The 121,896-nt window shown below is 34.7% G+C and overlaps 2 protein-coding genes across 4 annotated transcripts; both read right to left on the bottom strand.

Annotated features, from left to right (window-relative positions):
- Positions 1-342: 342 nt before the first annotated feature.
- On the bottom strand, positions 343-116,874 carry LOC149773294 (uncharacterized). 3 transcript variants are annotated; one of them, XM_089946509.1, is made up of 13 exons: positions 116,538-116,874; positions 110,147-110,527; positions 85,564-85,938; positions 81,705-81,980; positions 71,331-71,630; positions 66,444-66,773; positions 44,976-45,293; positions 41,336-41,470; positions 39,968-39,984; positions 13,953-14,073; positions 12,247-12,283; positions 10,073-10,188; positions 343-6,565 (listed from the first exon to the last, which is right to left on the bottom strand). In XM_089946509.1, exons 2-13 carry the CDS (start codon positions 110,409-110,411, stop codon positions 6,510-6,512), a joined length of 2,346 nt encoding a protein of 781 aa, XP_089802635.1. In that variant the 5' UTR covers positions 110,412-110,527; positions 116,538-116,874; the 3' UTR covers positions 343-6,509. The 3 variants fall into 3 exon arrangements, with proteins under 3 accessions (XP_089802635.1, XP_089802634.1, XP_089802636.1); XM_089946508.1 differs by lacking the exon at positions 116,538-116,874 and adding an exon at positions 115,116-115,479; XM_089946510.1 differs by lacking the exons at positions 44,976-45,293; positions 116,538-116,874 and adding an exon at positions 115,116-115,479.
- On the bottom strand, positions 60,306-63,068 carry LOC149773295 (uncharacterized). The gene is made up of 3 exons (XM_089946467.1): positions 62,978-63,068; positions 61,448-61,569; positions 60,306-60,565 (listed from the first exon to the last, which is right to left on the bottom strand). Exons 1-3 carry the CDS (start codon positions 63,066-63,068, stop codon positions 60,332-60,334), a joined length of 447 nt encoding a protein of 148 aa, XP_089802593.1. The 3' UTR covers positions 60,306-60,331.
- Positions 116,875-121,896: the final 5,022 nt, after the last annotated feature.

Raw genomic sequence — 121,896 nt, 5'->3', positions numbered from 1 at the left:
ACTATCATGGTCATTTGATGAACCCACCCTACTGTGGTATATATATTACTATAGTTCACTCCACTAGTATACCGTAATGGTCATTTGATAAACCCTTTTGTAGTATATGTATTACTATAGTTCACTCCACCAGTATACTATCATGGTCATTTGATGAACCCACCCTACTGTGGTATATATATTACTATAGTTCACTCCACTAGTATACCGTCATGGTCATTTGATGAACCCTATTGTAGTATATGTATTACTATAGTTCACTCCACTGGTTTTGTATCATGCTCACAACATGAATCCTTTTATAGTAAATAATAATAATAATAACAAGAATAATAACAAGAATAATAATAATAACAAAACTTTATTTAAAGAGGGTGGCACAATTAATTTCATGGAACTAATCCTCATTGTGGCTGTCTATTATATGCATATTTAAATTCAAAGTACTTTACATAGTTGCAAACAAATACACACATGCACATACACACACACACACACACACACACACGAATTGACATTAAGCTATATTTATATATGGACATAATAAGCAAAATAATTTAAATAATTTAAATAAACATACTCCAACTAGGTACATTGTGTATATTCAGTACAACTAGGTACATTGTGTATATACGGTACAACTAGGTACATTGTGTATATACAGTACAACTAGGTACATTGTGTATAGACAGTACAACTAGGTACATTGTGTATAGACAGTACAACTAGGTGCATTGTGTATATACAGTACAACTAGGTACATTGTGTATATACAGTACAACTAGGTACATTGTGTATATACAGTACAACTAGGTACATTGTGTATATACAGTACAACTAGGTACATTGTGTATATACAGTACAACTAGGTACATTGTGTATATTCAGTACAACTAGGTACATTGTGTTTATACAGTACAACTAGGTACATTGTGTATATACAGTACAACTAGGTACATTGTGTATATTCAGTACAACTAGGCACATTGTGTATATACAGTACAACCAGGCACATTGTGTATATACAGTACAACTAGGTGCATTGTGTATATACAGTACAACTAGGTACATTGTGTATATACAGTACAACTAGGTACACTGTGTATATTCAGTACAACTAGGTACATTGTATATATACAGTACAACTAGGTACATTGTGTATATACAGTACAACTAGGTACATTGTGTATATACAGTACAACTAGGTACATTATATACAGCACAACTAGGCACATTGTGTATATATAGTACAACTAGGTACATTGTGTATATACAGTACAACTAGGTACATTGTGTATATACAGTACAACTAGGTACATTGTGTATATTCAGTACAACTAGGTACATTGTGTATATACAGTACAACTAGGTACATTATATACAGTACAACTAGGCACATTGTGTATATACAGTACAACTAGGTACATTGTGTATATACAGTACAACTAGGTACATTGTGTATATACAGTACAACTAGGTACATTGTGTATATTCAGTACAACTAGGCACATTGTGTATATACAGTACAACTAGGTATATTATATACAGTACAACTAGGCACATTGTGTATATACAGTACAACTAGGTACATTGTGTATATACAGTACAACTAGGGACATTGTGTATATACAGTACAACTAGGTACATTATATACAGTACAACTAGGCACATTGTGTATATACAGTACAACTAGGTACATTGTGTATATACAGTACAACTAGGTACATTGTGTTTATACAGTACAACTAGGTACATTGTGTATATACAGTACAACTAGGTACATTGTGTATATACAGTACAACTAGGTACAGTGTGTATATACAGTACAACTAGGTACATTATATACAGCACAACTAGGCACATTGTGTATATATAGTACAACTAGGTACATTGTGTATATACAGTACAACTAGGTACATTGTGTATATACAGTACAACTAGGTACATTGTGTATATTCAGTACAGCTAGGTACATTGTGTATATACAGTACAACTAGGTACATTATATACAGTACAACTAGGCACATTGTGTATATACAGTACAACTAGGTACATTGTGTATATACAGTACAACTAGGTACATTGTGTATATACAGTACAACTAGGTACATTGTGTATATTCAGTACAACTAGGCACATTGTGTATATACAGTACAACTAGGTATATTATATACAGTACAACTAGGCACATTGTGTATATACAGTACAACTAGGTACATTGTGTATATACAGTACAACTAGGTACATTGTGTATATACAGTACAACTAGGTACATTATATACAGTACAACTAGGCACATTGTGTATATACAGTACAACTAGGTACATTGTGTATATACAGTTCAACTAGGTACATTGTGTTTATACAGTACAACTAGGTACATTGTGTATATACAGTACAACTAGGTACATTGTGTATATACAGTACAACTAGGTACATTGTGTATATACAGTACAACTAGGTACATTGTGTATATACAGTACAACTAGGTACATTATATACAGTACAACTAGGCACATTGTGTATATACAGTACAACTAGATAAATTATGCATATACAGTACAACTAGGCACATTGTGTATATACATTACAACTAGGTACATTGTGTATATAGGTACATTGTGTATATACAGTACAACTAGATAAATTATGCACATACAGTACAACTAGGTACATTGTGTATATACAGTACAACTAGGTACATTGTGTATATTCAGTACAACTAGGTACATTGTATATACAGTACAACTAGGTACATTGTGTATATACAGTACAACTAGGTACATTGTGTATATAGAGTACAACTAGGTACATTGTGTATATTCAGTACAACTAGGTACATTGTGTATATTCAGTACAAAAGCAGTGAGACAACAAAATGGAATGTTAGTGAATTTATTCTTTAATTTGTAATGTATTTGTCAACTCGAGCAAGTTCAACTTTTCATCCACCATATTAGATTATAATTAATTGCATTTCTACTTGTACTTTCTTTAATTTCCTCTGAGATTCTTTTCCAAATTAGTGGTCCTGAATATTGAAAAGTTTCTTTATGGAGTTCTTTATTTGATTTTGGGATGGAAAGGTGGTATGCTGAATTTCATCTTAAACTGGGAGTGTTACCTTGGTTTCTAGCATGAAATAGTTCATTGAGATCAGTGACGGATTATCCAAGTAGCAAAAGTAATATATGCTACGGGCCCTGCACTTTCAAGGGCCCCACGCTAAATGCTTTCAAGCTATCAATTAGCTACATGTAAATAATACTATGAATGAAATGTCAGACATATTTATCGTATTATCTGGCTGTATAGCAAATGAAAAGATACAATTACTTTACTATGCAAGTTACACAGTTATGTGTTTTAATATTTATCTGGTTTTTTTTAAATAAAATATAGTGCCCCTTTATTACATATGCTATAGGCCCCACACAAGAGCCCTTTTATTACATATGCTACAGGCCCCACACAAGAGCCCTTTTATTACATATGCTACAGGCCCCACACAAGAGCCCTTTTATTACATACGCTACAGGCCCCACAATAGAGCCCCTTTATTACATATGCTACAGGCCCCACACAAGAGCCCTTTAATTACATATGCTACAGGCCCCACACTAGAGCCCCTTTATTACATATGCTACAGGCCCCACACTAGAGCCCCTTTATTGCATATGCTACAGGCCCCACACTAGAGCCCCTTTATTACATATGATACAGGCCCCACACTAGAGCCCCTTTATAACATATGCTACAGGCCCCACACTAGAGTCCCTTTATTACATATGATACAGGCCCCACACTAGAGCCCCTTTATAACATATGCTACAGGCCCCACACTAGCTTTATTACATATGCTACAAGCCCCACACTAGAGCCCTTTTATTACATATGCTACAGGCCCCACACTAGAGCCCATTTGTTACATATGCTACAGGCCCCACACTAGAGCCCCTTTATTACATATGCTACAGGCCCCACACTAGAGCCCCTTTATTACATATGCTACAGGCCCCACACTAGAGCCCCTTTGTTACATATGCTACAGGCCCCACACAAGAGCCCTTTTATTACATATGCTACAGGCCCCACACTAGAGCCCCTTTATTACATATGCTACAGGCCCCACACAAGAGCCCTTTTATTACATATGCTACAGGCCCCACACTAGAGCCCCTTTATTACATATGGTACAGGCCCCACACTAAAGCCCCTTTGTTACATATGCTAAAGGCCCCACGCTAGCTTTATTACATATGCTACAGGCCCCACACTAGCTTATTCAGACACTGACTGAGATATAATAGGGTCTGATTGTTTATTCAGAAAATATTTATTCACTTCTTGTTTGCATTTTAATATCATTCATTGTGTTTGGGATGTTTATCTATGAGGAGTCTGTAAGCTCTTTTTAGCAAGCAGAATAATTTGTAAATATTCTTGTCAGAGGTTTTTCCCCAGATAACATTACAGTAGTCTAGGTATGTTGTACATATCATTTGTAATATATTAACCTAGGTTAAGTTGATAGATATGGCCTTGTCTTGCTACATAACCACAAACATGAAGTGACTTTATGACATATGACTTGAATATGTTCATTCCATTACAAATTGTTGTCAGCTATTACTCCAAGGATTTTTTCATGAGTTATAATCTTTAGAAAAATTTCATTCAACTTAGGCTCAAATTTTTATTTTCCAATTTTGCTCTTTTGTTTAGTCTGAATCATTTTTACTTTGTTTTGTCTACATTTACTTTCATGCCTTTTTCCATACATCAGGAATCTATTCTAAGTAAGGCTTCTAGGTTTGATTTTAGTTGTTTGAAATTTGATAGTGTGGTATCATCTGCATATAAGTTAGTAGATGAAATAGAGTTGCCTATTTTTAGTGGCAGATCATTTATCAAAATGAGAATCAGTGGGTCTAGGACTGATATCTATGGTATTCTACATGTAATTGGTTCTTCTTTAGAAAAGCTGCCATTGTTTTCTCATTCTTAGATATGACGTAAACCAATCAATCACTGAATTGTCAAATTGATATATGCTCAATTTGTTGATAAGAATATCATGATCAGCAAAGTCAAAAGCTTTTCTAAGACCAACTTGTATGGATCCAACTTAATTTTCTCTGATCTAAGGCAGTAATCGATCTATCTATCAGTGAGATCAAGGCTGTCTTGCACGATACACTAAAGTGGGTGGTATTATAGAAAGCTAGATAGATGTAGCTCTACAATGATACCAAATAATCTGGAATATCTAGTTGAACTACAAAATACAGATAAAAAACCTCATTTTTTGGACCCGAGTTTTTTTCTACCCAAAATTGACCTGTGGTCGGAATCCGATTTTGTGTCCGGATTTGAGACTTTTTGGTCTCAAATCTAAGGCAGACCGGTATGAACTGCAAACAGACAGATGAACCCTTGCAAAAAGGGGGATAAGATGGGCATTTGATGTAAAGAGTGGTCTTGATACAAAAAAATGGCTCCGTTTAGCACAACAAAAAAAATCCAACTTTTACCCTTCTGCTCATGTGTGAGCCAAATAGCCAATGAAAAATGATGTTTCTAACACAACTAGGCAGTATGTTATTGAAAGATCACTTGGGATTTGGTGTTTTCGGATCTATTCAGAAATAGCTTTCAAAATGTATTTCCTACTCGATTTTCAGGCGAAAATGACAAAAACCTCCAGGAGTTAGTGTGTGAACACTGATTGGTCTGTATGAATTACTTTATAGTTAAAAATTCTCATAAACACGTTTTTCAAGTAGTTTGGACAGAGTTTGTAAGATAGATATGGGTCTGTCATTATTGGCATTTTCTTTGCTTTCATACTTGTGACTGGAGATAACTTTTGTCAGTTTCCATGTTTGGGGAAACAGTGATGTAGTTATGTTTAGATTACATATGTAAGCTATGCTGTCAGATATTTTATCTGCAGCAGTCCTCAGGAGACATAGTCCAATATTATCTAGACCTGTTGATTTCCTTGCTCCAATAGTTTGCGAACATTTCAAAACTTTTCATTTCCCATTGCAGAGTTCATAAATTTTGTGTCAGGTGGAATGTTTTCTGAACAGAAATTTCTCAGTTCATTGAGATTAGAGTTGATAATGGTTTCCTTAATACTGGAGGCTATGCTGACAAAATATTTACATGTAATACTGTAGTTCACTTTCCACTGGTATGCTATCATGTTCCTATTATGAAATGAACAAAATAAATAACTACAGAGTGTTAGTGAAAGACAGATTTGTGAATGAAACCAGCAGTACTTCAGTGAAATTCAGGTAATTATTCTCCATGTGAATAATATGAAACAGTCAACAGATCTACCATGATTACATTATAGATTGATTGATTCTCAGTCATAGCAACAGTAAATTCATACGGAAGCTTTATGATCTTTCTATTTCATTACACACATGTATGCACACATACATTTATCTGTGTGAGTGCCTGTGACTGTCTGTCTAGAATGTTGGCTCATGGCACTATTCATGGATGTATTTTGCTGACATCACAGTATTTTCATAAAACTTGTTTTCACCTGCAAAAAAGAAGAAATTTAAAAAGTAGCACTATGCACAAAACATTCAGTTTTCATCAATTATAAGACATCATAAATTGAAAAATTTGACATCTTATAAGACAAGAAATGAATAATCATATTTTTCCCAGAAAACCCATTTAAAGGCCAGGCCCTATAACTATCATGGAATTAATCAAACAAAAAGGGTGGGGATATTATGGTGTTTTCCAGTTTCATCTTAAATTTTAATGTATATCAACTTTTGTAAATAATGCAAGTGTTGATAAACCTATATATGGGATCCTCTCTTTTTCCCTAGATGCAGCTCGCCAGTTTAACAGACTTAATGACACACATGAACCTGTTGATTGAAATACTCTAATGTGTATTCATAGAAAATAAAAACTGTGATGACTTCTCCATAGGTCAAATCAGCAGCAAACTATACATTGATTCCTATGATTTGCTTCAAAGTTCCCCACAACTGTTTTAATTCTTTAACAAAATGCATTTACACAGTACTTCTATGACCAAATATGATGTTGCCATATTTGTACCATGGTAAATCGACTTAATGTTTATTTATTTATTGAAAGCAATACCCTGTGTAAAAATCCACGATCATGATCCATACTTAACATTGGATGTACCTGTGAAATTGTATGAAACGAGCAATATTTTGGTACTCTCCTTTGATTTAAACTAGTTTTGTTAGCTACCTTACTTCATCAGTACAGATTACAGTTCTATGCCCACGAAGTGACCACTGTTGACCATGACTGTGAGAAACTCATTGCAGAAGGTCCTAAAGTGACCACTGTTGACCATGACTGTGAGAAATTCATTGCAGAGGGTCCTGAAGTGACCACTGTTGACCATGACTGTGAGAAACTCATTGCAGAGGGTCCTGAAGTGACCACTGTTGACCATGGCTGTAAGAAACTCATTGCAGAGGGTCCTAAAATGGGATCTATCTACATCAACATGCTGCTATATGGTAAAGAACAGCAAATCACTGTCATCAAACACCAGCCTTGTCATCAAACACCAGCCTGTCATCAAGTACCAGCCTTGTCATCAAACACCAGCCTTGTCATCAAACACCAGCCTTGTCATTAAACACCAGCCTTGTCATCAAACACCAGCCTGTCATCAAACACCAGCCTTGTCATCAAACACCAGCCTTGTCATTAAACACCAGCCTGTCATCAAGCACCAGCCTTGTCATCAAACACCAGCCTTGTCATCAAACACCAGCCTTGTCATCAAGCACCAGCCTTGTCATCAAACACCAGCTGAGAATTACAGTTTGCATCCTTTAATACCCTTAGATTTTGACATGGTGAGTAATACTCTCTCAAGCTCCAAACCAGAACTGATACTTATCATTGTCTCATATAGGCATATATAAGCTTACCAATTTAAAAAAAAAAAAAAACAAGCCTCAAAATGTTTAAAAATTAATTTTTAAAAGAATAATAAACAAGCATCTTTTTTGATAACCCAGTCTTTGAAATGTACTACACTACTGTTTGCTCCAAGGAGTAAGTCACCTTTTCCCACTTGTTTAAACCAACTGACTGTAGCAGTATAGCCCATTAGGCAGTTAAGCTATAACAAGCTTAGTCAGTGACATCTCTGTTGATCATCTAACTAGATGAGGATAAAAAATCAAAGACAATTTCATATAATGATACTTTTGAATATCCTAAGACCAATGTCTGGTTGCTTAGAATATATGCTAGTCAAAACCTTTCAACTCGCAGACATGTCTGGCAAGTACAAGGATGTAAGAAAGCTTGGTGTATATGTATCTGTATGAATGGATCTTGCTCTGGCAAGTACAAGGATGTAAGCTTGATGTGTATGTATCTGTATGAACGGATCTTGGTCTGGCAAGTACAGTGATGTAAGCTTGATGTGTATGTATCTGTATGAATGGATCTTGGTCTGGCAAGTACAAAGATGTAAGCTTGATGTGTATGTATCTGTATGAATGGATCTTGGTCTGGCAAGTACAAAGATGTAAGAAAGCTTGGTGTGTATGTATCTGTATCAATAGGTCTTGTTGTCCAGCTGATTGGTCTTGTCTCTTGCAATCCATTAATCTGTATTGGTTTATAATTTATTAATCATCGTGCTTGCAGTCCAATAATCTATTATGGTGTATAACGTATTAATCATCGTACTTGCAGTCCAATAATCTATTATGGTGTATAACTTATTAATAATCGTGCTTGCAGTCCGTTAATCTATTATGGTGTATAACTTATTAATCATCACACTTGCAGTCCATTAATCCATTATGGTGTATAACTTATTAATCATCGCACATGCAGTCCATGAATCCATTATGGTGTATAAATTATTAATCATCGCACTTGCAGTCCATGAATCCATTATGGTGTATAACTTATTAATCATCGCACTTGCAGTCCATGAATCCATTATGGTGTATAACTTATTAATCATCGCACTTGCAGTCCATTAATCCATTATGGTGTATAACTTATTAATCATCGCACATGCAATCCGTGAATCCATTATGGTGTATAATGTATTAATCATCGCACTTGCAGTCCATTAATCCATTATGGTGTATAACTTGTTAATCATCATGCTTGCAGTCCGTTAACCCATTATGGTGTATAACTTATTAATCATCGCGCTTGCAGTCCATTAATCCATTATGTTGCATAATGTATTAATCATCGCACTTGCAGTCCGTTAATCTATTATGGTGTATAACATATTAATCATCGTGCTTGAAGTCCGTTAATCCATTATGTTGTATAATGTATTAATGATTGCACTTTCAGTCCATTAATCTATTATGGCGTATAACTTATTAATCATCGTGCTTGCAGTCTGTTTCATCTATTATGGTGTTACACTTATCAATCTATGCTAGATAACTAAATATATTTATTAAAGCAATACAAGAAAAAGATAATTCAGAGAATTAAATTTTCAAGCAGAAGGGATGAGAATCATGATGCACATCTGATCAACAGAACTTTAAGGTCTTGAAGTATCTGCCAACAATGCTACAATCAATACAAAATTGAACAGCTGTAGTCCAGGCAGTCATACAATATGTCTAATTAATGTACTCTTGTGAGGGAGGGTCTACCCCAAACATTCACCATAAATTAATTCCTTTGCTTAAATTTAAATTGTTACTACCAATCATATTCTGGATTTTAATAAATATTAAAGTCGGTAAATAAAAGAAAGATACTGTAAGGTGTTCCCCATGGCTGTAAGAATGCCTAACATGCTTCAGTTTTACCCTCAAGTCTCTACATGTATGGCCTTGACATAATTACCGTACATAATTAAGAGAATTAATTTTACCATCATCAAATTTTGGTGAACTTAAGGACCTGTATGTATGATCTTGATAAAATTGTCTAACATAAGTAAGAGAATTAATTTTACCACCATCAAGTCTTGGTGATTTTAGAGAGCTGTATGTATGGCCTTGGTAAAACTGTCTTACATAATTAAGAGAATTAATTTTACCATCATCATGTCTTGGAGAACTTAGAGAGCTGTACATATGGCCTTGATTATTATCACATGGTTGAAGTTTATCATAGAACATTTCACCAGTTAGTAGTCTTGGATCTGAAGAAATACTGAAAGCAACAATAATCCAATTAAGCATTTCTGAATTTGCATTTGTTCTGTACAAACTAACATAAGGTCACATGTAGTGTTTGTGTGTGTGTGTGTGTGTGTGTGAATCTCAACAATAATATAAATTACAAAAGTGATATTTTATGAGGATCTTACAGTATTGTGAATTCAATCCCCCAAAATATTACATGTTTTATCATAAATCCAAAAGTTTAGAATATTCCAAGTGAATTCAATAATCTTGAATGTGTTGATGTTCCAACAATATTCAATGAGATGATTAACCATTAATCTTGATGTATAACAAGAACATAATCCAGAATCACTTTGAACGAATTAACAAAATAATCCCAAAGGAGTATTTTAGTTTGAAAAGTCAATGAGGACTTTGTAATTCCAATGAACAAATTAAATAAATGATTTCTCTCAAATTATATCTGAACACAACAGTAAATGATTGAAATTACGAAGTGCTCATTGACATTTGGAGTACCGAGAACTCATTCAGGCTATTGGAATTAATTCAGAACATACATTATGATATTTGTGACTTTTGGAACTGTGATAGGACATTCAGGATTTTTTAAAATTTATTTCACAATACTGTGTCCTTTTAATTTTCCTTTGTATTCAGAGGAAATAAATTATTTGCTGAGTTTACTAAAATCTTTGATTTTGCTTCATTCTTTTACATAGTACAAGACCTAGATTCATAACAATGTACAAGTAAAAAAAGCCTCCAAGTTGGAATTTCACAAGAACACAGTATACATATTTAACAAAACCAATGTTCTCACACCCCTTGTCTGCAAAATCAATGATTTTTCTGTTGAACACAATTTTCCATGCTAATGAATTGTTAAAAAAAAAAATCGAACCTAATTTAATTTTATCAACTTATCCCTCAACTTACAACAATACAAGACTGCTTACTGTTTAATCCTTAGATGAGATGTTGAATTTGTCTTTGACAAACGTCTAGGTCATATATCAGTGAATGAGTCGAGTTTGACCAGAATTCACTTTTATATATCATATCAAGCAAAACTATTGTTGTTAGATTTTAGCACATTTAACTGTGATTCATAACATTCCTTCCTAATCCAATCACTACAAGGAAGTAAAATGCTGACATTTCTTTTTCAGCAGCAATTTTCACTGCAACAGCATTAGAAAGGTCTGAAGAAAGAGCAACCCCAGCATATGTTCTTGATAAAATGACAGGAATCTGCTTGTCTCTGGGCATCAACAAGGATTCTGGCAGTAGCTTTTCTCTTTGAAAATATGATATTACTGCAGTGTCCACTTTGTTGCGGAGTTGTAAAGGATTCAAAGCAGAATACCATTATTTAATGGGGATAACAGGGTCATATCATCAGCTTTCAGAGCACAAGGGATGCTAAAAGTACCAATTTGTATTCCAGTCTTTACTGGCTCCAATCCCTGGCTCCAATAAAGATATGAAGTCATTTATCATGATTAAGGATAGCCACACTGAAAACATTCTTCCATGACCTTCCCCTTGGTTTACTGAGTATGATTTCGATCACTGGCACTGAGCAAAATGAGTGTCTATAACAACTAAAAAATAACTACCAATTAATCTCCACACTTTTCCTTTCACTACAAGAGAGTAAAGCTTATAAAAATCACCAGCAAGCCATACTGTAATGAAGGCCTTTGCATTGTACAGGAATGCTGCATATAGTTTTAAGTGACCTTCAAAATAGTGTGCTACTCCATCTTTAAAACAATGGCTGCATTAATGCCATTGCATTGGCCTTGATATCCATGTTGTAGAAGCTGAGGAAAATTGTTCATTTCACTAAATAAAATAAATCTCTTCAACAGCATTCTTTTCTAACATGTATATATGGATGGGGAAATGGATGCCTGGATTTTAATGTGTAATAAACCATGATAATCAGTGACATAACAAAAGAGATTTGTGATAGATATATAGATAGATAATAGGTAGGTAGGTAGGTAGGTAGATATATAGATAATAGGTAGGTAGGTAGAGAGATAGATAGATGGATAGATCTGTAACTAGTCACCTGATATCAGTGGATTGATTTAATTTTGATTCTGGATCTGAAAAAGAAATTAAAATGTGCAAAAATATAGAAGCCTTGATTTTATTTTAGTTTTAAGAGTGTTATTTGGCTAGGAATAACATTACTCATACTGGAATAAACACATCAATGATACATGCTCTAGATTTCTTAATGAGACATAGTTATTTATAATATGCCAATGTTTGTTATGGATATGTTAATTATACTACATATAACATTATTTCATTTATATAACGTTTCAATAATTTGACCTAATATTGCATGTTTTTTTAAATAAAAAGTAAAATATACTTCAGTAACAAAAATAAGAGGTAATCATTATTTATAAACTTTAACTTTGTTTTCTTGAAGAGGTACTATACAGTCATTAATGTAATAAATACTACTACACAGTCATTAATGTAATAAATATGACTACACAGTCATTAATGTAATAAATACTACTACACAGTCACTAATGTAATAAATATGACTACACAGTCATGAATGTAATAAGTATGACTACACAGTCATGAATGTAATAAATATGACTACACAGTCATGAATGTAATAAATACTACTACACAGTCATGAATGTAATAAATGACTACACAGTTATGAATGTAATAAATACAACTATACAGTCATAAATGTAATAAATGCTACTATACAGTCATGAATAAAATAAATATGACTACAGTCATTATTGTAATAAAAGACACTTAGACAAATAGGACACTCTACAATCTTGTTAATTGTTATGGGGTACAAAAGTTGCAAACAATAACATCTGACATCCCAGCCAATTTTTAATCTTCACCCAAGATGACTGCCCTTTACAGAGAACAATTTGGTAATTTTACACCAGGGCAATAGTTTATCAGTGATGACAAAATACAGACTCCTATGGGACAGATTCTTTATCAGTATCAGATGTGAACTAGGTAGGATTAATGGTTCTAACATTACCATATCTGACCGCATAAAATCCTTTAAACTAAAACTACCATATACACCCATATCTCTTGTCTTAATGCTAATCAATATTTATACAATAAATTGGAGGGAAATGTTAAGCATTAATATGATGGCAACATTAATGTAATAATGAAAGACAATGATGACACTCAACGGTCATATTGTGTGTGTGTGTGATTTGGATTTTTAACGTAGCTTTAAAAATAATTCAGTCACATTGCTACAATGTCTACAGTGTGACAGTTCACGGTGATGTGTAGCACTCGGGCATGATGACACATCATAGCCACAGACATGTAGCATGATGTCCTAACCAGTCACTTTATCCTGACACCAGGCTGACCAGTCCTAACACTAACCTCTTAATGCTGAGTACCAAGCGAGGCAGCTGTTAGTACCATTTTTATAAGTCTTTGGTATGACTCGGCCAAGGATCAAACCCACAACCTCCCGCATCTGAGGTGGATGCTCTAACAACTAGGCCACCATAGCGGTCTATGGTCTTAGTAATGGACTAATCAAATAAATAAACAATACCATTATGTGCTTCATATTAATGTAATAATAACAAAAAATAGACATTACCATTAAGTGCTTCATATTAATGTAATAATAAAAAAAATAGACATTACCATTGAGTGCTTCATATTAATGTAATAATAACAAAAAATTGACATTACCATTATGTGCTTTATATCAATGTAATAATTACAAAAAATAGGCATTACCATTAAGTGCTTCATACTGCCTTGACCCTATTTGATCTGATTGCAAAGCTTCATAATCTGTGGTGCTGATATCACTCCTGAAAGCAGTATTGGTGTATTCAGGACCTTTGCTGCAATGGGCCTAAATACATAAAAGATGAGAATTTGAAAAGAGCCAGAGACATTTCTGTTAATAATAATAAAAATTACAATGATGGGGTATATCAGCTTATCTTCTGTAGACAAGTTGAGCCATAGCTGGCTCACTTCCTGCTACACAGTTGCAAATTGTTGAAAATAAAAGTGCAGTTTTCAATGGAATTCCATATGGCTCAATTAAACCACCTAAAGGTAATTTTTCAAAACAACTTTCTTTGGATATTTATATACCATTCTGGCTGAAAATGATCAGTATTTACAACACTTCTGAAACACTTTTCAAAATACAGTTGCTTAGAAAAATATAAATCAATTTTGGAAACAAATTATATTGAAGAAAATTAAAATAAAATAGGCAATATTGAAAGACTGATTCAAAGAACAATCTGCTAACACAATACACAAGCAAGCTAGAAACAGATTGTTTTATACAGAAAGGTCTCTGTAAGTCAAATGAATGACCAAAAGCATGCTGACACTGTTGACATGCAAGCATATGAAAATACAGTGATGGATAAAATACATTCTAACATTGATACACTGCTTCACAAAGTAGCTTGGGCTAAAAATAACACAACATAAATGATATATCAGCAAACCTTTCAAAGACAGAAGCCTGCCAGGCTAAAATATGATGAGATTTCAACAAAAGAAAAGTTTTGTTTTTTATTTGAAAGAGTAAAACACTGCACTTTTAATTTTAATTCAACAAAACATAGGGAAATGTTTATTTATCCCTGAATAATATATTGTGGGAGTATTTCACTCCAAATGGAGCCAAACAAATGAATGGGCATTTCACCAGTACTAAGGGATACAATAAGATTCACCACCCATCAAGTGACATGACTACAGTTAAAGCGACCAAGGAAAATGACAAATCAAATGTATGGATCAATATATTTTGGGGACATCACACAAGCTACACAAGTCAGGGAACCAAAAACTATCTCTTACAATAAATAATCATCCATTAGAAAATGTCAAACATGAAAAGTTTGTAGGTGTGACCATAGTTAATAATTTATCATGGAATGATTATATTGATAAGCTTTGTAAAACACTGTCATCCAAAATTGCCCTACTCAACAGAATCAAGAAATATTTACCTATGGAAACTCGAAATCTATACTACGAGTCATATATTCTTCCAACAATGGATTATTATTCAGATGTATGGGGAAACTGTGCTAAATCTGAGCTTGACAGGATTTATCAACTTAAAAATGAGCAGCATGCATAACTTTATCACATGGAAACCTTCTAGTACCAAAACCAAGAACAGAGCAATTTAAAAAGAGTTTTAAATACTCTGGTACAGTTCTGTGGAATAAGCTTCCACTACATGTAAAATCTGCTGAAAATATTAGAGTATTTAAGAAGAGTTATCATAAGCATGTACGTGTTTCTAATAGATAATGGAATTTAGTATTTTAATGCTAAACATGTTAAAATAAACAGTAATTATTGCTATCTTCATATAATGTGCATTGTCATACTCTCCTTAACAGGGCCTCAAGGGAGAATAGTCCTTGACTAATGAGTCACCCTATATAAATAAACCATTATTATTATTATTATTATTATTCAGTTACATGAAAACTGAGCCTTTGAAACTCATTGAGAAAAAAAAACAAGATTTGCAAAAGGACAAACATCCTAACCTTATCCAGTAAATAGTCAAAGTCTGGCAAGCAATTCTTGGTTGTATGGCAGCTTACTAAACTTGAAGAGAGAGGTCACTGGTGTAAAGTTTTAGTAACAAAAGCTATTATGAGTTGCTGAAGGGTATTGATTGTCTACAATATGACATAAAACATGGGGATTAGATACTGAAGGAGTTAAACAACATGTAAATTTGAATTGAGTATATAACCAAAGGCAATGTCCAAGCTGGTTGATAAATGAAATAACATAAGACATGAAAAGAGACAACATTAAAAACTCTTACATTAATTACATCCACATCTCAACACAGCTGAAGAAACCAATACAGTGTAAAAGACTGAATGATGCAATCAATTATGCATTTTTCCTAGAAAAAATGTTCAATTTTAAAAGTTCCAAAAACTCTTCAGTTGAAAAGATGAAAAGAATTACTACACAATTAACAATAATCAACTGATATAGGAAAAATATTTACGTGAATAAGATGATGTAAAGATATACATTTGATAATAAATTAATAAATTTAATAACACATTCTGAATATTAAGTGCTCACAGTATGACAGAAATTGGAATTTGGATGGTTCAAGCAATTGGAAAATGTTACAAATGCAACACAAAGTTCATAAACCACATGGAAAATGGAAGTATAAAAATATCAGGTACGTGCATTCTGTTGTTATTTATATATATATATATATATATATATATATATATATATATATATAGAAGAGAGAGAGAGAGAGAGAGACAGAGAGAGAGATGAGTTAAATGGTCAGCTCAGTCAGTGTCACGTGGAGTCATGTCTGCCACCAAATGTGTTGTTTCTTAATAATTTTAGTTTTGCTGATGATATGTCATTGATAAGTACTTCTATCACAGGATTAAGGAAAATTATTAAAGATATGTGAACAATACGCATTTGAGAATGACATCATCAATAATACAGAAAAAATCAGACAACTTCTTTCAAATTACCATCTCCTCCCCCTCTACATCTTAACGGCAATGCTCTTACATATGTCAACAGTTATACGTATTTGAGTCATGTTTTGAAATCCAATCAGTTGGATAATGAAGATATGATGCCTCAACATTACCAGTTTTTGTGTACTCAAACAAACATGTTTCTATGTAAACTTAAGAACTGTTCATTGAATATCAAAATTAGATTATTCAAAAAATCTTATTGCTGCACTATGTATTGTGCTCCTCTGTGGACAAACCTTAGTGAATGTATGAAAAGAAAACTAGTTATTGGTTATACTAATAGTCTTCATTTTTTGTTAGGTCTGCTTAGATGGAACAGTGCCTCCAAACATGTTTGTAAATTATAATGTATTCAGTCTGGATGAAGTAATGAGAGAGTATGTTTTCTCAATGATGACAAGAATATCTAATAGTAAGAACTGTATATTGAAATCTCTTTGGAACTATGACATTCATTTAAATTCTCATATTATTAGCAGATGGAATAAATTACTCTTTAAATGTGCCATTTAATTTTATTCTTAACAATGCAGGGTGCAGTTAATTGTTGTAGATGTATCTGTATACTTGTATGTATGATATATATGTTCTTTTATGTTTACAGTGTTTTTACTTTATGTTTTAATTTAGAGGTATGGACTTTGTAGTCTGAAATAAAGAATTCTTATTCTTATTATTATGTTCTATGTATTTTATGATATTATGTAATTCTGAGAGAGGAACAAGTATAAGGAGAATTTGTTTGCATTGACAACATCACCAATGGAGAAAAAGTTGGCATATCACTATGCCATGTACCATGATTGAAGCATAGCTAGGAATACTTTGCAAAATGTAGGCTTATAAAATGAGCCTGAGCTTTTTTTAGCAGTTAGTATAATAGGAAAAATAAAGGTTTCCAAAGCTTCTGCAAGTGCAAAAAATGAAATAAAAAATACATAAAAAGTATTCCTTTTTAAATTATTGGCTCACTATATATTTCCCAATGTACCTTTGAAGGCCAAGATATGAAACTGACCAAGCGAAGCTTACAGTCCTTTGATAGGTGCACACTTGAAGCAAGTCCAAGCTGTATATTCTGTAACCTATATTACCACCATCAAACATACAAAAATTAACTTAAGGCAAATAAAAATTACTTTAACAATATTTAAAATACATAAAAAGTATTCCTTTTTAAATTATTGGCTCACTATATATTTCCCAATGTACCTTTGAAGGCCAAGATATGAAACTGACCAAGCGAAGCTTACAGTCCTTTGATAGGTGCACACTTGAAGCAAGTCCAAGCTGTATATTCTGTAACCTATATTACCACCATCAAACATACAAAAATTAACTTAAGGCAAATAAAAATTACTTCAACAATATTTAAGATATACAAGACCTATTAAAAAAGATATCCAGGATAACCAGTGAGGAAACCCTGTTAAATGCTTTCTCCTTAAAAACCATTTTCAATGCAGAGCAGCAGTCTAGAGCCATAGTGAACATCAAGAGATAGGTTACAAGAAATTACAGAAGTTGATAGAATCAATATGTAAAGAATCAATATATTTCATAAGAAAAGTCAATTTAATATTAGTTGCTTAGGGGAGCAACAGCTAACATTTTATCATATATAAATGGATTATATAGTGAAAAAGATTACAAGTAAAGTATCTCCCCTTGTCATGCAACTCAGTTTAATATATTTACCAGGTTAACACAATGCAGTCACATATCGTATGAATTTAACAAGACACAATTTACTGTGCTGGAAAAAAAATGTCTGCAGACAAAACATTAAACATCTACAACTTAAAATTTGACAGTGATGACTCAAGGAAAAGTTTCAAATCTTAGCATAATGTAAATGCTTGGCAGAATCAACTAAACAGGGCAATGTGACACTTAACATCTAGCTGCGGTGTTTTCTATATGCACTTATAAAATCATAATACCATAAATATTAAAATCAGTAAACATATTTCATTTAAACGTGGATAATTCCTGCCATGAAACTGAGGCAACTCAAGAATGGTATCATTAAGCTCAAGAGACAATTTCAGAGAGTACAAGAAGAAATTGTAGAGGACACAATTAGATCATAAATGAGGGTATAGTAATATAGAAAATAAGGGGTGTGATGATTATAGTCATGGTCACTTCTGCTGATGAATCCAGTAACTATATTTGTAATGGACACATGACAATTTAAACCAAAAATATAAATGATGAGGAACAACAATCATTTTTATACATTTCAGTTGTTTTAGGACTGTCATAGGTAAGATTTTGTAAAAGGTTATAAGTGGTAATTAGTGCACATAAGCTTTACTAAGTTTTATTCATTGCTTTGTTTTACACTTTTGACAAACAATGCAATGCAAAAAACAAGGAAAATAATATGTTCAGCATGGAAAGAAATCATATTTCCAGCAAATACTTAAAATATCACATCATCAATAATACCAGGTATGGTCACTGCTGCTTTTTAATCAAGCTAACAAGTGTAAAACCACTAGAAAGGTTTACAAAATCATTGATTTCTGTTGAACATGTATATTGATCATATCGTCACCATAATTTGAAGGATGTCAAATTCTCTCTGTTCAAAACATTTGCCACCATGAACAACTCTTCAGTTATTTAAAGTGCAAACAAATGGACAAAAATCAACTTGAAAAAGATTGGGATTCAAGCCAAGTGACGCTTCACAATGTGTTGAAGAAAAAAACCCAGCAATAAGACCAATTCATAATTAAAGTTAAGAGAACAAACATAATTAAAGAGAGCCATCATAAATGGAAAATTTAAAGAAATAACAGCAAAAAATAAACATAACTGATGACAATGAAAGAAATAAAAACAATGCAAGAAAGTCAAATGAAATCTCTTAAAAATTATAGAGTTGCTAAAATTTCTAAATCAATGTTAGATGTCATAACACTAAAACATTTTTGATTTGATAATTTCTTCCAATTGATAACTTGGGCAATTTCCAAATTAAACTGAAAGATGACTACATAATATAATGTACTAATTTGATACCTTTTAACCAATTAGTCAAACTGAAAATATGGAATATTACAATGTTGAAAAGATTCTTGATAAATGTTCTGTTTGTTCTGTTGTTGATGAAATTGACCATATACATTTGTTACAAATAATATCACTGCAGAAACCAAAAAAAGAAAAAATATTGTGGTTCAGGTGAATTAAATGGCAAAGTCATCATTACTAACACATTATGTTTCTATAAAGTGTATCTATCATTAACAAATATAAACTCATTTTATGTTTCAACCAATGCTGTTTCTTAATGCTGCTAAAAATTATTTATCTAGACAGATGGAATATTGTGTGTATTTCATTCTTGTTGTAGCCATTATTAGTGTATTTTCAACTGGACTCTTTCATGTACTACTTTGCTTTTACGTCTTCATATCTTGCTGTATATATTTCTATATGGTTTTTAATCCATTAACATTTCCCTGTTTGTAATCCATTAACACTTCCCTGTTTGTAATACATTAACATTTGTAATCCATTAACATTTCCCTGTTTATAATCCATTAACATTTGTAATGAATTAACATTTGTAATCCATTAACATTCCCTTGTTTGTAATCCATTAACATTTGTAATCCATTAACATTTATTTCCCTGTTTGTAATCCATTAACATTTGTAGTCCATTAACATTCCCCTGTTTGTAATCCATCAACATTTTCCTGTTTGTAATCCATTAACATTTGTAATCCATTAACATTTCCCTGTTTGTAATCCATTAACATTTGTAATCCATTAACATTTCCATTATGCTGTACAGCAGACATTGTAGTCTTCATTGTGTTGTACAGCAGACATGGTAGTTTTCATTGTGTTGTACAGCAGACATGGTAGTTTTCATTGTGTTGTAGAGCAGACTTGGTAGTTTTCATTGTGTTGTATAGCAGACATGGTAGTTTTCATTGTGTTGTATAGCAGACATTGTAGTTTTCATTGTGTTGTACAGCAGACATGGTAGTTTTCATTGTGTAATATAGCAGACATGGTAGTTTTCATTGTGTTGTTTAGCAGACATGGTAGTTTTCATTGTGTTGTACAGCAGACATAGTAGTTCTCATTGTGTTGTAGAGTAGACATGGTAGTTTTCATTGTTTTGTAGAGCAGACATGATAGTTTTCATTGTGTTGTACAGAAAACATTGTAGTTTTCATTGTGTTGTAGAGCAGACATAGTAGTTTTCATTGTGCTGTAGAGTAGACATGGCAGTTTTCATTGTGTTGTAGAGCAGACATGGTAGTTTTCATTGTGTTGTAGAGCAGATATGATAGTTTTCATTGTGTTGTACAGCAGACATGGTAGTTTTCATTGTGTTGTACAGCAGACATTGTAGTTTTCATTGTGTTGTAGAGTAGACATGGTAGTTTTCATTGTGTTGTAGAGCAGACATGGTAGTTTTCATTGTGTTGTATAGCAGATATGATAGTTTTCATTGTGTTGTAAAGCACACATGATAGTTTTCATTGTGTTGTAGAGTAGACATGGTAGTTTTCATTGTGTTGTAGAGCAGACATGGTAGTTTTCATTGTGTTGTAGAGCAGATATGATAGTTTTAATTGTGTCGTACAGCACACATGATAGTTTTCATTGTGTTGTACAGCAGACATGATAGTTTTCATTGTGTTGTACAGCAGACATTGTAGTTTTCATTGTGTTGTAGAGCAGACATGGTAGTTTTCATTGTGTTGTAGAGTAGACATGGTAGTTTTCATTGTGTTCTACAGGAGACATTGTAGTTTTCATTGTGTTGTAGAGCAGACATGGTAGTTTTCATTGTGTTGTAGAGCAGACATGGTAGTTTTCACTGTGTTGTACAGCAGACATGGTAGTTTTCATTGTGTTGTAGAGCAGACATGGTAGTTTTCATTGTGTTGTAGAGTAGACATGATAGTTTTCATTGTGTTGTAGAGCAGACATGGCAGTTTTCATTGTGTTGTAGAGCAGACATAGTAGTTTTCATTGTGTTGTATTGCAGACATTGTAGTTTTCATTGTGTTGTGGAGTAGACATGGTAGTTTTCATTGTGTTGTACAGGAGACATTGTAGTTTTCATTGTGTTGTAGAGCAGACATGGTAGTTTTCATTGTGTTGTAGAGCAGACATGGTACTTTTCATTGTGTTGTAGAGCAAACATGGTAGTTTTCATTGTGTTGTATAGGAGACATTGTAGTTTTCATTGTGTTGTAGAGCAGACATGGTAGTTTTCATTGTGTTGTAGAGCAGACATGGTAGTTTTCATTGTGTTGTACAGCAGACATGGCAGTTTTCATTGTGTTGTACAGCAGACATGGTAGTTTTCATTGTGTTGTAGAGCAGACATGGTAGTTTTCATTGTGTTGTACAGCAGACATGATAGCTTTCATTGCGTTGTACAGCAGATATTGTAGTTTTCATTGTGTTGTAGAGTAGACATGGTAGTTTTCATTGTGTTGTAGAGCAGACATGGTAGTTTTCACTGTGTTGTAGAGCAGACATGGTAGTTTTCATTGTGTTGTACAGCAGACATGGTAGTTTTCATTGTGTTGTACAGCACACATGATAGTTTTCATTGTGTTGTACAGCAGACATGATAGTTTTCATTGTGTTGTACAGCAGACATTGTACTTTTCATTGTGTTGTAGAGCAGACATGATAGTTTTCATTGTGCTGTAGAGTAGACATGGTAGTTTTCATTGTGTTGTAGAGCAGACATGGTAGTTTTCATTGTGTTGTAGAGCAGACATGATAGTTGTCATTGTGTTGTAGAGCAGATATGATAGATTTCATTCTGTTGTAGAGTAGACATGATAGTTTTCATTCTGTTGTAGAGCAGACATGGTAGTTTTCATTGTGCTGTACAGCAGACATTGTAGTTTTCATTGTGTTGTAGAGCAGACATTGTAGTTTTCATTGTGTTGTACAGCAGACATGGTAGCTTTTATTGTGTTGTAGAGTAGACATGGTAGTTTTCATTGTGTTGTAGAGTAGACATGGTAGTTTTCATTGTGTTGTAGAGTAGACATGTTAGTTTTTATTGTGTTGTAGAGTAGACATGGTAGTTTTCATTGTGTTGTAGAGTAGACATGATAGTTTTCATTGTGTTGTACAGCAGACATTGTAGTTTTCATTGTGTTGTACAGCAGACATGATAGTTTTCATTGTGTTGTACAGCAGACATTGTAGTTTTCATTGTGTTGTAGAGCAGATATTGTAGTTTTCATTGTTGTACAGCAGACATGGTAGTTTTCATTGTGTTGTAGAGTAGACATGGTAGTTTTCATTGTGTTGTAGAGTAGACATGGTAGTTTTCATTGTGTTGTAGAGTAGACATGGTAGTTTTCATTGTGTTGTAGAGTAGACATGGTAGTTTTCATTGTGTTGTAGAGTAGACATGGTAGTTTTCATTGTGTTGTAGAGTAGACATGATAGTTTTCATTGTGTTGTACAGCCGACATTGTAGTTTTCATTGTGTTGTACAGCAGACATGATAGTTTTCATTGTGTTGTACAGCAGAGATGGTAGTTTTCATTGTGCTGTAGAGTAGACATGGGAGTTTTCATTGTGTTGTAGAGTAGACATGATAGATTTCATTGTGTTGTACAGCAGACATTGTAGTTTTCATTGTGTTGTACAGCAGACATGGTAGTTTTCATTGTCCTGTAGAGTAGACATGGTAGTTTTCATTGTGTTGTAGAGCAGACATGGTAGTTTTCATTGTGTTGTACAGCAGACATGATAGTTTTCATTGTGTTGTACAGCAGACATGGTAGTTTTCATTGTGTTGTACAGCAGGCATGGTAGTTTTCATTGCGTTGTACAGTAGACATGGTAGTTTTCATTGTGTTGTCATTGTGTTGTAGAGCAGACATGGTAGTTTTAATTGTGTTGGAGAGCAGACATGGTAGTTTTCATTGTGTTGTACAACAGACATGATAGTTTTCATTGTGTTGTACAGCAGACATGATATTTTTCATTGTGTTGTAGAGTAGACATGGTAGTTTTCACTGTGTTGTAGAGCAGACATGGTAGTTTTCATTGTGTTGTAGAGTAGAGATGGCAGTTTTCATTGTGTTGTAGAGTAGACATGGTAGTTTTCATTGTGTTGTAGAGTAGACATGGTAGTTTTCATTGTGTTGTACAGCAGACATGATAGTTTTCATTGTGTTGTAGAGCAGACATGATAGTTTTCATTGTGTTGTAGAGTAGAGATGGTAGTTTTCATTGTGTTGTAGAGTAGACATGGTAGTTTTCATTGTGTTATAGAGTAGACATGGTAGTTTTCATTGTGTTATAGAGTAGACATGGTAGTTTTAATTGTGTTATAGAGTAGACATGGTAGTTTTCATTGTGTTGTAGAGTAGACATGGTAGTTTTCATTGTGTTGTACAGCAGACATGATAGTTTTCATTGTGTTGTAGAGCAGACATGATAGTTTTCATTGTGTTGTAGAGTAGAGATGGTACTTTTCATTGTGTTGTAGAGTAGACATGGTAGTTTTCATTGTGTTATAGAGTAGACATGGTAGTTTTCATTGTGTTATAGAGTAGACATGGTAGTTTTCATTGTGTTGTCATTGTGTTGTAGAGCAGACATGGTAGTTTTAATTGTGTTGTAGAGCAGACATGGTAGTTTTCAATGTGTTGTACAGCAGACATGATAGTTTTCATTGTCTTGTACAGCAGACATGATAGTTTTCATTCTTTTGTACAGCAGAGATGGTAGTTTTCATTGTGTTGTAGAGCAGACATGATAGTTTTCATTGTTTTGTAGAGCAGACATGGTAGTTTTCATTGTGTTGTACAGCAGACATGGTAGTTTTCATTGTGTTGTACAGCACACATGATAGTTTTCATTGTGTTGTACAGCAGACATGATAGTTTTCATTGTGTTGTACAGCAGACATTGTAGTTTTCATTGTGTTGTAGAGCAGACATGGTAGTTTTCATTGTGCTGTAGAGTAGACATGGTAGTTTTCATTGTGTTGTAGAGCAGACATGGTAGTTTTCATTGTGTTGTAGAGCAGACATGATAGTTTTCATTGTGTTGTACAGCAGACATGGTAGTTTTCATTGTGTTGTACAGCAGACATTGTAGTTTTCATTGTGTTGTACAGCAGACATTGTAGTTTTCATTGTGTTGTAGAGCAGACATGGTAGTTTTCATTGTGTTGTATAGCAGACATTGTAGTTTTCATTGTGTTGTAGAGTAGACATGATAGGTTTCATTGTGTTGTAGAGTAGACATGGTAGTTTTCATTGTGTTGTAGAGCAGACATGGTAGTTTTCATTGTGTTGTAGAGCAGACATGATTGTTTTCATTGTGTTGTACAGCAGACATGGTAGTTTTCATTGTGTTGTACAGCACACATGATAGTTTTCATTGTGTTGTAGAGCAGACATTGTAGTTTTCATTGTGTTGTAGAGCAGACATGGTAGTTTTCATTGTGTTGTAGAGTAGACATGGTAGTTTTCATTGTGTTGTACAGGAGACATTGTAGTTTTCATTGTGTTGTAGAGCAGACATGGTAGTTTTCATTGTGTTGTAGAGCAGACATGGTAGTTTTCACTCTGTAGTATAGCAGACATGGTAGTTTTCATTGTGTTGTAGAGCAGACATGGTAGTTTTCATTGTGTTGTAGAGTAGACATGATAGTTTTCATTGTGTTGTAGAGCAGACATGGTAGTTTTCATTGTGTTGTAGAGCAGACATAGTAGTTTTCGTTGTGTTGTATTGCAGACATTGTAGTTTTCATTCTGTTGTAGAGTAGAGATGGTAGTTTTCATTGTGTTGTACAGGAGACATTGTAGTTTTCATTGTGTTGTAGAGCAGACATGGTAGTTTTCATTGTGTTGTAGAGCAGACATGGTAGTTTTCATTGTGTTGTAGAGCAAACATGGTAGTTTTCATTGTGTTATACAGGAGACATTGTAGTTTTCATTGTGTTGTAGAGCAGACATTGTAGTTTTCATTGTGTTGTACAGCAGACATGGTAGCTTTTATTGTGTTGTAGAGTAGACATGGTAGTTTTCATTGTGTTGTAGAGTAGACATGGTAGTTTTCATTGTGTTGTAGAGTAGACATGTTAGTTTTTATTGTGTTGTAGAGTAGACATGGTAGTTTTCATTGTGTTGTAGAGTAGACATGATAGTTTTCATTGTGTTGTACAGCAGACATTGTAGTTTTCATTGTGTTGTACAGCAGACATGATAGTTTTCATTGTGTTGTACAGCAGACATTGTAGTTTTCATTGTGTTGTAGAGCAGATATTGTAGTTTTCATTGTTGTACAGCAGACATGGTAGTTTTCATTGTGTTGTAGAGTAGACATGGTAGTTTTCATTGTGTTGTAGAGTAGACATGGTAGTTTTCATTGTGTTGTAGAGTAGACATGGTAGTTTTCATTGTGTTGTAGAGTAGACATGGTAGTTTTCATTGTGTTGTAGAGTAGACATGGTAGTTTTCATTGTGTTGTAGAGTAGACATGATAGTTTTCATTGTTTTGTACAGCCGACATTGTAGTTTTCATTGTGTTGTACAGCAGACATGATAGTTTTCATTGTGTTGTACAGCAGAGATGGTAGTTTTCATTGTGCTGTAGAGTAGACATGGGAGTTTTCATTGTATTGTAGAGTAGACATGATAGATTTCATTGTGTTGTACAGCAGACATTGTAGTTTTCATTGTGTTGTACAGCAGACATGGTAGTTTTCATTGTCCTGTAGAGTAGACATGGTAGTTTTCATTGTGTTGTAGAGCAGACATGGTAGTTTTCATTGTGTTGTACAGCAGACATGATAGTTTTCATTGTGTTGTACAGCAGACATGGTAGTTTTCATTGTGTTGTACAGCAGGCATGGTAGTTTTCATTGCGTTGTACAGTAGACATGGTAGTTTTCATTGTGTTGTCATTGTGTTGTAGAGCAGACATGGTAGTTTTAATTGTGTTGGAGAGCAGACATGGTAGTTTTCATTGTGTTGTACAACAGACATGATAGTTTTCATTGTGTTGTACAGCAGACATGATATTTTTCATTGTGTTGTAGAGTAGACATGGTAGTTTTCACTGTGTTGTAGAGCAGACATGGTAGTTTTCATTGTGTTGTAGAGTAGAGATGGCAGTTTTCATTGTGTTGTAGAGTAGACATGGTAGTTTTCATTGTGTTGTAGAGTAGACATGGTAGTTTTCATTGTGTTGTACAGCAGACATGATAGTTTTCATTGTGTTGTAGAGCAGACATGATAGTTTTCATTGTGTTGTAGAGTAGAGATGGTAGTTTTCATTGTGTTGTAGAGTAGACATGGTAGTTTTCATTGTGTTATAGAGTAGACATGGTAGTTTTCATTGTGTTATAGAGTAGACATGGTAGTTTTAATTGTGTTATAGAGTAGACATGGTAGTTTTCATTGTGTTGTAGAGTAGACATGGTAGTTTTCATTGTGTTGTACAGCAGACATGATAGTTTTCATTGTGTTGTAGAGCAGACATGATAGTTTTCATTGTGTTGTAGAGTAGAGATGGTACTTTTCATTGTGTTGTAGAGTAGACATGGTAGTTTTCATTGTGTTATAGAGTAGACATGGTAGTTTTCATTGTGTTATAGAGTAGACATGGTAGTTTTCATTGTGTTGTCATTGTGTTGTAGAGCAGACATGGTAGTTTTAATTGTGTTGTAGAGCAGACATGGTAGTTTTCAATGTGTTGTACAGCAGACATGATAGTTTTCATTGTCTTGTACAGCAGACATGATAGTTTTCATTCTTTTGTACAGCAGAGATGGTAGTTTTCATTGTGTTGTAGAGCAGACATGATAGTTTTCATTGTTTTGTAGAGCAGACATGGTAGTTTTCATTGTGTTGTACAGCAGACATGGTAGTTTTCATTGTGTTGTACAGCACACATGATAGTTTTCATTGTGTTGTACAGCAGACATGATAGTTTTCATTGTGTTGTACAGCAGACATTGTAGTTTTCATTGTGTTGTAGAGCAGACATGGTAGTTTTCATTGTGCTGTAGAGTAGACATGGTAGTTTTCATTGTGTTGTAGAGCAGACATGGTAGTTTTCATTGTGTTGTAGAGCAGACATGATAGTTTTCATTGTGTTGTACAGCAGACATGGTAGTTTTCATTGTGTTGTACAGCAGACATTGTAGTTTTCATTGTGTTGTACAGCAGACATTGTAGTTTTCATTGTGTTGTAGAGCAGACATGGTAGTTTTCATTGTGTTGTATAGCAGACATTGTAGTTTTCATTGTGTTGTAGAGTAGACATGATAGGTTTCATTGTGTTGTAGAGTAGACATGGTAGTTTTCATTGTGTTGTAGAGCAGACATGGTAGTTTTCATTGTGTTGTAGAGCAGACATGATTGTTTTCATTGTGTTGTACAGCAGACATGGTAGTTTTCATTGTGTTGTACAGCACACATGATAGTTTTCATTGTGTTGTACAGCAGACATGATAGTTTTCATTGTGTTGTAGAGCAGACATTGTAGTTTTCATTGTGTTGTAGAGCAGACATGGTAGTTTTCATTGTGTTGTAGAGTAGACATGGTAGTTTTCATTGTGTTGTACAGGAGACATTGTAGTTTTCATTGTGTTGTAGAGCAGACATGGTAGTTTTCATTGTGTTGTAGAGCAGACATGGTAGTTTTCACTCTGTAGTATAGCAGACATGGTAGTTTTCATTGTGTTGTAGAGCAGACATGGTAGTTTTCATTGTGTTGTAGAGTAGACATGATAGTTTTCATTGTGTTGTAGAGCAGACATGGTAGTTTTCATTGTGTTGTAGAGCAGACATAGTAGTTTTCGTTGTGTTGTATTGCAGACATTGTAGTTTTCATTCTGTTGTAGAGTAGAGATGGTAGTTTTCATTGTGTTGTACAGGAGACATTGTAGTTTTCATTGTGTTGTAGAGCAGACATGGTAGTTTTCATTGTGTTGTAGAGCAGACATGGTAGTTTTCATTGTGTTGTAGAGCAAACATGGTAGTTTTCATTGTGTTATACAGGAGACATTGTAGTTTTCATTGTGTTGTAGAGCAGACATGGTAGTTTTCATTGTGTTGTACAGCAGACATGGTAGTTTTCATTCTGTTGTAGAGCAGACATGGCAGTTTTCATTGTGTTGTACAGCAGACATGGTAGTATTCATTGTGTTGCAGAGTAGACATGATAGTTTTCATTGTCTTGTAGAGTAGACATGGTAGTTTTCATTGTGCTGTAGAGCAGAGATGGTAGTTTTCATTGTGTTGTAGAGTAGACATGATAGTTTTCATTGTGTTGTACAGCAGACATTGTAGTTTTCATTGTGTTGTACAGCAGACATGATAGTTTTCATTGTGTTGTACAGCATACATGGTAGTTTTCATTGTGTTGTACAGCAGACATGGTAGTTTTCATTGTGTTGTAGAGCAGACATGGTAGTTTTCATTGTGTTGTACAGCAGACATGATAGTTTTCATTCTGCTGTAGAGTAGACATGGTAGTTTTCATTGTGTTGTAGAGCAGACATGGTAGTTTTCATTGTGTTGTAGAGGAGACATGATAGTTTTCATTGTGTTGTACAGCAGACATTGTAGTTTTCATTGTGTTGTAGAGCAGACATGGTAGTTTTCATTGTGTTGTAGAGCAAACATGGTAGTTTTCATTGTGTTATACAGGAGACATTGTAGTTTTCATTGTGTTGTAGAGCAGACATGGTAGTTTTCATTGTGTTGTACTGCAGACATGATAGTTTTCATTGTGTTGTACAGCAGACATTGTAGTTTTCATTGTGTTGTACAGCAGACATGGTAGTTTTCATTGTGTTGTAGAGTAGACATGGTAGTTTTCATTGTGTTGTAGAGTAGACATGGTAGTTTTCATTGTGTTGTAGAGTAGACATGGTAGTTTTCATTGTGTTGTAGAGTAGACATGTTAGTTTTTATTGTGTTGTAGAGTAGACATGGTAGTTTTCATTGTGTTGTAGAGTAGACATGATAGTTTTCATTGTGTTGTACAGCAGACATTGTAGTTTTCATTGTGTTGTACTGCAGACATGATAGTTTTCATTGTGTTGTACAGCAGACATTGTAGTTTTCATTGTGTTGTAGAGCAGACATTGTAGTTTTCTTTGTGTTGTACAGCAGACATGGTAGTTTTCATTGTGTTGTAGGGTAGACATGGTAGTTTTCATTGTGTTGTAGAGTAGACATGGTAGTTTTCATTCTGTTGTAGAGTAGACATGGTAGTTTTCATTGTGTTGTAGAGTAGACATGATAGTTTTGATTGTGTTGTACAGCAGACATTGTAGTTTTCATTGTGTTGTACAGCAGACATGATAGTTTTCATTGTGTTGTACAGCAGAGATGGTAGTTTTCATTGTGCTGTAGAGTAGACATGGTAGTTTTGATTGTGTTGTAGAGTAGACATGATAGTTTTCATTGTGTTGTACAGCAGACATGGTAGTTTTCATTGTGTTGTACAGCAGACATGGTAGTTTTCATTGTGTTGTACAGCAGGCATGGTAGTTTTCATTGCGTTGTACAGTAGACATGGTAGTTTTCATTGTGTTGTCATTGTGTTGTAGAGCAGACATGGTAGTTTTAATTGTGTTGTAGAGCAGACATGGTAGTTTTCATTGTGTTGTACAACAGACATGATAGTTTTCATTGTGTTGTACAGCAGACATGATAGTTTTCATTGTGTTGTAGAGTAGACATGGTAGTTTTCATTGTGTTGTAGAGTAGACATGGTAGTTTTCATTGTATTGTACAGCAGACATGATAGTTTTCATTGTGTTGTAGAGCAGACATGATAGTTTTCATTGTGTTGTAGAGTAGAGATGGTAGTTTTCATTGTGTTGTAGAGTAGACATGGTAGTTTTCATTGTGTTATAGAGTAGACATGGTAGTTTTCATTGTGTTATAGAGTAGACATGGTAGTTTTCATTGTGTTGTCATTGTGTTGTAGAGCAGACATGGTAGTTTTAATTGTGTTGTAGAGCAGACATGGTAGTTTTCAATGTGTTGTACAGCAGACATGATAGTTTTCATTGTGTTGTACAGCAGACATGATAGTTTTCATTGTTTTGTACAGCAGACATGGTAGTTTTCATTGTGTTGTAGAGCAGACATTGTAGTTTTCATTGTGTTGTAGAGCAGACATGATAGTTTTCATTTTGTTGTAGAGCAGACATGATAGTTTTCATTGTGTTGTACAGCAGACATGATAGTTTTCATTGTGTTGTACAGCAGACATGATAGTTTTCATTGTGTTGTAGAGGAGACATGGTTGTACAGCAGACATGATAGTTTTCATTGTGTTGTACAGCAGACATGATAGTTTTCATTGTTTTGTACAGCAGACATGGTAGTTTTCATTGTGTTTGTAGAGCAGACATTGTAGTTTTCATTGTGTTGTAGAGCAGACATGATAGTTTTCATTTTGTTGTAGAGCAGACATGATAGTTTTCATTGTGTTGTACAGCAGACATGATAGTTTTCATTGTTTTGTACAGCAGACATTGTAGTTTTCATTGTGTTGTAGAGCAGACATTGTAGTTTTCATTGTGTTGTACAGCAGACATGGTAGTTTTCATTTTGTTGTAGAGCAGACATGATAGTTTTCATTGTGTTGTAGAGTAGACATGATAGTTTTCATTGTGTTGTAGAGCAGACATGGTAGTTTTCATTGTGTTGTACAGCAGACATAGTAGTTTTCATTGTGTTGTACAGCAGACATGGTAGTTTTCATTTTGTTGTAGAGCAGACATGATAGTTTTCATTGTGTTGTACAGCAGACATGATAGTTTTCATTGTGTTGTACAGCAGACATGATAGTTTTGATTGTGTTGTCATTGTGTTGCAGAGCAGACATAGTAGCTCAACTAGCAGAGCATCAGACCCATACTTCAATGGTTGGACATTCAAAACCAACCCAGGCCAGCCACCTCAGGGTGTCCTTTGGGAAAGACACATAGCTCCTAATTCTTAGTCATAAAGAACAAGGTTTGCTGACACAGCAAGTCAGTTGAATTGGACTGTGCTTTTTGACTAGACATATCTACTCACAGTAGTGATAGTTAAATAATCATTAGATTTAAATTATTTGGTAAAATTTGATACCCATGGAAATTACAAATCCTGTTGTAATGTTATCAGCTTTTTATCATAATTTGCATATGAAGTCTATGAAGTGAAAATGACAGAGTGGACCTAGCATTTTTTACAGGAGCATATCTGAAGTAAGGCCAAACTCTATGCTTTATAACCCAAATTACACCCATCATTCATACACCAAAATAAATGGAATTATACGTTCTTTTAACAGTAGCTAAGATATGCAAGGTCCTTTTTACATAGTTTAACTATTGAGGAAAATCTTGGGAAATTCATTTTCTTTAAAAATCTTACACTATGCAAAATATTAAGCTATATAATTTCAAAATATATTTTTGTAGGTATTTTTCAACACGATAAATATTTAAGATGTGTGCTATCAGCATGGCCTTTTAGTATAATAAATATCGACTTACAATAAATATTGACTTATATAAAATATTGACTTACAAGAAATGCATGACACTTACATGCAGGACGAACATATCAGTGGGAGTTCAATGCCACAATCCCGCAAATGACTGTATCACATACATCCTTAGCAGTAATACACAGATCAGACTTTTGAACACCAAAAATAATTTCAAATACCGATTGCACTTACTTTTGTTGTTTTGCATGAAGGTGAAGGTAGATCCTAGCAATGCCAATTAACTTTGGATAAATAATTATACAATACATCATCATATGATACATAAGCTAAGGCTTTTCAAGTCAAATGTCTACAGGCCTTTCAAGTTAAATGACTACAGGATTTTCAAGTTAAATGACTACAGGCATTTCAAGTTAAATGACTACAGGCATTTCAAGCTAAACGACTACAGGATTTTCAAGTTAAATGACTACAGGCGTTTCAAGTTAAATGGCTACGGGATTTTCAAGTTAAATGACTACTGGCATTTCAAGTTAAATGACTACAGGCTTTTCAAGTTAAATGACTACAGGCTTTTCAAGTTAAATGACTACAGGCATTTCAGGTTAAATGATGACAGGCATTTCAAGTTAAATGACTACAGGCTTTTCAAGTTAAATGACTACAGGCATTTCAAGTTAAATGACTACAGGATTTTGAAGTTAAATGACTACAGGCTTTTCAAGTTAAATGACTACAGGCATTTCAAGCTAAACGACTACAGGCTTTTCAAGTTAAATGACTACAGGCATTTCAAGTTAAATGACAACAGGCTTTTCAAGTTAAATGACTACAGGCATTTCAAGTTAAATGACTACAGGCATTTCAAGTTAAATGGCTACAGGATTTTCAAGTAAATGACTACAGGCTTATCAAGTTAAATGACTACAGGATTTTCAAGTTAAATAACATCAGGATTTTCAAGCTAAATGACTACAGGATTTTCAAGAACCAATAATGATATATTATCACTGCTACAGAGTAAAAACAAACATAATTGAATACAGCATGATGAAACAAACAATGTGACAGCTGAGACAGGGGCAGGTTTAATGTGCAAAATACTGGTGGTATATGGAAAAATGATTAGTCATTACTTCCAACTTTGTAACCCACAGATCCATGTCTTTTGTATTCATGTGCTGCACAAGATTTCAGATTTACCAAATTAATGCACTTGAAAAAGCAGCTACAGTGATTCAAGGAGGAAACCAGGATTATAAAATGAAAACTATTCCATTGATTATGATATATTAGTTGTAAATAAATTGATTGGTAAATGGCAAGTACATACATGGAATTGCTTTCTTTTATGACTACATCAATATGGGGAGAATCATCAACATAGTGGCAAATGCAACTATAATTAACCTCACATGCAAAACGACAGGAGAAAAGGACCCTGAAAAGGTTTCAGCTCAGCAATAAATAGAAGCTCTTTTTATTGTCAGGTAATTTTGTCCTCAATTTTGTAGCTGCTGCTAAGTATCAATCAATAATTGTACATGAAAATTTGTAACATGGATGTTAAAAATTTATATACTGATGCTACATGCATATGGCTTGACTTGAGAAACACACATGATAGCACATTACATGATAACGGTTTAATTAGGCTCATACTCACATAATCTATAATGTTTTTTTACCTTGCATCTGATGCTCAAATTAACATTAAAATTAAATCAGCTCAAAATACTTCTCTTTTTGGCACCAATAATTTGTTGCATATTCACTTTGCAGCTGATGCTCAGATAAACAGTTCTTTAAAAATCTGCTCTAATATTTCTATTTTAGGCATGCAAGTATGCATGTGAAAGAACTTCACAACGTAATATTCTGTTGGGTGAATAATAGTGGTAAAATATCATTGTAGTAAATATGATAGAGACTGAATGTAAAGACAGTCTTGATGGATTTGGGAATCTTGATGATTGTGTGTGTGTGTGTGTGTGTGTGTGTGTGTGAGATTAGGATTTTTAATGTAGCTTTAACAATTTTTCAGTCATATCACTATGATGTCTGCAGTGTGGCAGTTTATAGTGATGTCTAGCACTGGGGCATCACGCCGCAGACATGTATCATCATGTCCCACCCAGTCACATTATCCTAACACCAGGCCGACCGGTCCTAACACTAACCTCTTAATGCTGAGCGACTAGTGAGGCAGCAGCTTTAGTACCATTTTTGAAAGTCTTTGGTATGACTCAGCCAGAGTTCAAACCCAGGACCTCTCACTTCCGAGGCAGACGCTCTAACCACAAGGCCACCAGAGCAGTCTCTTGATGATTGCGAAAAGAAACAAACGTATCTAACTAGACAAGCTTCTATTGCCATACTGAGGTATCTGTATTGGTTACGGCAGAAAGGTACAACTCTGTGATCAAAGATTTTAGAGAGAATACATGTTTTGTAATTTATAGGAAGATCAACATGGCAATGAAAGTTATCTGCACAGAAAATGCTCTGATCACCGATACATTTCATGGTTCTACAACCTGATTACTGCCATTTGTTGATTTAAAAAGTTATTTCTGTACATCCAATATGGAAATTTAACATTACTGATGTGATTATACGTTTCCATTGGGATCGAAAATGATTGGCTGGTATGAGAAGCATAGCATCACCATCAGTTGGTATAGCCATACATTGGACAAAACGGAACTGTATCATCATGAGTTGGTATAGCCATACATTGGACAAAACTGAATTACATCACCATCAGTTGGTATAGCCATACATTGGACAAAACTGAACTGCATCACCATGAGTTGGTATAGCCATACATTGGACAAAACTGAATTACATCACCATGAGTTGGTATAGCCATACATTGGACAAAACTGAACTGCATCAATATGAGTTGGTATAGCCATACATTGGACAAAACTGAACTGCATCATCATGAGTTGGTATAGCCATACATTGGACAAAACTGAACTGCATCACCATGAGTTGGTATAGCCATACATTGGACAAAACTGAACTGCATCACCATGAGTTGGTATAGCCATACATTGGACAAAACTGAACTGCATCAATATGAGTTGGTATAGCCATACATTGGACAAAATCAAACTGCATCATCATCAGTTGGTATAGTCATACATTGGACAAAACTGAACTGCATCAATATGAGTTGGTATAGCCATACATTGGACAAAATTGAACTGTATCATCATGAGTTGGTATAGCCATACATTGGACAAAACTGAACTGCATCAATATGAGTTGGTATAGCCATACATTGGACAAAATTGAACTGTATCATCATGAGTTGGTATAGCCATACATTGGACAAAACTGAATTACATCACCATCAGTTGGTATAGCCATACATTGGACAAAATCAAACTGCATCACCATGAGTTGGTATAGGCATACATTGGACAAAACTGAACTGCATCAATATGAGTTGGTATAGCCATACATTGGACAAAACTGAACTGCATCATCATGAGTTGGTATAGCCATACATTGGACAAAACTGAACTGCATCACCATGAGTTGGTATAGCCATACATTGGACAAAACTGAACTGCATCACCATGAGTTGGTATAGCCATACATTGGACAAAACTGAACTGCATTAATATGAGTTGGTATAGCCATACATTGGACAAAATCAAACTGCATCATCATCAGTTGGTATAGCCATACATTGGACAAAACTGAACTGTATCAATATGAGTTGGTATAGCCATACATTGGACAAAATTGAACTGTATCATCATGAGTTGGTATAGCCATACATTGGACAAAACTGAACTGCATCAATATGAGTTGGTATAGCCATACATTGGACAAAATTGAACTGTATCATCATGAGTTGGTATAGCCATACATTGGACAAAACTGAATTACATCACCATCAGTTGGTATAGCCATACATTGGACAAAATCAAACTGCATCACCATGAGTTGGTATAGCCATACATTGGACAAAACTGAACTGCATCATCATGAGTCGGTATAGCCATACATTGGACAAAACTGAACTGCATCACCATGAGTTGGTATAGCCATACATTGGACAAAACGGAACTGCATCACCATGAGTTGGTATAGCCATACATTGGACAAAACTGAACTGCATCAATATGAGTTGGTATAGTCATACATTGGACAAAATTGAACTGTATCATCATGAGTTGGTATAGCCATACACTGGACAAAACTGAATTACATCACCATCAGTTGGTATAGCCATACATTGGACAAAATCAAACTGCATCACCATGAGTTGGTATAGGCATACATTGGACAAAACTGAACTGCATCATCATGAGTTGGTATAGCCATACATTGGACAAAACTGAACTGCATCACCATGAGTTGGTATAGCCATACATTGGACAAAACTGAACTGCATCACCATGAGTTGGTATAGCCATACATTGGACAAAACTGAACCGCATCAATATGAGTTGGTATAGCCATACATTGGACAAAATTGAACTGTATCATCATGAGTTGGTATAGCCATACACTGGACAAAACTGAATTACATCACCATCAGTTGGTATAGCCATACATTGGACAAAATCAAACTGCATCACCATGAGTTGGTATAGGCATACATTGGACAAAACTGAACTGCATCAATATGAGTTGGTATAGCCATACATTGGACAAAACTGAACTGCATCATCATGAGTTGGTATAGCCATACATTGGACAAAACTGAACTGCATCACCATGAGTTGGTATAGCCATACATTGGACAAAACTGAACTGCATCAATATGAGTTGGTATAGCCATACATTGGACAAAATCAAACTGCATCATCATCAGTTGGTATAGCCATACATTGGACAAAACTGAACTGTATCAATATGAGTTGGTATAGCCATACATTGGACAAAATTGAACTGTATTATCATGAGTTGGTATAGCCATACATTGGACAAAACTGAACTGTATCATCATGAGTTGGTATAGCCATACATTGGACAAAACTGAATTACATCACCATCAGTTGGTATAGCCATACATTGGACAAAATCAAACTGCATCACCATGAGTTGGTATAGGCATACATTGGACAAAACTGAACTGCATCAATATGAGTTGGTATAGCCAAACATTGGACAAAACTGAATTGCATCACCATGAGTTGGTATATACACTGAACAAAACTGAACTGCATCAATATGAGTTGGTATAGCCATACATTGGACAAAACTGAATTGCATCACCATGAGTTGGTATAGCCATACATTGGACAAAACTGAACTGCATCAATACGAGTTGGTATAAGCATACATTGGACAAAACTGAACTGCATCAATATGAGTTGGTATAGCCATACATTGGACAAAATCAAACTGCATCATCATCAGTTGGTATAGTCATACATTGGACAAAACTGAACTGCATCAATATGAGTTGGTATAGCCATACATTGGACAAAATTGAACTGTATCATCATGAGTTGGTATAGCCATACATTGGACAAAACTGAACTGCATCAATATGAGTTGGTATAGCCATACATTGGACAAAATTGAACTGTATCATCATGAGTTGGTATAGCCATACATTGGACAAAACTGAATTACATCACCATCAGTTGGTATAGCCATACATTGGACAAAATCAAACTGCATCACCATGAGTTGGTATAGGCATACATTGGACAAAACTGAACTGCATCAATATGAGTTGGTATAGCCATACATTGGACAAAACTGAATTGCATCACCATGAGTTGGTATAGCCATACATTGGACAAAACTGAATTGCATCACCATGAGTTGGTATAGCCATACATTGGACAAAATCAAACTGCATCACCATGAGTTGGTATAGGCATACATTGGACAAAACTGAACTGCATCAATATGAGTTGGTATAGCCATACACTGGACAAAACTGAACTGCATCAATATGCGTTGGTATAGCCATACATTGGACAAAACTGAACTGCATCAATATGAGTTGGTATAAGCATACATTGGACAAAACTGAACTGCATCAATATGAGTTGGTATAGTCATACATTGGACAAAATTGAATTGCATCACCATGAGTTGGTATAGCCACACATTGGACAAAACTGAAATCGATGGGACCGATGGAAATCAAATATGCAAAATGGAATACATGGATAGACAGATAAATACTCATCTAATGATGTCAGACAATGACTCAGTTTAAAAGACAAACACTCTTTCTTACATAAAACACTCACACGTACACTCATCCATTTTTGAAAGCTAATTCAAGGTGCCTTCTAAGTACATCATCAGATAATATTATAACCCTGCATGCTCCTTGCTTGTTTGCAACAAACACACTCCATGGATTAATCATGTATAATGTTTTCTTAATAGCTCTGACTGTTTGAGACAAAGATACTTTACAAGAGGAAAGTCTCAATTTTACACATTTTGTGAAGTTTTAAACTGCATGACAATAACATGTCTGTTCTTTTCTTATGAGCAATCAAGAATATATTTTCTTTTAAAAATAAGGATAACGGTGATGAAATCACTGTGCTAGCGTTTTATAGGAAAACTAAAAATATATGAGAGAATTAATATATAAAACGGAATGAATTTTCAAACAAAGGAAACACATTATCTTTCTAGCTAATAAATAGAAAGGAAGGGTTAAATAAACATACTCTTACAAACAAATCTGAGAAGGGCAAATGGGGACATCATGCAGCTGGGTAAATTATATACATTCTTCAAAACTCAACAACTCCAAACAAACTGATTCAGGGAAAAGGGGAAAAGGTATGATAGGATAGGATAAATAACACATATATTTACAATCCAACAACAACAAACTTTCAAACTAAGATATCACGCGGGCTGAAGGCTGAGTATTTCTATGTTTATTTCAAAGAACTGCAGACTCATACAAACACATTATGAACTTTTACCTAGAGGTATGAGATGGTATGACAGGATGACAAACACTCATACTTAACACTGAACAATGTAAATATCCCACCTTGGGTTTTACAAGCAGTGAGAGAGAAATAGTATAATGAAATAAACTCTGTACTATACTTTGGTGAGTATCCGTGTGAATTGATCGTGTATCTTTACGCAGTGGCCAGAACTGAAGTAATGGCATCATCAGCGATGTTCTATGTCACCTGACACGAGCAGAGGGGTCTTAGCACTAGTACATCCCAGTGATTTTTATGGGATGATTGATCCATATGCATTACCACCACCACCACTACCATTCAGCATGATGAAACTCATTAAGGCCACATCTAGGTCTATGAGACAATATACGCACCAAACTGCATCAGAATGAATCAAATGATTCTTGAGTATATGTTATAAAGATCTTTTTAATGTTACAAAATTTCTGTCAAAATTGGACTTTAACAGAAAGCACTCTAAAAGACCATAAAGCTGGAAAACAATGTGTTTAATTGTCTACTTTCCCAGTTAATCATCATTTAACTGGTTCATTTTAATTTAAATACCATGTCATGAAACAGACATCAACAAGTGCACATTCCTTTTATAGTTATTTTGAAGGGCAATGCTGATTATTAGCATGATTTGTTAATGCCGTCATAAAATATCCATGGTAACAAGTCACAATCATTTACTAAACTACCTACCATGAACATGGGATTTATGAGAAAATAAAACTATCAACAAACCAGATTGTGATCAAATAAACATAGAAGAGGGTAATACTCACCATTCCTTTCATGTTTTCTGTAATCAAAATAGAGATTTATTAGCATACCTGTAATCATTTTATTATTTGTTCCCTATTTATCCTAACTAGAATTTCACATGTTTTGTTTTTAGATGGTAGATCTGAACAGGTGAAAAAATTAAAAAGTCATCTCAAGGTATGTTAACCAGACCAGAAGTAATGAGACGAGAGAGTGTTACAAGCTAGTAAAATCACTTAACACAAACATCCTGATTTTGAATGTTGCTCTGAAGTTTTATTCTACAGTCTGAATGGGTGAAAACTTTCTATAACATAAATGCTCTCAAATCACAACCACAGAGTCAAAAGGATTTATTCCCAGCAGTACACATCATTGACTGCTCAACATAAATGATTACAAACTTTTCATGTTTAGTCATTCTCTTTTTGTCAATTCAAAATTCATAGGTGTATTTCATATTTTACAAGGAAAGATTCAGTAAATGGGAACATGGATCCTCTGGCACTCAGTTTTCTTACAAAGTGATTTTGAACTTTGACCTTTGACCCAAACATTAAAAGTATCTTTATTATCCTGGTGCAAGCCAGCCTCACATTTCAACCAAAATACATGATACAGAAGTACTCACTGCAAGCTTCATTTTTTGTCTTTTGATTCCAGAATCAATAGCTGTTTTTCCAGAGTCACGTATATGTCATCTGCCCAGACTGGTGAACAATATCACTTTCATATACTTGTATTTAAATTTGCAAAGCAATGTTGATTTGTCCTTTTCAGACCCAGCATATTTTGAATTTGAAAAGATTCCTCTCCTCTACATTTTTCAAACATTGCTAATGTGTTTCACTTAACATTAGGCACCATTTTTTTTAAGTATAGACTTTAAGTCTGAACCCTGCTTAAATTATCAAAATATAATCATTCTTCTCGTCAAGTTTTCAAACTGAAGAAATCCATAGCTGCAATAAACATTAATAAACAACAAATAAGGAAAGGACATGTAGGTCTGTAATGGACAAATGTATTCTTAAGTAATTCACACACAGAAGTATACACTTTTAGAAAATTTTCCAATTTATATGATGTGCGGGAGTGAAGAGATAATATTAAAAATGACTAAGATGACTATTTATTGCTATTTTTAAATTTATTTTTAATGCACCAGAAAGAAATGCACAAAGAATTTCCTATGATATGTCCTGGTGGTCAGCTGTGTAAATCTTGAGAAGTGGAGTTTGGCACACAGCTAGTAAGGGGAAATGTTTGGTGGAAATTAGCATAAAGTTTGTAAAAGAAAAGTGGTTTCATCATCACAGGGTAAACTGTTATAATAGGAACTAATATTATACAGTCTTTCCAGTCTGACAGCCTCCAAACATACTTACCTCCCAATTTAGGCTTTAGTGTCCGTTTTTTAATCACAAAGGCTACAGCAATAATGGCAATCACTAACACAACTGCACCAACAACACCTCCTACAACAGCACCAACTGGAACATCTCTATCAACAGTGGGCAGCTCTGAAAATGAATAAATCAATCATTTAATGACTCTATCAAACAGTACATAAATTAATAGATTGATGCATTATCTTTCCTTATGTGCATTTATCACTTTGAAATGTAATTTGCTATAACTCCTGATCTTAAAATATCGAACAGAAAGAAAGTGGAACCAACAATTTAACTAAAATCCAACAAATAATTTCACTAAGTTACAAATTTAAATTTAAGATGCACAGTATTGTTAATTAACTCCCTAATAACTATAAGTGTCAGATCATCCATTTGCTGTTCATTTCTTTTACATTTCCTTACTGTCATTAGTTGATTCCTCACTAGAATTAGGCTACACAGAACATCATTCCAAAATGGCTTCTTATTTGGTTGATGATATATTTCCATCTTTTATTTAGTCTAATAAATGCCAAAAGTTATTTACATCTCTGTGCTTAAATTTCGTTTTTGGATTACCAATTATAAAAAAAATCAATATTTTTGTGCCTATTGTTTGGTAAAACACTGTTTTCTCCCTAGTAAAGGGAAGCACAGCAGAGGGGTTGCAAGACTAATTCTGCTTTGGAGTTGATCATACCTTCTGCCAGTACCTGAATTTGATTATGCAAAGTGTAAAGTGTCCAACCAAGTGATACACTTTCCAGCAGTATAGTGAGAGGGGCAGCTGCCAGATTAGCAAGCACCTCCCAAGACCCACCATTATGATGCAAATGACAAAAGTGCCAGATGCCACCGCTTTACCATCTACAATGCTGAGAGACCAACATAATGTGTTGCAGAAGGCGCATCATTATTTAATTTCCTTCTTAAGATGAGCTTCAATATTGCTGATCTTCTTCAGCCATTTGTTATGGGGTGGGGGTGGGGTCCTCCTCAGGGGTTACAACTGTAAGAGTCAGACACATTATAGATTTATGTCAGGTAGACATGTATAAGTGTCAAATGGAAAATGGAGTCAAACCCTTGTAAAGTATATCTATATTGTGTGTCCACAGGATTTTAGATTCTAAGGGTCATTTGTAAATAACATATTTAGATAGTCAAACATTGTCCATGACTGCACAGTAGATTGTACTTTAATGTAAACATGTTGACATGGCCTTCTGACCTTAGCAGTTCTGCTTTCTTGGCTTGCTTGTAAGTTATAAACAGGTTGTTTACTGATGATCAAATTCAATGTTAAGTTGTTTTTTAAAAAAAATTAGAATGATTCTTGAAGCAACTTGTTTAAAATTGTTAAAATGGCAAATGACTGACATCCTGGCAATCCTATTGTGTGTTAGATTTTTATAGATAAGGCTGTTATAAACCAGCCCCATTTGAATCAGACATTGTATGAAAACTCTTACAATGACTAATCAGAGTGGTTCATTCATCAGTCAACATGCTGTCCACAAGATTTCCCTGTAGCATATTACTGCACTATAATGCCAACACTTGCCATATTTCAAGGACAGAAAACATAAACTTCCAAGGAAATCATTAATTAGATATCTCCTCAGTCACTACAAACTTTGTTAGAAGTGTGAACAGTATTGTAATTTGTACTGTACTGTACCATTGTCTATCACATAACATTTTCCAAATTAGAATTGTTGAGAGTTAAAAGTTATGAATATAAATTATAACAATTATTCATTGTGTTTTCATATGACATTCATTAATTAAATGTGGTAATACAGTAAAATATCAAATTATTTTATGTTTCTATTTTCTCATGCATAGAACTTGTTTACTTAGAGCTGACAGGTCTGCAGTACTTTAAAAGCAATAACATGTTACTCATTGGGAAACACTTCCAACACATAACATTTATAAAAAATGATTTTTTTCTTTTCTAAGAGCGGTATATAAAGCTAGATTCTACTTGGATAATTGTTCTGATTTTCATAAAAGAGTACAAAAAACTGATGACCTTAACATAGAGTGAGAGGCAATAATAGCAACTGATGAATACTGTGTTTTGATCCTGCTAACTTAATTTCAAAATTGCAGAGCCTCCTTGGGAGAAAAGTGCAACCTCTTGACTGAATTTCCTTGTCTTAGCGCAAACCCCAACACAAATTCTCCTAGTCCCCTATATCTCTGTCCATGGGGATACTGGCATCATAAATGGAGTTACCCTGTGTAGTCAACATGGATTCATAGGTCTATCCTTACTGTCTTGATATAGCACCCTAAACCTGGAGATATAACCATCAACATCTCCATCCAAGGAATCTGCTATGACTCTGAGATGAAGTTGTTGGACTCAAGATCACAAGGTTGTGAGTTTGATACCCTTTAGAAATTCTGCAATTCACTCTTACTTCCTTTGTATGATCGTGTTAATAATGTGATAACACAAATGGGTCAGAAGAAATCATCCTACAATATCCATTCATTATTTAGAAATGATATTGCCAGAAATTGTATTTTCTAATCTAAGGAAAGTCTCCAAAACCTGCTTCCAGGTATGGTTGGTGTGAATTATTATTCTAAGGTATATGCATACCTCACCTGAATAATTATTAATAACTTTGTATCAATTTAAATGGACAAATTATCTGCATATCTGCATGCCTAATTCATTTCTCTTAGTTGGTAAATATTTACATGTGTTTCTCACTACTCAACTGCTTCAACGACTTAAGAAACTGAAAACCATTTTTTTGGATCCCATTATACTATTCCACAGAACAGTCTAGTCTGAATTCTGCTTTGATAATTGAAGCTACCTAACTGGGATTAATCAAGCCAGAACCACTGCAAGGTCTGGCCCTGACTAGTTTAAATAGATTTTGGAGCTGGTCTTTATAATTTCCAAAAATAAGTTTCAAAGTTCATGCATGTTGTTCCTAGAATGTTTCTTGGTAGGTGTCAGACCATCCGAGCTTTCTGCTGGCCTAGTTTTATGCTTTGCAAATGACCTTTCTGTCTCAAGTTTCCTAATAAAATAGAATGCATCTTTAGATTCTACTTGCCTCAATATTGTTGGACATTTTCATTCCTGTAATAGCTGATCATTGAATCAATGTTATAACCCCTGTAATATAAACTTCTATCAAAATCCCTTGAATGTTTCTGTAATGCAACTGTAGATTTCAATCATAAAGATGCTTGTAACAAAAATATTAATCTCAAAAAGGAAAAATTCTACTGAGATCATTGATAAAAGTTTGCCAATTTAATTAACCTTGCTTTCTGAAACTTAAAAATACAGCAAATTCGTGCATTTGGTAAAACAGATTGCAGGAACAACAGGTAATCTGTGCGAACTTACCCTAACTGGGTTTTAAATAATGTGTGACTCAATCAGTTTTGTTTTCTGGCAGCATCTCTGTTTTTATACATTACATTTTTGGCAAAAAAGTGAGTGGCTTTTATTTCACATTTTTATGACTTATATGTACTGTAGTAGGTGAAAGACAAATTCGTACATCACATTCTAATAATTTACATATATGTCACTTACAACTGATCCACAAGTAGAGAAAAATAAAATAAAAAGCTAACAAAGTATACTAACCCGTCTCTATCTGAACATACACACCCTCTATGGCAGAACTATTTCCTTTTTTATTTTCAGCATAGACTCTAAATATGTACTGGCCATCTTGTATTTTGAGAATCTTAAAGTAGTAAGATCCATTTGTGAATGGGTCATCCAAGTCAGTTTCATTAATCTTAAATATAGTGGACCAGGATGCTTCAGGCATTCTGAATGGCCGATATTCAACAATAAATGTTTGTTCATAGCCTCCATTGAACCCTTTTTCTATCCCAAACACTAGAAGGCCATCTTTAATGTGTATGAAGACAAATTTCCTTGGCATAGAAGGTGAAGCTGCAAAATATTAACGAGGAATAAAATTATAATGAATGTAACAATGCTTCATTACTATAATACATGGTTTGTAAAATTGAATAACCTAAGATTTATACAGTATAAGGCAATGAATGTTCATGCAATAATAATAATAATAATACAATAATGTTCATGGTTCACTTAACTGTGAGTACATTGTTTATTCACAACATTATGACTAAGATAAAAACCTGCAGAGGAGCTGCTGTTGTGGCATTATGTTATCAGTTTTGCACATCAAATTAACACATCAGTGGCAATGAAAACAAATCGTATTGATGGCTTTTGTTGTGCTAGGTCATTAGTTTGCACATGAGCTTCTATCTTCAAAAGTACATGTGAAACTACATGTATCTAGGATAGGTTTTTTTGATCATTTGTGAAAGAAAAATAAATGACAATACAAACTGTCAAGTATAAATTAAAGTAAAGTTGTGAAATCATAATAATAATTCACACACACACACAAAAACACACACACACAAACACACGTTCTTGTACTTGGTGGATATTGAGGACTCGGGTATCGAACCACGTACCGAGGACATTTGTTTTGAAGATCTTAGAATGAAAAGAAATACAGCTTGAGGCAGTAAATTAATAGCAAATGGTGATGTATCAAGGAGGAAACTGTATCACAATTTTAAGAAATATGAAATTTAGCAATGCATGTGAGGACACACATGTTTACACAAATATTCTGTATAATCTATGCAAACTAAGGATACACATAACTACTGACCACAACAAGGAAACTGTAGACAATGTGATGTCATGGCCAGCTGTGACTCCTATTATCTTGCAAAATGAAAATGAAAAGAAACACTATTAAGTTGTTTAGACTAAGAGGGATGGTGCACTCAGACGTAATTGTGGTTCGCTTATTTTTTTCATCTCAGAAATATTTTTATCCATTTCCAGAATAAAAGGCCAATCACATTATGATTATCCTGTGTCTAACTAAGGCAGGCTGGTGATTTCATAATGTTCATAGATGTGTTTAGACGGAAGCACAGTACTGGGATTGTTAATATGCCCATGTATCAAAACATGTATTGTTATATTGTAACTGTGCATAAAGTTATAATATCAATAACAATTTATATATGACATGAACCTATTGCACTAAATCATAAACCATCATATAATTCATGAAATCTAAAACTGATTTTCCTTGTTGGTATTATGACTGAATTTGATTTAATTATTTCACAATAGTTAATATGCATGTAGACTTTATTATTGACTTTGACCTAAGAATTTAACGAACGCTTTTACACTGATCGTCTGTCTGTACTATTATTTAGCGACAGAAAACAATGATTTTCAAAACTCACAAATACCATCGACTATGGTGTATCATAGTCGAAGAAATCTTCAAACATATATAATATATATCATTACAAAGGATACACATAACTGTTGATAAACATAGAGACTGCAACCAAAATGGACAAAGAAGACACTTTTACAAAGACTGAAAATATGTCAACACAAACTAAATTAAGGATGCACACAATTACTGAGAAGACATGAAGAATGAGGACATTCATAAATCATGGACAAATATAACATATTTACAGATCTAGTCTAAACGATTAGTACGGACATAGGACTCACACTACTAACAAAATCAACGAAGACTGTGGACATTTAAGTACATCATGATCAACGAGGACATAATTATACATCTTGTCTGAACAATCAATATAAATCAAGGACGCACACTATTGACAAAATCATGGAGACCGTGGACATTGGTAAGTCATGGACAACGAGAACATAGTCACATTTCTAGTCTGAACTATCAATACAAACTAAGGACGCACAATATTGTTAGTGTTAGGACTGGTCGGCCTGGTGTCCGGATAATGTGACTGGGTGGGACATCATGCTACATGTCTGCAGCATTATGCCCCAGTGCGAGAAATCACTATAAACTGCCGCACTGCAAACATAATAGTGATATGACTGAAAAATTGTTAGAGCTACGTTAAAAATCCAAATCACACACACACTTAATAATCAATACAAATTAAGGACGCATACTACTGACAAAATCAGGAAAACTGTGGACATTGAAGGTCATGGAACTAGTCTGAACTGTTGATAGAAAGAAGCGATGCTCACTATTGAAAAAATCACAGTCAGTGGACACTGGTACCCTCATGAAGAACGAAGACTCATAACACATGTAGTCCGAACAATCAATACAAATCAAGGATGCATACTACCAACAAAATCATGGGGACCATGGACATTGGTACATCATGGACAACAAGAACATATTCACATTTCTATTCTGAAATATCAATACAAACTAAGGACGCACACTATTGTCAAAAACTCGGAGACTATGGATCCTGGTACATTATGACCAACTAGGACATGTTTGCACATCTGGTCCAGTCTTAACAATCAGTATGATCGCTGTGGTGGCCAAATGGTTAGAGCATCCGCCTCGAATGCGGGAGGTCGTGGGTTCCAACCCCAACCGAGTCATAACAAAGACTTATAAAGATGGCACTAACAGCTGCCTCGCCAGGCGCTCAGCATTAGGAGGTTAGTGTTAGGACTGGTCGGCCTGGTATCAGAATAATATGACTGGGTGGGATATAATGCAACATGTCTGCGCCATGATGCCACAGTGCTAGAAATCACTATAAACAACCACACTGCAAACATCGTAGTGATATGAATTAATTTTGTTTTAAAGCTACGTTGAAAATCCAAATCACACACACACACACACACACACTTAACAATCAATACAAATTAAGGACGCATACTACTGACAAAATCACTGAGACCATTGACATTGACATTGGTTACGTCATGACCAACGAAGACTCACTTACACATCTAGTCTGAACTATCAATCGAAACTAATGACGCTCACTATTGACGATATCACAGAGACCGTGGACATTGGTATGACAGTATTGACAATATCACTATCTCCATACACAAAGAAAGGAAAAAACACAGACCAGACTATACACACAAATGTACAACATAAAGAGACAAACCAAATGACCAAGGCAAACGTCACAACATAAATAAAATTTTAAATATACAGAAACAGGGCAAGGAAACTAATCCACCAGGGTATAATACCTGAGGGAAGGGGAGCTCGAGTTGATAAATTTCAAAATTATATTAATACACTAATATAATAGATAACAGAATAAAAAGTACCACAATATCGGACAAATTTTTTTTTCTTCTGAAAATTTAGTACCATATTTACAAATTATTACAACACAAAACACAATAAAGGGAAGACTGGGAAAAACAAATAAAACAAGAGCAAACTATGTTTTGGAAGACACAAGGGGACATCGCCTATTCCTTACAAGCTATATGCTGGGACGTAGCGAGGGGATGCCTACATAAAGAAAATATGAAATGACCTTTGAATTTATTAATGAAACTCATACACAAGTTTTAGAATGTTGACCTTTTGGATAAATCTTATACAGACGGCGAATCTAATATGTTTCCTTGCATGAGCTTCTATCTTCAAAATTACATGTGAAACTACGTGTATCTATCATGGCTTTTTGTGATCACTTATGAAGAAACAAAATGACAATGCAAACTAGTACAGTATACATTAAAGTAAAGATGTGAAATCGTAATAATTCACACAAACACACATGCAGGTAAATTCCAAATTAACGATATCAGTTAGCTGAAATGAAAACTCTGATAAATTATGGAAAGTGTCATTAAAGTGAAATAGATGGATCAATACAATTATGTATATCCAACTTATGTTTTTTAATGCCTTTAGATACTTGTCGTTTCGCTTGTCCAATATATTGTATGCCATATGTCTTACATGTGATCAAATAAATACCATTTCATGTTGCAGAATTAGTACCTTTATGCATGATACGTTTCTTTAACATTCCTGATACTAAAATATGTATTTTCATAAATGAAATAATAGTGCTAACATCTGGATCTATTACATTTAGTTGATGAACCCTTCGTAAACGATGTCCTTATTTGCTTAGAACTTAGAACTTAGGAAATCTTTTGAGATACTTATCCAGTTCTATGTGGGCCTACTTATGTGAGGTGATTTAATACGTACGTAACATGAAAATTGCAATAAATCCCAATATTTATTGATAGTCGCACCTATTTTAGGTAAAAGTGTATTATGTTTAATAACGAAAGGAATTATAACCTCATCTTTACTTCAAATTTTGCATTGTAGTGAGTCAATCTGTGTAAGAGAAGATACATTTTTTGACAAGGAGCATTAATAATGTCAGCTGGATAATTGATGTTTAAGATGATTTAAAGACTTATCATCTGAAACAATTCTTCTATATAGTTTTGCTTGACTATAAGTTATTCCATCTTTGCACGATTTTGGATGACCTGAAAAACATTTAACAAATTGATGAACATTCGTGTTTTAACATGTACCGTAGTAGTGATATCATTACTTTCTGTAGTGTTTTAACATGTACCATAGTAGTGATATCATTACTTTCTGTAGTGTTTTAACATGTACCGTAGCAGTGATATCATTACTTTCTGTAGTGTTTTAACATGTACCGTAGCAGTGATATCATTACTTTCTGTAGTGTTTTAACATGTACCGTAGTAGTGATATCATTACTTTCAGTCGTGTTTTAACATGTACCGTAGTAGTGATATCATTACTTTCTGTAGTGTTTTAACATGTACCGTAGTAGTGATATCAATACTTTCTGTAGTGTTTTAACATGTACCGTAGTAGTGATATCAATACTTTCTGTAGTGTTTTAACATGTACCGTAGTAGTGATATCATTACTTTCAGTCGTGTTTTAAAATGTACCATAGTAGTTTTATTACTTTCAGTTTTGTTTTTGACACATTGAGTACCACTTTAATTGTTGGGTACAATGTATTTATCCGTTATATAAACTGCGTAATTGTACTGATTAGTTTGTAATATTTGCATTTAATATATGTACACTAAGCAAGAAAAGTGATACATTCCATCTACATTGCTCTTATCGAGATAGGTTTACAATCCTTCTATCTGTTATAGGTACATTGCAAAATTTCACTTAGGTACTTGTCTAAGTTCAGCATACAAGGGTCGAATCAAGAGGAGCAAATGATCAATAAATTGCGTCTTTGTATGAATAGTCAAAGACACACTTCAGGAGTGTTTGTAATAATCTGAGATCATTTTCAGCATCTGAAACACTGTGAAGCGAAACATTGGCAGATACATGCAATTTTTATAGTAAATAATTAAATTTCCGTGCTGAACAATGAACGAATCTCTCGATGAATTTGATAAGAACAAGTTCAGACAAGTTTCATATGAAGAGTTAGAAATATCTTCGTAACAAACTAACCAAACTAAACGCGTAGGTAAAGCTTGGGTTAATGGTCAAGAAAAAATTGCAACACACGAGTGCACATGGCCTGTTCCTTACCAGCTATATATGCTGGCATGTAGCGAGGGGATGCCAACACAAAGAAAATATGAAATAACCTTTGAACGTATTAATGAAACTCATACACAAAGTTTAGAATTAAGACCTTTTGAATTTTTTTTATCCAGACGGTGAATCTAAAATGGTTCCTTTAACAGACGGTCCCTTCCAATTTAACAATATCATTTGGCTGAAATGAAAACTATGAAAGTGTCATTGAAGTGAAAAAGATCGATCAGTACAATTATGTATATCCAACTGATGTTTGTTAATGCTTTTCGACACTTGTTGTTTCGTTTGTCCAATATATTGCATGCCACACGTCTTACATGTGATCAAATAAATAACATTTCGTGTTGCAGAATTAGTACCTTAATGCTTAGAACTAACTAGGAAATCTTTTGAGATACCTATCCTGTTCTAAGTGTGGGCCTGCTTATGTGTTTTGTTTGAAAGTTATCATTGAAAATCAAACTATTTAAATAATTGACATGACTACATAATGATCGTAAATGCAAATTTTCTAAAAAACAATTATTCGATCTTTTGCCAGTCAAAAAGTGTTACAATGGAGAAATATGTGCAACCAGACTGAGTCTGTTACCTGGAACCGTTTTAAGTTTAGACTGATGCAATATCTTATGAGCTATTCCAATCGATGCTACCAGGTGCATAGAAACACCGATATGCCGGAACGCAATGAAAACACTGAAACGCAATATCGTATATATCATAGCTGGAAATTGTTAAATTTGCCATATTTTTGAAAGAAAATAACATTTACTATTAATAGTGTCTAATACAATTGTTACATAAGTTTAATGCTTAATCTATTACTAATAAATACATATTAGTAATGATTTATTAATAATGCCGGATTGTATTAACTTTGTGAAAATCAACAATTTAAATAGCCGTACAGTGTAAGTATAATTATCAATAATTATGCGCGGACAATTCTTTTAATGATCTAAATACAAAGATACATGAAAAAATCGCAAGTCAAATCATTTCCGTATTTATTTTGGAATTTATATCACAACAAATTTTGTTTGGCCAATGATTCAGAGCAGTTATATTCTCCATATCAATTGTTCAATAATAAAAAAAGAAAAAGAAGAAGAAGAAGAAGAAGAAGAAAAAGAAGATGAAGAAGAAAAGTACATTCAGTTTTCCTTTTATGACAGCTTTATATTATTGTTTTATGCACAAATTAATAAAATAATTATTCAAACCTCAGAGATATAAGAGAAAAAGAGAAACAAAGAAGCACACACTATTTAGAGCCGCGAAGCAGCAGAGAGGGTGAACAGACCATTTTACAGAGCAGTCCATTTTTAAAAATAAAGCTTCCAACGAAAATGAAAATACAAGTGTCAATAACGCTAAACCGTGACCTTTACAGAGAGGGTGAACAGACCAAACTTTCAGACCGAAATACCAAGACTTCTAACCGGGTTATTGTGCATGTGTGTGTGTGTGTGTGTGTGTGTGTGTGAAATATATTTAACTGGGTTGTCACTGTGTGTGTGTAAAAACATGTAGCGGTCAGATGGCTTAATTAAATCATTATTATATCAATAACAACGTTAAACATGGAATATCGCACAACTAACTAACTCGACAGCAACTAGATGCAATTAAAAAGGTATATCCCCGTCCATGATTCTGTCAAGCGAAAATTACAAGAGCGTCAGGAACCTCAGGTGGAATTTACAGAAGGTGCAGAACAGTTATTTAAACCGGTTATGAAGCAACCGTGGGTCTCCTTCCCATGTTAGAACAAACCACAGCAGCGACTGGAAAAATAGCAGAAACAACTGAAAAAATAAAAAGGATTCTAAGAGAACTTCCATGTGAAATAGCTGCGGGCCGCTCAACCACAAACACAAGAAATACTTGATAATACTGAACAGCTTTGGTCTGAAGTAGCTGATGTAAGCGATCTTACACCAGCATTAGAACCAGAACCAGAATCAGCAAGAGAGAGAACTGAGAACTGAAGTGAATGATATATTTACCGTAAAGAGTATTGCCTTAAAAAAAATTGACAGTCTGAGAGAATTACCTGTGTTTGCTGCGTAAAGTTTTGATTGAAGAAAAACAAAATTCAAGCCTGAGTATGCTGATAATACTATTGATCATGAAAAATGGTATAAATGGATAGATCACATACACCACGGAGTTGATCAGGCTCGAAATAATGATACAAAATATATTGCACTTATCAATGGAATAGATAACTATCTTGCAGTTACAACAACCACAGCCAGTATTACAACAACCAGGCAAAAAATCCAGAAAAGGTCTCGCCACTGGCAGTGTAAGAACAAAAAAAAAATCTGATTGGCGGAAGACAAGCCGGCAATAATTCCCCAGAAATCATTAATGAAGCAGCTGTTATTTGTCAGAGATTATTTACAGGCGGTTTCACGGACATTAATGTGTTTCGGTCCCTTATTGATGAAATTGTTTATGGTTATTACCCCAGTGATTGAGGGTATGCAATTAGATCAGTGACAAGAAAATAAGATAAGATAAATAATGCTCAACATGGACCTGTAATTGCGTCGAAATATACCGATGATGTTGAACGTTTACTCAGTAATTGTTTTACATTCCATCAGGTGCTGCTCACTTTGCTCAGGAGAAAAATTATGGAGACCGACAAGATCGGAATTTCTTGTCGATGTGCAGCTAAGCTGCTGAGAATACGGACATAGAGGATTGTGGAATACCAAATACGATTATAAGGATGTTATCTCCGTTTATATCGGTGCATGTTATCCTGGAACTTTTGTTGGAATGGGAGAGTATTCTGAATATTTTAAGAGATTGTGACAATTAAATCATGAAGTGACCAGAGTTGCGATAAATCGACATTTACCAGATTTTGATTTATCTAGATTTGCATGCATTGAATCGTCTTCGTTCACGGAAAATCTTCATCCGATTGTATATCTTTAGTTTGGTCATCATTTTTCAGAAAAATGCTGGGCTCCAGTAGTGCTGTTAAGAGATATGCTTAATGCTGAAATTTTAAAATCATTGAAGTTCAGTGATGCAATAATATTGTATCGTCCACAGAAACAAGTCTGGTTACCAAAACCCCCTGACAATGTCAAGGCTGAGAAAACTATTCTTGATATAATCTTATAGCGTAATCTCGATGAAATTGAATATGAAAATAAAATTGCAAATGATCTCGGCAGAAGTTAATCGGTAAATTTACTCAGAGTAGTTCATGTGATCCAAAAGGACACCGCACAAGATTAATCATCGACAATGCTGAACTCAATTTTATAATTGCTGATACGACAAAGAAATACACATATAATAAGTCGGAATAATGCTTACTTATCAGATAAACTAAAATTAGGTACAACTGTTAGCTATAATGATGGTGACTCACCACAATTTATTAATTTAATATCTTCTATGTTAGCGTATGTTTCGATAAATGTATTGTCGATGATAAACAGATTTCCAGATACCGTGGTTAGAGTTGCCACAGACTCATTTTTTGTGAATAACAATCATGCGGATTTGTTAAAGATTGGTACCAATGCATCATGGGGCGCAATGAGAATAAAGCGAGTGTATCGGAATTGCATAAATCCTTTTATTTATTAAATACATGTACATGGGTTTCATTTATTTGTGTACAACGATACCCGAGGGTGATTTATGTATATTCTACAAAGATTTCGAAATAGTAGGTTCGGTTCATCTTATGCCGCACGTGCGAAGTGCTTTCGATCTGAAGAACTGAATACTTCCAGCGCATAGACGATGTATTCCGGCATCGTCTATGTATAAATGCCTCACCGTGAGACTAAATCTTTACGGAAGGTCTTGTCAGTGAGTGGTCTACTTTAAGGACTTGCAGATCTTCAGCTGTAGAAGTAAGTGAGTTATTCATTTCTTGTGTATAAGTTATAACTACTGTACTACCACGTTTATTTTTTTTTTATATTTTCTATGTAGCTTCGGCTTACGTAGTATCATGCAAATATTTTCTATTCTTGTTTGTGACTTATTTTAGAGTTCAGGAAAGGTTTTGACATGGTAGTCATCATGAAGTCACTTTGAACAAATTAAAAATTTACAAATATGATGATATATATAAACTATACTATTTATTTCATATTTAGAATATATGTTGATATTCTGTCTCAACCTGGAACAATTAAATATGGAGTTGAATCTGATTAAAATCAAATCTCCGCTATCCTACATGAAGATCTGACAGTTACCATTTGGTGGCTCTGTTCTGCTGACCTTGGAATCAGCCAATGGAAATGTAGCTTTCAGAAATCTGCAAGTGAATCCAACCATTTGGCATATATTAATGGTCTTCACCTGTACTGCTCAGTCTCCAATGGCAAAAATATAAGACTTCATCTGATTGGCTGATAAATTTGACACTTATGGTAATAACACAAGAAACCGGGCAAAATCAGTCAGTGGTCCTCGAAAGATTTTTCATGTCTTCCAGGGATCTTACTGCAGTGGGGGCAATGACAAAAGAGCGGTTCTTCAATGCACTTCTCGCACACTCGATGAGCCATGCAAAAATTAGGAATGTGAATGCTGGTCTCTTGCATGAGTGTTTATCCATCTCTCGAATGTAGTAATTCTTTTGACACTTTCCATTTATCACGACAGTCTGAAGTCACCCATTTGATTCGCGTTAGCAGGCTAGCAGAATTGACACCTTCCAATGTCATCAACAAGATTCAACACGTTCAGCAGTCCAACGACAAGTTTCACATCAACCATGGAAAAGTGACACTGTACATGGCCCACGTTTCTCTTCCCAAAGGGACCAGACAAGTGTTATTGGTGAGCAACCTTTTCAGCATCATCCAAATTAACAACACTCAAGACAAGCTGTATTCAGCCCGTGCCATCATGGTGGGATGAACGTATGCCGACAAGAACGACATGGCATAATGGAAAAGAAACTGGCAAACTATTCAAAAATTGAACAGTGCCAAACAATGAAGATAAGCAGAACTCCTGTTACAGCAAGCTGGCCTATCCAAAAACACACCCTGTGGCATTCCTGAAATGCAAAAATTGCAAGATGTCTTGGCTCCATGTTACACGTTGAAAGTGCACCCTCAAGAAGTGTGTGGAACTCTTTTGTTTCGAGGCAGAGATTTCAAAGACAGAAAATACTTTCACAAAGATGAACATTTCGATGCTATTACCAGTATCACTGCATTCCTCCGATACGATCATTATTGTGAGAAATGTGACTATGGGTATAACAGTCGAGAGCGACACAAGCAATGTGGAGCAACATTTCCAGGATGTTTGGCCTCTAAACCCTGTCTTGATGAAGAACAAGAACAGGTGCACTGCCTGGCTTGCCAGCTCACTTTGTCTGACCTGTTACCAACAACTTCTGAAGACACAAGGTTCACAGCAGAAAAGTGCTTGCCAACTGGTGAGATTGTGCTCTACTTGTGGACAAGTCATATGTGCCAATAATACCAAGCTGCATGTTTGTCCAGGAAAGAAACAGTGTCACATTTGTCAACAAATTGTGGACTTGGAAGTTGAACACAAAAACGGGAATTTTAAACCTTAATGGGCAAGATCAATTGCTACATAACACTTGTGTGCATCAATTTTAGGTCATAATGCATTATCTTCTGTAGCTGTTACAAGGGGAATGTATTGTCCTGTATACCTCTCTGTATGCCAAACTATACATCATGTTATGAAGGGATTTTATTGTCCTGTATATCTCTCTATATGCCTATTTATACCTCATGTTACTAGGGGAATTTATTGTTCTGTATACCTCTCTATATGCCAATTATACATCATGTTATGATGGGATTGTATTGTCCTCTCTCCATGCCAATTTATACATCATGTTATGAGGGGATTGTATTGTCCTCTCTCTCTGCCAATCTATACATCATGTTATGAGGGGATTGTATTGTCCTCTCTGTATGCCAAACTATACATCATGTTATCAGGGGACTGTATTGTCCTGTATACCTCTCTATATGCCAATCTATACATCATGTTATGATGGGATTGTATTGTCCTCTCTATGTGCCAATCTATACATCATGTTACGAGGGGTTGTATTGTCCTCTCTATTTGCCAATCTATACATCATGTTACTAGGGGTTTGTATTGTCCTCTCTATTTGCCAATCTATACATCATGTTACGAGGGGTTGTATTGTCCTGTATACCTCTCTATGTGCCAGTCTATACATCATGTTACGATGGGATTGTATTGTCCTGTTTACCTCTCTATATGCCAATAGATACATCATCAAAGAGCTATGGTTCTACATGAATTGGGGTATCATGCACATGCATATTTCCATTAACAGGTGACTGGGAGCATTCATTACAAGGGCGAGAAAGAGACAAAGAGTTTCGGAGAGAAAGGCAAACGTGAATGACTCTAGCTAGAAAAATGCAGCAGTGATGCTGTTTCTACTGGAATTAAAGCTTGAATAAGCTTTGTTTCCACTAGTTGGCTTCAGGTTAGCTGCAGATACTGTATATCTATTTATATCGACCTACAAATGATTGCATATCACCATCTGTGTTTTTGTTAAAATGTAAATTCATGTAACCATAAATTATATCCATGATAATTCATTGTTTTAATAATAATTAGAGGCGAGTGAGTGACTAATGAGCAAAATGAAGAATTGTTTTTTTTAATGTTAAACGTGGTTGTAAAAAGATGATTTTATTTGCTCATGGTTGTCTTTTTTAACTTGCTTGATTTCAGCTGCTTGGTTTCAATGTTCTAAGGCAGCATATCCAGAAAGATTCCTTTTCTTTCATGGTTTTGGATCTCATATTTGGGTTGTGAGCAACTGCAGTAATTGTTACGTCACTGTAAGTGTGGCCATGGGGAAATAGAAGTGTTCTGCAACTGGACTTCTGTCAATCTTCTTTCATTTTAAATATATTATATAAAGCAAATAGGTATTTTTAGCTACATTTAATAATGGTGACTTGATAATTTGCTGAGTTACTGATAAGATCAAATTCACGATGCTGTGCAGAACGAACTTTATTATCTCATAATGAACACAGGTTCTGTAAAGGTCAGAAACACATTCATTCTATTTCTTTTCTTGAAAGTATTGTTTACAACATAATTGTCTCCACTCTTTTCAAGTTTTAAACCACGCAGTGATGTTACAGACTGACTAGCATTTGTACAGGTAAAACATGATCTTGTACAGACTTTTCCAACCTTGCCAGTACTAGGTACCGATAGATGCGGAAACACCGGATCATATCTTGTAACATTTCCCTGAGATGGTCATTAAAAGTTGCTATTGATTGAATTAAGTTGGTCTACATGCTACTTTTGACCAAAATGTATACCCGATATAACGAGGTTATCGACTTAACAGGGTTTGAGATAAGCAGGGGAAAATTAGCGTAACAAAGAATGATTTTTCCATGGCCAGAGAAAATGCTAGACATACATGGGTTCTTGAGATAACAGAGGTCAAGATAAGTGGGTCTGACTGTAACTGATATCAAAAGGAAACATCAAACATAGGGAAGTTCATATACAACAGCACATACTGGGGGGCAGAGGAGGTTAATTTTGTGTGACAATGTGTGGGGTAGGAGGATTTTTAAATATGGGGTTAAACAACAACAACACAAGTGCCATCTATCATTGAAAAGATGTCTATAATTTTATTCCTTTGATTTCAAGTCCTTTTACTATCCATATTTCTTTTATTTAGTATAGGTTCCCAGATGACTAAATGAATTTGATCAATAAATTAAGTATTAAAATTTTTCAGAATGATGTGTCTTGTGAGTTTTTATATACAAAGTGATTTAAAAAATGTTTTAATTATTTTATTTTGGATGTGGTCAAAGCTTTGCGACATCATAAATGATGGAGTTATTGACAAAATGTGATGGGGGAGGGGTAAAAATATCTGCGAAAATTGTGTTATGTCATATATTGATGACCACATCAACATACACATACTACTGTATCTTTTTTTAACTATTCATCCATATTCTTTTATTTGCATCAACATTATTTGCATTCCAGATTCATTGTCCATCATACCAAAACCTTCAAATAGTCAACATCGTAGAGGGAACAATAGATCTAAAACAACTTATAAATCTGCTGATGCTGAAGAGGAAAATTTGAAACTGAAGAACAAAAAATTGAGTTGGAGACCACTGGAGAATGAGGTTGTAATTTGGAAATAATAAAAAAATTACAAAAAACTGTAGGAGAATGAAATGTTTCTAAAATTGCAGGCCTTAAAAATGACATTTTCTTAAGTTAAAAAAGGAAATTCTCCTTCAACGAGCATCCCAAATATGTTTCATACAACAATAATCAAGTCTTCCATGACATTATGTAAGTGCAGAAGAATTTTTAATTTGGACACAAAATTGTTAGTTATAAAACCAGAATAAGAATATCTTTTTCAAAAGTAAAATTTTAAAGTTTTGAAACTATTTCACTTTTGTCAATATTAAAGAAATTACAAAATATTTTGAATGACTGAATTTGTTTGAATGTGCAGGAATGTAAGGTTTATGTGTATTTTGTGGTCATTACTCCATGTATTTAGGACCATATCGCCTTTAATCTGCATATCAGAAACTATACACTCTAATTATTAGCAACTGATAGGAGTACATAGGTTACAGTATTTAATTTTACCAATGGCTGTTATTAATTGAATTTTTTTAAATAAATAACTTTTATAAATCACTGTAATGAATTCAGATAACCAATTGTTCACTGCAGTCACTAGATATAAATAACATTATAATTGTACAAGCAAACAAATATGAGTGAAAGAATGTATATTAACACAAACCCTAGTTAAAATTAATTTCAATACATAATTTCTGCTGTGTTTATCTAAAGTCATTTACTCAACCATCAACATTATCATAACGCAAATGTATAATGATCAACTAAGCCACATAACGCTTAAACAGCATGAAATATATTTCCTGTAATCATTTAATGGGATTATTTATTGTTCTTAATCCACTTATAATCTTATAATTATAAGCAATGAACTTCATGCTTTGCAATATCCATGAAGTCATTAAGCTTACAAGTTTATTACATAATATTGTGATATGGTCATTCATTACATTTTGATATTATGTTATAACTCAATATAACATGGAAAAAATACTTTATTTCATATTATTATTATTATTATTATTATTATTAAACAGTAAGATTTATTTTAGAGAAGCTTGATTTAGCCTCATTTGGTTTTACAAAAATAACTTTAGGAATGATTCCATTACTCAGTAGTTATGAATCCCTAATTTGATTGTAATATATAGGAAAAAGACAACATGCTATAACCTAAGCAAATTCCAAAAAGATCTTAAAAGGTCTTATATTTCATCCGAACTAATAGTCTTCAATGCATCTGTATGTTATAAATATGATAATGTATTATCTACCATGTGCATATATTTATACTGAATCATCTTCATTAATATTAAATTATAAAAACAAGAAAAATGTAAAAAAAAGATTTTAATTTGATAATTCATGAAAAATATGTCCTGCATATATAATCACGCAAAGCATTTCCATCCCCTGGTTCATAAATATTAAATATTTCTTCATTATCTGCAATTAAATCATCAGCTGGAATGATGTCCCCCTTGTTATGAAGGACAACACAGGTCAATGTGTATAAGGTAGCTTTATCAGGAGAAACTCTCATTCCATTATGCAAACATGGGAAACGCCTCTTTAGAATGCCAAATGTTTGTTCTAATGATCATTTTCAGATACTATTTTTAGCTGGCCAAACCTATCCCATAGTCACATCCGGTACGGTCATGCACATTTGATGTAGGGCAACTCGAGTGACCTACACTTCTTACATGAATAGAACATGTCATTATAGATCCCCACAGATAGTAGTAAACAATAATATGTCAGTACACAAGTATAAGAGTTGAACTGCATGTTTTCATCAAGTATTTTTAACAATAAATGAATATTACTTTATGTCACTGCATTGTGATTCTCATCTAACTACGCACCCCCCCTTATGACTGCATGGTAATGAATAATCTGAAAATAAACAAGTTAACGTGTCCAATTAGCAGCAAACAATGAACACCAAAGGCGGCACATCACATATTAAGCAGATTCCTCAAAGATTTGCCATTTAATGTGAATCCCAAAACTGCTTATGATATGTTCGATTGGCTAAGAAATTTATTCTCTCTCTCTCTCCATAGTTTTCTAACTCCATGCAAAAACTAAGATTATAATGATGATTTAACTCATCCTGCAATACATTTGCAATGGCCAGTTGCAACAGTACTATCAGCTGTGTGTAACTCGTGTGGTTTCTCGGATTAGGCTTGGGATCTGATTACATTGGCATTGGTGATGCTGTGTTTACCTGTATGATTCCATCCACTATGAAATTAATTATATGCAACAAAGAGATTTGTAAGTCCTGATGTTTTCGCAAGAATATAGTCTTGAAGAGTCATCTAAATACACATAGGTTTGTACAAATTGTAATTCTGAACACATGAGAAAATCGTCCACCAACCCCTTTCTTTCAGAAATGGATCATACAACTTTGTAAGTCCTATCCAGGACCGCGGACAGAATAGGCCAAATTCCTCGGGACCACAACCATCAGGGGGTCCACCGTTGTTTCAATCTGTGATTCATTGGGGCCTATTGGATAATTTTTCCTAGGGACCACAAATCCTTTCTGTGCCTTGATCCTCTCTGATGCTTTCTGTGACACTATTTCTGTAAAGGGTGTACAGATGTCAAGCCTTACAAAATATATTTGAAACTTTCTCCACGAACATACACTATGTTCATGACAATCGCTTAAAAGTTGCCCTACGTTGATTGCGCATGCGTTAAATACTGGAGTGGAAAAACCCAGATTCGACTTCTGAAAAAGGTCTATAACAACTCTGGCTCTATACTAGGCATCATTGTACTTCCTCTGTGCAGTTGTGGTCGGTGCATTGTATGGTGTCATAAGGAACTTACGACAAGTACAGCCAGAGAGCATTTTTCTGCCTTCATATTCTTGTCAACAAACATTACAGTTAGCTTCGAGAAGTATTACCAAGTAGATATCCATCATCTTGACCTGAAAATATTAACAATTATATAGGAACCATCTGGTATTTGCTTTTCATAATTAAATGATGTTTAAAATGTTATACTGGATATTAAAAGGATAAACTGACACAATTAAATTTATCAGTTAAAATTAACATCATATTAATAAACATAATCATATTAATAACCTCTATTATATGTAAAAATAATTAATTTTTGATTTTTAAAGGTTAAATTCTTGTATTTTTTATTACATCTTCTCAATAAGATTACATAATCAACCACCCACCCCCCTAACTCTGATCAGTGATTCATAAAATCCCAAATTATGTAGATATATTATGTGTCCAGGAGATACATATCCATATATATGGTTTGATGAAATGTTAGGGTATAAAAATACTTTAAAATAATAATATTATGTAATGATTTTAGTGCACACAACATATATATGTGTGTGTATATATATATATATATATATATATATATATATATATATATATATAGACACACACACACACACACACACACACAATCCATGCACATTGATACATTGATTACCATTTTCAAAGGCAGTACAAAGTTGACTTTCCCAGAACATCCAGAAGTCATGCACAGAGCCTGACCACTTTGCTACAGTTTGTTATGCAGAATCTAATGAGTCATAGGTCATCTGAAAAGAAATATATTAGGCTACACTTGCACATACAAGGTCGTATCAATTTCTTTAATAATTGTCCTTTATTACACTTTAAATTCACCAATTTGACCTGTACATAAATACAAATAAGAAGTTTTTAATGTACATTTAAATGATGATTTCATTATAAGGCAAAAAAATGTGTTTCCAATCAGAAGACCATCCCAGTTTTCTGTGGCTGGCCCTACCACCCTATTCCCCATGGTATAAAAAAACTTAAAGTAAAAAAATAACAAAATTCCTGAAATTGATTCATGAATCTAACTGAGCTAGTTTTGCCCATAATTTCAAACACTTAGCACATTATATACAATATTATAATGTTTGCATAATTATTGGTGCCAATTGTCTCTCACTATATTTTCAATCATTATTAATAACCTGTATTAAGTGAATGAAAACCTTTTCTGTTTACATAATCCTGTTCATTAGAACATGGGGCCTGAATCCTGATGAATGTGCCATCAGGCATTATTTTATTATTTAAAATAAATAATTTATTTTAAAAATATTTGGTATCATATACATCAAGCATGTACTGCAATCAATTATTTATCTTTCATGTCACTTTACTGTTTAATATAAAAGATAAATAATTATGAACTGTGTCAATCTATATAAGCATTTATTGAGCCCAGAAATGGGAAAAGTGGGGCACAATGACAGCCGATGCAAATAATATAATGGTGTAAACTATATTTACAGCATTAAGTAATAAATTTTCAACCCCATATGTATTCATAAGCATACCATTTCATGAACAATTATATTTGGGGATTTAACTTTGAATTCCTGTTGCTCAATTAACCAATTTCCTCTTGAATTTATTTTGGATATTTAAGTCCACTTATAATCATACCTATTCACTGCTATGAACAGCTATGATTATAGGTATATCAATTATCCACCATATGCTTTAGACTGGTGCGGTATAGCTGATCAAAATCTGTAAGATATATCCATCAGCAAATAAAACTGTGTTATGATTCTACATTAGTGAATGCATTATTACATTATTTTGTTTGAATTAAACTGTAACACTATATTGTCTTTAATTTGTTATTTGCCCTAACTGTGTGCGTGAAATAAAATGTGGTGTGTCAAAGCTGGATAGTTAGTAATGGCTGTAGGTGCAAGAGGAAGGCCCAAGAGCCATGCTTCATAATAAATGATATGCCTGCATATACTTTGGGGTTATTTGTTTTACTGCAAACTGAATAAGATACTGTAATGTGTATCTCCTAAATAAAAAAGAATGAGTCTCAGTAATGTCTGTGTTGTGATTCAGTAAATGCTAAGCCTCGTTAATATCCTGTACATTCATACAAGACTAGTTCAATGTGAGCAAAAACCGAGTTTGAATCAAACTTGAGTTTCTTCAGTAATACAGTTGCCATATTTACATTGGAGAATGTATGTTTTCAAGCAAAAAATGTGACTTAGTCCACCATCTTTGATAATTTTAACAACTGCATACATTTTGTATTACATCTATTTAAGCACATGTACACAAGAGTTCACTTTTTTTATTTGTTCAATTTGTTGTAGAAATATTAAAAGTACACATTACAAATACTGCACACAGGCTACATTTTTTTCTTCTGAAATGGACTATTAAAGAAAACAGAAAATGACAGTATGTGGCTTGTATGTTTATCTACATCAAGTGCTTCCATTTTGGCAGATGGGGCAGCAAGTTTTCATTGTCATGGACCCTCTGTCGACAATTTAAAAATAATACATTAATTAAAGAAATTACTAAGTTGTAAGTATTGTTTACATCATTGATGCCTTCCATTTCTGAATTTGGTTGGGATGATGTATGAATCACAGAGGTTTGTATCAGTGCTTACACTTTAACTATCAGTCATAAATGCAATACATAATAATACATGTCTGACTGATATATAGTTAAATTGTAAACAATGGTAAGTGCCCCTGTAGTGTGAATACTATAATGAACAACAATACCGCACTTACCCTAGTTCCAATGCCACCCCCCCTTACATTAGATCAAAGTCTGTAACCATTATAAAATTCTTAACATTAGTTAAAAAATAGTCTTAATCACACAGTCCTACCTGCAATCAATTTGTATACTTTGAAAACGAATAACGCATAATTCAGTCTTCACAGTAAAAGGTATATATAAATATTACGTTTCCTCCATGCAAACCCGATAGCATCAGCTGTTTTTACTTAGGGTCATGGCAATATGATGCATGAGCAGCGAATGTTGCTAATAATGGACATGAATAATTTTTTTTAAATAACTGAAATGGGTAGAATAAAATAACTGAAAATATCTTACCTGAAAACCCATAAAAGCCCTGCTTGACAGCTGATGTTGCTCCTTGTCATGAAATGGTATGAAGTTCTTTGCCTGTCTCACCAAGGCTCGTGCCATGTCAAATATACACCTGCTTACACTGGCTACACTCACACCCAAGGAATCTCTGATGAGCCTGAAGTGAGCACCAGTGATGAAAAAGCTTATGACCACAAGCACCTTGTGGATGGGAGGCAATGCCATGCTCCGCTTCATAAAACCCGAATCGACTGTTTCAGAAACAGTATTTACGATGAATAAAATAGTAAGTCTGGTAAATCTACAGCGAGCGAACAAAACAGTGTCATCGACCTCCATGGTGTTACCCTTGTCCCTAAACAATTCCTTTGAAGATACCGATGATAACGTTGTTCAAGCGCCATATTTGAGTGTCTCCACTTGAGCAAGCATAACCCTAACCTCAGATATTTGAGGACAGTTCTCAAATTTGAGTTGAGATTCTTCTCATTTGTTCTTTGTGAAACCAGATTTGAGAAAAATCTCAAATGTTGAGGAAAATCTCAAAATTTAAGTCAAAAGCACAATAAAGATGTTTAGTCAAACCAGACCCAGACCAGCATCATTTCTAAAACCTGAAAGGCTTTCATGACGGTATTTTTGCTGAATTGAAAACAAGAAATTATCTTTAGTAAATTTCAAAACATTGTTTAAAGTTATGCTTATGTTTATAAACTACAGCAATATATGAAGACAAACTGGCATCATTTGTACAATTATTTTGTAAAATTCATTGAAATTCAGCTTGCTGTGTTTGAGAAGTGGTTATGAGTATTTTTTCTACTTTTTTATATTTGTCATGATCTGTAGCAAGTTGAAAGCATTTAATTCTAGACTGGTTTTGGTCAGATTTGTACAAATTCTGATGAGCAGTTTATGGGAGATTGTTTCAAACCTTCTTGGTTTTAACTTATTGCTGGACACAGCTGGATGAAGCACAACCAATGTAGAGCCATGTCATGAGGACAGATGAACTAAAAATTATTGGAAAAAGGGTATTTAAGCTTAAATGCTTCCCGTTTTTTGGTTCCATGATTCTAAAAACTTGCTGTTAAACTACCAATACTGTATGCACCAAATTTTAATTTTGTCTCACTTCCTCTGAATATCACATCTTTGCATGATTATACATATAACTGGATGCATTTTGACGAAATTTCAAATACATTTTTGCCCCCTATAATATTTAATAAGAATGAGATGGATCATTAAGGCGAAATGAATAAATGAAGACAATAAACAGAAACACAGAATGACTAGAAATAAGGTGATCATTCATAACATGAGGACTTCAAGGGATACTAGATGCATTCTAACTGATCTACACCCATTAAATAAAGAATTATTATTATTATTATTATTATTATTATTAATATTATTATTGTCATAATTATTATTATTACTATTATTAGTATTGTTGTTGTTATAATTATTATTATTACTATTATTATTATTGCTATTATTATACTTGCATAAAGCTGTTTATAATTCATCACTTACCAAATGCATCCAGATGGAACTGGAATGATGTGCTGTCAAATGAATTCGTAAGGACAAGAGTATAGTTGTCAAAATCTTCCACTGTCACGTTTAGAATGATAAAATGTACCTTTTGTGCATTCAACCGGATTGTCTTGTTATGAGAAATATAATTTACAATATCATTGGAAAGGCTTGTTATGGTCCTGGATGTGTTCATTATCTCTCTGCTATTTTTCCAAATGGCAAACCTTTCGATGGGAGGGTCACAATAGAACGATAAGGACATAGTGGCAGAGAGACTGATTTCGCCAACAAATCTAGTATTTTTTGTCAATATACTTGCAGCTCCTGAAAAATAAAAGAAATATCTCTGTGAGTTGAATGGCTGACTTGAGGTTTACTGTTTTGATTGGGATGAGTTTGGACTTACTAATATGAAATAGTATCAAGAAAGCAACATATTACACAAATCTCTGAAGACCAAAAATCCCCATGACAAAATTAAAATTATAACTGTGTTTTTAGTTTACTAAGTTTCTCTATTTACACTCCCCCTCCACAAGACAATTTTAGTTTCATCCATTCATAGAGAATTATATACATGTTTATCAGGCCAAGTGTAACAAATATGTTTGCCGACAGTCAGGGCTGTAGAGAGCGATCACAGACCCTGGGGTGAGAAACATGCAGTCCTCTCCAAGTTCATGTTCAAACAAACCTTTTCCATTATAAAAATAATAATATATCCCTGGTTACCAGCCCCCTCTTGTCGACCCAGCAGACAGATGTTGACTTCTGCCTGGGAGGGGTGGCTTGATTAATAGGCATTTCATCCCACCTCCCTCAGTCATGGATATACGAGGATTTCACTATTATTCATGGGAAACCGATTTTCACAGTTTTCATGGGTGAGCTAGACCATGAATGTCAGCTTGCAGCAAAATATAACTAAAACTGATATTCAAAATATCCCCCCCTCCCCCGCAATGCAATATCAAAGCACCACTCATTTGTTTCAATAATAGCAGTATTTAGAGTGCTGAGAAATATATATGATTCATTTTTTGAGAGAAGAGTACTCAGGAATTTGACTGAATATGGTTATATAAAATTTACATGTGTAATGTCTTGATGCTGATAGCTATCTAGTAATAAAATGGCTCTGGTACTAACCCTATAAATGAGTATTTCTTGATGCACACATCTTATTCATTTTATAATACAAAATACTAAAACCTTACGCAAGCCAATACAATGGAAAATGTGAGAAATGGGCAATAATAATGGTCCGAGAAAATTAAATGTTAATAAAAATTTTGTAAATTTTAAAGTACACTGAATAACTTTTGTCAACATTTTATCAACTTTAGATACAGTTTCATACTGAAAAGATACATGATTATGAAAGCAATCAAAATGTGCAATTCCAACGTCTGTCATTTCATTGGGAAAAAAGGTTTCCACTGCGATTTGTATTCTGTTTATTGCATGTACTACATGTATTCACTATTTCATTTGACAAATAAAACACAAAAGTAATTTTAATTACTAAACACATTTCATATGTATAATTAATTGCTGAATAAACTATCGTCACATCAGTCTCACTTGTTCAAAGTCAACTTTAATCACATCCATCCAAAGTGACACTTTGTCATGTGTACAGATAGTAAACTGCATAAATGACTTCAGCACAGATAATTTTGACATGATAATCGATTTGTGAGAAGTAGCACTAACATTTTCAAACTGGCTGCCATGGTGACCATATTGGATATCATATTGGCCCCATTTTCATTTACATCAAACTACACATAAGAAGTCTTTTATATAAACCTCATGTTGATATGACCATCCATTAAGGAGGATTAGTGACAGCATGATTCTCAAGATGGTCATTGTGTGACAGCCATATTGGATGTCAGACCAGCACCATTTTAAGAACAACTGGACATCGTAAGAAGCCTTTAGGTGAAAATCCCAAGTCAATATGACTTTCTTTTCAGACAGAGTTGTGATATCAAGATTTTGAAGAGTGTTGCCATGATGGACATATTGGATGTCGAAGCAGTTCCATTTTTTATTTAGAACCAGTTGGTCATTGTAAAAAGTCTTTTAGTGAAAACTCCATCTTGACATGATCATCCACGTAAGAGGAATAGGAATGGAAAGATGTTCAAGATGGCCACTCTAGTGGACTTGGTGGATTCCAAGCTACACTATTTTCATCTAGTACCAACTAGACTATGTAACAAAAGTGTGTTTGAAGTTTCACAGCAATCCTCTATGTATTGGTATTTAAGTAGTGATAACTAAATTGTGCTAACCGATGGACAGACTGTAGATGAAAGACCATCCCATAAGCTCAAGGTTTTGCATGTGTAATACATAATTATGTTTCAATCTACTCACAGAGGTTATTGGCATCTAGATACATGATATAACTGTAGGGTCAGCGGGATTAGATCCGTCAACATTTGGGTTCTTGTGCAAGCATGTCTGTGACTGCCCACAGAAATTATTCAATAAAACAGATGTTGGTCATTATCAATGTGCAATTCCAACTCGATTTTGGTTTTGACAACAATGAATCCCAACCCATTCCTGGTAAATAAAGCAATGCATGGGAGTGAGCTTGTACATGTGCATGGCAGTGTCATAAACTTTCTCAAACACATCAGTGAGCAACAGTACATCAGTGCACAGATACAGATCATGATAGTCACCCATGTTTTGCATTTGAATGCAGACCAAACCTTTTTTATGTGTGCATCATCTTTTTCTGAGAGATGTTCATGAAGCAATGACAAATGAAATACTTCAACTGCTGGCAGCCAAGGTTTAGCAAATTTACCCCAGTCACTCTTGTAATCATATATGAATACACCTGGGGTCTTTATTGACAAGTGATTGCATATTTCTCTGCCATTAGAATGCTCACAAACTTGTCCAAGGACAAATTCAGAAACTATCGAATCAATTAAACGCAGTCGACACAGTCAAAACGTCATATATTTTTCCATGTTGCTGGGGATCAAGCTCATTGGTGAGTGTGATGCCATGGCTACTGCTCACATTATTAAGTGGCCATCATACCCAAGCAGTTTATAAAGCATGACAGGTATTTTTGTTTTATTCAGGTCAATTCTCAACTACAGATTACATGCATTGTGTGCGGCTCCTCTGTATGCGCTAGTGATATGACGATGAATATAAACTGACATCAGTTAAGGAAAAGCTTCTTCACAGAATCAGCAATGAGTAACTGTGGAGAACTCATCAATGTTATCACCGGTAATAATCATGACTGCTGTGAATAGAGCTGTTGTTGAATCAATTTCTTTGTAACTTCAATGGATTTAAAAAACACTTCCTCAGCATCTGGAGTGATAGCACCCTGGGCATGATATAGTAATGGTGGTTCAGTTTGACCATCACACCTAACTGCTGTATAATAAAACCTGCATGGGACCTGCTTAATGACTTGTGTTGTTTGGTTGTTGTTAGACATGTTTGTGTTTTTGAAATCCATGCATGGAAAATTCATATTTGCATGCCTGCTGTCAGTTAAGCAATCGAGCAAGATTCATTATCTATACATAGTGCAATACCAACTCTGAATCAATCATTTAACTCAGCAACTGAGTTCATCCAAGTTGTCAACATGAGGTTAGTGCAAGCGGATAAAAACGAGTATCCCAAGTGAATACATTAACAGTGATACCTGGATTTAGCGTTGCTAATTTATTTTTTGTGTAGCTTTGGTAACCTGCATGGGAAATTCAGTATCACCAAAGTTGAGTTCACCCAGGTGTTGCTAGTATTTTTGAGGCAGGTCATGGTGATCACTAGCCAGATATAATGCCCATTTAAAACATCAATTGTCAGAATTTATTTGCATTTATCACTGACCCTGGTGGAACCCCTTTGGTGTAGGAATGTAATAGGATCCACAAAACAGTTGATATGATGAGATGTACCTCAACTTGGGTACATCTTTCTTAAAAGCCCATCCTGTTCCTGCATTGGTGAATTTCTGCAACATTTCAAGAATCTTTTCAATGTCTTTGTCAATTCTATAAGGTGTGTTAAATGCAAACATAAGGATGTTTCAATGGCTGTCTCTACCTTTCCTTATTTTTCAGACATCAAATTTTCCAAGACCTGTGTGAACTGTGTTGGTTGATATTGGTTCAGTGGTTTTTGAGAAAAGGTTGAACATAGCATCTGTTAATCAATGGATGATACACAACAGGATCAATGCTATATTGTAAGCTCGCTTGATCTTGTGGCAGCTACAAATGCTAATGAATAGACAACATTTTAGTGGAAAGGTTCATTAATAAACAAGGTATTATACAAACATACTCTTGGTACATTTGTGAATGTGCTAATGTACTCCAGCATTTCAGGTTTGCATATATGCACACTGACCATAACAAATGTATCCTTTGATTCAACTGCATCAGAACTGACATTTTCCAAAACATTCTATCATTCTTAAATGTTCACATGCACAGTACTAATAGTGTTTTTATTGTTATCAGCATAAGGTCTACTGCTGCTAAAGAATGATCCAGTGTAAGTTCAGATCTAAAGTGACCCAGACTATTGTGCTTTATGCATGCTATTAATACTATTTAGCTTGTGTTGCAAAGCTGTATATTGCAAAATGAAAACTTTGCAATTTTCAAATTCCCATAAAATTTGTTGGAAAAGAACAGTACACATGTCTATACATGAGTGTACCCAATGTATACTGGCACAAGCATTTACATTTTGCTCATCTACTAATGACACAGACAATGACAGTCCATGAAATAAGTTTTTCATTCACTATATTAGACAACTGTCCAGATTTTAAGTAATTTGAATTACTGGTGTTTTTTGTGTTTTCAATCCTACCTTTGACATGCACGCTTTCTGAACCAGTCTGAGTAAGAGTCCTATTGATTCCTATAATTCCATTGGTGGCAGTGCAGATAAATGTCCCCATACTCTCCAGGGATAATCTGTCAAGAGTCAGTACACTGTGAGTGGAGTTGGTTTTGCCTTGAAGACCTGTTCTGATGACCATGTCTCCCCACATTTGGACCCATGGGAAAAAGGTTGTCTCTGCTGGGACACCCAATGCCCCACAGACCAGTATAGCTGTCTGATTTTGCTGAGCAGAGCCAGTGAGAATCACTGTTATGCTGGGAGGATCTACAAGAGAAAACAACTTATGACTACATCTATTCACTCTTTATTTTAATCCCTACTTTTGGACAACACAATGTCATGCATTTTTGAAGTACTGCTCAATTTGTTGTTGTTGTTTCTGGATTCATTAAAGTGTGGGAGGTGTGGAATGGGAGTGGAAGGGATTAAGGTCAAGCCCTTTCACATTTCCTCCTAACTGCCAATTTGCTGAGCCATGTTCTTTACATTCTTGCAGTGCCATTCTTACAACATGAAGCTATTACTGTTTAATAATTAAAGATACTGATATATTTGTGAATTGTGTGTTTCTTGCTGTTGTTTTGGTTTTAAATGCAATCCACATGACAATTTCACCTATTACTGTTTAGTAATTGAAGATACTGACTGATTTGTGAATACTGCGTTTACGGCTTGTATTGTTCTGAAATTGATGTGGGGCATGTACACCTCCCATAGTTACTTCACAGAATCTAGATAGCAAAATGCCAATAGTCTGCTAGGAAGCAGAGCCAGTCATCTACAGGAGTAAAAGTGAATTCAAGATGGCCACCATGACACAGTGGAGCTTCTGATTCAGTGACAAACGTCCATGAACATCACTGGTATTTTATGCCATTAACAGCTGAAATTCTGAGCATAATGAAAATCAGGTGAATGTTTCCGACCGAGTAGTTTTTCTTTCGAAATTGAAACTTCCATTCCTGAAAGCTTGGGACTTCATTTCAACCCATTTCTTTGTCAGGACATACAGAATGTCTACACTATATGCAAGGATGATCAAAATTTCATGAACAATTATTTTCAAGTGCATTTTTACGAACTGAAAAGATAAATCAGTATGAACTAATATCTCAGTTTGGCAGATTAATGAAAATGCATTATTCTACCTTTCGTTCATTTTTTTTGACTTCTCATGTGTATAAAACAAAATCAAACATCACCTTATGTAGCATGTGAAGTGTAAAATGAAACTAAATATTGACTTTACAATTCCTCATTTTGCAGTTAGAGCACATCCATCCAATGGACTAACGACCAAGCCAGAAAAAAGTATGCCAATTTAAAGCAACGAGGTATGATGATCATGCTCCTTTTTTAACAAAAAAGCAATACATTTAGAAAATATACCTCTGTATGAAGTTATTTCTAGCATTTCAAACCAAAATGAATAACAAAAATATTAAAATATTAATCTTTATTTCAAGATAATATAAACACAGACACACATTTATATATATGGAGAATTATAATACTAAAATTAGAAAGTCTATAATTTCCTGAATAATAAGATAAAAAGGTAGGTTCCTTCCCATTTCTTGGTCTTCATTCCAATAACTGCCTCATTTTATATGATTCAATTTTCAGCTACGGATAAGATTGATTTTATTTAATAATAATAACAATGAGGACTTTGTATAGCACTTAATCTTTAAAAGCTCTATGCGCTTCACAAAATTAGACAACACATATAAGATAAAAAATATGTAATAATATGATTAAAAAAACAAACACCATGAAATGAGAAAACATTAAAAAAACAAAAACATGCTGAGAATATTTAAGGGACAAAACATTATCATGTCTTTTAAGTTTGTTCTTGCAGTCGAAATGAGTTTTGAGAGCACTCTTGAATGGGAACACTGTCTTTGTGTCTAAGTTCAGTGGGCAATTCATTCCATGTTGCTGGGCCCTGGTATGCAAAATAACGCCCTTCCATATGGCTTTGTTTTCATAGTGGGAATAATGACCATACAATTGTCAGAAGAGGAGCGTAAGTATCTTGCTGGTGTGTACACATGGGTGAGGTCAGATAGGTATATTGGACTAGAGTCTGTCAGTAAAACGTAGCACAGAGAACAAATTTTGTGTTTGATTCTGGATCAAATGGATAGCCAGTGTAGGGTACAGAGCAGTGGGGAGGTGTGCTCTGATCGTGGTACTCTAGGTATGATTAGAGCAGCTGTGTTTTGAACTTTTTGAAGTTTCTAAAGGAGACATTGAGATTAACCAGACAGAACTGAGTTACAATAGCCCAGTCTTGAAAAACAGGGTGGAGTCCAAAACCTCAATCTCCCATACAAAGTAAACAACATTATTTAGATCTTTTTAATGGCAGACCAAACTTATATGGAATAGATGGAATAATAGGTATTCCAATTTATTTTACTTTTATTTTCATTAAACAATGTGTTGCAAACATGAAATTGATTTATTATATAAGTATTATTTTCTGTCATTACATTTCTGGAATTAACTGAAGTATAAACTTAGTACAACATCATACAGAGAATAAATATGTGCCTAGAAATTAAAATCAGAACACAATGATATTTTCAAAGGTTTTCATATAGTTGCTTACCTAATTTATAAAGAACTCTGAAATGAATCTGCTTCCTAACATTTATCATTACATAAGCTCAATTTTCATAATTGGGAGCAGTCATAATTTTGACACAAGATTGCAGTTAATGCGAAATGTATAGTCATTGCTAAATTGTTTTTAAATATTGTACATGAAGGATAAATCATGTTTTCATACATAGATTTTATTTTATGTAAGCAACATGGTACATTATTACTTTCAGTTACTCACTTCATAAGAGATAATTTCTGTCATGTTTTTAAGGAATATTTATATGTTGGTTGACATAATGTACAAAAAGCCCAATAATTCATTCTACTGGATACATGCTACTGTTTTAAAGAAGAAAACAATTACCATTTATAATCAATGTAATATTTTACAAACATATAATTATATATTTTGTTTCAATTATTACAATAATTGTAGAACCAACAATAGTAGACATGTTGTTAATAGAGTTATTTATATATGAATTTTCTCTGTATTACTGTTATTATAGACTAAGATACAATTTAAATACAGGCATCCAGTCACATACAGGCATCCAGTCACATACAGGCATCCAGTCACATACAGGCATCCAGTCACATACAGGCATCCAGTCATACAGGCATCCAGTCACATACAGGCATCCAGTCACATACAGGCATCCAGTCATACAGGCATCCAGTCACATACAGGCATCCAGTCACATACAGGCATCCAGTCATACAGGCATCCAGTCACATACAGGCATCCAGTCACATACAGGCATCCAGTCATACAGGCAGCCAGCATACAGGCAGCCAGTCATACAGGCATTGTACATTCAATTACACACAAACATCAACACCAAAGAGAACATCAAATTCAACTGACAAGTCCACCAGAACTGTGGGAAACTCAGCAAAATCAGTAAAGTCTACAAACATGACAGCTAGGGAAAAAATGAAAGTCAAGAAATTGAAATTATGGACAATGATTTGCAAAAACTTAAAGTTACAAAAATTAGAAAAAGAAATTATGGCTCTAATCTTTACAGAGGAATTAAAATACAAGGAATGAGTACTACAGATTGAAAATGAAGAGATTATATTGAAATAAACATGTGCCATATTCCATTGTAATATTAATGACCAAAGGATTAGTTTAATATCGAATGATTATTAGGCTAGAGATAGTTATGATATTTGTTGTATTTTTATTGTTTTATTTGTTGCATATTGTAACAAAGGTAAGTGGTTTATTCTGACAGGAAACTGAAAATTTTGAAAAATGTATAAGGTTTTGAATTTGAAAAATCATATCCAAAATAAATATCTATTATGATTGATTGATTGTTCTATTTACGGTGCACCAGCACTGTTAAGCTATTTAGCACCATACAAAAGGTCATATGTACGATCATTTAAAAATGATAAAAGGTTTTATATCGACCAGCCATATCAAAACCAAACAGTTTAAAGTAAAGCGATAAGATGATAAGGGTAACATATAAAGCTTCCTGATCAACGGGGAATGTAAATGGTATATGTTAACCCTTTACCTCATAGAGCATAGTGACAAAGTGCAGCACGCTATAAATAGAACACCTGTTACCTAGCCGACCGCATACGCATAGGCATGCCTGTGAATTGTTAAGCAATGTAGTGGTGTTACGTTTAACAGCAGTTTTAACCATTTTACGTTTTAGGTAGACATCTATTATATGTGGAAAAATTTAAGAGTAAAGTCCGATTGTTATAGCTGTGTAATTATTTTTCACAGAAGAATATTTTATGTGCTTTAAAATCGAGAGAAAACTCATTCACCGTCATGTCAGTGAGGCCGCGTGACAGACCGTAGCTGCCATTTCCCATACTCGAAATTTACACGTTTTTCGTCTGTGTCTACATCACTAAGTCATCTGAATTTGATAATCAATAAAAACTAATTGCTGCTTACATAAATATCAGAGCCTTTACCTAAGTTACTGAATCTTTTGTGGTTGTGATTCTAATCGTGAAAACTTCATAAGTACTGAATGAAATCCTGCCTGTGAACTGTTAAGCAATGTAGTGTATGTTACGTTTAACATCAATTTTAACCATTTTACATTTTACAAGGTTTTCGTGTGTGTCTATATCACTAAGTCATCTGAATTTGATAATTTATAAAAACTAATTGCTGCCTACATCAATATCAGAGACTTTACCTAATTTATTGAATCTTTTGTGGTTGTTATTCTAATCGTGAAAACTTTGTACGTACTGAATGAAATCCGCAGCTGCCATTTTGGAGACTGGAGATTACGAGCCAGTTACTTTAAATAGCAGATATCGACCATGAATAACGACCACGTGATCTGACGTAATTGTCATTCACAGAAATGAATATAGTATCTAATGGGGGGAGTCCCCGAAGGTGGCGCTACGAAAACCAGCTCAAAATGGCTGATGTTTACAGCAGGCGTCAAAAGGCGCTTCCATGCGAATCTTGTAGAGGCATCAAAAAGCGCTTCCATGCGAATGGAGTAGAGGTGTCCAAAGATGCTTGTATGAGGTAAAGGGTTAATAAAGACATATGAATTTTTTTTGCAATACTGATCACGTGTAGGTTTCAGGCTGAAACTCTCTATCATAAAGTGCTTAACAGTGAATGGTTTATTGCAAGAAATGCATTCTGGTGGGTCTTAACATTTAGTATGTGGGAGTGGGTGATATGCTTATGATCAATTCAAATTCTTGCAATGACTACTCCTTCCTACACATGGTTCTATAGAAAGGACTCCATTCTCCTGGAGTTGGCTTGATGGCGTGAAGTTTATTATTCACTGCATCATTCCATGATGTCTGCCATTTCTAACGTAAAGTCTCTTTGATACCAGGTTTAAAATCAGTGTACAGTATTTTAAAATCAGATGGTTCATGAGATAGGGCCAGTTTAGCAGTGTGATCTGCTTTTTCATTACCTTTAATAACAATATGGCTGGGTAACCAACAGTATACTATATTGTGGGAGGTACTCAGCTTAGTATTTTTGACGAGAATATTGGTTAATAATGGGTTCTCCAGTTTAATGTTGTGTAGTTACTTAAGTACTGATAGTGAGCTGGAGAAGATGATGCTGTTTAAACTATGTTTGTTTTCGATACATTGCAGAGCAAGGTCTATTGGTCTGATTTAAACTGAAAAAATTGATGTGCCATTTGGTAAGCAAACTTGTGTTGTGTGTTTTCCATTAATGAAGGCTGCAGCAGCCTTTTCCTTCTCCTCTGCTCCGTCAGTATAAATTCTTGTGTAATTTTTTAATTTAGTGAGGAGTTCATGATAAGAGTTGTAAAAGATGGAGGGGTTTGTCTCAGATTTGTTTCCATCTTGTAGCGTAAAAAATACCTTTGGTCGTTTGAGTAGCCAGGGAGGTATTTTGGAGACGAACGTTTCCTGAATTTTAGAAATATCAATTTTGGGACTGTCAAGACTGGATGACATTTTAATGCCAAAGGAAGGTATGGCATTTGGTTTATTTTTGTATATGGTTTCATATTTGGGTTGAAAAACAGCCTAAAAAGCTGGGTTCTGAGGATATGATCTTAATTTGAGACCATACTGTGCGGAAAGCATTTCTCTACGATGCAATAAAGGTGTACGTTCGATTCAGCAAGAAGGCTTTCACATGGGGATGTCTTGAATGCTCCTAGAGCAAGTCTTATTCCTTAATGATGAATTGGATCAAGCATTCTCAAATATGAGTTCCTAGCTGAACCATAAACAACGCAAAAACAGTCCAGTTTGGAGCGACTGAACATTCTGTATAAATTGAGGATCACTTTTCTATCAGCACCCCAGTCAATGTGCGCTACTACTTTAAGTAGATCAATAGATTTCAAGCATTTAGTTTTCAAATTCTTTAGGTGTGGAATAAAAGTCAGTTTTCTGTTGAAGATAATACCTAAAAACTTTGTATCCTCAACAACTGGAATAGGTGTTTCGTCCAGTGTGAGTTTAGGTTCATCATGATGTCTTTGTAACTGACAGAAATGCATACATACCATTTTTGATTTCTAGAATTTGAAACCGTTAGTACTGGCCAAATTTTGAATCTTTTTTTATTTAATAGGCAAAGTGAACAAACAACTTCACAAAATATGTTTTTGTTAAAGCGATTTAATAGCACATGAAGAATCTATAATTAATAACACATCAAGTACGAATATTATCAGGATCCGATTAAACAATAACCTCAAAACTTTGATATTTAATTTCATTATTGTTGACAAAACATTACCTTAGCTGTTCTTCGACAATGAACTGAAGCATTAAAGTCCGACCTTCAATTAAACAGATCCCCATTTTCAATCAATTGCACTAAGACCAAGAGTGATGTGATGTGATTTTGATTTTAACGTAGCTTTAAAAAAAATTCAGTCATATCGCTACGATGTCTGCAATGTGGCAGTTTATAGTGACGTCTAGCACTGGGGCATCATGTCGCAGACATGTAGCATTATGTCCGACTCAGTCACGTTATCCTGACACCAGGTCTACCGGTCCGAACACTAACCTCTTAATGCTGAGCACCAAGCAGAACAGCTGTTAGTACCGTTTTTGTAAGTCTTTGGTATCACTTGGCCGGGTATTGAACCCACGACCTCTCACATCTGAACCCCTGTGTGCATGTCACAGAACAATGTGAAAAAGTACACAGCAAGCAAAAAGCACATACATATTGGAAAAATGAAGAGCACCCAGCAGATTTCAGCTCTGGAAAACTTTAAGCCACCTACTCAAGTCTGCAAGCGACCAGTGCTGAAGCATTGTTTTTGAGTTTTCCTGTTGAATATAACCTGTCTTTCTCAGTTGAATATGAGCAACATGATGGTGAAAAAGTATTTCCTATTGTAAGGAAAAATAAGAAAAACTTTACTGCCTCCTTTGGTGCATAAAATGTGCACAAATTTTAGTCGCCAAGATTAAAGTGCGGTTAAAAAGAATGCATATACTGTTTTGAAAAAAACTGTACCAAAGCACGATTGTGGAAGTTCAAGTCTGCCACAGCATCATATCATGACAAATAGTGTGAAGTTGGTGTATATCAGTAAATTTGGCTGCAAATTAATTTGTACTTTCAATCAGTGTAAATAATGTTTTAATTCTATTTCAGGATTTTCATATAAGGCAGTACTAACGATCAAAATGGAAGGAGCTAGTGTCATGATATAATTTTTCACTAACTGTGTTCAAAATTCACTAATTTTTATCCCTCTTTTCACTAATTGCTAGTCTGGAGGGTCGGCAGCTTTGGACTTGTGATAGAGCATTTAGGATTTAATACACATACTGTAAGTTCTTTCTCAATTTTCACTTTGTATTCTAAAGAAATAAATTAGTTGTTGACTTTCACAAAACTTATTGCTTTTTGCTTGTTTCTGTTACTTGGTTTAAGACCATGAGTTATAACATTATGCCACCAGCAACATAGAGACAATTTTGGACCAAACTCTTACAGTAGTATAGCTTTGCCTAATTGGAATGCATTTAAATATTTCTTTATTTCACAGTGACCACACAGTAACTTTAATGTGAGTTGTACCCCACATACTTGATCAACATAAGACAAGAAAGATACGTTGATTTTTAACCCATTAGGTCACAGTGATTGAGGAAAGTAAAATGGATTCCTCAAAGTGCTTCAGTTCTGTAATAGCTAACTTGTCCATACTTGATGGAAGTCCTATAGATAAATACATAATTAATTGGTGAGGCATATCATATTCAGTTCACACTATACTCTTGTATAATTCCATTTTTTATGAATTGATTGTGTTTACTATGTTTTCATTGGATGTAAACGGTCACGTGATACTGATCTGGAATTTTTTACACATCGATAAATTCTGCAGACTATTTTTGTTTCCCTGTTTCCAGATCATTTGATGTGAAGTTTTATCTTTATCAATGCCTTACACCCTCATAATAACAACAACAAGATCCAACACAACCACTCCCGTGATTTCAGATTAAAACAGACCATTAGAAGTTAAAACAATGTAATTCCACAGACCTTCATGCACTTCAACACTCAACCCTTTTGCTGAAGAAGGCATATGGCTGGCTTTAGAAGCCAATCTCGGAAAATATTGCATTTCACCTTGACAACATGTTACAGCAGGGATTATTAAAGGTCAGGGTCATAAGTCAAGGGATATCACTAAAAATGGACCAGATTTTGCTTTTGAAAGATTGAAATGCGTAAAACATAATGACGTTGCTACAAAAACACGTGTCATACGCAAGTGTAATTTTCGAAGAAAGGGAATATTCCTGGTTTAACCGCAACAACCATTTTTTATATATTAAAGTAATGGTCATAGCAATATATCAATGGCATGACCTGCTATGACATGCCACCCCGTATCACTGTATGAAGAATCAATGAATCTTGGCTAGCGAAGATAGGGCTATGTATTCTATCGCAGTTAAGAGGCTAATGAATGAAAACTTCCATGTACCTAAAAGCGAATGTTTAGTTGATTAAATCTGCTGATCAGATATCAGAAAGGAAGTAAATTGGAATTATAAGGAATTATAAGGATTAAATGATCATGGTTGGGTATTTATCGATGTGTAAATTTTACCTAATCACTCACAAAGTTTACATAAAGTCCATCGAACCATGATCATTTAATCCTATAATAAATTATTTCTTTTTTATCATAAAAACCTAGGTTATGTCCGAGTTATAAATAAAAAAAGTTTTTTTATGTTTTTTGTTCTACTGTTGTTTTAAAGGTTATGCCAGGGACTTTCAGCATGCATAACACCATGCATGCCATGTGGGTGCATCTATTTTTAGAAACAATGATTTTTTTTTTAATATGACTACACAGAGTTTAATTTTGTCAGAAAAAAATGATTGCAAATTATAGGTTTCAATAGTCAGTATGTACTTGCAATTTTGTTGTTGGTTTGATATGATTTGCTTTATTTTATTATCACAAAATAAGTGATGAACGAAAACAACCTTGACCTTATATAGCACATTCAATTCTCCAACTTCGCACTGTCTACTATATTTAGGACTGTAATGTTTTTTAAATAGTTCAACATTCAATCATAAAAGGTTATATTATAAATTCAATATTATCCTTGATGAATGAGCTCAATAAATTCTGAATACGGCAAATCTAATGAAGAGGTACTGCCTAGACACCTGTGATATCCGCCATTATTACCTATCTGCCAGTTAACTGATTCACTTGTGGCTTCAGAATGATATTACAAAGAATATAACACAAGCACAGCAGTGAAAATGTTAACTAAAATATTCTGAAGAATGCTTTCACCAAGTATACTCATTAAATACATATTGGTATTTTCCTACTTATGTTTTAAGTTTCGAAGCACAAGTTGCTATGATTAAAACATAGCACCTTATGCTTTGAAACTTATTTACATCACGTAATGTTGACAAATAATAACTTGTGGAAATCCGGCAATGAAAATAAATACTAACTTGCGGTGGAAATGAATAGTTTATTTTGAGGCTCTTCCAGCAACGCAATCATAAAATTTCCTCACAATAACACTGCCTTATATAGTATGAGGTTTCTGCATGGGAAACCAGACTGTGACGTCATGAACGTTATATGGGAGGCACAGGTAACAGGGTTATATTTTTATATGAGAAGCAAAGGGTTAAATGATTAGGTATCTTCACTACAATATATTAGTTGGGATGGTGGATACACTTACATTGTACAATAAGATCCAAGGAATTTGATGTTCCAGTGCCATAATCATTCCTGGCTATACACCTGTACTCTCCAGCATCTGCCCTCTGTACATTTGGAAGAGTATAGGAAGATGAGGTATGTCCTTGTTTAATGGATGAACCATGGAACCAGGTGTAACTATTTGCTTGTGGCAGTGGGTTTGCCTCGATAACATTACAGGTGAAAACAAAATTCTGCATGCCTTCTGTCACATTATATAAAGACTGGTATGCAGAAAGGAGAACAACTGGAGGATCTGAACAATAAAATATAATAACTGTTAACAAATTAATACAGTGACTTTTTTGGTTCCCTGTCTACCATAGTGAGGCATTAAAAGTACACAAGTATGAAATCTGATTATGACTTTTAAGACAGTTACGAAGATACTGGGCAGACACTGAAACAAACCAAGCTTGACTGGTCAATGTTGAGTTCAGAGATAGGTTTTTGCAAATTAATCCCTGACCTTGACCCTGAAGAAAAAATCTTGACTGTGATCCATGAGATGATATTAAACTGAGAAACCTAAGTATACCATGGCTTACAAGTTTGGATAACATAAAAACAAAGGTAGAAAGAAGTCAAATGTGACTGAAACTGAAACTATCGATGCATTACACTGAACTTGAAGATTTGATCACCAACTAGGGCAGACACCAAGAAACATTTCAGTGATGATATATAATTATATCAACTATTGTCCGTTCATCTCACATGTCTCTAATCCTAGATTGGAAAGGAAAGTGTATTAAAAAATTTGTCACAAAACACCATGACAATGATCTTGAAGATAAAATCCCCCCGACCCCCAATGTGGTATAAAACACATGCTAATGATGGCATATAGGTATATCCAGCTTAATCTCAAGCAGTTCCATGATACAGAGTGGATAAGAAAGTTTGATGGAAAACAAAATTGTGATGTGGACTTAACCTTGAAAATAGTAGCCTGAATATGTCATGTGATGCACCTTCTAGTGATTAATGTACAGGCATACCAGGTTTTATCCCTTAATCTCAATTGGCTTTAAGGTTAGAGAGCAGAAGGGAGAGTGTGATGAAAATATATGGGGTAATGACCTTACCATTCAAGATAGCACACTAAATGAAGGGTGTGACACAGCTCCTAGTACTGATGTGTAACAATACCAAGTTTCATTCCTTAATCTAAAATAACTTTAAAGTTATGGATCAGAATTGAAAGTATGATGAGATACTTACAATATTTAGCTATGTCTTTGACCTTGAAAATAGCACCAACGATATGGTACACACCATACCCTCCAGCACTGATGTACAATTACACCAAGTTTCGTCCCATGATCTCAAAGAGCTTTAAAGTTATAGAGAAGAATGAAAAGAATGATGAAACTGTAATAGCTGTGACTCTGAAGATACAGCCCTTGATGTGATATAAAACACACATTCTAGTGATAATCTTTAAATATACCAAGGTTCATTCTTTAATCTCATATGACTTGAATGTTACTGGGTAGAAGGGAAAGTATGATGGAAGGACAGATGGATGGATGAAGCATGGCTACTCTGTCCCCCATATTTCAGCAATAAAACTTGGTGAACTGTGGCGAACTTATACTATGACATGTTTTAGTGAAAACCCATAGTCATGATGTAATTGATATAAGAATGGCCCCATTTTCATGTAGAAGAGCCAGGCATAAAAAGTCTTCTGGTGAAAATGCCATGTTTAGAAATGAGCATTTATTCAGGAGGAGTAGTTGTAACAAGATTTTCAAGTAGCTGCTATGGCAGTCATAATGGATGTTAGACTGGCATCAGTTTCATTCAGGACCAACAAGACACCAGACAAAGTTTTCTGGAGAAAATGCTATATCATTATGACCTTCCATTAAGCAGTAATAAAATTAGACAGTTGCCATAGGGGCCAATCTGGATGTCAAAAAGCCCATATCGATATATGCATCAAAAGGAGTAGTAACAACAAGAATTTCAAGATAGTCACAATAGCAACCATACTGGAGGTCAGATCGACATGAATTTCATTTATGACGAACTAGACAAGAGAAGACTTCTGCAGAAAACCCTCTGCTCATATGACTTTCAGTTCAGGAGAAGTGATGACATGATTTTCAAGACAGCTGCCATGGTGGAAATATTGGACTGTCAGTCATAACTTTCATTTGGGACCAAGTAGTCATCATAAGAAGTCTTTCAGTGAAAATCCCATATTAATATGACAATATGTTCTAGAAGGATTAACATTAACAATATTTTTCAACAATAAAACAAAATTCTGGATTTCTGACTGGCACCATTTTTATATTTAACTAGAACTTGGGATGAATATGTACACAAAGTTTCAAGGCTATCCTCCAAGGAAGATTATAACAGGAGTGGCAACAACAATCCTGTGCTACGGGATGGTCAGCTGACAGACAATCGATAATAGGCTATCCCGAATTTCTAAAATAGCCAATGATCAGATCAGTTATTTTATTAAATACTCCATGATAATAGATTATCTCTCATATCTAAAATAGCCAATGAACAGATCAGGTACTTTAGTGCATACGCCATGATAATAGGCTATCCCCCATATCTAAAATAGCCAATGAACAGATCAGTTATTTTATTAAATACTCCATGATAATAGACTATCCCTCATATCTAAAATAGCCAATGAGCAGATCAGTTACTTTAGTGCATACTCCATCATAACAGACTATCCCCCATATCTAAAATAGCCAGAACAGATCAGTTATTTTAGTACATACTCCAGGATAATTGGCTATTCCCGATATCTAAAATAGCCAATGAACAGATCAGTTATTTTAGTACATATTCCATGATAATAGGCTATCCCCGATATCTAAAATAGCCAATGAACAGATCAGTTATTTTAGTACATGTACATACTCCATGTAATGTGCTCGAAATATATGGCATCTTGATAACAGGCTGACAATAAATCAATTATTGTGGATTCTTACATTACCAATTTCTTCACATATTTTGTATTTATGCATACAATTTAGAGTACTTTAATAAAATATGTTCCTATTACATAATTTCAAATACTAGATTCTGCATGATGATTGATTCCAGTTAGTCTCATACAAGATATATTTTCATGAAACTGGTTAATATGTTTTTACACAAGGTATTATTCACAGCAATTCAATCTTCCCAATGCTTTGGAATAAAGAAGTCAGATGTACACATTCTCCTGAACATTAATTCAAATCTAGGTTTTATCTCCTGCTTATCAGAGTATGCAAATAATGATTTTAATGATTGAATGACAGTACCTCATCATCAAATGTAAGTTGTATTGGTATCCTAATGCTCTTGCATGTAAATAAATACCTGGATACAATTATACAAATACCTGGATACAATTACAATTACTCAATTATTAATCAGAACTATTTGCAGTATATCAGTAATTGTAGTGATATTTTTAATTTGATGGTATATTGACTTTTCAATATAAAAACTAAATAAAATAACACCTAGCATCCATGACCTGTATGACTTAACTTTAGTCTCATGCAATATACATCATGATGAAACTGATCCAAACACAAGTTAACTCTAATGTACACCTGTAAGTAATTTCCAATATTAGTTTTACTTCCTAATTAACACTTATCAATTTAAATGATACAGTGATAGTATCAGATAGGCAAGCATAACACTGGTATCCAACTTTCTTACAAGTAAATGTATATTTAGACATAATTGCAAGTAATGAATGTTTATTATCTAAACTACAAATACAATATTATAATTAAGACCTCCATATACATACACACAATAACACACTATTATAATTAAGACCTCTATATACATACACACTACGCTGAGCTGTACTTCATCTGACTTTGTGTAGTTCCCAATGTTGGTCTCATCTTGAGCTTGACAGAATATATACATATTATGATATGATGCATTTCCAGTCAGTGTCCATGTACTGTAGGATATCAACAAGTCTGGCTCAGGCTGTCCTGGTACTATTATTGGGTCAGGTGTTGGGGAAACAGACTGGTCCACAATTAGTACTGGTGACTGGTTTCCTTGCCTAATGTACCATTGGAATGTTGCACGAGGTCTGCTACCACTGGGAGCAGTGCTACATATGATACCAGTACTCAGTCCCCGGACAATATTTACTGATGAGGATAATGTTTGGCCTGAGCCATTAATCAACTGAACAGTGGTTACAGGAACTGGAAAAAGAGAATTAAAAAAATTATTAAATAGTTCAAGACACATGGAATTGCAGATTTATATCTCTGACAAGATAGAAAGTTTGACATATATTAAAATGGTAGCTAATAAAACCATAATAGAATGTGAAAATGCATGTCAGTTTGAAAAGTAAACAAAGTGGAGATTATATATAGCAAGTTTGACAAAAATTGTATCCACATTACTTTTTGACAGGAATTGGAACTAGAATATGACCTCTTAGTAAGCCAGAAATTGAGTCATCTTATAAATGGAGAAATGGAGTTGACTCCAAAAATTACTCTACACATTACATGATACACACAAGATTAATGGGCACTAGCTGGATATTCCTAGTTCTGAAAAGTGCACTGACTGGTCACAATGACCTTAACCATGACCTTTTGACCCTAAAAGTTAAGGTTCCTTCCTCGAACAAGAACAAACCATTTAAGAAATATGTGAAAGAAAATTATGTATTATGATGCAAAGGTAAATAATTCATGTCTAATATTTATAGAATTTGTTACCTTGTACTTTAAGCTGCAGAGATCAATACTTATGGCAATTATTTTCTTTTCATAGCAGCAAACTATCAAAGTTTTGTGCCATTTCATTGTTTGAAATTAAAGCTAGTTTCACAGAAAACATTTTCTGCAGTTCCTTTTTACCTATGAACAAAACAAATCACTTGACATGCAGTTTGTGATTGCAACTAGAAGATGGTTCACCCTTTGTTGTTGTTCACGTGTTGGTTACCTTGGTTATAATAAAATATTCATAGTAGTAATAAGGCTGAACCAAGGTTGAAACAACATCAGAGAGGTTATTAAGGTATAACCATATCTCTTATCACAAGGTTCACTTGGCTACGATGTCGTAGCCTCAACTTGGTCTTTTTGTTGTGGTTGAGGTTACGAACTGATCCCATATCATGTAATGGAGCAAAAAAAATCATCACTAAAGTTAGATAAACAAATAGTGTAGAAATCTGCTACATAAGTATAATCATGTTGTGAAAGAAGTCCGTTATGACAGATAACGCGAGACTCTCGCTGTGACCCCTTTTCTATGTAAGGCTTGACAGACCATATCTGGATATTCTACGCTATGTTATTATCAATTAAGTGGCAAATAATGGCTTCTTGTTGCATGGTTTAACGCCATTTTTCAGCACAAGATAGGCTATACATGGCGGCCAGTATAATTGGTGAAGGAAGAACCCTGGAAAACCCCGGGAAGAACCACTGACCCAAGAGAAGCTACTGGCAGGCTTTCTCACGTACCCATGTCAGCCGAGCCTGAGACTCGAACTCATGCAGACAGAGGTGAGATGGCAGTGATCCATAACGGTGAGCGTTTTAGACCACTCGGGGCCCCAATAATAGCTTCTTGGTGGAATTTCAAAGCTGCCAACAAACCGTATTTACTTTTAATGCGCAGAATTTCTTACTCAAACTGTGCCAAATTTTTACTACGATTTGTCTACGTTTCCAAATATGGCCTCAGTGTCTTTATATGGCACACAAACAAACGAGGCTGAGAACGAAAGTAATCATTATATGAACTAATATGGCAGACGAGCTCAACAAAAATATCAGATAAAAAAGGTAAATGAGAATTTACAACTATTTCTACAATGATTTTTTATACTTCCGGTATTAAATAAGAGGACAACTCAATTTATTGGATTATATGCAAGGAATATGTTCAAATTGTTGATATTAGGCCGTAAAGAGTGCCGGGTGTGATTCATACCCAGCTTGCTCCACTGAAAAGTATGTGCTCATGTTAGTACCCCGTTCACGAGGTAGGAGTAAGAGTACTAATATTAGTACTAAGGTTCACTATGTACTCTAGGTTTCTATTTTGCCAAAAGTGCAAAATATTCTTAAAGTCAGGTCAAAGTACTTGGTCTAGTAACACATTTTCAAGACACCTAGTTTCCTTTTCTGAAATAAAAATGACCTAATATGGTTACATACTGTAGAAATGATTAAACATTTAAACTGTGTCAAGAATCTGCCAACTTGAACATTACTTTTTCCTCAACAACAGGCTATGATATAATACAAGTTTTGGTATAGGTTTTCTATTTTAAAAAACATGGGCTCTATGATTGTCTAAGTATGGCTTGGCCGGGATTGAACCCGCAACCTCACACATCCGAGACGGACACTCTAACAACTAGGCCATACACAGCACCTTTAAAGATAGACAACGTAACATCTGTTAAAACATCAAAACAAAAAGGGAAAACGAACATATGTTAACCTGTAAATCATAATCAGACAAAAATGTTACTTGTAATACATGTCATCAGTCATATATATCTTGAAACAGTGAAAACAAAACAGTTCAAACTATTTAAATGCAATTAATAACTGCTTCAGCAAAACCCTTATTAGTCTGAATATCTCTAAGACAAAATTTGTGACAAGTCTTTGCTGATGTCTGCAAGCAGCAGATGCTGCAGCAGTTCTGTAACAATGAGCTTTGAACATAGAAGTATCAATTCCTGATTGTTCTAAAACCATTTTTAACCATCTAGCAATAATACTAATTGTCACAGCTCTTTATGAATAATAAGACACCAAAACTTGAGTAGATTTCTAAAGATGTTTGGTCCTGTCAATATAATGCAACAAAGTATGCATAGCACACAGCTGTTCATCATTATAATATAATAGTTCCAAATAGAAATTCTTACCTTGTCTTGAAGTTCTCAACAAATCAGAAAAATTGAACACTATTTTATCTGCCAAACAAGTCATACTACATAAATTCAAAGATTTAGAGTCTGTGCTCTTGAAGCTGTCAATAAAGAAATGAGAGCAACCCGCTTCATTATTAACCTCAAAGATGTAGTTTCCAAACAAAAAAGGGTACACAGGTTTTTCAAGACTGGGCTTATATACCAAGTGTCTGAGTATCTGGGTTTTGGTGGTCTTCTGTTACACAGCTCATTCAAGTATATACTAATCACTAAAAGACTTACCTTCATTTATCAAATAATCTAAATATGAAATTAATGTTACCTCAGAGACACAAAATGGGATTAAATTTCCTATCTTACGCTAAAAGTTCCATTTTGTCCATGCCAAATTATATTGTTTATTCATTCCTGGTCTCCATGAATTTGCAATGAAGTCCACAGCTGTTGGTGGAAATCTTTGGTATTGGAGCAATCTTCTGATATGCTTACTGTGATTAAAGATAGGGTCTTTCATAGAGAATGAGTTTGACCATTGTGTGGAAGAGTCAGTAGGTTTTTGTGCCTTGGAAGTCTAATTGGAAGAGAAATTAAAAATGACTAGAGTAAAGGAAACTAGGATTGTGATGTCTAATGTGGAACAATTATGAGTGCTTAACAAACATGAGCAGCAATAATTTTGTTTAATATTTTCCCAATAAGAATTAAAGGGGGGGGGGAAGCATCAGTTTTAAAAATGCCTGGTTCTGGAAACCATGAAAATGAACCTCTTTAATTGACAGTTTAATCTAGATGCAAAAAGATCTATGTCAGGAACAAAAGTCTGTATGTACTGTTATGAATATTTAATTTGTTTGTTAGTTTAATTTTGTTTATTTCAATATATGCTATTGTAATGAAACACTGTATGCTGGACATGACCTTTTCCAAAACTGAGTTCATTTCTGCTTGACCTGATTTACTTTTTTTCTCATTTATGTCAACAACTAATAATAGTTTCATTATTCTCTATGTGTATGAGCTTATTATCAGGATTATTATTTCAGGTAAACAAGAATGTCAAATATGTTGATTTGGGTCAGGTTTTGGAGATTCCTAAGTGAATTTTATAGGTTAGTGTGTTGTAAATAAACAAGGCTCATTAGTTCTTTCTAGAAGGTTATTTTCCCTTAGGTAATGTCTGTTTTTAGAAAATGCCAATTGTGACCTGAGGACAAGCAGAGAACTATATAATCTTGTGACTATGAGGATTTTACTGGTCATGCTTTAATATCTAGCACTTTAAGCTGTATTATGTTGTGACCAGTTTGGGCTGAACTTTATTTTCTTCAACTTACTGAATTCAAGTGCCTATTTTCTCTGAAAATACAGAAGTGCTCTGATAAAATTCTTGGATAAAGACATTCACTGGATTTATACTGAATTCAAACCTGGAATAATATTTCTGGATTCAACAAGAGGCTATTGACACATCAGCACTCCATAGGCTATAACAGGCACATCATCACCTTCAGTTTTGGATCTCTTCAGGACTTTTACTGAATTTTATCCAGGACTTTAAATTATTAGGACTTGTGTCTATAATTCTTGGATTATTTTGGGATTTAATTTGCAATAATATAAGTTTTTTGACTTTCTATTTCACTTTGTATTCTAGGGAAATAAATTATCTGTTAAATTTTAAAAAACTTGTTGTCTTTCACTTGTTTCTGTTACTTATTTTAAGAGCATAGACTCACAACAGTACAGTCTTTGAAAAGTTTATCTCTTTAGCCTCCATTCTGTGGAGTCAGAAAAATTCCTGGAAAGAAAATCTGCCTGTATATGTTTACAAGCATTATGGACTACTGATATGAATGTACTTCTTTCCAAGCTCCATTCCCAAATTTGTCTAACTGACTAATCCAATTTAATAGATGCCATTCCACCCATATCATTATTATACAAGATATCATATATATTGTCAGAATAAATTTCAATATGTTCTCTTTAATGTTCTGAATAAAAAGCTTGCAAGACATAAATGATAACCAAACAACTCCAGGTAATTTATGGAAAGACTGTCTCACTCTTTTTCCATCTACAAGAGACTGATCTGTCTGAACAAACTTCGGAAGCTCCCCATCCCGAGAGTGATACATCAGTTTGAATAGTAAAAGCAATCTTGTCTTGTCTGATAGATTTCCCATTCCTCTCTGCCACATTTAGATACCATTTAAGTTCATGGTTACTTTGTGGAGATAATTGTACTGTATTATCAAAATTTTTGTTTTTATTAAGTCCTTTTATTTTATCATGTTCCAAACACCTGTAATGCATTGGGGCTTCCAAGATTGCATAAAAGGCATTTATAAGCATACCATTAAATGATGTCAACTCTAGTACTATAACATAATTTTTATCAATTAGCTTCTTGGCAAGAGTATGAACTTTTTCCACATTCTCCACAGTAAGAAAAACCTTAAACTGCACAGAATCTAAAAAACATCAAAAAATTCTTTGATATGGAATACGTAGTGATTTTTCTAGATTTATTGTGAAACCATGAGATTTTAATGTCTCAGTCATAGCCCAGGTATTTTGTAAACAAATGTGACTATCACCATCCAAATTCAATGAGTCATCAATATAATAGGAACACCTACTGATGTCTGAACAAGGCTTAAATGGGTTTTGGAATCTTAGTGAAAACCCTGGTAGCCTAGAATCTCTGTCCAAGGCTTATTAACAGAGAGATTCTCTGAGGATGCCCAGATGTTCCAACCTTCCACAAAGAGAAGGGGCCTATGTGCCTCCTTGACGTGTCATGCAACAACGGACATGTTGTCTAAGGAGACCATGACACATCAGCCCCTTATCATGTCAACCCACCCTTGCATTATGCTAGAAATAATGCATTCACTTCCAGGTTGTAGACGTGGTGGGTTAATTCAGCCTGAGTGCAGGAACCATGGAGAATTATGCCCTCTGGCTCTAAATTAGCTCATTGGCTTAAATCTGATGCATCAACAAACAGATAGGAACTGGGGTCAGGTGCGTACATGTGGACCCCCATCAGGAATCTGTCTCGATTCATCCACCAAATGTTGGTAAAAAACTGGTTCTAGAGGGATTGAAGGGGACACAGAATCTCTGAGGTTTCCACCTTGCAAGTAGGAGGAACTGTAGAGAAAGCAAGTGGAGACATCTTAAAGGAATCAAATCGGGAGAGGCCTTCAAGGTTCAGAGTAGGGAAGATAAAGGAGAGCAGATAACAGCTTCTGCTAGTAGAGTCTCTAGCAGAGCCAGGATTCAATCTACATGATCCAGGCGAACCCGAACCAAGTTTTGGTTTGTGAGGAAGTTCATCCCCTAGTAAACAAAGTCCTGTGATGGAACAAGTTCAGACTATATTTTCTTGTATCTAATATTACTGTCAATGTATAATCCAGATTGTTTTTATACATTATTTAAATTAGTATTAAATATTCCAGAGACCAATTATTATTATATTTTGAATTAATATGGAAGGGGCTGAATACTGAAAAGTTTACTTTTAAAACATGTTGGTAAAGAAATGATTTTTCATATTATAACAGCACATAAAAGTCTGAGGTAAATAGGCAATGAATTAAGGTGTTTTTTTGAAATGCAGTCAACACTATAAAAGGCTTGTATGTTGTTTTTTAATAATAAAAAGTCAATGACATCAAGACAAATGCTATAATTATTTATTGAAACAATCTATAATCAATCCTCACAATTTTCCCACTACTCTGACATATTCTGCTGGGAGAGTAAAGTAGCTTTATCAACAAAGTTGAATACAGCAAGGAACATATTACATTTTAAACAGCTGTTGCCTCATGCAGTAAAAAGTATTTTGTCCATGTTTCCCAAGTATCACATACATGACTGTCTTTTAAACTGGAAAGTGGCTGCAATGTGTCCCCTTGAATAAAACTGGAGCACTATTTCTAAGCCTTTTATTTGCATGATACAGCAGTTAAGTTAGTCCTGTTTTCCTTTGATTAATTTTCATGATGGATTTAAATTTGTCTTGTGCATTTTTTGTTGTTTATATTTTTAATAATTTTTAGCATTTCTTGGGATATCCAACTTGATGTTATTTCATGTTGGTATCTATATCATTAGCAGTATCATGACACAGACCTCTGTTGGCAGAACACAATTTCATCAACATCACTGTTGATTCTGGATGTACAAAGCTAAGCTGACCCGTTTCAGACAAACACAACTTTGTTAATGACACGGGACATTGATACATGAAATCAAGATCCTCTCTTGTTTCCATTGTCATTAAATTCTTAAATCTCTTATTGATACTGTCTGAATTGCTAACTTGTTTCTCCTAGGACTTGAACCAGTTGTTATCTATATTTGATTTAATTTGATTGCTTGTTTGTTAGTCTTAATGTTTTTTTTTAAATTCAATTACATGTTATTGTAATGTAATTTTATTTATTGGATTTAACAATGGTATATAAATTTAATTCAGTTGTAAACAACTAATAATAGAAACTATGTACTCAATGCTGACCTAGTTCCTGACCTTGATTCAGAACCAGTAAGAGTTGTAAACAACTTTAAAACAAAAACAAATTATATTCTTTCTCAGAGTAAGATTCATACAGTGGAGTCAAGGCTATACTTGGAGTACATGACAAATAACATGTATTGATTAGGTTTTTCCAGATGATTTACTCACATCTGAGCATCTGTTTTGCGCTGTAGCTACCAGCAGATTTATTACTGATGTTCTGAGAAAGAAAAGTCATTAGTGCCTTAACACTTGAGAAGTTAAAGTGTTTTATGTTGTGACCAGAGTTGGCATAATTATTTTGTTTAATTTAATTTGATTACAAGTTTGTTTTCCCTGGAAATACTAGTGCTCTAGTGAACCAGGAAAGGGATTGTACTGTGGTCCCACTTATGGGCAACCATCCACATCTAAAGAAGCCATCTACAGTGAAAAGTCTCTTATGAAAGTCTCCAATCTTAGAATCTTGTTCATGATTTTCTTGACTAAATGGCATGGGTCCATCATGAAGATAATTTGCTTCATTGGGTTTCTGAAATTGGCAACAATCTTTGTCTCCATGGGATTTTCATGCAGAAAGTGCATTTTTAAAAATGCATGGTTATTGCTTGACCCATCCATGCATCAGTATACTGCCTTAAAACCATATTCGTAAAAGGCATCAATACATTTCCAGGCTGTAATAAAAAGATCATTTGGTGATGCCTGTATATGTAGATAATTGGCAAATGGCCATCTGATACCTGTTATACCATGAAAGATGTATTACAACATATGATTGGCCATTTTACTTTCTACTTTACCAATGTTGGCTGCATGCATCATCTTTATCTCTGGACCAGAATCAGCTAGACCAACCAATGAGCTACCACATTTATAATGAACAACTATGTCTTCTATGGACATTTCATTCAAGATTAAACCTCCAAAAAGCCCTCTAGTGTCAAATTTTGTCTTTGTGCCACTCCATCTTTTGTGTTTATTCCAGGGCCCTGACTTAGTGATAGTAACTGCACAGATGAGAGATGTAACCAGCCAATTTTAGTAACATCTCAGTAAGCTGAGGGATTTCTGTTGTACAAAGTCATTGCTATGCTTATCTCTTCTTCTGGCCATTGAATACCTTTCTACGTTATAGGCCATGATTTGCGAAAGCTGATTTTCAGTCAGATTTTGTGCAATGTTTCTGAAAACTGATAATATATCTTCAAAATGATTGCATCCAGGCAAAGGATTTTCATTTTCTTTATCCTTTGAAAAATGCTGGGCATGTTCTGATTGCTTATATTTCATTCTTTGATTACTTTGGCTTTTACACATAATGCACCTTGGACATGTATGAGAAACAATTCCTATAGGAACTACTTTAGCAGCAGAGGGGGAGAACAGACCACTTGTCTGAAATGTCATTTGCTTAAAATAAAGCTTCTTCCGAAATAAAAAAATAAGGTCATTGACGCTATAAATCAAAACGTCTAAGACCGAGAGTTTCTCTAATTGAATTACTTTATTTTTGTCTAAATTTGTGTTTACCCCTCTGCCGCTATCAATTTAAAAATTATCATATTAATAATGCCACCAGCTAAGGAATCTTACACTGCTAGATTAGCTCGAGAGAGACTAAAAGCAATCAAAACATTTCTTCCTGTTTGTGATTCTGTTAGACAAAAATTGCAAGAACATCAAGAATCCCAAGTTGAATTTGCTACGGGTACAGAACAGTTATTTAAACCCATTAAAACAATTACTGAAAAATCTGTATGGGGAGATTTTAAGGATGATGAGGATTACGAGGATGAGGAGAAGAAAAAGAAGAAGAAGGGTATTCTTCAAGTATTAAAACAAACCGCTGAGCAAACTGAAAAAATAACAGGAAGAACTAAGAAAACAAAAAAGATTTTACGAGATCTTCCAAATGAAATAGCTGCAGCTCAACCTCTACCTGATGAAGAAATACTTGAAGGTATTGGTAAAGTTCGTGCTGAAATTGCAGACGTAAAAAAAGAACTTGCATGTAAACCAATAACAGAAAACATTAAAATAATCAAAAAATTTAATGAAAAATTTATCAGAGAAATTAGAAATACTGAAGAAGATGATTTACCTGAAAAAATAGTAATTGGTATTTTTGATAAATCCAGTATTTTAAAACCTGGTCATGAAAAAGTAAAAAATGATGATCTTATCAAGTGGATATATCGCATATATAAAAACAAAAAACAAGTCAGATTTGGAATATACAGGTCTTCTTGAAGAAGTAAAAAGACTTTATAGAGAGAGAGAGTGAAACAAGCAGAACAACAACAATCTTCTCCACCACAATCCCCCCGGCAAGAATCTTCTTATCAACTTCCTCCACCTCTGCAACGGACAGAAAAACCCCAAAAAGATAGTCAACCAATATATATATTTACCGACAAAGCTCTTAATACTTTTACTGACCGAGATAAATTAGTTAATATTGCTGCGTTTCATTATAAATCCAGCAAAAAAATATGTGAAACCTGAATATGTTGAATCAATAATTCCTAAACTTTGGGTTCCTACATTATATTTTGCATCTAAAAATTCAAGTATTAATACTGATGATCCAGAGTATAAAGATTGTAAAAATAACAGCAAAACCACCAAAACCTTCAGAAGAATCAGGTGCCACTGGAAGTGGTTTTCCTTTGGTTACTCAAGGAAGTGGTTTTGTTACTTGTCCTAACAATGTTCTTTCTGACGTAGAATGACTAGAAATACTGATTGGAGGAAAACGAGCTGGAAATAATTCTCAAGAAATTGTTAATGAAATATCAGATATTTGTCGAAGATTATTTACTGGCGGTATTATGGATCGCAGCATTTATCGTTCTCTTATTGATGAAATTGCTGATAATTATCACAGCGACTAAACAATTAATTAATCAGTATATAAAATTGATTATACACACTGCTCAGCGTGGACTGATCATGGTCAGGGTAGTAAACTCACAACTGCCAAATTACAAAACAATTTATGGAGATGGACTTGGTTATGTTGTTCAGGGTCTATTTAGAAGGATGGCTCCAAAAGCAATACCAATTGCAAAACAATTAGGGATGAAGGCTACAGAGGCTGTTCATGATAAAATTCCTGGCGCTATTGGTAATCTTGCCAGTAAAGCGTTCTCAACAGTCAAGGACAGACTATTTCGATTAGCAGGAAGAAAACAGCAGCAACCAATGAAACTGGCCAGCACTGAAGTTATGCCCTCAAAAACTAGTGGAATTATCTGAAGAAGCAGAAAGAAATATAACTGCAAATTTAATAGCAGGAAGTGGTCTTCGTGTCAGACAATGATAATTTAGATCACCATTTGGAAAAATGGGTAATTATAATAAAATGTTCAAGTGTATATCCGACCCAGCATTTCACATGGATGCACCTGTCCTCAAAGATGAATCAGTACGTGATTATCAATTTTATTCCTATGATACAAAAAAACCAGAACAGTGGGCAAGAATCGAATTACATGTTCATGATACAAGTAGATATTTCTTTCATGCTGAGGCGTTTATTGAAGTAAAGGGTGAACTTGTAAAGGCGGATGGTACTAACTACGGCATCAGTGACCGAGTTGGTTTTGTCACCAATGGGATTATGGCACTGTTTAGTAGCACCACATATATGATTGATGGAAAAAATATTGAATCAACTCAGAATGATGTCAATGTTGCTACAACAATAACTGGTCTAGCAAGATATTCTGATGATTACACAAGATGAGCCGGTCCAACAATGATGTTTGCTAAGGATATTACCGACAACGCTGATCATGTTCAGTATATTAAGGTACAAACACCACGAGGTACTGCAGCTGATCCACAACCAGTCGATCTTGAACATGAAGATAGACCGGCTGGTGCATTTGATGTCATGGGAAAAGTTAATGCAAATTACAACTTAGGATCTGCATCATGCCGATTAGTGTTGTCAGGAAACAACAGAAATTTTTCATGTGCAATTCCACTGTCTCACATCTTTGGATTTTGCAGAAATGTTAGAAAGGTCATCTTTGGAGTTAAACACACAGTTGTGCTCGTAAGAAAAAGTGATGATAATGATGCAATCTGGTGAGTTGCTGGTGTTGCTGATGCTGGTAAAGTAAATATAAAGAAACTTTCACTGAGGATGCCTGTAATGATTCCATCTATTGCTGAAGAACAAAAATTACTCTCTTTTACGGATCAAGGTAGTAAATCATTGCTATCATGGTTAACAGTAACCACAGATACTGCTCAAAGTAATGTCAAAGATATATTTACTTGGAATATAGCATTACAACAGGGTGTTTCTGCGCCACGACATAGTTTTATTGCGCTGCAAAATAGTGATCGGATGAATAGTCAGGAATGTTCACATATGATATTTGACAACCTTGGAGTTAATGAAGTTTCTTTGCTGATAAATGGACATCAAGAACCAGCTGAAGATATTTTGTTAGATTATACCATAAATCACGTAGCGCGTGCATATCATCATTTGATGTCATTTATGGGACGTCATCAAAACGTGGATACTGGGCTGCAAATATCACATTAGATTTTACAAATCTGTATCCGATTTCTTACTTTTCTCTGGAGCATCTTGATTTATCCAAGCAATCTGTCGTTGATATACACTTTCGAGCTCATGTCAAAAACCCGCCAGGTGGTGGTGGTGGTGGTGATGCCTACTACAGAGTAATCGCGGTTATGCTCAGTCATAAAGCAATGTTACTTGAAGGTGGTAGTGGTTGAATGAGAATCGTTGATGCACCAGTGGAAAATCTTTAATCATGTTATTTAAAAACACAAGTATTATCATAAAATGCCATATCATCCCGTTAGTGTCAGTCTAACTCCTGGTCAGATTAAAAACCTTCAATCAATTTCAGCAAAAAACTGCGGGGTAAATGGTACACAAAATCATGTAAATCAATCAGATTGTGGGGTAAATGGTACTCAAAATCTTGTAAATCAATCAGATTGTTTGTTTTGATGGTGTAAATGGTGTAAATGGTAAATCAATCAGATTATTTGTTCTGATGGGGTCGTTGGTACTCAAAATTATGCAAATCGATCGTTATTCAGAAATATTTTTTTATTATTTCGAAATATTTTTTTAATTCTGATATGTAGTTAGGTGGATATATTATTGTAGTTTTTTTTAAAACAAAACAAAATAATCCCCATATAAAATTCTAGCTTGCCATCGCATTCTAGCAAGTTTAGAGGATACATATAAGGACAGCATAACCCAGAACTCGTAGGTTGCCACCGCATTCTACCAAGTTCAGTGAGCACATGAAACACAACCTCCTATGAGAGCCCCTAACCCGTCAAACAACAATCTAGAGGCTCAAGAGGGCATGTTTGGTGAGGACAATACAACCCAGAACTTCTAGCCTACCACCGTATTCTAGAATTTCAATGGGCACACATAAGGACAGCACAACCCAGAACTCATAGCTTGCCATCACATTCTACCAAGTTTAATGGGCACACAAACTTAATTAAGGACAATACAACATCAAGGACAGCACAAACATAAATCTTAATTAAGGACAATACAACAATTAAGGACTAAATCTTAATTAAGGATGGCATAACAATTAAGGACTAAATCTTAATTAAGGACGGCACAACAATTAAGGACTAAATCTTAATTAAGGACAGTATAACACCATGGACAGACAGGGCCATTCTCTACACTCAACAGATTTTGACACCCACCCACCCCCAGTAATCAGCCCATGGGTGATACAAAACATGTATCCACCACTGGTGACATGGTGGAAGGGTGCTTTTTTCTGTTGAGTTTTGAGGATTTTAAGCGGGGCCCCAATTAATTATAAAAATCGCTAATAACAGTCAGCACCGACAGTTGTCAGTCATGGGACTCAATCGCCAGACCTCGAGTTTCATAGTTCGATGCATCACAAACACATGTACACTAGTCCTACCTGTAAGACCCGACGCTGATATTCATGTTGTGGGTGTCAGGGTCTTACAGCCTAACTACTGGCACTGTGTAGTGTGTTTGTGATGTCAACTAACATCGTTACGAAAGTAAAATTTTCAGGAATATTTTCACACAACTGACAACTAAATAATGACGCATTTCTACAAAGTAAAGTTATATTGTTTTAGTCAGACTTTACTTACTATGATGCCTTTTCTCTAATAAATTCAAATTCTCACAAAAGAAATGGGCCCGTTTTCAAGTTTCTTTGGCCTACTTTTCATTGGGCTGGAAAGCAATGAAAGCCGAGAATGCCGAAATCGGATAAAGTTGAAACATTATTTTTTAACGAAATGAATAAAAAATATTTTATGTCTATTTCAACTGTAAGCAACGTTTCGTTTCATTCAAGAAACATATCCTAAACATCAACCTACTTAAACTTACTTCGGCATACCTCGACTACCGTCGCATTGCAACAAATTCAAATGTATGTCAACGGAATGTGAAAATGCATCCATTTGCTAGTATCATATTTTCATTCCACCAGGATAAAGATAGCACAGTAAGTATATTAATTACACAAAAATTGGTGGGAAAATGTCGATATAGGCTGCCAAATGTGTGAGATGTTCCTGAAACTTTGATTACTCATTCCGATGTCAACGACATCGGAACACACTATACAAGGCCGTTATTTGGACAGTAAGACATAGCACCTCAACAAAATCAAAATGTGCTATGTCTTACATGTAGAACTAACATATACACATGTTTCAGAAGTTATTATATAGTTACGGCTTCTAAATGGGTCGTAAAATATCTGCACTAAAGCAGCGGTTTATGAATAGACTGTAAAATATCTGCACTAAAACAGCGGTTTATGAATAGATCGTAAATATTTCTGCACTAAAGCAGCGGTTTATGAATAGAACGTAAATATTTCTGCATTATAACAGCTGTTTCTGGATAGATTGTAAAATATCTGCACTAAAAAAAACAGCGTGTTCTGCCTCGATTTCTTGTAACAGATCTGAAAATAACTCGCTATATTATACAATGTAAAATACATTTATTCTTCTATTTTGTTAGTTAGAAACCATAAATATCCTTCTATTTGTTACATTACTGGTATTAATAACGACGCAGATGGTTAATTGACTAATTACGACCGTAGAAATCACAATCTACGGAGAAATATATGTTTACAGAAATATCTCCCTTTGCGGAAGTTGGAAAAATAAGTAGTATACGAGTGGAGAATACTGGCCCCCAAAAATAAAAATTAAATAAATAGTTCATAAAAATAATTTAAGGTAATTACTTGTTAAAGATGATAGTTTATCTCTATTATTGATATTGGAAAATGATTCTTTGTTTATATTTTTTTGAGAAAGCAGATTTGGTTATTTTTTTGCAACTTTTTGTACTGAATACGGGTGAATATCAAAGTATTTGCCTGCTGAATTTATTGATTGAACAGTTCTCTCTTCGCTAGTCTCTGTATTGAAGGATTTAATCATCCTCCTCCTAACTGTCCTATATTTACCAGTCCCTCCTTGTGTAGAATTCTCACTTTGTGTAATAGCCTGAAGATTGGATAAATTGTTATTAAATTTATTTCCATCAATATGATCAATCACAAGACCATTTTTAATCATCCCAAAGAAACATTCAAAAATAAATTTATGACAATGATATCTTTTCTTCCCAACAGTAAATCTTAGATAACCAGTATTACTAACAACACCAACTGGTTTTTTCAGCCTGCAATTTTGGATCATACGATCACGATTATATTCATAGTTTGTTATTGTAGGATGCTTTATAAATTCGTTCATATTTTGCTCCATTTATATAATGATAGTATGTTTAAATCATAATTTGCCTGAAAACTTATTTAGATAGTCCTCTACGGATTTTAAAGATCTGTCACTGTCATTATTTTTTTAATCATTATATCTTAAAGCTCGCGATATTTTTTCCACCACAATTTGCGCATAGTTGTGTTTTTTCTCGTACTCCAACACCACATCGCAGGCACGGTACTGGTCCTAGACTTCCACGGTGAATGCTCTGCAAATGTCCACAGAATTCCTTTCTGCAGAATTTGTTACAAGGCGTTAATGAACCAATCATCAACCATTTGCATTGAGACATTATATATAATATTTTTTATTTAAATATTTGTTTGAAATATAATATGAACGAATTCGATAGATTAACCCGAATCAAGCCCTGGAAAGCAGATAAATTTAATCTTGACAGAATATCTCCCGACCTACCGATGCGAGATCTGGTTGATCCGAAAAACAAAAGTTTGATTAATAAAATTCACGGCGCCAAGAAAGAATTTCACGCAGATGGTGCATCTCATGTATGGTCAATGTTCAACATTATACGCAATGGTGTCATTGGTGCTATGATGAATGACGAACGAGCAGCAACTATCATTAACTACATTGATAATCGCATGCTAACAGAAACAGGTAATTGGATTATCCATGGCAAATATGATCCTGTACACAAGGGTGAAAAAACTGTCGTACTAAGTAAAGATTCCAAACCAGGTCTACTGACTAGAATTGACAAACCGTATTATGAGCGAGCGTATCCTGTGACCGCGGTTATTTATGGAATCTATCTGATAAATGAAAAACCCAGCGTTGTTAATCTGACACCGATGAAATTTTCAAAAATAAACTGTGTGGCTGAACGAGTAACAGAATATTTTACCGTTTTGACTCGTGGAAACGGTCTAACGGATAAGACGTAAAATAATAAACACATGGGGAGAATTGGTTAAAGATACTGGGGCGTCATCAAAGATGTGGCTGAGTTAGGAAAAAAAACTAAGTTCCCAATAACCATAGCGACGATAACTGGAGAAATATTATATGAATCAAAATATAAATCAAAAGGAACTTCGATTAAAATTATTGACAATAACGCGCATGCATGGACCAGCGCAGTAACAGTGTTTCCATAAAATCGAACTGTTAAATACTATCGTGGAGACATGTTTGATTTTATTAACGAAATAAGTAAAAACGATCCTGTGTCAGTATGGTTATTTCAGATTTCTAACGACGAATCATGTATGGAAGAAAAAAGTAAATTTGATCAGTTTGTATGACCTAATGGCGTTATTTATTGAACAGATCTTCTCAACAAGAAAATGAAAAATCTTGCACTGCGATATACTGATGATACTGACAAACTTTTGAGCAACTGTTTTACTGTTCCATTAGTTGCAGCTCATTTTGCTAGAAAGAAAAATTCGTGGAAACCAACTAGATTTGATTTTCTCAATGACATAATAACCATTTGTGTCGAATACGGACACAGTGGACTATGGAATACTAAATACGATCAGAGAGATGTCATTTCGGTTGATATGGTCGCGTGTTATCCTGGAAGTTTTCTCAGGATGGGAGATTGTTCTGTTTACTTTAAAAGATTCGGTCATCCAACGCACGAAATGACAAGAGTATCAATAAATGGACCATTACCGGATTTTGACCAGACTGGATTCGCTTGTATCGAGTCATTCGAGTTTGCTATGGGTCTTCATCCAATTTGTTACGTTTGGTTTGTGGGTACCAATAGTACTATTACGATATATGCTCGATTGTGCAATATTAATATCGTTGATTGTAAACGAAGCAATTATATCATATCGGAAACAAACCGAAGTTGGGTTACCACAACAAAAGGAATATTCTGATGATGAAAACCTGGATAAAACTGATTACGAGAATAAAATTACGAAAGATCTTGGCAGAAAAATAATTGCCATGTTCACTCAAGGAGGATTATACGATCATAAACGACATTGTACAAGATTGATTATGGATGATGCTGAGTTAGATTTTATAATCGCTGATTCAACGAAAAGAAATATGTTAATAAATCGAGAAATGGCTTTCTTGCCAAATGGAAATAAACTAGGTACAATTGTGAGCTATATGGATGGTGAGTCACCTCAATATACTCATTTAAGATCTTCAATACTCGCATATGTTTTGATAAATCTATTATCGATGATAAATAAGGTTTCTAAATTTTCTGTCAGAGTGGCTACGGATTCATTTTATATCAATAAAAAATATTCAGGATTGCTAGAACAACTACATATCGATACTTGTGCACAGTGGGGTTCATGGAGAATAAAAAAAAGAAAACATACTCGATTATTCCGAATCCGCTGATGTTGCGGTTAAAAATATTTACCTGATAAATAATCAGATATCAAAATTATCTTCTGCACCATCGGTGTATGATCCAATAACCAGAAATAAAATGGTTTATCTGAACGGACTGGGAGGTTTTGATAAGACGACTCGAGCAATCAAATTATTTCAGAATTCAGATATGATTGTACTAACACCTACACACAGACTCGCGCGAGAGATGAAACAATGAGGAGTGCAGTCGTGTACCTATCACAGCTTTTGCCAATGGAAAGGTGACGCATGGACTCCTGATTGAATGGGAGAGAAATATATTCCAAGGATTATCGTTTGGGATGAAATATGTACAGTATCATTAGAAACATTAAAAACATTTCTTGATTGGCTATTAACAAAAAATACTGCGTGATAATGTGTGGCGATCACGGTCAACCACCACCTTTTGTTGGACCATCTCTACATGATTGGCTGAAAGATTTTGTTGACCACTTCGAAGAAGTGGCTGATGATCAAAGAGCACTTGATCCAGAATTAAATGAGTTTAAAAAATTAATCAGACTACAGCCGAATAAAATTCAGTGTGAAGTAAAGCGTGGAATAATTTCAGAAACTTCAAAGAACGACTTTCTGCAAACGTGGAGACCAAACGATTTGATAGTTGCAAGTAGAAAGATGGTCAGAGACACACTTCAGCAGCGGTTGTTTCAGTTACATAAAGAAAAGTTTCCAATATTGCCAGTTCCGTTCTGTTATCAACCAGCAGACAGGCAACGGCAGAATATTGATGTTGATAAACCAGGACAGACCGAAAAACAGAATTTAGTATTAAATGATATTGTCACAGTTGACGTCAATGTTGTTGAGGATACGCTAAAAACAAATAAATCCCTGTGGACGCTAGGATATGCGATGACGATTCGTTCATCTCAAGGATTAACTATTACTGATACAGTTGTTTGGATCATCGATGATCGTATCGAGTGGTCAAATTTGGTTTATCTCACAGTGTCTCGAGTCAGAAGAATATCTCAACTACGAAGGATTATCATTGACTCGTCAGTGATCAATGATGATATTGACAACGATATAATAAGAAAAAAATTAGCTGGTTATAAACAGTGTGATAAAAAAAATAAACGCGACTTTGATCTTGACACTGATTTCATCAGCTCGCTGAAACAACAGCAGAATAATCACTGTGTGAGTTGTAATTGTATAATGCTGTGGCAGTATTCGAGTAATAATCCAAGACAATTTACTGCAGATATAAAAAATAATCATCTTGGCCATACATGAGAAAACACGATGTTGACCTGTCTTGAATGTAATCGACGTAGGGGTGCTAGTTAAGTGATTGCAGTGGTAATTGTGTATCCTCAGGAATCACCTGCAATTGTTCACGTGTAAAACCACGTTGAGGAGCAGTTGAATCCAGTCTGTAGATTGCGGGTCTACCAGTAGATCTTACTATGTTACATGTCTTGTGTGTCGTAATACTCCAAATAGGATCAGTCACTCATTTTTACCACCTTCAAGTTCACCGGGTTCATATAAATATCTTACAATAATTTTACCCAGTACTGGCTGCGCAGAAAAATCACGTCGTTGTACGGGTATATTTTTTTTCTGACTGCACTAATGGGTTTCATGTTGGTTGTTCGAGAAATTTCGTTATTTAATGCAGCTATCATACTTGGTAATCTTGCAACCCATCCGCGAGATATTTTATCTTGATAGAATTCCTTTGCGTATTGATATCCAAATAACCGCTCAGCAAGTGTTCGATTGAATTGTTCAACAATTGCCTTATCACGTTGAATTGCAGTACGTCTTGATCCGATTTTGACATTATGTTGCTTCATTAACGATGATACTGGACCAATAAATTCTTTGCCAGGATCAAACTGTAATAGTTGTGGCCATCGTAATGGTCATCGTTGATAGGGCTGTCAAAAATCACGAAAAACCAACCCGGGTACCCGTTGCGAAATTTAACGAGTACCCGGGTACCCGTTAGCACATGAATGACATGTACAACCGTAGACCAACTAATTGTTATCCCCATTTCTTTAATATTGGTATGGCGAGGCGATAGAGGCTAACCGTGTAATGCACTACTCGGTCTGATGCGTCTGCACCGATGTAGCTGCGAATGATCTGACCGCACGCTATTAATTAATAAATTTATTTAGAATGACCTTTGTACACAGATGGTAGGTATAATCCAACTTTTAATGATCACTGTGATCAGCCATGTTAAATCCTTTAGAACACTCACCTTTTTTTAAAGTATAAGTCCTTGTTAGAACAGACCACGTTTATTCATCGGCTTTTGACCGCAGATTTGAATTACCCACGCATGCGTGTAAAGCAGCTTTACCACATGTCAAGAGTAATGCGTTAAAACCGTCTTTGTGTGTGTGTGTGTGTGAGTGAGAGAGAGAGAGAGAAGACCACAAACTGTATTCACTACACAATAATAATAATTCAAGTGATATTATTTTGGAATTATAATTCTTAAGATAGTTATGACAAAAACGTAGTAGTATCGAAAGTAGAAATATCGGTATATGTATGATGGCTAACTTTAAAAATTAGCAGCGCTAGTCGACTAGAAAAACAACGAGCTGCTCAAAGATTACTTTGAGGCATTACGAAGATTTCAAGGTGTCTAGGTGATAATTGTTCATAATATAAATTGTGGGATTTCTTCGACATGTGTGTTCAGAAATCAAAGGTATCCATCTGGATTTCATTAAAAGAGCACGCAATGTACCGATCATTTAGCACCCACAATCAATAGTTATCGTCTACAAAGAGGTTTATTACCTGTAGAACAGTGCTATGTTTTAACCTTGGTATATAATGCCACGGGGATAACGGTTTGTCCTGTTGCACAATGCCAATGAATTTTATTAATCCAAACAGACTCTCTGATGTATTGTTTATTTATATTAAGCAGGGATCTGGTTTCTAATTAAAGCCATAGCTGTGTGGCGATTTTTTTTTACGGGTACCCGCGTTTACGGTTCAATACCCGGGTTTTTCAATACGGTCGGGTACCCGAGTACCCGTTGACAGCCCTAGTCTCGATACAAAATAATGGCTTCGTTTAAAAAAAAAAAAATTAAAAAAAATTCACCTTTTACCCATCTGCTCATGCGAGAGCCAAATCAAACAGCCAATGAAAAACGATGTTTCTAACACAACTAGGCAGTATGTTATTGAAAGATCACCAGGGATTTGGTGTTTTCGGATCTATTCAGAAATAGATTTCAAAATGTGTTTCCTACTCGATTTTCAGGCAAAAATGACAAAAAACTCCAGGGGTTAATGTGTTAATATTATCATGTGGTAAAAACAAAGTTTCTGCTTGATGAACTTCATTAGGAGTGCTGACATCAAAAGGTGTAATTTTTTTGGGCGGTGGCTACTAAGGTAAATCTGCCACATTGCCTGTTGTGCTAACCAAGATGCAGCAACAGAATGTGTAACATTTCTGCATCAGCAAGTTTACTATAAGCTGCTCTACTTTTCCAATATCCTCTTGGGCTATAATAAATCGATTCTATTGTTTTATAATAATCAGATGATTAATTACCATCTCCGAATAATAATTTACCGTTCATCGCAGATCTTACCAACCAATTAGCTTATGATTCTCTGAAAGGTTTATTTTTTCATAGAATTTAATGCATGAATCAGGTTCACATCTGCAAGATGTCTTTGTTGTAAATCTTTACTTTTATAAGCTACATCATGAATATGACATTCCCGATCAATATCATTTATAGGATACTCTCCAGGTCTTGGGTGATCTTGTTCATCAAGTCGGGTACCAGGACCACAATAATTATATCCTGGAAGGTGTTTTTCTCCAGGGTATTTTGCCCATGGAGTTCCTGGTAATTTTCCTAATGAACTTGCGATATCAACACTGCCAGTAATTTTATTACTGGCAGAAATATATCTTTAAAAAATTTGTGCCACGTTTAACTGTAAGTGCATGCTTTTTACTTTTTGTTATTATTGTTGCTAGACCACATGTGGATGTAAATGCTCTACATCGAACACAATACAGATCCATATTATTTATTATATTTCCACAACATGGATGTCATTGATTTCTCAGCAACACAAAAGCAAGAGCCAGTCAAACATCATCCAGTGCTACCAAATTCTCTCAGAATAACAATAAAAGGTCCATCTGGGTCTGGTAAAATGCAATTATTACTTAATCTGAGAATGAGATGGCTCAAGCGGGACAAGTTATATTTAGTAGCTCCATCTGCAGATGATCAGAGCTGCTACGCTGTACTTAAAGATTTTAATGAAAACACATAATTGTTAAATGAAGATAGCGATGACATTATTAATTTTTTAACTGATATTGATGAAGCACCATCCGTAGATGACCTTGGTGGATTTATTAATAATTTAATTGTATACGATGATATTATGCTTGACAGCTCTGATATTTTCTCGAGGCAGACATAAAAATACTGATGCGAGTTATGTTACTCAGCGATATACACAAATATCTAAAGTGATCAGAGATAACTGCAATATATTAGTTGTGTTTAATGGAGTTGACACACATAGTCTGCAAAATATTCATCAGACTTGGTGCAGCAGAGATATGGACATAATCAGATTTAAAAACTTTTTTCAAAAAAGCAATACACTCTGCATGGATTTATAACAATAAATTTACATGATTCTCAATGACAATATCGTATCAGTCTTGATAAAATATTTGGTTGATATAATGATTTAATTATAGCAGCAGAGAAGGTGCGACCTCAGTGAAATGTCATGGTGGGTAAACACACATGCATACTTTTTAAAAAACACTAATGACAAAAATAAAGAATAATAAAAAATAACCCAATTAGAGAAACTCTCGGGAAGTAAGAGGCTTCGGTTTGATGTTACTGACATTGTTTTTCTTCATTTTCAAAGAAAGCTTTATTTTTCATAAATGGACTTTCCAGCAAATGGTCTGTTCCCCCTCTCTGCTGCTCCCCTGTGTGCTATTGTATCAGGGATGGGTTATATTACCTATCTTGCATTGAAATACCTAGCAGAAGCATTTGGTCTTTTAGCTTGTCACAGTATATCCCACATAAAAACTGCATATTTTGTCCGGAAAACTAAAGATTTAGAAGTAACTCCATGGAACTCCTATGATGTGAGTGCCATTCTTACAAGCATACCTGTTGACAAGGGGTTGCTAGTTATCCAAAATAGACTCTCAAAAGATAAAGAGTGGAACAAATGCACTACTTTTGGTGTTAGAACCAAAAAAATAACTACTCTGTATTAATGGGTCTTGAACACTACTTATTTTGTCAATCAGCGAGAATTTTATCAACAGAAGTTCAGGACAGCAATGGGCTCACCAGTGTCTCCTTCTGTAGCAAATTTGTATATGGAAGATTTTGAACTCAATGCCATTTCCACTGCTGCCCATCCACTGGATGTGAGGTTTCCTTATGTGGATGACACTTTCACAATGATGCATGAATATTGAGGAATTCACAGAAAATATCCCGTGGATATGAAGTGGATGAGGATGGGAAGTTGCCATGTTTGGATACTTGTGTTCAGATTTTAGATGAGTGGGGACAAAAGTTACCATTTACTGTAAACCTACATACACAGACCACTATCTGAGCTTCTATTCCAACCACCATTTTAACATATGAGATCAGTGGTGAGAACTCTGTCACATTGGGTGAACAGCACTGTTAATGTTGAGGAAGACTGAGTGTTGGAGGTAGATCATATTAAGAAAGCATTGAGGGTCAATTGTTTCAAAGACTGGATGTTTGTGTTTTGTGAAAAAGAATGAAGGGAGGAACATCTGAAGGAGAAATGAGACAAATGTGTAACTCTCCCTTTACCATATACTGGTGGACCCTCCAGAAGAATATAAATCTTCTGAAAGTATGAAGCTAATGTTATCCACAAACACAATAACACCATCCATTCAATCTTGGTACATCCAAAAGACCAAAATTCATTTGAATAAGTGCTCAGTCATCTATAAACTCCAGTGGGATAACTGGAAAAAGACTACATTGGGGAAACTGCTAGAAGCCTGGAAACCAGAGTTCAAGAACACTAATACACAAACAGAGAATCCTTGACAGGAGTTGGCGAACATTGCAAATAATCAGGGAATTCTATTTCTTGGGAAAATATCAGTAGAGAGAATAATACTCTCAGGAGGAAAATAATGGAAGCTATTGAAATCATGGAGGGGGAGCCGGTGTTGAAATACGATTCTGGAGTGGAACTTCTGTGTTGTACAGAATGATTTTGTCATGTGGTCAGCATTTACTTGATCATGTGACTCCAGTCCAGAAGTCATTCCTCTGATGAAGTCCTTGTGATAAGGTTGAAAGCTCAGGGGTCATAACCTATTATGCAATGTTCTTAGTTTCATGAGTATTAAATTCTCAACCCTGAAATTATGAAAAATCCAAGCAAATATGTTAAGAGTTTGTCAAAAATGGTCTGCACATGAAAACGCACTGGACTTCACTGTTGCTGCTGTCACTTACACAAAAATCTCAATCTTCATCATCACCTTTTTACTGTTTTTCTTGCTGTTAATATCATCAAAATATCATCAGCGTTATTGCAGTAAATAGTTTATAGGTGGTGAGAAAATTAAATTGAAGATTAATCATGACATTAATATAATGAAAACATGAGAATAGTCATCAAAGATGTCCTTGGAACTGTACAGCTAAGAACAGGTTAATATAAATGGTAGTGTACTTACTTCTGATGATGGCTGTGACTCCTGGACTAAGGCAAGGATTGTTACCACCAAAACAGGGTCCTGCATCTTTAGCAGATACCATCTGACAACGCCATATTTTCCTATGATCACTGCTGGTAATCCCATACTTTATCATGGTCAATGATCTCTGGCCACTGCATGTGATACTATAATTGAATGAGGGGTTGTTAGATTCATCTGGATCCGATTTCAAATAACCACAATTTGTAATATCATGGACCCAAATTTTCTGAAGTCCTCCCATATCATAGTATACTGTTGCCAACCCAACATCCTGGTTTACTTGACATGTCAGGGTAAGGGATCTTCCGATGCTAATGTAAACAGGACTTGGAGTTAATGTTACAACTGGTGTAGCATCTGAAACATACAAAGAACAATCTAAACTTGTCTGAATCTTTAAGAATTTACGTTTGCCATCTGCATATCTTTCTCTTCAGAAATATAATAATACACTTGATGCAATTAGGTAAAAGTTAGGCTTAAAAGAAAGTTGACTTTATATTTTTTTAGTTTTAGTTAATGGTAGATGTACATCTTTGAATATAGTGCATAGGTATGCAATGCCAGATTTCTCAGCATCAAAATGTAAGTCATACCTTAGTAACAATGTTATTAACCTCCACCTTGTAAACTAATTTTCTAATAAGTGCTGCCAGATAATGATATCATAGATAATAATAATAATAATAATAATAATAGTAATAATAATGACTTTATTCAAAATATTTTAGTTTTACCAGTATTTACCACCATGATATTGCATGTGCACTAGTTGTCCAGGTTGTTTAGAGCATCCTTTAAAGAAATTTCCAGTTCATGCTTTGTATTTTGGATATCTGATAACTTCAGGACAGGAGTTCTGAATCGCCAGACATAATTCATGACTAGTTAATGCAACCCATGTGACCCTGTTTACAGTTGAGATTATTGATATGTGACACTATGTGAATCTGTTTTATCTGTATTATGTTTTAGTGAAATAAATATGAAAATTATTATGCAGAATTAGGCATCCTTAGTGGTACCACTAGTCTTAAAAGTTTTTCAGTTAGATTGGGAGGTTTCATTTATCAGCTATATTATGTTTACATAACTTATTTTGTTGCATGTATGTCAATCTCAGAGTAAACTACACACACATAAAGCCATCAGGAAATACAAGTCTATGTCTGTCATAGCTATAGTTATCAAAAGCCCCTGAGCCAAATCCAACTTGTGCTATTTTCTGATGATTTTATACATTTTATTCTTAAAAGACTGTCAATATTTGACCAGAAATATTCAGCATCCATTTGTTTTCCTACATCAAAAACTAGTACATTTCATGAATGCTGTGTACATGTATGCATTGCTTTGGATATACTAAGGAGGTTCTGCCTTGTATGTATCATGGTACCAATTGTTTTTCCATAGATCTCAATGCTGTTTCGTGAAATAAATGTACTTTCTATCCTATCTCAGCATGCATATCACACATTGTCATAGAGAACAATGTTAGATTGTCAATTTGACAAGGACAGAACCAGATACTCCATTGAATTTAAGAGAGATAACTCTGTTGGAACTAAACATGGGTAAGAGTTATCTAGTCACAACAGACACATTTTCAGTCATGTGTACCAGATTTTAAAAATAATTAAAAAAATCATAAAAATAAAAAATAACACCTAGATAGGAATTAACATATTCTCACATGCTGCCAAGAGGCTCAACATTTTTTAAGCTAAACAAAAAGTACAGGTAGGCAGATGTTGATACCTGAAAGGATGTTAAGAAGAGTATGCACCAAAAAATATAATTGTCATTTGTTATCCATACTTCACTAAGAAAAACAATGTTTCTAAATTAATGAGAAATATCACTGTGAAAAAAGTTTATTTGTGAAAAAGTAAACTTTCACTAACGTGAGTGCAAAATTGCGTCGAACCCACAGGGGTTCGTTACAAAGAAAATTAGGAGTCTAACCTGTAACAATATGTTATACTGTTACAGGTTAGACTCCTAATCTTCTTTGTAACGATCCCCTGTGATTGAACCCAACGATTGCACTCACACTAGGTGGAAGGGTCTCACTAAACACCCCAATACACCCAAGACTCTCAAAAAACACATCAAGACTCAATCAATTACCTACTTTAAATTTCAACACCACCACAAACAAACATAAAAACAAAAAGTGTGAATATTTAGCAATTGTTTATTTAACAGAAAAAATAGCGAGGTCAAAGATTTGCCAAGGAAAATAACTAATTTCGACGAAGAGTGTTCGGGTGCAGTAAAGTGAATATTTATCAACATTTATAAATAAGTAGCAATACCACATGGGAGCAAGACATTTCGACCCCAAGAAAATTCCCTAGACATTTCGAACCCAAGACACTTCATGCATATTGAAAATAATAATTAGCACTAATATTAATTTCCACTAATCACGCCATTATTCACTGACTTCTACAATTAAAGAAGATACCAACACATCTCTTAGTCGCCAAAAAAAAATCTCAAGAGTTAATTAAACTAAAGTCACATTTATTAAGTTAATGAATGCACGCTAACCTGAATGAAAAGAAATCACATTACTGCACACTAGAAATTTGCATAAAAAATCCGATTTGTTTTACAAACAATAATTAGCACACTGCTAATGGTCGTTTCCACTAATCACATGGTTATTCATTGATGTCTGCAATAAATATAAAAAAGATGTAAACAGTTAATTATAATTAAGTCACTTTTATTAAGTTAATCAATGTATGCTAATTTGAATGAAAATAAAAAGGTTTGAAAATTAAACGCACCACATGCTTTAAATTTGTACAAAAGAGCCACACGTGTGTAAATTGTGGATTAATTTATATTAATTACAGCTTATATTGTGACATTTCGATCAGATATATTTTGGCACAATATGAACTGAAATGTGTCAATTGTGACAATAGCGTTTTATCCTTGTGTACAATATCATAATCATATCAGGCCTCGTTAGCTTGTTTTGTCTTGTAATATATACGGGAAATGACATCATCACATTTGCGATATAGGTTAGTATAATGATTCATTATCCTTTTGTATTCTGTCAGTCTTCCTCTCTTAAATATTTGTTTATTTATCTATTTCTGAATTGAACATACCAAGTAGCATAGATAATGCTTGTATATTCATACAGTTATAGAATTTAAATATTTTTAGAACATAGTGTAAATAATTAAATATTGAATCAATTAACGATTAGTAAAAACATCTTACTAATTTCAATATTTGAGGCTGACTCCAACATTGTTTGAAGTAATTGCAAAGTATTAAATGTTTGACTTTAAATGCCAATGTATCATGTTCTGTAGTTTCCAAAATTATTTCTAAATTAATTATTACTGAGCATGAAGTTAGTAGCGAAATCTTCTATACAATAAATCAATACTACAATTACAGATACATGTAAATTCTTAATAACATTTAACTTTCCAAAACACAATATATATTTTATAATTAGTAGTATATAATAATAATAGCTTTATTAATTATTAGTTATGTTGTATTTTCCATTTAGTGATTTCATGTACTTTGATTTCTATACACATTTAATACCCTTGAGGACGTTTCCGAAAATCTCTGTGGTTTGCTTTTCAGATCTGCACCTCCAGACGCTGTCATGTGACAAATGTGCTCTTTTTTCATTAACTGATAATTCTCGCTGTTGTAAAGAGGGCTTCTATCAACCATGAAATGGAGCTGTGTCACGCTGAAAAGTTAATGTATTAGATCTTGCGCGTGTTGTGGTTTCCAGTCAAACGAAAAGTTTTAGAATGTTATTGATGGATGCATTGTCATTAGTCATATTCACGCGTTCAGTATTTTTGCAGCTATCTTTTTTCACTCATCAATAACTCTTCGATACGTTGTACTATCATTTTACTCGTCAATAACTCTTTATGCAATTTGTTTTGTAAATATAATGCGAAGAAAGCACGATTTGCCAGAGAACTAAATAGTCAATAAATATGCATTGCTGTTTGATAGTGTTGATAATGGCTTGATTTACTAAAAGTTAATTTTATATTTTCTTTATGGAAACACTGGAAAGTTATTTTGGTAAAAATAAATGTAAATTCGATAGCTCATATATATATTTTCTGATTTCAGCTAGAAACTTGCTATATTAAATAAATGTAAAACGATGAAAATCTACCTTGTATTTTCCATTACTTTGCTTCTTAAAACATTAATAAATTCTAAAATAAACCAGTTATGTGTGTTTCATCGTTTTTCTTCTTTTAATCAGTCTGTAATTTGGGTAATATTTTTGGCATATCCTCAGGATTTGCTATTGAGACAGAGTAATTCATACAGAGAATTAAACGACTTGGTGGTTTGTGAGTTATTGTAGATAATTAATTGTCTATGTGACTGTACCAATCATTAAATGGCCTGTATAATCAGACAGTCTATATAAATTACATCTGATATATCAAGCACGACATTGATGTAAAATCGAAAGGAATTACAGAGCTACTTTCCTTCACGGCTACAAAAAACCAAGGGAAATCACTCGCGTGGAGCTTGTAACACTCTTTGGTCATGTATTCTAAACGTCTCTGTCAAAAATGTTGATGCACGATTTCAAATTTAAATTTGTATATAAACAGTTAATAACAAAATAAATGAGAAAAGTATGGTGCATAGCCATTAAATACGGACATTTTTTAATAATATTATAAAATTAATGAGATTTGATGTATAAGAGTTAGTTTCCGTAGGTTATTGGAAATTGGGACATCAACCAACAATGTCCGTACGTGTTTTTGCTTTTTCTTCGCTTTTTAGTATGTTTTTGAGAGCTTTGGTGCCAGTATATGTAATATTGGGGTGTTCTTGGAGAGTCTTGGGGTGTTTACAGAGACCGCTAGGTGGAAAGCTGACAATAGAATCCCCATGACTTAATACTCACCAGTAGCTTTGATGAGTAACACGAGTTTTACGATACTCCATGTGAGGACGTATTTAAATGTCACAATAATCATTGCGTTTGTCCACATGAATAATTTCAGAATTAATTAGGACAAACACTTGTACTAAGTCCACAACAAAACCTATTGAGTCCATAAAAGGCATAAGTGACAAGCGAGCAGAAATCCCTCTTTAATGTTGCAGTATGATAAATGATCCCTTCCAACAGTACAGCTGTAGTTAACTAGAGAAATAACGTCAAACGAAACAATGTATTCAATGGGTTTGGCCATCTCCGCTAGAAATAAATGGGTCTTATTCAGACGACTTTGGAACCAACACTGCCCTATAAACATACCCGAATATAAGGCTTACGTCAATGGTTCGAATGGCAACTTTGTGTAACACCAGCATGGAAATTAGGCCACAAATATCAGTCGCGGATAAGAAACAGCTACAGAAAATAAGATTTTATTCAATATGATCAATGGGGGTAATTCCGACCACGTCGTGGATAATTCCGTCCACAACACCTGGCTAATTCCGACCAAAGAAGGATAATTCCGACCAGCGTGCGGGTATTTTTTTTGGGGGGTGGGGGACCAGACAGATGCCCCCCCCCCATTTCCACCCCCTCCTAAAAAAAGTAAAACGTGTTTAATGTATATGTGTATCCCCCAGGTATGTTGTTTGTTTTATTCTTATAAAAAGAATTTTCAATCAAAATTTTATATTTTTTAGTGTCATCTGTAGTTACGTTGGCACCTCATGACTCCATTCCAGCAGATGCTGGTAAAAAGTTGGAGGTGTCACCCTGTTTTTCGTTTCTAAAGGTCATGGTTTGTGATTTATGTATCCCCCGTCCTCCCTGTTCTTGATTTCATATGTGATTTTGTTTTATTTGTATTCATTTTGTTTTTTGCTTTTTTGTGGTTTTTTTTAAATTTTAATTTTATTATTATTCTTTATTTTTAATTTTTTTATTTTTTCTTTCCGTCAGGGTTGATCTTTGTTTCGTTTCGCCATATATCTCGAGTTGTCCCTGCATGCGGGTTCTGAGTTGTACTCCGTTCCCACTCAGTACGCAGGTCGGTTTCCATTCTCAGGTCAATACTTGCAAACACTAGTGCTTTTGATTGTTTTCTTGCCTTGAACCCGACATGCATGAAACTTATGATCGTAGTCGTTTTCCCTTTGCGAAAGCTCAGGGTGAAAGTTTCCGCTCCCATCCCCAGTTCGTTATCGTTATTATTTTCTTTCACTTAGCTCGAATTCACTCCCCTAGTTCGTGTTTGTATTCTTTGCTTTGCTATACGGACATAGTACACAATTAATTTTACTATATGTTCTCTACATTTGTTTCTCAGTACTGACCTTTCCACTGTGTGACAATCAATGCAAATCATATGTTAATCTAAAATACCTTCAAAGATGACTTCACGGTGAAGTTCTTGTCAAAGGTTGACCTGCTCTTTTTTTAGATCATTGACTCTCAACATAACAGCATGTAACCAGAACACGTATTTCACTTCCGGATCATCACCAAGGCCTTATTACTCACTGTGCACTGTCACCAAAATACATACAGACAACAACACCCTGAGCTCATATTATCAAGAATAAACAGTTACCTTTAAATCCCTACCAAAACTGCATAAATAAAACTCTTCTATCACCATCAAAATGAGAGAGGAAAAACTGTTCTAAAAATAGACTAGAACTACATTCGTGGGTACTGAACTGGAAGTATTAATTGTGATGTAATTCCATATGTGTATTGCTATGTGTATGAATACTATAACAGTTTTCATGTTGAGACAGCATATCAAATTTCCCCCGTTTTCCTTGGTACTAGTTTTTTCCTTTTATTAAATAATATACTTTATTAATAATTTTTGAAAAGGCGATTGAGCTGTGTACTGTTTACGAAAAAGCCTATTGTTTTATGTGCGTTCTTATATGTGTCGCTCATCGCATGATTTAGTTCTTGAAATGAGGCGGACTGTACTCGAGTGAGGGTCCATACTTTATTTTTTTGTTGTATTTCACCCGACTCGAGCTTTGGCCCCCTCTGTTATTTAGTATGGCCAAAATTCAACTAATACTAATTAACTATACAGTACGGGAGCTGTATAGTTAAGAGAGAGAGAGAGAGAGAGAGAGAGAGAGAGAGAGAGAGAAATAAGTAGAAGTGTTGTGTTTGTTTTTGTGTTTTGCATGTGCTAGTGTTCCATATGGGGTGTTTTTCTTAGGCTCTTTTATGGGCCTTTCCACTTCGCGTGGCGCCATGTGATATAGCCCCATGATGTCATTACCTCTTACTTTCCCCATACAGATACCCTGTTCCATCATTAATGTTTTCCTTTTGTAAAATTTAAAGGTAAAGAGAATATTTTCTAGAAGTTGTTAGACTTTTGTATATGGACACAAGCAAATTAATTAGTGTTTAACAGTATATTAAGTTTATGTGTTTTTTAGGGTAGCCACCTCCCAAGGAATTCGGGGTGGGAACGAGGTCTTAACATCGCAACATGGAATGTGAAGATAATGTATGAGGCGGGGAAAACAGCACAGGTGGCAGCAGAGATGAGTAACTACAACGTATCCCTACTGGGCATTAGTGAGACAAGATGGGCTCAATCTGGACAAAGAAGACTGATGACAGGAGAGATGCTAATGTATTCAGGACATGAGGAAGATAATGCGCCTCATACACAGGGGGTGGGGCTCTTTCTGTCAAAGCAAGAATATAATGCACTGATAGGATGGGAACCACATGGGCCCAGAATCCTCACTGCAACGTTTAGGACCAAGAAGGAGAAAATAAAGATGAACGTCATACAGTGTTACGTCCCAACAAATGACGGAGAAGAGAAAGATAATTACCAGTTTTACAACAGACGACAGAATATAGTAGAGAACTTCCCAGACAAAGACATCAACATGGGTGACTTCAATGCCAAAGTGGGGTCAGACAACACAGGGTATGAACAAACCATGGGGATCCACGGCTTAGGCGAGATGAACGAAAATAGAGAGATTTGCTAACCTTTGTGCACTGAACAACCTGGCCATTGGGGGTACAATCTTTCCCCACAAGAGAATCCACAAGAACACATGGATATCACCAGACCATGTGACAGAAAATCAGATTGACCACATCTGCATAGCCAAGAAGTTCAGAAGATCCCTGCAAGATGTGAGGGTGAAGAGGGGAGCAGATGTGGCATCTGACCACCACGTAGTTGTCGCAAGGCTGAAACTTAAGCTGAAGAAGAACTGGATGGGCACAAAAGAGAAGAAAACAAAGTATAACATCAGCCTGTTGAAAGATGCAAAAACTAAAGAAGAATACAGATTGATGCTTAACAACAAGCACTAAGTGCTACAAGAGCTTCTTGAAGATGAGGAAGACAATGCAAACAACATATGGCAGAAAGTTATAGAGGCAATGAAATCAACATGCCAAGAAGTACTAGGCCCCATGAAGCACCAGCAGAAAGAATGGATTTCAGCCGAAACATTGCGCAAAACCCAGGAACGTAAACAGAAAAAAGCAGCAGTAAATAGCAGTAGGACAAGAACTAAAAATGTAAAGGTACAAAAAGAGTACACTGATGCCCACGGAGAAGTGAAAAGAAGCATCAAGATAGACAAGAGAAACTATGTTGAAGGAAAGGCAGCAGAGGCAGAAGAAGCGGCATGAAGTGGAAGCATGAAGAAGCTGTATGACATCACTAAGAAGCTGTCCGGCAAATACAGCAAAACAGAGAGACACGTAAAAGACAAGCAGGGAAAGACCATAGCAAGTACAGAACACCAAAATTAAAAAATGGGCAGAACATTTTGAAGAACTGTTGAACAGGCCAGCCCCACTAAATCCCCCATAAATCCACCCAGCCAACGCAGATATCCCCATAAGCTCTGACAATCCCACCAGAAATGAGATCAGGAAAGCCATCACCCAGCTGAAGAACGGCAAGGCAGCTGGACCTGATGACATCCCAGCAGAAGCCCTCAGAGCAGACTTAGATGCTTCAGTGGAAATGCTATACCACCTCTTTGCGAAGATCTGGGAGGAAGAAGAAATACCGACTGACTGGAAGGAGGGACACCTCGTCAAGATCCCAAAGAAAGGCGACCTCAGCAACTGCTCCAACTACAGAGGAATCACACTCTTATCAGTGACAGAGAAAGTCTTCAACCGGGTCCTCTTGAAGAGGATGAAGGAGGCCGTTGACCCACAGTTACGAGATGAGCAAGCGGGCTTCTGGGAGAACAGATCGTGTACGGACCAAATAGCTACTCTTCGCATCATAGTTGAGCAATCGTCGGAGTGGAATTCTTCACTCTACATCAACTTTGTCGATTATGAGAAGGCATTCGACAGCGTGGACCGAGAGACACTCTGGAAACTTTTTCGCCACTATGGCATCCCAACCAAGCTGGTGAACCTGATCAAGAACACTTATAACGGAATGTCCTGCAGAGTCATTCATGCAGGACAGCACACAGACAGCTTCCTAGTGCAGACTGGAATGAGGCAAGGCTGCTTGCTTTCGCCGTTTCCCTTCCTTCTCGCCATCGACTGGATTATGAAGACGTCCACCAATGGGCGGAGAAATGGGATCCAGTGGACATTGTGGAGTCAACTTGAGGACCTGGACTTTGCCGATGACCTATCACCCTTGTCCCATAGTCAGCAGCAAATGCAGGACAAGACCGAAGTACTGGCAGCCACATCAGCACAGGTTGTCCTCAACATCCACAAAGACAAGACCAAGATCCTCAAGATCAGTTATGCCAGTAACAACCCAGTCACACTGCAAGGAAGTCCCCTGGAAGAGGTGGAATCCTTCACGTACCTGGGCAGCAATTATCAACCAGCAGGGTGGCACAGACGCAGATGTCAAGGCAATGATCGGAAAGGCGAGAGCAGCTTTCATACAGCTCAAGAACATCTGGAGTTCCAAAGAATTTTTCTTAACTACCAAGATCAGACTGTTCAACTCCAACATGAAGTCAGTCCTACTGTATGGAGCAGAGTCATGGAGAACCACCAAGTCGACCGTAAAGAGAGTTCAGACCTTCATCAACAGCTGCCTAAGAAGAATTGTCCAGATCCTTTGGCCAGACACCATCAGCAACACCAGCCTGTGGCAGAGAACCTCCCAGCTTCTAGCAGAGGACGAGATCAAGAAGAGAAGTTGAGGTTGGATAGGACACACCCTATGTAAGCAGCCAACCAACATTGCCAGACAGGCATTGAAATGGAACCCTCAAGGCAAGCGGAGAAGGGGACGGCCAAGAAACACTTGGCGACGCGACCTTGAGGAGGACATCATTTAGAATGGTCACACCTGGAGTCAGCTTGAAGGGATGACACAGGACAGAAGCCTCTGGCGATCTTTTGTGGGCGGCTTATACTCCGGCAGGGGTGACGGGCAAACTAACGAGGTCTTAACCCGCGCTTGCGTAAGGCCCATTTCTCACCCCTACTCCTTGTTTGGCAGATAATTCTTTCTTATATTTAATTATTGAGAGACATCAAGTGATTTTTAACTCTATAATTAGTCCTTTAATTTGGAATTTTAATAGTTATTTCATTTATAATGGCCTATGTTAGTTATTTCTTGATTGTTATTACCTGCCCACAGGCCATGATTGTTTTTGTAATATAATCTGTTATCTTAATTATTGTTTTTTTTATCGAAATTTCCGTCCAAATATAGAATTGGTTTAATTTCGGCATTCCTTCCTTCTTTCACATTGTGTGATGGCGTGGTATTTGGTGAAGTTTGATGTTTTACACATGGAACATTTAATTATTATGCGTATCATCCTTCTTCTCAAGGCAGCCTCGCCTGTGCGGGTAATTCCGACAGGTGAACAGACCACTTGCTAGAACGTCATTTTTGAAAAAATAAAGCTTTCTACGAAAATGAAAAAATAAGGTCAATAACGCCAAACCAAAGCCTCTAACTTACCAAGAGTTTCTCTAATTTGGCTAGGGTATTTTTTTTTTGTTGTTGTTTTGTTTCTTTATCAATTTCGTTTTTTCTATTTTAAAAAGTATGCGCGTTTTGTTTACCGCGGGACGTTTCAGTGAGGTCATTCACCTCTTCTGCTGCTATAAATATGTGAGTAATTAAATCAATCTCCCAACCAAATATATTATTAAGCCCCGTTCGATATCGTGTTCGGGGGTCATGTAAATTTATTGTTATAAATCATTGCGGGTAAATAAATCATCACTGATAAAATAATGGCACCATCTATGGAATCTTATACAGCTAGATTATTAGCTCGAGAGCGAATAGAAGCAAGAAAGAAATTTCTTCCTGTTCATGATTCTGTCAAACAAAAATTAAAAGAACGTCAAGAAGCGCAAGATGAATTTGCATATGGTACAGAACAGTTATTTAGCTCTGTTACAAAAGTTACTGAAAGGAGTCGCAGAGGCTACTGAAGGTCTTCTTCAACCAGTAAGACAAACTGCTGAGCAAATTGAAAACATAGCGAGAAGAAATAAACAAACGAAAAAGATTTTACGAGATCTTCCAATTGAAATAGCTGCCGCACAACCTCCCTCTGTGAAGAAATACTTGAAGGTATTGGCAAAGTTCGTACTTAAACAGCCGATATATAAAAACAAGATCTTGCACCTAAACCTAAAGTAAGAAAAGAAAATATTGAACTGATTAATAAATTTAGAGATGATTTTATCAAAAAACGTTTTAAAAAAATTGAAACGAAAGATTTTTCTCGTGCTACATTTGATA

This window comes from Sinohyriopsis cumingii, unplaced genomic scaffold, assembly GCF_028554795.1.
Source record: "Sinohyriopsis cumingii isolate HCF-2022 unplaced genomic scaffold, ASM2855479v2 utg000695l, whole genome shotgun sequence".
Classification (NCBI taxonomy): Eukaryota; Metazoa; Mollusca; class Bivalvia; order Unionida; family Unionidae; genus Sinohyriopsis; species Sinohyriopsis cumingii.
The sequence above is the reverse complement of the archived record's forward strand: the minus strand, read 5'-3'. Positions and strand labels throughout refer to the sequence as shown.

What these genes read in the sequence shown, in the direction of transcription:
- LOC149773295 (XM_089946467.1), bottom strand. Translation starts at nt 63,068, where the DNA reads ATGCCTGATGGCACATTCATCAGGATTCAGGCCCCATGTTCTAATGAA. An exon ending in TTTTCATTCACTTAATACAG is followed by an intron (nt 61,570 to 62,977) that starts GTTATTAATAAT and finishes CACCCTTTACAG; the next exon opens with AAATAGTGTCACAGAAAGCA. An exon ending in CAACGGTGGACCCCCTGATG is followed by an intron (nt 60,566 to 61,447) that starts GTTGTGGTCCCG and finishes TGAAAATGATCA; the next exon opens with TTAGAACAAACATTTGGCAT.
- LOC149773294 (XM_089946508.1), bottom strand. Translation starts at nt 115,203, where the DNA reads ATGTGGACAAACGCAATGATTATTGTGACATTTAAATACGTCCTCACA. An exon ending in GCAGTATGAAGCACTTAATG is followed by an intron (nt 12,284 to 13,952) that starts GTAATGCCTATT and finishes TTTCTTTTTCAG; the next exon opens with ATCCAGAATCAAAATTAAAT. An exon ending in AATCAATCCACTGATATCAG is followed by an intron (nt 10,189 to 12,246) that starts GTGACTAGTTAC and finishes TGTTGCTTTCAG; the next exon opens with TATTTCTTCAGATCCAAGAC.